Raw genomic sequence first — 104,860 nt, forward strand, 5'->3', positions numbered from 1 at the left:
TCACGTTTGTTCACTACACATTTAATTCTTTCTTGGAGCCTTTTTTAAATTAATCTTAAGACCAAAGAGAGATGGAATTAACTATTTCATAAGACATAAAATAAGATGACTGATGAAATATGTCAATGTATTTATTGGTGTTAGAATAAAACTAGTGTAATTGATGTTACCACCCAAATCCTAAACAAAGTACTTTTAATGTTTTTAAAAACCTTTAATTAGAACATTTATTTAGGCTTGATTAAGAACCCATTATGCAGATTTAGGACAAAAAGAAAATTTTAAATTAAGCTGTGAATTAAAATAATCCAGTAGACCAGAGTTCAGTTCAGTCCTTCACACCGAGATCAGCAGAAGAAAAAAAACAGTCATACCAGAAGCAGAGAGACTTCACAGTTGTTCCTCATGGGAACTGAAACGACCTGAAAAGTATCTTGTATTGTTGCTGTGAGGTGGAGGCACTTGCATACAGTGAAGGTAGGGCTGTTGGACAGGCTGTCTGTCTGCTGGGATCCAATGGACCTCTTTCCCGTTTTGATGTCGTACTAATTAAAATATCAGACGATAACTCCCCGTTAGCGCGTGATCATCGCCGCTCCCTGACATACTTCCTGAGCAGAACCTCTCTGAGGGGTGGTGTTTGAAACACAGCAGCGGACCACCCCCTCTTTCTCCTCGTCCTGATGTGTGTTTGTAAGTCCTGGTCCTGTACTCTTGGCTCAGTCTACAGGAAACTCAGTGAACCAGGTTACACTGGCTCTCCGACACTTTAACATTAAAGTATGTTTGAAACAACACTTTAACTCAAGGTGTTTAAAAATACTTTAGGTGCTTTTGTGAATGAACTTTTTGGTAGTTGCAAATGTTGCTTTTACAGCTTTTTGTTGCCATGTCCTCCTAACTTGTTTGAGATGTGTTGCTGCCATCAAAGTCAAAATGAACTAATATTTTTCTTTAAAAGGCTCATTTTCTTAGTTTAAACATTTAAAATGTTTCATGGATTCTATTGTGAATAAAATGTGGGTTTATGAGATTATTGGAAATTGGGCGGCATTTGTATACGCTGCACTAAGATGGCCTGTATTTGTATAGCGCTTTACTCAGTCCCTAAGGACCCCAAAGCGCTTTACGCTACATTCAGTCATTCACACACACACATTGGCAATGGCAAGCGACGTTGTAGCCACAGCCACCCTGGGGCGCACTGACAGAGGTGAGGCTGCCGGACACAGGCGCCACCGGGCCCTCTGACCACCACCAGTAGGCAAACATGGGGTTAGTATTTTGCCCAAGGATATTCGGCATGCAGCCAGGAGGCAGCCTGGGATCGAACCACCGACCTTCTGATTTGTGGCTGACCTGCTCTGCCACCTGCGCTACAGCCACCCAAATTGGTTTTGGTTTTTTTAATTCACATTTTACACAGTGTCCCAACTTTATTGATTACTTTAGATCAATTCATCTCTAAACACGTGATTCTGAGACGATGCAAATGCATGACGAAGTTGACATTCTGCTTCAAACTCAATTCAAATGATCTAAACAGGAATGAAGAATGTGTGGCCCCTTGGTGTGATCCAACCTGACTTTCAGTTGTTCTAAAGAGTTTATTCAAACTAGCTCTTTCCTCAGGCCCCCTGCACATGTTTGGGTTTAGTATTCCTGATCTCCATTTAAACAGCTAATACATTAAAAATTTGCTCTGCTTCCAGCATGGCTTTTCCCCGTCTGTCACTTTTCTGCCATTTGTCACCTCAAACGTTGAGTTCAGCGGGCTCCAGAGGTGAATTTTACATGACACTAAAGACTCTGTGTGTGTTTTGTGGTAAACATATATTTAACAGGACATGTTGAGTGCCTGAGTGTGTCCTCTCTTTCCATCTTCGTTCCTCCCCCACTCTTTGCAGTCCCTTATCCCACCCCCTTTGTATCTGTGTCATTGCTCTGGAGAGTGAGAGGGTTTCTCTTTGTAGCGAGTCCAACTTGGCAGCAATGCAGTCACTGCTGGGAAAGTGTGTGTTTAAGTGTGGGCTTAAATGAAATGTGTGCGCTGTCACAGGTGGAACTAGGACAGCATGCTGGGAGGACTCGGAGATGGAGAAGAAAAGTTTGTGGAGTATTCATATGGGAGATCGAGAACAGAAACAGGACGCTGACACCTTTTAATTCATTCTTTTTGTACTGATGTTTTGTTTTCTTTCAGTGTTCCAGCCTTTAGTCGTATTATTATTTAATGAACAGGAGGCTCAAACTTGGAAGAAAGTTCCTATGATGTTGATAGAAAAACAAACCCATGAAAAGGCGGCTCTTTCAGGTCTTTAATCCTGTTACAGTTTGAGGATCGCGCTGTGGATTAACGTCTGTCATGTGTGTGAAAGGATAACATGGGATTAAGTTGCTGTTTGACATTTCGCGGTGTCACATCAGACTTCAGAGCAGAGGCCGATTCATCACATGAAACAAGTCAGGGCTTATTATCAATACTTTAATGTGGCTGCCGATGGGTAACGATACTCCACCCATCTGCAAACGGCAGGTTTGCAATCCTAAAGTCATCCTGCAAATGAAGTAGCTGTATTTACTGATCTTTAACAAGTTTCAGAGGAACGACTATGGTTAAGAAGAAAAACTGGACAGTTTTACAGATGATTTAAACCATTTGAGAAGGTAATTACCACACAGTTCTAGTGTTCTCTTGAATACTAAGGGCTTCGATTTTGCCACTCTCTAAAGAGAGAAATGGTATAACCTTCCAGAACCAAATTTCCACGACCAAAGAACAAACAGAATCAGAACGAACTTGTAATATTTGAACCTCAAAACTGCAAACCAGTTACTTACTCAACAAATATCCAGATCACCATGAACAATATACCCAAGCACTTGGACTCATAGTCCATCAAACACCATTGAAACACTACTAACCATTATAGGCCTGGGGTTCTCAGATAATTCTTTAATATACCATCAAGGTGCACCGTTTGATTTGCCTTTGACTCTCTGGACTACCATTGAGCCAAAACAATTTTCCCCTTTCAGATCTTCACACCTGCAAATGTCTCAAACTGACTGTAAAGATAAAGTTTGTCAGTTTGTTTAGTTTTTGAAGTTCCTGATCTCATACACAGTATATTCTGCTATATTTCATGCATTTAAACATGAAAGTAGTCCTTAACAAATTTGCCTGAACTCTGTAGAGGTTTAAGAATTACAAATAAAAAGCGCAGAAACATTTTGCTTCATTGAAAACCTCCTGGATATTATTCCATGGAGGTTAGTGTTCTGTTATTGACATATGGCCACTCCGTCACATCCTTCCTTTGTAGACTGTGACATTTTAAAGCAAAGGCTTTAACTACGAGAAGAGCCAATATTGTGGATGGATACTATCAGGTTTTCGTCCCCAGTGGAAATACTTTTACTTCACAGATTCTAACAGTCACAGGAGACATTGTGTTTGTATGTAATTTTCTGGGAAACGCTGAGATAAGCAGCCTCGAGTGCAGCTGCTGGTCACTGTGGCACGAGTCGAAGCGGTTAAAGCTGGCGATCCTGTTGTGTCGCTGCATGCCGGAGCTTATCTTTGTTTCTGGATTACATTTTTTATCCTCTGAGGGAATTCACAGCTCCTCAGATTTGTCATTTGAATCTGGTTTTCTATGAGAGAAGCTGCTGCTTCATCAGGAATTAAACTTAATCTGTCGTTTGAGAGCGGGACAAACTCTGACCGCTGCCTCCTGTTCAATGAACCTGTCACTTTTCTATTGGTGGAAAACACTAACCCAGCTGTCCTCTCTGTGATGCTAAGCTAAGCTACCCACTCCTTTCAAAGCAAATGACAGAGGAGTCAACAGCTGAAGGAGGGAGACAGCTTTTACCCGATTCCAGTGACTGTCAAGGAAAAAGCTTTCTGTGCACACCAGCAGTTTCTTTGATAGAGACTTTAAAGCTTGCATGCTAAATAAAACTAAAACTGTGTAATCTGTGACAAATAAATACTCTAAAAAAAGTAAGCTGGGAAGGACTGGCCACCAGGACTCATAACTGAAAAGGTGAGAGCAGGTCATGTTACGCCCACTGAAAACGGTCTTTGTATTGATAAGAGCTGAAGTTTCATTAGGACTGAGTGGCACTTATGTGTATTTTTTCTTTTCTCTTTGAGTTAATTTTGTTTCTCTTTGAGTGCAAAGAAGAACTCAAGACAACAGTAAAAAGCAGAGAATAAAAGTTGGATATAAGTATGAAAGGAAGAGTGTAAGACAGGAGGGGGAGCTCAAAGGGACTCCTCAGAGACAGAGAAAAAAAAAACGACGAACCCCTCCAGAGGAAAGAGAGTCGCGTTCAGCTGAATCAGCGCGGCTCTCTGTGTCAGCAGCTTAAGTCACTTTGTAAAGACGTCACACACTCAGAGCCCGAGGACATTTCTTTGGCCGTCTCATGGTAATGCCAAATAAAAAAAAGAAGCACACACCGCCTGAGGCTTCACACACACACAGAGTTATTGTGCTGATGCAGTAGTTATGAAATGTTTGTCTTGATTGCTTTTCCTGCTGGAAACTTTTGTTTTCACAACTTCAGTTTTGATCTTTAATGTTTTTTATTTTTGCAATATTTTGTTTGGAGGAATTTGTTTCTCTCTGAGGTCATGTATGTTTAAACTTAGTGGTCATTCAGTGTTCCTGAGATTATTATTTTTTGCTTAGTTTATTTATTTAATTGTATAATTTTAATTTTCCTTTAAGTCATTTGTTTTCTACTTTTTCCTCTTAAGGACTCATTTTGTGTCTGTGATGATGTCCTGTGTCCTTAGAGATTATTTGGGGTTATTTTTTTGTTTGTGATCATTTTGCTCCTTTAAAAATTATTTGCTGTGTTCAGTTACTTACAGATTAGTAAAATGAAAATGCTGCCGTCACTCCTTAGTGTTTTATTTTTAATTTTTAATTCCTAACAGTGAAAATCTGACAATAAATAAGTAAAAACAAATACAATAAACAAAAAAACATACATTTATATTTCTTTAGTTTTTCTGCTTTAGCTGGACATGTATCTGCTCGTGAGTTCTGTGTGCAAACAAACAAAATTTCAGCTCACACGAGAGCGAAAAAGTAACACGAACAGAAAATCTGCAGTGAGGTAACTGAGTAAAACCGACTGAACACACTAAAGAAGAATTTTCACGCTTTCTCTGTGATGTTTTCTTTCACATGAATCCTTTGAGAACGCACTCGGCCACAGCACACGAGCAGTAGCGTCTGAGTGACAGCAGCTCTGGTGGCAGCGGCAGCTGCTGATCCGTCACAGAGTCGCCGTCGTAACGCTCGACCATCTGGCCTTCAGGCGTCTGTCACCAGACAGCTGTGGAGAGAGCATGTTTGCCCGCTACTGCAGATGAATAAAGTTTTGGTTATTTGAAGGAGAAGTTTCTAAAATCAGAATGCCTCCACAACTTCAAAAGTGTTTCTTCTTCTGTGGTTTGTATCATTATATATGTGATCATTTCCGCCCTCCGCTCTTCACGTGGCCTCTGGTTTTTTTTGTGGCTTTCTTCAACTTCGTTTGACCCACGGTGACTTTGCAAGAAGCCGATGTAGGGGAGGAACTTGCTTTTGATGGAGGGGTGGGGTTTACCTTAGAGGGGGAGTGGTTTACAGTGATCATCGGGTTCTTTGACAAATCACAGAGGGGAACAGCTTGAGGTATTTCCAAGTCAGCGACAGGAAAGGTTTCTGTGAAATCAGACACCTGAAGAGAAACAAAGGTAATATTTATTGTAAACAGGAATTGTTGCATGTATAAAAATAATTCATTACACTAAAGATAGAGGCTTATAGAGACCAGTATTTAAAGGAGAGGGAGTCTTACAGGAACAAAGGCCAAGTTGTCACGGAGACAGGCATCCTGCAGCTCGCTACGCAGTGCTGTCACATGACTGCGGTGGGCAGAGACTTCCTGCTCAAGCCAATCATTCCTGGAGCTGCAGGTGTGGCAGAGCTGAGAGACGGCGGAGAGAAAACTCTGCACAGGAAGAGAAACATGAAGGGATGAACTGAGAGCGGCGAAGGGTGGAGGCTAAAGAGGAGAGAAAGGTGTAGAAGGAAGGAAGGAAAGAAGGAAGGAAGAAGAAAGGAGGGAAAACATAAGAAAAGAAAGACACTTCCTTCCTCGCTCTGCTACCTGGCACGCTGTCGCCTCAGGAGCTCCCATGATGCTCTCTGCTCCACTCAACTCTAGGTTCTCGTGAGGTAACAGCAAGGGGCGGGGCTTGGCCTTCAGAGAGTGTTGCGATTGGACGAGACTGTCCCTGAACTGAAGAGCACACTGCATTGTTTCAACAACTGTGAGGCCCAGAGTGAGTTTTCAGCAGTCAAAGTGAGGTCACCTCACTGTGTGTGTGTGTTTGTGCGCATGTGTTCACCTGCTTGCAACTCGCCTCTGCAGCCTTCATGCAGCTGACCACACCGTCCCGACGTCTGAGAAACAACAACGTCAACAACCAACAATCTCACAGTAAACAAACTTCTGGGCGGAGGGAAAGAAGGCTCGCTACCTGCTGGCATCGCTCAGCTCTTCCTCAGCTCGCTGCAGCCTCTCCTCCACCTGCTTCTTCCCCTTCTGAATCCCTGATAGGTGCTTACCCAGAATCCTCAGTGAGCGCTCTTTCCGATTCACCTCCTGCCGAGCCTCTGACAGCACCTGGTGAGAGAGAGAGAGACCTAGAGTTACCTGAAAGTAACCATCACTGCACCAGGGCTAAGGTGTCCACTGTGCAGGCTTGCAGGCATCTTTGTTTTCCACCAAACTCCACTAACTAAACTTTAACTTTTCTCTGACAGGATGACGGGGCTGCGGTCAGACTTTTCTAGTTTGTGTCTGAACCAAAGGATCAAAACACCAAAGTCACGTAACAGGGCAAACTTGCCTGATCAATCGAGGCAGCAGGAGACAGTTCTGTGTTCTGTGAGGTAAAATTACTCTTTTTATGAATGGAGTCTGGTGGACAGCAATTTGGGTGACTTCCTGCTTACTGTAGAAAGGGCTGTTTGACAGAAGGCAAAGTGGTGAACATGTTCTCAATAGAGCGTCCATCAAACCCAGGTCGAGTCAGATTCTGTGTGGGCGTGGCCTAATCCCACCTGCTGCAAGTAACACACTTGTTGATGTTCAAAAAGAGCAGAGTGAATATTTGTGTGTGGCGTACCTGTGTGGTCTGTCTCAGTGTGCGCTGTGTTTCAGCTTGCTCGGCAGCATTTTCGTCGACTCGCCGCTGCAGCGTGTGCAGCTGGTTGGACTGTTCCTGGATCAGCATCTGAGCCTCCTGCTCTCTGCTCAGAGCCTGACGGAGCTCCACGCACACACTCTGGAAACGCTCGTCTGGTACCTGAACACACACACACGTACGTCATGAAGGTGTTTAGCATGCAGGTGTGTGTGTGTGTGTTTTGCCTCACCATTCTGCTCGTCTCCTTCCGGAGTCCTTTCCTCAGATTGGCCACCTCCAGCCGCAGGCTCCGCCTCTCCACCTCTGCCGAATGCAGCCGCTGGCTGAAGACCAGGAAATGCTGCTGGAGGACCGACACCAAACTCTGCTGGCGCACAGAGGTCAAAGGTCAGCAGAGGGAGACAGTTTCTCAGATAAAATTGAGTTTCTTTTGTGTTTAGCGACCTTTGTGTCAGACTGCAAAGACGTCAGGCTACTCAGACCGAGCCTCATTCGGCTGCTCAGTGTCTCCTCCTTCACGCCACAGGATGATAGGCTGGACTCTGATTGGTCGAGGAGGAGATCAAGGAGGCGGGACAAGCCTGCGCAAGCCACTGAGAGCAAGAGTGGAGGGGACGAATCTCGAGAAACAAAAGAAACAAGATTTTTTTGAGGAGGTCTGTGTGTGTGTGTGTTTGTTTGTGTGTGTGTGTGTGTGTGTTTGTGGTTACCAGAGTCTCCCAGAGCCTCCTGCAGGTCAGACATGGAGGTCAGGATGGTGGATGAGAGACGTTTAGATCCAAACAAACGAGCACAAAGACCTTCACGACCGTCAGTCAGCTTTTTGTCTGAATAAAAAAAAAAGAAAAGTTTCTCAGTTTCCTTTTGTTTTTTAAACACACTCCACCAAACATTTATCATGAATGAAACACTTATTAATGTCTGCCAATGAACTAACTGTGCCAAAACTCTAAGGTTTTATAAATCAGGACATGAAAATCCTTCAATCTTAAAATTTGGGAAATCCCAAACCAACTACAAAACACAACATATCACACTGTCTCATTATTTACTTTTTAAAAATGGCGTCTAAATCCAGGAGTGACGTGTGAAAAACTAAGTCCACCCTTACTGCGCCCACAGGAATTCAGAGGCTAAGCAGCAGCCACGTGCTGATAATCAAAAGCACTCAATTAAACTCACGATCATGTGTGAGTGCCTCTATGACAGCAGGAGAAAGCCATTGTTAAACAATCTGAACTCCACCTCTACAGTCAGAACAGATTAATCCCACATGGAAAACATTGGAGGCTGCTGCCAAACTTCCTGCTGCTGCTGCAGTGGACCTCCCCGCAAATTCACTCGGAGTGTAATTTGAGGCTCTACGGTCCTCAGTTAGCACGCTAAATGCTCGAGTTCTCGACGGTACAATTAGAAAACAACAGAACAAGTGTGGCTTGTTGGGTATTTCAAGACCCTGCCTCTTCTCTCTTAAATAAGGTAGCATGGTTTAATTGCATCTGAAGAAACCGTAAGACTTCTGGAACGATGTGACCGATGGGCACATGAGAGCAAAGCAGAGATGTTTGTCCATAATGCCCAACACCATGTTTGGAGAAAACTAAACACCTCATACCAACTGTCTGTTTGTTATTTAAGATTCAAATGTGAGGAGATGCATCCGACAGCTAAAGCTTGGCTGAAACCAGGTCATACGACAGGACAACGATCCCACCAAATTAACCAAGTCCAGACTTCAACTTGATTGAAATGCTGTGGAAGGACTTTAAGAGATCTGTGCACAAACCTCAATCATCTGAAGCAATGCTGTGAAGCAGAGTGGGACAAATTTCCTCCACAGAGATGTGAGAGATCGATAGTCAGGAAGTGATGACTTCAACTTCTTGCTGCTAAAGATCGTTCCACAAGCGACTGAATCGTGGGCTGAACTGTTTTTCACAGGACCGCAGCTCCACAGCATGTATGTGAGTCTGGTAGCTTGTCATTACACTGACACTCAGATACACAGTATTTACGCTGCTCTCTCAGCTGCTGCACAACATCAGTGACACACAGCAGTGCAGCACAGTCTGTGTGTGCCTCTCTAACATCAGTGTGTTACCTTCTGAAGACGGTGTTTCCTTGAGCTGCTACAAACACACTGAAAGTGTTTCCTTTCTTGTTTGTGGAGGTGTGTGTACCTGCTGTGTCTCGACCCTTCTGTGTCGCCGTATCCGCCCCTCCACAGACGCAGACAGCTGGAGCTCCGCCTCCTCTCTCCAGACGAAGCAACACTGTCGTGTTCCTGGCCAGCGAACACCACCTCCTCACTGCCAGCACAGCGCACACAGTCCTCCTCCACCTCTTCGTTGCCCTCCTCGTCCTCTCTCTCTTCTTCTCTTCCTCCTTCTCTTGGTCTTTCTCTCCTTCCAGAGCATCAACCAGCCTCCTCACCTCCTCCTCCAGCTGCTCCCGCTCTGCCAGCTGCCGGCACAGGAATTTCTTCTGCTCAGAAAGCCCACACAGACGGTGGTGAGCGTGCCTCAGCGCTCCACCCAGCAGGGCGCAGGCTAAGAAGAAGGACGAGGACTCCTTGCGGCTTCGAGAGAGGAGGCCTCTGAGCTGGGAGAGGTCAGAGGTCAGCGAGGAACAGCGTTGCTCCAGAGAGGAGGTGCGATCACGGAGAGAGTCGCACTGAGAGCGGCAGAGCTGGAACAAAACGCGGAGGGGTTAGCATCCAAAATCAGAAACACGCTGGTTCAGCAAAGAGATGGAAGTGGGCGGAGCTGATGTGTATGCCGCCTCCAACGTAAAAACACACAAACAAACAAAATCTGCCATTTTCAGATCTTAGGTAACTGTGCACGTCTGGTATTAACACGGAGTGTGAGTATTTATTACACGGCGTGCTGCGGGGAAAAGCCTGTTTGAGTCTAAGGTTTATTTTTTAGCACCTTTTTTGCTTCTCATCCGTAAACTCTCTGCATTCTCTTTCACGTGATTCGGTTTATTTTGAAGCAGACGATGGAGCCACACTATGGTTTTACCGTCGTTGTTGCTAACGACAACGCATAAAAACAGGCGCTTGTCCGTCTGTAGTGTGGTTATATTACATATAAGAGAAAGAGAGAACTTTAAGAAAGTAATATAGCCACTACAGTGACCATCAGAACGATGAAAAAATATTGCCGTAAACAGTTTATTTTGCGACACCGCGAAACAAACGATAGCGTAAAATGAAACGATAGATGTTTTTATATCGTCATCCGATATATATCGTTATATCGAACAGCCCTAATGCTGGGTGTCACGGTATTTTTAATGGTGACAGTTGTTTACACGGTTAAACAAAGCTACTTATTTTCTTTTACATTAAACATGAAATGTGTCAACATGTCTTTTCTTCTCTGCTTTCGCATTTATTGCGTTTTCATGAGAAAAAACGTGTAAAGTGTGACGCTGCTCAGTGACACAAAGGTTGTAATAACTTCGTAACAAATCCCTATTAAGCTTTGCCTTTTTCTGCTCTTCACTCTTCGGTGAACTTTTTCTGTTGTTGTAAATGTTGCTGCAGAGAATTTTATGCTTTCGGAGACAACAAAGTTGGAAGTGAACAGATGATTTTTGTATCTGTCGTCTCGTCTCTTCGGAGAATCTGACCAAAGGGACTGATAACTGAAATCTTTCTGCTTCCATCCTGCTGATTCAGCTCACAGTGCCTCTGTCGCTGCAGGGCGACGTGACTGACGTACACGAGGCGCCGAAACACCCCAGGGATGAGTGTGTGTGTGTGTGTTACCTGCAGCTCGCTCTGCAGCCCCCTCACAGTGTGCGTGTGCTGTCTGCTCCACTCCTCCTCCCTCCTCCTCACGCTCTCCTCCAGACGGGACAACACACACTCCTGATTCCGCTGCAGCTCGCGCACACACACACTCTTCTTGTCGCACACGCTCTGCAGGTGGGCGATCTGCAGCGAGAGAGCAAAGAAAAACAGGGTGGGGGAGGGGCAGAAGAGCACTTCAACATTTTAGCCACATGGGAAATATAATGTTCACAGTCTGTCAGCAAACTGTTGCAGATGTGTCACAGCTGGCAGGTACAGGAAGTGAAACCTTGTAGCTCAGTGTCACCTCACCGGTTTGTGAAAATACTCTGAGGGTCTCAGGCCTCTGAATGACGCCACAGTCCTGGACAAGACCCAATTTATTCATATAGTCAGGAAGCTAATGTTAGCCGGCTCGCTCCTATATTGCTTATCAACATGTTTGCTAGCATTAAACAAGATAAAGCCACTTTTATCAGATGAAGCCCATTTAAACAAACAGAAATTTGACTGGCATTCGAGTAAAGTTCTTTCACCATCAAAATATCAATTGATTCAAATTCAACACTCAGACTGTCTATATTTTGACTAACATGTTATCAAGTAGGCAAACACATCTAAATGCAAGTTATCTACAGCTGTGACCACACAGGAACTGATTCCCTCTGACATGATAGCCAGAAACCATACACACTACGTCACTACTAGGCAGACCCTGGTCTATTACTAGATTTTAGATTTATTAACCTGGCGCAACTTCTCTTGTATTTACAGCACAGTAATTTTAATCTGTAAAACTGTAAAATGTAAATAAGGACAAAGAAAAAGGACGAACCTTAAACTACATCTTTGTGAAAAATAATTAAAACGCAATAATAAATAATTAAACATCGTTGAAATCTTGTAGAATTGTACTTTCTTTGTTTCATTTGACAGCCAGTTGCTGATTGTATGCAGTCACTGATGCAACTGTTAGGCTACTTCAAATTATAACTTGTCATCCTGCCATAGAAGGACAATGACATTCAGCATCTACAGGTGACTCTTGGTGACACAAAGTGGCTCTGAGATGTATTTTCTCAACATCAAGGAAAACCAGTGAAGCAGTGGGATTGACAGATACTGGTGAGTAACTCATGAAAGCAGAGTGAACACGTTTAAGGGCAACTAGAGTTTAAATAACCCTGTGCTGACCAGGTTTGGCACTTGCACCTAAACAATTTACCTTTTTTCTTAAGATCTGGCTGTGAAAGAAGTTAGTCAAGGCAAACAAAGTTCTCACTAACAACAAATTTTATTGGCTCTGTACCAAAGGAACAATCATCAGAGCTGCAGTGATTAGTCAATCATACTTTTATTCTTGGGGTCTGAAGAGTAGAGCTGAACAGAAAACACCTGAAACGAAACCTGGATTGTTTCTAATGACAAGCAGGGGGCGACTCATCTGGACTTCACTTAATCCTGGTTTCAGATTCTAGTTTCAAGTCTTATTAAATAAAACACATTTATTTTATAAATTGTGTTCATATGAAAGTAAAAAATGTTTTTGAGGTGAAGACAGGATGGGTATCAGTGGGTGAATTCAGCTTGGTTTACCTTGTTGTTGGCTTTCTTGAGGTCAGAGGTCAGCTGGTCCACCTGCTCGCTGATGACATCACACAGCTCCTTCCAGGTGAAGTTACCCAGAATGCTCTGAGATTGATCGAGGAGGACGCAGCCAGCCAGCAGGCGCTGGTAGAGGCAGTAGAGGAAGGACAGATGGGCCTGACACACAGACAGAGGCTCAGTATGAGGAGCCTGTAATGCATTTAAGCCTCAGCTGTAATGATATAATGACATCATGCTGCTGAGAGAGCAGGCTCAAACTGTGACTCTGCTGCCACACAACACACACAACACAAGTGTTTAACTGACAACGTTTCACTTTTTTCATTTAAATTGAGTCAACAGAAGATAAAAATAGTTTGAAAGTAACGGACAGATTAATGCAGCACCAGAATCATAACAAATGTTAAAAATCTCGATTCAGCACCGTCGACTCTTTCTTGTAGTGTTCAGTTATCTCCTGGACGTCTGCTGTCCTCTCCTCCCTCTCCTTCTCTAGTTCCCTCTTCCTCTCCTCCCTCTCTCTCTGCAGCTCGGCCTCCTGGCTTTGACTCTGTGTCGACCAATCAGAGCTCTCCTGGCGTAAGCGAGACACCTCCTCCTTCAGTTTCAGCGTCTCCTGCTGAGACTCCTGGAGAAGAAAAGAGAGAGAAAAACAGGTTGAGACATAAAAATGTCCTCACCTTCCAACAAACCAGAAAATGTCTTTGCAGATTACACAGAGATCCTGACCTTCCACCAACGTACTGAGAATCTTTAAATAAACGTCCTTTGAAAGTAACAGTCCCTGCTTCACAGAGACACACTTGTGTTAGTCCCATCTATCCAAAAAAGCAAACTTGGTGTTTCCACTCTTATGTCTGCTTATATCACGTCATGTGATTTATATACATGCTGGATTCTGTCTATCAAGGAGCACTTTTATTTATTTTTACCATTATTTATTATGTAAAAAAGAAAACTCATCCAGTGCTCCTGACTTTTCCAGCACTGGCAGTCCACATTAGTCCCATCGTTGTCTGGGATTCCATTTAGGATAAAGACCTGTACTTACATCAATCTGACTCCTCTGATCTGAGGTCAGCTGCTGAAGAGTCTGGTTCTCCTCCTGCAGCTTCTCCGACACCAGCAGCAGATCCTGGAGCTGCCACAGAAGAAGAGCAGAGGAATAAAATCACAATTCACCAGAAGAAACGCAGAAATAAACGAGAGGAATCTGTACCTGTCTGTCAGCGTCTAACAGCCTCTGCTGGTATGAGCTGAGCGTGGTCCTCAGCAGCTGCAGGACTTCAGCAGGAAGACTCTGTTTCCCATCATCCTCTGCAGGTTGCGCTGATGGTTCGCTGGTGTGCTGCTGCAGAGCGCCTCTGATCTGTTTCACACAGGTCACAAATGCCTCCTCTGTGTCGCACTGCCTCTGAACGGCCTAAACACAGTTCACAGAAATGAGCAAGAAGAATTCAGATATGATCGTAGCGCGACATGCACACGACACACAAACATGAACACACCAAGTTAAAGCATGTGTGTGTACGTTTTACCTGCTCCAGCAGTGAGTGTGTGTTTGCATGCTGTCGTTCCTCCTCCTCAAGTTTTTCTGAGAGGTCGTAGGTCGTCTTCCTCTCCGTTTCCAAAGCAGCGCTCATGACAGACTTGCACTGCTCGTACTCTAACTGCAACCTGTGCACATGTTAGAAATCCCAATTACAGACAACTAAAGAAAATACATCCAGCCTTTAGTGATGTGATTGGTTGATTAGATCAGATGACAGTTTATATATTTTTTTTAGCCGCATTTTCTGCAGTGACCTCACCGCTCCAGAGCGCGCTCAGTGCTGCTGCTCCTCTCTCTCTCCCGGCTGTAAGCGTTCTCCACCTCTCTGAACTGAGCTCTCAGCAGCTCCAGGCTGCTCTGTGCCTCCTGCTGGCCGGACCGCTCCACCGCCACCGCCGCCTCCAGGTCCCGCACACGCAGCTGGTGGTTACATGAACAGGGAGAGATATTAATAAGACTTCATTGATACTTCAGTGATTCTTTGAGTTCCTTTAGTGAATCGTTTTTATTTTAACCTCCTAGGACCTGGCGTCCACATATGTGGACATCACATTTGGGTTATTTAGACCAAAATACTCAATTTTGCTCTACAGGGGCCTGATATCCACCTACGAGGACATTATACTGCTACTGTTCTATCAAAATTTTAAACGAATGTCCTCATATGTGGCTCTCATTTTTCTTAGAAACAAAAATCAAGTAAAAAACAAATCTGGTAATTCTTTGTTTTTACATTCATCAGGTCCCAATCTGTCCAAATATCAAAGAGAAATTAAAAATGCTGTGGAAGAGTTCGGGTCTTAGAAGGTTAAGAACTTTGGCTAGCACAGATAGATCAGATATTGGTCTATAATTAGTTACAACTGCTGGGTCACCTCCTTTGTTGTGGGAGGCTCTGCCACAAAATGCGCTGCCAGCGTCAAAAAGTAAGGATCTATTAAATCAGTCCTGAAGATTTTCTATGATCTAACACTTTAAGAGCATTATGGACAGAAAAAGGGACAAAGTTAAATGGCTGACTGATGTACACCGTATTGCACTACAAAGGGCCTAACTTTGACTCAAAGTGCTTGCTTTGAAGCCGGGATGTTGTTTTAAACCAAAGCGTTCACCTTGTTTGCATTTTTAACAGCTTCACAGGTTCTGAACTAGAGCTGGTCCTTGATTCGAGTTGAGGATCACAAGGTGTTTAAAAAACTATTGATGTGTTTTCTCTGTTAGTGAAAACCTCTCTGCACTTTAATTGAATATGTTAAAGCTCCGACTCTGCGCGTTTGCTACCTGGACGATCTCAGAGTTGAACTTTGTCTCCAGGTGAGCACCTCGCTCTGCCTCGATGTTCGACTGAAGAGACTTCACCCTCTGCTCCAGCAGCTGGAGAGAGAAGACACACATCTGTTCTTCCTCCCGTTTCCCACCCAATGTTAAAAACAGGAACAGGGTCTGGCCTCACCTCCTTCTCCCTGCGGCTCCTCTCCTCTCTCTCCATCAGCTGCTTTAGCTCGTCGGCACGTCGTCTTTTCACCTCGGCCTCCTTCTCTCGCTCCGTCTGCAACTTGGCCAGCCTCGTCTCTGACTCCTCCAGAGCAACCTCCTGATCCTTGCAGACCAGAAGACACAAACCAAACCCCAAGAAACTTGTTTGAGGGTGAAGAAATACTGGATTCAATCTGTTTTTCAGCCCATTATTAGGCTGGTAAATGACATAATGTTTTAATCATGTTTAAGTTACATTTCTGAGTTTTTCTTTGTCACATGAAGACTAAAAACAGAGCTCTTTTCTGTTGTGACTCTAACCTTCAGCAGTTGGTGCAGTCTCTGGTTTTCAGAGCTGAAACTCTGAATCAGTCGATCTCGCTCCTCCACCTCACGCTGCGAAGCGTGCCGGTCTCCCTCGCTGGCCTGCCGCGTGATGTCCAGAGCTTTCTGCAGCTCCTCGACCGCCTGCTGGAGCTGCGCCGCTCGCTCTAACACACAAACACAAACATTGTCAGAGCTGTCGGTGCTCTAAGCCACGACGTTTATAGAGCAAGGGATTGATGCGGTCCTGCTGAGGACAGGATTTCTTGAGCACAGATGAAGAGTTCTTATATTTCTTTGACTTGTCGACATGAAAAACTCTACAAGGACAGAACTTTGTAGCACTTCATTTCACAGATCACTCTACAATCAAAAAGGAAGGACTATTAAAAGTCTGCTCTGTTAAAGTGACATCATGTGTTGCACTAAACTACACTGCCAGCTTTATTCTAATTGGCCGATTTTGGGAAGCCTGCTCCTGCGGGGGATCGCACGCAGCATGAAGCAGAAAGGTGCGTTGGATTCGTGTACCTGTGAGCGCCTGTTTGTCTCTGCTGAGCTCGGTGATTCGCTCGGCATCTCTGCGGCTCAGAGTCAGTTGGTACTGAAGCTCCACCCTCTGAGCCTCGCCGCGCTCCACCGAACACCGGAGCCGGGTCAGCTCTGCCTGCAGCCGACACACCTTAAACACCACAGTAACCACACACACACACTTACATTATTATTATTTATTTGTAGCTGATTATTTATCATTTGCTAATTATTAATTTCTGTCCAAAGTTTTATCTTTCTATCTTGAACATTTTGGATTTTCGATGCATTATTTGCACTTTTTTGCCAAAACTCTGAACCTTCTTTCTCACTCCTTCATATCTTTTAATCATAATTATGATTTTCATCTTTGGTCACAATTTCAGGTGACTTTATTAAACGATTCACCTCTGTTTAGACTGTTTAGATGACATGAAGGGGGAAATTAGCTCTTGAGAGCCAAACCGTTTTTGTAGCAGGCTGTAAACATGTTTAAAGTTGGACATTTTGCTGCTGGAGCCTCAAGTGGACATTAGAGGAACTGCAGGTTATGATTGGCTGTAGCTCACCTCCTGGTTGTGGCTCGCCTTCAGCTGCAGTTTCTCTTTCTCCACATCGTTGACTCTCCACCTGAGCCTCCTGCAGTCCTCGCCCCCATCGTGCCCTTCTGACGCCACCCTCCTCCCTCCCCTCCCCCCATGTCCTCCGCTTCTGTCTTTCCCTCTTCCTCTCTCTTCCCACTCCTCTTCCTCCTCTCCTTTCCTCTCAGCCCTCCTTCTTCGTCGGTCTCCTACTGCCTGCTTCTGTTTCTGCTGCGGAGCGTCAAAGCTCAAATTTGACCTGAAGAAAGCAAGAAACTATTTTTTAAATTTTTTTATTAAATACCCACATAACAGCTTAACTTAATCTCAGAAATGTGATTTTTTTATGTAATAATTTTTAAATTTAGCTGATGCTGTGAACACCTTCAAAGAGCAGATTGTTTTTAATCAGCCTTCTGTCCAGATTCTTCAGATTCTTCAAAAAAAAAAAAAAAAAATCGACATTTTTGTTTAATTTCCACCTTATCTTCTGACTTTTTATCTCAAAATTCACAGAATCTAAAGCTCATTTCCCCACATTTTTATGACTCATTTATACCATTCATAAAAGACTAATTTCAACATTTATAATGTCGTGTTGTGTTGTACGTGGGACAGTTTTCCAATGTACTATTGTACTATGTATGACTGTGCAATGACAATAAAGAGTTATCTTAAGTAAAAATTATAACTTCTTATATAGTAGCCTTTTTAAGATCTTTTTAAAAAATATGTCGAAGTATGCTTTTAACCCCCCCCCCCCTTTCAAACTGTTCCCTTTTTGGCTGTTATTTTAGTTTAAATCTTAAAACTAAAGAAAAAACAGTCATTTAATTCTTCAATCATCCAAAGTTTACATTTTTAAGGCCAACTAGGTCTTAAAATTTGCCTGCACCCACCTTGCCTTGTCCTCCCCGGAGCTCCGGGCTCTGCTGCCCGCGGGTCTCTCTTCGATATCCCGCGGCTCTGCTCTCCTCTCCCCGCTCTCGCTTCGGTCAGGTTGTCTCCTCCTCTTTGCTGTTTCCGTCTGCATATCTGAGTTCAGTGAACCTGGAATTGCATTTAAATGTCTGTTACTGTCACGCCTGAAGCTGTCCGATTTCCTCTTTGTGACCCCGGAGACTCTTTTGGTTGCTTAGACGCTGCTGTTGCCCTGCCAGCAGACGCACACGAAATTACAGCGAGCTCTGTTTACAAATCGTCTAAGTTAATTATTGCCTACAAATAATAAAGCTTGCACAAGTTCTACAAAAACAGTTACGACTAGTGATGAATAAACGGACCAGGTGATCAATTCGGCATCAGTAACAGAGCCCCCCAAAAAACCGTATTTCCGCAAGATTTCTATTTTATAACTTAAATCTCTACGTATATCTTCAAGCGCTATAAATACTTGTCAGGTGTTTCCTGTTGGGATTTTTGTCATTTTACACAAGTCTTTGTTGGCTTAAATGTGTACCGAATTATTTAAAATACTGTCTTCATCCTAACCAAATTGTTGAGTTTTCACTCACCTCTCTGACACTTGCTATCTATCGAGTCAGCGACGAACTCCATTGTTTTGTTAATGAAGCTTTGTTCTCGTACGATAAACAGTCCCGAAAAATACTCTTACTTAATAAATAACCAACATTGGAGGGTTTTTTAGCTTCAAACCCGTGTTTAATCATTATGCGACGCTCAGTGGCATCTTATCTAAGCACACATTTAGAAAGAAAACGTTTAAAACACTGTTATTAACACTTACTGTCGCACTAAAACCGAAGCCGTTTGAATCTGACGCCATCTTTAGCGTCAGTACGTCGCTTCCGGATCAGCGCTGGATTGGCTGGTTAAAGTTTTTTTATATACGTATTTATTTTTATTTGTTTTGAATGCATTTTATTTATCTTATACTCAATTTTAGAGCAGTTTATCAGATTAAATTATATTTCATTACATTTAGTAATTTTGGTATAATTTAGTTATTTTTAGATGAACATCAAAGAGTACTCACATGATTATATATATTAAAGAGTTACAAATATTCCCCTCAGAACACACAATATAAGCGAGTAAGCTTTAGCATGTTTATTTTTACCTCTTGACCTTTAAATATATTAATTTGCTGAGTGTTCTTCTGCGTGTGTGTGGTTTATTTAACTACAGCTTGGGGGCGGTATGAGGCTGGTTTTCACCTGCATCGCTTCTTTAATTCAACGTAAAAGAAGAAGAAAGGCAAAACAACATGGCAGCTACCACGGAACACGTTGAAGTAGCGTCAGAAAGTTCGGAAACTGAGCAAAAAGAAGCTCCGGAAACCACCCAAGACCCCGAAACGTCTGATTCTGAGCCGGCCGGCTCCGAGCCAGATCCGGACCCTGATGAGGACGAAGACGAGGATGCGGGCGAGCCGCAAGGACCGAGAATCCGAGATACCCCCATGGACCTCCAGCTGGAAGCGATTGCCAACACGGTTGCTCTGCACCCGACCAGGGACGTTTTGGCCTGCGGGGACGTGGACGGGGACGTGTACGCTTTCTCGTACTCGTGCACGGAGGGCGAGAACCGGGAGCTGTGGTCCTCGGGGCACCACCTGAAGTCCTGCCGCCAGCTTCGCTTCACGGCGGACGGAGAGAAGCTGTACAGCGTGTCCCGAGACAAGGCCGTGCACCAACTGGACGTGGAGCGGGGGCAGCTGGTCACACGGATCCGAGGGGCCCACGGGGCGCCAATCAACAGTTTGCTCCTTGTAGACGAGAACATCGTGGCGACCGGAGACGATGGAGGCACCTTAAAGGTCTGAACAGGGTCTCGCTCCGTCTTTACCCCGAATTTGAGTCTGTGTTTTTAGAACACACCCAGTTACCAGAAAGAGATTTAAGAGATCTTTTTGTGCCAGATTCAGTCATTAATACACAACAATTCAAAATTTAAACACTGAGGACTAAAGATGTTGAGTGTTGGAGGGGTCATAATTTGAAGAGGTGCACTGGTTCTGATGTTTAGCAGCAACTGAAGCAAAGCCTCCGTCTCCTCTGTTCTTGAGTCTGCTTCTTGGAACAACCAGAAGCATCAGGTCAGCTGCCCTTAAAGATCTGTTTGCAGCGTGCTTAGTTAAAAGTTGACAAAGGTAAGAGGGTGAGACTGCAGTTGGTGACTTAAAACAGACATTTTCAAATTAAATCTAAAATGTACTGGAAGCCAAAACAGGTCAAATATGGTCTCGTTTACCTGTGCCTGTCAGGAGTCAAGTTGCTGCATCCTGAGCGAGGATTAGATGAGAAAGCAGAGCCTGGAGTAGAGCACATTGCACCTCTGCGCCCCCGTCAGACTTCACCATTCTCCACTCCTTCAGTTTGCGGCCGCAGTCATCGCTCTGCTCGCCGTAACATGCCGTGAACCTGTTGCCATTTATGCTTATACTGGTGCATCATGTGCTAATTACCATGTAGTGCTGTCCGGATGTTTCATATGCAGTGCCAGCCATGATGGAAACAAAGTGTTGTAATGTTTGTTCCCTGCAGGGTTCTCACTCTCTGTTGTAAAAAGTATTCATTCACTCATCCAAAACATTACATTCAGGTGTTTGATTCACTTCCACTGCCACGCTGAGGCATGCAGACTGCTTCCACAAACATTTGTGAAAGAATGGGTCGCTCTCAGGAGCTCAGTGAAATCCAGCGTGGTACCGTCATGAGATGCTACTTGTTCAACAGGTCCGGTCATAAAGTTTCCTCAACACGAAATATTCCACAGTCAGCTGTTCGTGGTATTATAACAAGCTGGAAGTGATTGGGAATGACAGCAACTCAGCCATGAAGTGGTAGGTCAGAGTGGGGTCAGCGGATGTTGAGGCACATAGTGTGCAGAGGTCGCTGACTTTGTGCAGAGTCAGTTACAGCAGACCTCCAAGCCTCATGTGACCTTCATATCAGCTCAACAACAGTGCGTAGAGAGCTCCATGGAATGGGTTCAAATCAGCTGCTTCTAAGCCTTACATTAACCAGCTCAATACAAAGCATTGGAGTGATGTTAAGCACACCGCCACTGGAGCACTGGAGATGGGTTCTGCTGTATTGATTGATGCTGTCGCCCTGTTTCTTCTGGTCTTTGGTGGCCACAATGTCCCCTTTCAGTGAGTTCAGTTTTTAAATTCAGGCTTACCTCCCTGTCGTTTGTTTCCTCTCCGAAGGTGTGGGATATGAGGAAGGGGACTGCCATCATGGACCTGAAACACCACGAGGATTACATCAGTGACATCACTGTGGACCAAGCCAAGAGGATCCTGCTCACAGCCAGGTAACAACAACTACTGATCAACTATAGACAAAATCTACTGAACAATTCAAAAATCTCTCTGGATCACTTGGATCTTTTCACATCCAACAACCATGCAAACTTTACATTCACTTAATACTTTATTTTCTGAGAGTCTCTTTTCTGAAGAGCATAGGCTCTGAAAACTTGATAAATACTGGAAATATTCCCAAACAAATCATATTTACACAGCCTCCAAGTGTCACAGTGGTGTAGGTGTAGCTCCGGAGGTAGAAGGTTGGTGGTTCGATTCCTTGATGCTCCAGTCTGCATGCAAAATTAACCTTGTCAAATATACTAAACCCCAAGTTGCAACTTTTTGGCTCTATCCAGCTTTGACAATAAGGTAAGTTTAACAACGTGCATAACTGAATGTAGAAAATAAGAAAACTCCTCCATAGTTTGCTGCTCTAGAAGTTATACCACCGTGGCAGGTCTCGTCTTTACCTCTCAGCTGTGATAGGCCGACGGCGTGACCACCAAAATATGTGAATATGACAGGCCTCAAAAGGTCATGGTCAGAGGTCAAGTTTTTCTAAACATCACCTGTCAAATTTAATAACACAGGTGTGCTGCTACGAGGCTGAGGAGCAGCACTGGTGGCTGTCAGCACTTTGTTTTGAACGTACATTTGACTGAAGGCTCAAGTCTAACTTGGATCTTCTTCTGATGTTTTGATACTCACAGTGTCATTGATGTCGAGTTTTCCCAACTTGGCATCAAGCGCGTGTGCTGCTCAGCTGCTACTATAAAGTGAATCAAGATACAGTTCTGTGCAAAGTGCTGAGGCAGCCCTCATTTCTTTATATTCGCCAGAAAAATGGCAAATGTGCAGGCATTTATGAAAATATAGTATAGAAGCGCAAAAGAGTTTGTATGGTTCTAACAAGCTTGCAAGTCAATAGTTGCTATGACCACCTTCTAGATATGTTTTTGCTGCATTGGCAGTGTGCTTAAGATCATTATAATGCTGTAAAATAAAGCTCTTTCCCAAATGTGAAGCGTCTGATTGCTCCAAACTGCTTCCAAAATGACAAGAAAGCCTGACTCATTGGAAGGAAAATATGAAGACGTGACGGGTGACTCAAGACTTCTGTACAGAGCTATAGCAATAAAATGAAGAGTTGACATCCAACTGAAAACAACATTAATTTAGATCCTGGTACAGTTTTCACGAGAAATAAGTTCCACAAGAAGTCAGTCATGGCAGCAGCTCACCTGATGGAATTGGACGACTCATTTAAAATTCAAAAGGCTTGAAGCCTGAGCCAGTTTGCAGCCCACCATCAGCGATCAAACCCTGACCCAGCAGCAACTCTTTGACTCATCTTAACTTAAGCTTCTTTTTTTGTTTTTACATCAGTAAGACACTCAAGATACTCCAAGGAAACCCAAAACCATTACAGACTGTGACGCTTGGGGTGGTTGCAGTTTTTTGCAGAGCTTCGATATGTTTTTAGCCTTGGAGTTTTCACCTGGATGTCACGTGCAGCTATAAAAAAAATCACATGAATTTTAACGTTTCCCAAATTTCAACCAAACTTTATGCACTTAGGTGTTCTTAGTGAAAACATAAAGTTTCAGGGTTTTATTAGATATGATGGAGTTAAGGTACAGAAAAAAGCCAGAAATGGTGATCCTGAGCTCGCCATCTAAGCTCCAATCTGATTTGCTGTGATTTGTCACAGTGGCGATGGCACCATGGGCGTCTTCAACATCAAAAGGCGGCGGTTTGAGCTGCTGTCAGAGTACCAGAGTGGTGATCTGACCTCAGTGGCGCTGATGAAACGGGGCAAGAAGGTGGTTTGCGGCTCCAGCGAGGGGACGATCTACATCTTCAACTGGAACGGCTTTGGAGCCACCAGTGACCGCTTCGCTCTCAAGGCTGAGTCCATAGACCAAATCCTCCCAATCACTGACAGCATCATGTGCACCGCCTCCACAGACGGGTACATCAGGTGAGTTGTGTTAACATTGAAGGTTTAATACAAAATACAGTGTGATATACAGCTGGAAATATCTGCCAGTTTGAGCAGATTATGAAAGTTCTTCTTGCTTTTGACATTACTATCGATTAAAAGCCCTGTTAGCCGTCTGTTAGCCTTTACTGCAGAATCACTAAAACACAGAGTGTTACTCAGGTAATTTAGCATCTGTGCAACATGTTGGTGACAAGAAAAAATCATCTACCAGCAGGCTCTAGACTAACTTTTTGCCACAGTTGCACTGGGTGCGCCTAGCACAAAAGTTAGGCGCACCCAGATTTTTCAACCACATCGCTCAACACCGCAGTTTTACATGTGCACATTTTTTGGGGGGAAATTGATGTCAATACAGACAATATTGATTTGTAAATGATTAACTAACAATCTTGTGCTTAAAGTGCTTTGGTACTCTTTGGCAATATTGTAGACAATCTTAAACTTAATCATCACATCGGCCTCCTCTGTTTGCTGCTGCCTGTCGCTGAAAGGCAGTGGGGAGAGGGGACACTTGGGCAGTGCATTTACCACAACATATAGTGTTTTCTGGATACACTCTCTGTGTCAGAGCAGTGGCTGTGAATTTCAGACTGATCAGGCCTTAACTTAACAAAAAAGTTATCAATAGTTCTGTTCATCTTTTCTTATTACCCACAGCTACATCCACTTCTCTCAGGCCTAGGCTGCTCACTAGGGCTGGGTATCATCACAGATTTCTATAATCCATTCAATTCCAATTCACAAGGTCCCGATTCGATTCAATTTAGCCTCAGACAGTCAGAAATATTATAATTCTGATCCTTGATCAGTACTGACACATGTGAGACTTCATCAGAGGTGTGAACATCACAGCAGATGTGAAAGTAACTGAGAATAAAACAGAAAAACATGAAGGAGATTTTCCTGGTATGGGTTTTTATAGCAGATAACCTTAAAAATATTCTACAATGTTCTGCAATTTTGCATAATTTTAAAAAGTTTAAATGTCTTCAGTATTGAACAGCAGAAATTAGGCTGCAAAACCTGCAGCTCAGAATCTAGTGCAAAAAGACGTAAACACAGCGCGGACCGGACGCATCAGAATCGGTGAGCTGTTGGCTTTCAGCCCCAACGGTATGTCGGTGTGCGGGCCGTTGGGTGAGAAAGCCGAGAAAGAGAAAGCTGATTTCGATGCGTCGGGTCCGCTCTGTGTTTACGTCTTTGTGTTTACCTGCTCTCTCATTTACTGTTTGGTGTTTGTTGAAATAGTTTTGTGAGCTTTAACCTGAGATTCTGGCGTTTCTGGCAAAATACATTTATATTTAAAAGTTGATTCAGGATTTAATGAATCGATATCGCTTTATTCAACCTACTCACCTCTCTCTCTCCGCCCACCCTGCACTTTCAAACGTACACACCGACTACATGAATATCTGGACCACGACCAATCAGAGAGGTCCCGCCCCTTACTATCTCTGATTGGTTTAGACCACGATAGGGGCACAATGTGTGTCTGCTGTTGACCACACGAAGACTTTCAGAGTTGCAAAGACTTTTTTTGTTGTTACTCGAACAGTTGGTCGCACCGGTGCGACCTAAAAACTTTTTTAGTCGCGCCATTGAAAAAATTGGTCTCATTTGTGATCAAATTGGTGGCACTCTACAGCCTGACCAATGATTCCTCTGATCTTGGTTTTGGACTTCAGGCCATTTTCAAAAATTATCGTCATCCTAAGTGAAATATTAGCATTTTAAACCAGCTTACTTTCAGTAATCTCGAAGACCTTAACCATCAGTTCCTGGGCTGCTGTGATTGGTCAGCACACCATCTCTATAGTCAGTACACGTTTGTCTGATCATCTGTGAAACTGCATTGAGTCAGAGTTGTTTTATGCTGAAGCTGATAAACAAATGGTACTCGTTAAGACTCATCAGACATCAGATTGTCAATATAACTTACTAACACACTCTGTCTCTCCACCATCAGAGCCGTCAACCTCCTTCCCAACCGAGTCATCGGCTGCATCGGGCAGCATGTTGGTGAACCCATTGAAGAGCTCGCTAAGTCTTGGGACTCACGTTTCCTGGTCAGCTGTGCCCAAGACCAGCTCATAAAGTTCTGGGATATTTCCAGTTTACCCAACACGACTGTCGATGAGTACCGCAAGAGAAAGAAGAAAAACGGTCGGATGAAGTCTCTCACCAAGAAGGCCCATGGTGACAATGACTTCTTCTCAGGACTTGTAGAAGAAACTGAGAAGAAGGAGGAAGAGGAACAGGAGGAAGAGGAGGATGACAGTGACAGTGACAGCGATTGAAAATGGTAGTCATTAAGCCTTCAGACAGATTAGTCCTAGAGAATGGGTGTGTCTGCTGTTTGAGTCGGGCCTTTGCCTTTGGTGGATTCTAGTATTGTTAGAAACAAACAACCACTGAGGACTAAACAGGGGTTTAGTTTCTCTTGAAATGTGCCGGGATTAAATGTGAACGTCTCAGAGGAGAAAATGCTCTTCAACATTAATACTGTACATCAGTTCTGGCTATTTAGTGGTTGGTTGTGCATGTGCTCAGTGCTTCCATGAAACAGTTTGTTAAATGTTTATATACTTTGTGTGAAAATTTGAGGATGTCTGTTGTCAATCATATTAAAATAATTTATAAGAACTTTAATATTAGATGTTGTGGTATCAGTACCAGAAGTCGGGTGATGGGGCGATGAACCTGATCCAGAGTAACGCTAAGATCCAAAAACAGACTTTGCTGTTACATTTATACGCCTGCAGGATATCCTGTAAATCTGCTGAAAGTTGTGTTGTATCAAACTCATTTCTCTCAATAAAAGTGTTGTTTATATTTAACGAATTACTCATTTGAACTCTTAAAATTTAAAAAGGAAGTATTCATTTTGTATTGACGGATCTCAGCCATCCGACTGATGGTAGTCTAAGGAGCTTGGAAAGAAAAGTTACTGGACTTGTTTAAGCTACTTGAAGACGTTTAATTTCTCATCCAAGAAGCTTCTTCAGTTCCGAAACAAAATGGTGGAGAGTCCCAGGAATGTAAAGGCCAGTGGGGGTCGTGCCTTAAGAGGGTCATTGACTTATGATCAATAACAACCCCTGTTTCTTTGTAACATTGCTGTGACAGGGTTGTTTGTGTATAATTTGACACATTAAACACTTAAAACTACAATAACTGATTTTTGTGTTCTTGTTTTCAGCAGAATCACAAACAGCACAGGTTGGTTTTCCACAGAAACACAGCTCATGTTCATGTTTATGCTCGAGGCAAACACTGAACTGTATATGTCAAAAGGAAATAATGTTTGGTATTTATGCCTCCATGAATGAAGTGAACTTATGACAAACAGGTTTACAACACATGAGCATGTTTTATTCTCTGGATGGTGAAGGCTTCAAACTTTGCATTTGTGAGGTTGAACTTTTATAAAATTGTGTTTTGTTGCTGTTTAGAGAGCAAATCTGTCAAATGTCAGTGTGATGACTCCAATTTCACAGATGGATGAGGAAGCATGAAGACATTTGTTTTCTCTTTGTTTGTCTGACAATGTACAAATTTCACATAGCACGCAGTTTTTTGTCCAATCAGAGGTGTTGAAATGTCAGCTGACTGACTCTCCAACATGCTCCGCCCTCTGCTCTGCCTGTCTGTAAAACAATGATTTGCACATATCTCATCAGTCTTGCACAAAATATAAAAATCTATTCATTTGATCAGAGCATTGATCCATGTTTGTGCAGTGTTTTGTTTTTGCATTAACCCCAAATATTTCCCTACAAAATAAGTGACAAAGTGAAACATCACATCAACCATTATGGAGTCGCCCCTGATATAAAACCATGATGTGATCCAAACTGAGGATTATGCTTATTATGAAGGAGAAAACCACAGAGAGATGCTCAAACTGTTTTTATGTCAGGCTGTAAAACATGTTAACTTCTGCTATGAGTTTAATATTGAACATTAAATGCTGGGACACTTTTACCTGAATAACCAGTGACTTCTGAGTGAGATCAGAGCACAGCCTCATAAAGGGGAGCTGTACAAGTTCTTGACGCAGCACATGTAGCAGACCTAGTTCCAGGAACCAACGCTGCATCATGTGACTTCCTCTTCAGCACTAAAGAATGCTGCTGCTCAGGTCCTGTGAAGACAAATGAATAAACAAATCTTAAAAAATTTTAAAAATGGGTACATTTTTGCATTAAATGCATCACTGGGTGAGGCCAAATGTCTTTTTACATTACACCACAGTCATGAAGAGTGTGAACAAAATGTAGATGCAATTGTATCACAGCTGTTAGCAGGACAAAGAGCTTTAAGAAGACATAAAAAGCATTATTGTTGAATGTCTTTAATCCTGCAGTGACAAACTTTTTTCAGTGTTTCTTGTTGCTGTTGTCCTGTTTGTGTAAGAAGAGGCTGAATAAGCATCCGTCAGTGGGAGGTTCCCATCAGGTGTCTCCACCATGGACTCCACCTCCAACCCCATTCTTGAGGTTGGAGGTGGAGTCCACGTCCGTCTCTCTTTATTCACATATGGTGAGACGGACGGAGAGAGCAGCGTCTTTTTCACAGAGACACCACCTGCAGAATCACCAGAGAGCCTCCTGAGCAGCAGCCTTCATCCTCCTCATCCTCCATCAGAGCTGCAGGTAAGACGAGCTGCACACCTGGACTCTTGCTCTGCCTCTTGTAACACACATCAGGACGGCTCAGTGGACACATTTCAGAGCTGAACAACACATCAGTGTTAGGACTGTTAACAGACTGCACAACAAACACATCACAGACAGATGAAGGTGTGAAAGCCGACTTTTAGTGTTTTATCCAGATGTTAAAAGCTGAGTTCAGTGTTTTGGGGCTGGTGGTCATCATTCCTCCTGTTCTTACTGGACGTCAGGAGATCCTTTCCTGATGTGCTTGGAGCACAAAGCTCCACAGAGAATAGATTTGAATGTTTGTCTAATTTATCATTGTTGGAGACAAACTTCCTCAAACTGAACTAAAGTAAAACAGAAACATTTTATTTGAACATCCCAACCTGTTGCATGGATACGACAGTGCCGTTGGTCTGTTAGTGTTTCCTGTCAGGAACCTCGCTTACTTTCAGCTCGAGCTGAGGTCAATATCCTGGCTTTTTATGCACTCACACTTTTATTTACTTGTTTTATCTGATTTATTATTTATTTACTGACTGTTTATATGCAGTGTATATTTGTATAACTTCTACAGCACTTTGGTCAACAGGTTGTTTTAAACGTGCTGTATAAATAAGCTTTGACTGACACATAAAGTAAAGCCAGCTTTGCATTGTTGGACTAATTTGGTGAATTTCCAACAAGCTGGTGACTCGCCCTCCTGCCCCTCCCTCACTTTTCTTTCTAATAAAGCTTCTCATGTCCATCGTTGATGAGCTTCAGCTGGTTAGCAAACACCAGTTTGTCAGACCTGGACCAATCAACACTGTCAGCTTACAGGTGCTGTCGGAGGAATGCAGTGCTGTGATTGGTTGGTGATGATTGGGTAGTCTGGTCAGAGACGTGAGTGTGACTTCTACCCAGATAAACTGTGACGCCTGAACACATCTTTACTTTAATAAACATTTATTTTTACTCTGGAGCCCCGAACGCCTCAGGCTGAAGACACGCCCACTTTCATTTAACCTTATCTAAAGAAAGCTGCTGCTCAGGTCCTGGTGACAGAAACCTGTGAACACGTCAAAACTGACAAAGAGTCCGAACACAGCGTCACATGACACTGACAGCACTGCTCAGTGGACACAAAAACACTCAGAGGGTTTTTGTGTTGTTACAGAATAAAGTTTTTTGGATGTTGTTAATGTGTGATGTTATATAGAGCTGATAATGTATTATGCCATCTATAAGTTTGTCTTTGCATGATTGCTGTGACAGAGTTTGTGTTTGTGTATAATTTGACACATTAAACACTTCAAACTACAATAACTGATTTTTGTCTTGTTTTCAGCAGAATCACAAACAGCACAGGTTGGTTTTCTACAGAAACAAAGCTCATGTTTATGTTTATGCTCGGGGCAAATACTGAACTCTGTAAGTCAAAACAGAAATAATGTTGGGTTTGATGAGTTCATACACTACAAGTGAAGTGAACTTAATATAAACCGGCTTACAACACATGATCATGTTGTATTCTCTGGATGGTGAAGGCTTCAAACTTTATATTTGTGAAGTTAAACTTTACAGAAAAGTTCAAAGTATAAATAAACTGACTATAAATGTTAGAATTTCATGCAGTTTTCTCAAAATGTGTTTGTGTTTCAGGGATCTGTCAGCTGATTGGCCCTCTCCAACATGCTCCGCCCTCTGCTCTGCCTGTGTGCTCTCATTGCACTGACAGGTAAACGCACACACCTGGCAGCCATTTTGCAAGTGTCCTCAAAATACTCGAGTACAAAAACATGAGAGTGACGATGAAGAAAGCTTTAAGTACAAATAATCTGACATCGTCAGCAAAGTTTTATCTTTTTCTTTTTTATTATTGTTTAACAATAAAGCAAAACAAAAAGCCCTTTTCAATTGAACTTCTCATCTTTGCAGTTTTATTACCTTCAGTATCCAGAAGTCTATCAAGCTGTCGTTTCCTGTTATGTTTGTTTCCAAGAAAGCTAACTGATGATGTCATAGTAAAGCTTTACACTGATTGGTGAACAAACGCTGTTTAATCCATTCATGAAGGCAGTTTTTCAGCCTGCAGCTCTCCCTGTTTGTCCGACCAGCTAACAGACTGTAGCTCACAGCTCTCATGTGTCTCTGTGTCTTCAGGTGCTCAGTGGTCCTATCAGCAGACATTCACTGAGTCTTCAGTGGTCAACATCAGCTCATGTCCCATCACGTATTATGGACAGCAGTACGAGCAGCTCTATGTGAGTAGGATGAAGCCTGATGTTTTAGCAGATCTTTGTGTTTCCATCACTGTGGCTGTTTAGTCTCCACCTGTGGCAGAGATCATGTTTGCAGACTGAGTGAACATCAGCAGTTAATGAAGGTCACACACTCTCTGTTCACGGGTTCAGGCCCTCAGAGGGCAGCTGGCTTTAAGCTCAGAGTCTCATTAATGTCCTCTGCAGTGATGCTGAGTATGTGGACATCACCTGATGCAGCTTCCTGAAGCAGAGCGAGAGCTCTGACTGAAACCTGAGCAGCTCTGACACCAACAGTTCAGCTGTAAATGACTCAAAGCACAAAAGATGTTGATGTTTGACTCGTTGTGTCTCTGATTTTCCACAGGTGAACACATCTGGAAATGTTACCGTCTGTTTCAACGGCTTTTTCAGTCCTGAAACTGGAGGCGACTGTGTTGTGGAGCGTTCACTGGGAGCAGAGCAATTTCAATTTTTCATAATGCTACAACCTTCCACTGGTGATGTGGATTATGTTCGTCAAAATTTTCCAACCATTCAGAACAGTTTGGAATGCTATTTTTTGCTAAGTTTTCTTCGTGTGAGTGTTTTTCTTTATCACATTGTTAAATCTGACTGGTGTCACTTTTTAATGTTTTACCTCAAATTAATTGTATAAACACTGAAAACCAAAAATAAAATTTAAGGTTTTATCACATCAAACAGTTTTGTAAAAGCTTTTAGAGGAAACTTCCTGACAGTGTCTGAAACTTTTCTGTTTGCTGGTTACAGTTTGGTTTCTATCCTTTAAACTTTGGGAGCAGCTCACAAGCAGCTCTGGTGTTGGACACCTCTGATCCAGTGGTGAGTCTCTGAGTGTTTGTAAACAACTATCCACCAGAGGTGGGACCAAGTCATTGTTTTGCAAGTCTCAAGTCAGTCTCAAGTCTTTATCCTCAAGTCACAAGTCAAGCCTCAAGTAATGTCAGGCAAGTCAGAGTCGAGTCTCAAGTCACTGGTGTAAAAGTCCGAGTAAAGTCACAAGTCTGAAACTTTGAATTTCAAGTCCTTTCGAGTCTTTAAAAAAAAAAAAAAACGAAAAAAATAATGTTGCAGTTATGCTAAATGTAAATATTAGACCATGTAATTTTTATATCTGTGTTTTTCTCAACACATGACAAAATAGTGAACTTAGAAAATATACACAAATTTTGAAATTGCACCTCTTTAAAATGCAGCTCAATTAAACCTAGCTCCAAGAATAATTTTCACCGACAGTTCTGAGATAAGCTGCATGTTATTCTTGGATGCGCTTGTAGGACTGGCTTTAAAATCGCATGACAAAAATATCATACATATTAAAAAAAACTGTATCACCAACATAGCCTGGAAAACATTTGCTAGTTAGATGAAGTCAACTATCTCATTTTAGCATATTTATATGCATATTTATAATCATACGCTTCTTGGAGTGAGTGCATACACTCATGAAGTGTAGTAACTTCAGGTCACTGCAACAAGCCCAGGTACAGTTTACCGACGGATGGGTACAGGACCTTGAAATGCACTGTGTAGAACGAAAGACCATCGTACGTATCGTAAGTTTACCAGTCTCACAAATCGTCGTCATAAATACACATTCGTTAACCGTTTATTAATAGGACCTTTAAGCTCAACGGTAATTAATTAGCAGTGGAAATAATTTCTGGTAGCATCACAGAAATGTAGCAGTGACAATAATATTGTATGCTGTAATCGTACTGGGCAATTAGTGATACAAAAAACCTGTTTTATCCTGTGAATAAAAGTATATGTTTTTGTCAATGTACCATAATAACAGAAGCGAAACACAATATTGTGTCAGGACAATTCACTATTTATGCACAATAAATAAAGGAGCATAGCGCGACAATTTCTGTTCAGCGCCAGACTTGCTTGTAACCTATATCACCAATAGGGATGGGTACCGGTGTCCGGTGCCATGATGGCACCGGTTCTGACATAAACGGTAGTAACCAGACCGAAAAGCAGCGCACATTTCGGTGCTTTATTTCGGTGCTTTTTTTTCCTGAGCTGTGATACACTTTAGATTCTAGCCAATAATTTTACGTTTCCGAGGATAGTAGGCGGGCCCAGGTACGTACGTTCTTTTAGAGCAGAGCTACAGATTAAAAAAGTCCAAGGCGAAGCGGTCAAAAGTCTGGCTGTACTTCACAGCAAAATATGCAAACTCAGCAGCAACAAGTGCTTTAAGCTGATACTGTGATATTGTCAAAGGAGGTAACAACTCAAATCCGATGAAACACCTGGCGACACATAGCGTTTTTTTTAAAAGCCCAGAAATGCGCCATATGATAGCTTGCTGCGAGATCTCACACCGAGCGCATCTACTGCGGGTGGGTTGCCTGTTATCGGACCCGGAGTTAGCAATATCCCCCAAAAAACCCCGAAGAGGAGAGTCCTGGCCCCTAGCCCTGCCAGTGTAGCAGAAATGATGAGGATATTGATGCAGCAGCAGCCGTTCTTCTCTGCGTGAGTAGCTTAATGTTGTTCGTGTGTAATTTACGTTGAGTAGGCTAACCACGTAATTACATTAATGCATGTAAGGTGAACTAGCAAACCTCATCATAGCTACATGCGGCTGTCTTCTTGTTTGATGGCAGATACTCCCTTCACCCTGGCCATGTTTACATACTACATGAAATAGACAAAAATTATTGTTTTCATCTTGACCTGTCTGCTTTGTGGTCATAACATTGATTGTGTTTGTTTCTGTCCAGGTGTATGAGCTTCAGGTTGGTGGAACCACAGTTGATACAGTCAATCTTACTTCCTCATCTCGAGGTTTCTTGGACATCAGTGGATGCAGACACTCAGGTAAGTGAATCTAAAGCTCCAAACTTGACTTTGGGATTCTGTAAAATGTAACTATTTGAATGTTACAGAGATGTTTGTGCTCACAGTTGTTAATACCCTCTGTTGTGTGCACCCCTTACTGTAGTGTTACCGGTCACAAGTGACCATTCGGCTTTAACAGCTCTTAAATTAACATAAGAAACATTTTTCACAACCAAATTCAGCTCAGTGGGTTGTTCAGTAGGTCTTAAAATTGGATCTTTCATTTGGTCATTCAGTGGGCCATTCAGGGGGTCAGCATAGTGTGGAGGATGTCATAAAGCCATTGGAGCAATCAGATGTAAAACACAATATTTATGAGTTTTTTAAAAAACACGACAGAAAGGTGATCTGTTAGTGTTTAAACTAAAATAAACTCTTCTTCAATCCTCAGGTCAGATGTATCGACCTGGTACAGTGATCAACTCTCCACAAACCTGTTTCAGCTTCACCTGTAATGAGACTGCACACCTCAACACCTCCAGCTGTGGTGCGCTGGAGCGTTGTCAAGGCAACGGCATGTAAATATATCCTCTTTGTATTTCAAAAAAACGCTGTGATGACAGAGTTTAATAAACAGAATTATATGAACAGCAAGACAACACATAGCAAATCAATCTGCTCCACTTCAGCAGCATCAGGTGCTGAAAACCATGTGAATGTTGATTCGTGGTTTTCTTTAGTGTTTGATCTACTGCAGAATATTTTTAAGGTCATCTGCTGTAAAAAGCCAGGCCAGGAAAATCTCCTTCATGTTTTTCTGAGTTTTATTCTCAGTCACTTTGACACATCTGCTGCGATGCTCACAGAACTATTTGTGACTGTCTGAGTCAAAATTGAATCGAATCAATTTGAATCAGGGATTGATAAAATCAGGATCTTATGAATCGAATAGAATGAGTTGCAGAAGTCACTGATGACTCAGCCCAACATAACCTTTGTTGGCAATAACAGAGGTCAAACGTTTACTATAGGTCTTTACCAGGTTTGCACACACAGTAGCTGGTATTTTGGCCCATTCCTCCATGCAGATCTTCTCGAGAGCAGTGATGTTTTGGGGCTGTCGCCGAGCAACACGGACTTTCAACTCCCGCCACAGATTTTCTATGGGGTTGAGGTCTGGAGACTGGCTAGGCCACTCCAGGACTTTCAAATGCTTCTTACGGAGCCACTCCTTTGTTGCCCGGGCGGTGTGTTTTGGATCATTGTCATGTTGGAAGACCCAGCCTCGTTTCATCTTCAAAGTTCTCACTGATGGAAGGAGGTTTTGGCTCAAAATCTCACGATACATGGCCCCATTCATTCTGTCCTTAACACGGATCAGTCGTCCTGTCCCCTTGGCAGAAAAACAGCCCCATAGCATGATGTTTCCACCCCCATGCTTCACAGTAGGTATGGTGTTCTTGGGATGCAACTCAGTATTCTTCTTCCTCCAAACACGACGAGTTGAGTTTATACCAAAAAGTTCTACTTTGGTTTCATGTGACCACATGACATTCTCCCAATCCTCTGCTGTATCATCCATGTGCTCTCTGGCAAACTTCAGACGGGCCTGGACATGCACTGGCTTCAGCAGCGGAACACGTCTGGCACTGCGGGATTTGATTCCCTGCCGTTGTAGTGTGTTACTGATGGTGACCTTTGTTACTTTGGTCCCAGCTCTCTGCAGGTCATTCACCAGGTCCCCCCGTGTGGTTCTGGGATCTTTGCTCACCGTTCTCATGATCATTTTGACCCCACGGGATGAGATCTTGCGTGGAGCCCCAGATCGAGGGAGATTATCAGTGGTCTTGTATGTCTTCCATTTTCTGATGATTGCTCCCACAGTTGATTTTTTCACACCAAGCTGCTTGCCTATTGTAGATTCACTCTTCCCAGTCTGGTGCAGGTCTACAATACTTTTCCTGGTGTCCTTCGAAAGCTCTTTGGTCTTGGCCATGGCGGAGTTTGGAGTCTGACTGTTTGAGGCTGTGGACAGGTGTCTTTTATACAGATGATGAGTTCAAACAGGTGCCATTCATACAGGTAACGAGTGGGGGACAGAAAAACTTCTTACAGAAGACGTTACAGGTCTGTGAGAGCCAGAGATTTTCCATGTTTGAGGTGACCAAATACTTATTTTCCACCCTAATTTACGAATAAATTCTTTACAAATCATACCATGTGAATTCATGGATTTTTTTTCACATTACATATATATATATATATATATATATATATATATATATATATATATATATATATATATATATATATATATATATATACAATTAGGGGTGCAACGATATTCGTATCGATATTGAACCGTTCGATACAGTGCTTTCGGTTCGGTACGCATATGTATCGAACAATAATAAACGACAATAATTTCTTCCACACTATGAACTTTAGCATATAAAAGTGATGATTACCTCGTTCATTGAATTTTGAGTGTTCTAATCTATCTTGTTACATCTGTGGTGTTCCCGATCAAAAGTCACTGCCATAGGAAATGAATGGGAATTCATTTATTCCCCCCACCCAGTTGACTAAACGACCACTGAAAAACCCACTGAACTGAATGTCACGGTGAAAAATGTTTGATATGCTAATTTAAGAGCTGTTAAAACAGACCGGTCAATTGACCAGGAACACTAAAGGAACAATGCCAGAATCTATCACTAATTAGCACATATTCCAAAGGTAGGGTAGGGTAGGCAGGTAGGTATAGATAGATAAACACAAACAGTATACCAAGAATCTCCAAATGCTAATTCTGTTCATCTGGACATAGCATTTTCAGTGGCAGAAACGTTTCATCACTCCTCCAAGTGACTTCTTCAGTCTCAGCTGACTGCAGGTTTCTCCAATATTATAAACAGTACATTTGCATAAAGACTGAAACCAGCCCAAGTATACCAAGAATATTAAGTAAAGAAATACAAAATAAAAAAGGTAATACACTATATACAACGAGCTAGAACCAATATGCACAAAAGTAGTAGGGTGCAGCATCTTAAACATGGAACATGAACTCATGTTTATGTGATGCACACCATTCATAATAAACAGGATGGATTATTCGCTTTAGTTCCCAGCAGCTCTCTCCAGCATCATCAGCCCAGTAACTAAGTCAGGCTCTCCAGCTCAGGAGCGAATGCCACAACTTGCACAAAGGCTGCTTGGTAATGTAGTCCATGCAAACACTGACTTTTCTACATAAACACTCCAGTCTAAGTATATAGTTTATGTGTGTGTGTATGATTATATAGTATTGTAATGATCCTTAAGGTGATGTTATTGTGATGTGTTCACTATTGGTTTCTTTAAAAGACATACTTTGGTTATGCTGCATAACAAATGTAGAGTGTGTGCTGTGTGGGGGGAGTTAGTTATTGGACCTGGAAATGGAGTTGTTCGTCTCTACCTGGCATTAACTGCCCTGTTACTGTACAATAATCTGGGGAGAGAGCAAACATCTTTTGCTTAAGAGTCTTACAGGATATTTACTCAGTGCAGATCGATATATCGTGTATATAGGTATACGTGTCATCCCAAAAAATCCACAAGAGTTTCTTCCTGACCATTTTTCATTCCCACTGTTGCCAAAGTGGTTGCACACAGGGGGTCATATGATTGTTGCGTTTTCTCTCTAATATTTACGTTGAGGTGACTGCTGTTGTGATTTGGTGAACATAAAGTTGAATGAAGCGGAATTTTCTGCATTTGTCAGCTGCGTGTTGGACACCATGTTGGCCTTCACCTGCACTGTGACCGGCCCCACTGTCATTGTACGGTTTTTACTAAGTTAACTACCTTTAATTTAGCAAACTCCCACCGTAAGGGTGTGTTTTAACTCAAGCCTTGGGTGCGGTCTGGCTTTAGTGGGAGGCAAGGTGCTGTTCCTGCCGAACCAGAAACCATCATGTTGCCCAACCAGCTGCGGACCGAGGACAACAAGGCCTTGGGTGTGGGTTATCTCGTGGAAGAAGACAAGCTCTTCCTCATGGTGGCTATTAACTTCTCCGCAAGAAAGAAAAAGATGCGTACTCAAGTAGACCTCACTGAGGAGAACATAGGGGAGAAGACGCCAAATCCCCTCACCCGCCGTATGCTTCTAAGTCAGGTAGCAGGGCTCTATGACCCCCTTGGTCTGGCGACGCCCCTGAAGCAGAAAGGTGTTATTCTTGTCAGAAGAGCCTTTCAGGAGGCCGGGATACTGACTAAGGATACGTGGGATAAGCCGCTGTCTAGTGAACTACGTGGGAGAGCGATCAAGCTCTTTGAGGAGTACGCGCGGCTGAGTACCATCACCTTTCCCAGGAGTATTACACCATCCGGCTGGGTGGGTAAACCATGGGGGATCACGTTCTCTGATGGAAGTTGTGACTCATACGGAGCGGTCCTCTACCTGCGCTGGGAAACATCTGGAGGGGTTAAGACCCGGCTCGTGGAGTCCAAGGCCAAATTGACTCCAATTGAACAAAAGGGAGATGCTGTCAAGGCAGAGATTTGTGGAGCTGTTTTTGCCACTCGCCTGAAAGGTTACTTTCTGAAGTACAGTCGGTTGGAAATAGATCGTTGGTACCATTTTCTGGACAGTCAGACTGTGTTAGGTGCCATCCAACGGGAGAGTTACGGGTTCCAGACCTTCTTTGCCAATCGAGTGGGAGAGATACAGAAGACTGGGCCTGTGACCGACTGGTGGTGGCTTCCTGGCCAGTTCAACGTGGCTGACCTGGTCACAAGAGGATGTTCCCCTGAGCAGCTTGGTGAGGGCTCTTCATGGCAGACCGGTCCCATGTTCCTAACCAAGCCAGTAGAGGAATGGCCCATAAAGTCAGCTGCAGAGGTGGCCTCTGGGACTAGAGAAGTCGTCAGTCGACTCCAAAGAAAGGCTTTTTCTGCCATCTTAACAAGGTCGCAGGAAAGGGCGCAGACTACTCCAGATGGTTTTGATAGCGTCAAAGCCGTGGTCGGCGGCCGAGTAAGTCCAGAGCTTTTACCATTCAGCAACAAGGTTACGTCTTTTGAGACTAAGGGGTCTCCTTCTGTTGCTTCTAATGTCTGCAGGATCAAGGAGTGCTGGGGTTCAGCCTTGATAAATCAAGTAGATCTTTCACGGTTCAATTCTCTAGCCAAGCTCTGTGGGGCCATAGCTTATGTCCACAGAGCCTTGCGCTTTTGGTTATCTGGCAGGGGTCGAACTGCTGTAGGATTAAAGTGGGAGGCAGTGCCCACGGCTCAGGAGCGAGTAGAGGCGTTTCAGGACTTATGCCTCGCCGCCCAAGCAGGTGTGACTTTCCCTACGACGACGCTCAACCGCCTGGTTGTGCGCAAGGATAAAACAACGGGGCTCTTGATGTGCTATGGTCGGATTCAATCCGTTGAGGAGGAGAGGTCCGGGGTCCCTTTGATCCCCTACAAGTGTCGGTTAAGCTCTCTCCTCGCTGAGGACGCCCATCGTGTCAACCACGAAGGTGTTTCTGCCACCCTTCTTCGGATGAGGAAGAGGGGCTGGGTAGTTCAAGGTCCCAGGATCGTACGGAAGGTGATTGATTCGTGCGTAAGTTGCAGAAAGTGCAGGGCCAAGCTATGCACTCAGGTGATGAGTGATCTTCCTCCCGTACGTACTACGCCAGCAGCCCCTTTTGAGTACACTACTTTGGACTTGTTTGGTCCATATTTTGTCAGAGACTCAGTAAGACGACGAGTGAAGAAGAAAGTTTGGGGCGTGGTTTTTAGCTGTATGGCCTCAAGAGCAGTTCATGCAGACATAGTTGAAGATCTGTCAACTGAGGGCTTCCTGAAGGCATACCAGCGGTTTACTGCCCTGAGGGGTCACCCCAAGAAACTCTGGTCTGACCAGGGGACCAATTTCGTGGGAGCTAAACCTGCGCTGAAGGAGCTCTATGATTTCCTTGCGGGTATCGACAAAGACGAGATCCAAAGAAAGGCAGCCGTAGTTGGGTCTGACTGGATGTGGGAGTTTAGTCCAGCGGACTCCCCACACCGGAATGGAGCAGCAGAGGCAGCTGTTCGCGTGTTGAAAAGGGCGTTGAGTAACGTTGGTGAGGAGGGAAACTTGACTGCTCTGGAATTCCAAACCCTCCTCTATTTGGCGGCCAACCTCACCAATGAGAGGCCTATCGGGGCCAGAGCTCAAATTCAGGAAGAAATTGTAGATGTGTTGACACCAAACTCTTTGTTGTTGGGTCGGGCAGGGCCCAGGGGCGACAACATGGGTTTTGAGTTCCCTGCCTACCCATTCAGTCGTCTACGTGCAGTCCAGGTGGAAGTGGACAAGTTTTGGAGACGCTGGAGTCAGTTGGCCGCCAAATAGAGGAGGGTTTGGAATTCCAGAGCAGTCAAGTTTCCCTCCTCACCAACGTTACTCAACGCCCTTTTCAACACGCGAACAGCTGCCTCTGCTGCTCCATTCCGGTGTGGGGAGTCCGCTGGACTAAACTCCCACATCCAGTCAGACCCAACTACGGCTGCCTTTCTTTGGATCTCGTCTTTGTCGATACCCGCAAGGAAATCATAGAGCTCCTTCAGCGCAGGTTTAGCTCCCACGAAATTGGTCCCCTGGTCAGACCAGAGTTTCTTGGGGTGACCCCTCAGGGCAGTAAACCGCTGGTATGCCTTCAGGAAGCCCTCAGTTGACAGATCTTCAACTATGTCTGCATGAACTGCTCTTGAGGCCATACAGCTAAAAACCACGCCCCAAACTTTCTTCTTCACTCGTCGTCTTACTGAGTCTCTGACAAAATATGGACCAAACAAGTCCAAAGTAGTGTACTCAAAAGGGGCTGCTGGCGTAGTACGTACGGGAGGAAGATCACTCATCACCTGAGTGCATAGCTTGGCCCTGCACTTTCTGCAACTTACGCACGAATCAATCACCTTCCGTACGATCCTGGGACCTTGAACTACCCAGCCCCTCTTCCTCATCCGAAGAAGGGTGGCAGAAACACCTTCGTGGTTGACACGATGGGCGTCCTCAGCGAGGAGAGAGCTTAACCGACACTTGTAGGGGATCAAAGGGACCCCGGACCTCTCCTCCTCAACGGATTGAATCCGACCATAGCACATCAAGAGCCCCGTTGTTTTATCCTTGCGCACAACCAGGCGGTTGAGCGTCGTCGTAGGGAAAGTCACACCTGCTTGGGCGGCGAGGCATAAGTCCTGAAACGCCTCTACTCGCTCCTGAGCCGTGGGCACTGCCTCCCACTTTAATCCTACAGCAGTTCGACCCCTGCCAGATAACCAAAAGCGCAAGGCTCTGTGGACATAAGCTATGGCCCCACAGAGCTTGGCTAGAGAATTGAACCGTGAAAGATCTACTTGATTTATCAAGGCTGAACCCCAGCACTCCTTGATCCTGCAGACATTAGAAGCAACAGAAGGAGACCCCTTAGTCTCAAAAGACGTAACCTTGTTGCTGAATGGTAAAAGCTCTGGACTTACTCGGCCGCCGACCACGGCTTTGACGCTATCAAAACCATCTGGAGTAGTCTGCGCCCTTTCCTGCGACCTTGTTAAGATGGCAGAAAAAGCCTTTCTTTGGAGTCGACTGACGACTTCTCTAGTCCCAGAGGCCACCTCTGCAGCTGACTTTATGGGCCATTCCTCTACTGGCTTGGTTAGGAACATGGGACCGGTCTGCCATGAAGAGCCCTCACCAAGCTGCTCAGGGGAACATCCTCTTGTGACCAGGTCAGCCACGTTGAACTGGCCAGGAAGCCACCACCAGTCGGTCACAGGCCCAGTCTTCTGTATCTCTCCCACTCGATTGGCAAAGAAGGTCTGGAACCCGTAACTCTCCCGTTGGATGGCACCTAACACAGTCTGACTGTCCAGAAAATGGTACCAACGATCTATTTCCAACCGACTGTACTTCAGAAAGTAACCTTTCAGGCGAGTGGCAAAAACAGCTCCACAAATCTCTGCCTTGACAGCATCTCCCTTTTGTTCAATTGGAGTCAATTTGGCCTTGGACTCCACGAGCCGGGTCTTAACCCCTCCAGATGTTTCCCAGCGCAGGTAGAGGACCGCTCCGTATGAGTCACAACTTCCATCAGAGAACGTGATCCCCCATGGTTTACCCACCCAGCCGGATGGTGTAATACTCCTGGGAAAGGTGATGGTACTCAGCCGCGCGTACTCCTCAAAGAGCTTGATCGCTCTCCCACGTAGTTCACTAGACAGCGGCTTATCCCACGTATCCTTAGTCAGTATCCCGGCCTCCTGAAAGGCTCTTCTGACAAGAATAACACCTTTCTGCTTCAGGGGCGTCGCCAGACCAAGGGGGTCATAGAGCCCTGCTACCTGACTTAGAAGCATACGGCGGGTGAGGGGATTTGGCGTCTTCTCCCCTATGTTCTCCTCAGTGAGGTCTACTTGAGTACGCATCTTTTTCTTTCTTGCGGAGAAGTTAATAGCCACCATGAGGAAGAGCTTGTCTTCTTCCACGAGATAACCCACACCCAAGGCCTTGTTGTCCTCGGTCCGCAGCTGGTTGGGCAACATGATGGTTTCTGGTTCGGCAGGAACAGCACCTTGCCTCCCACTAAAGCCAGACCGCACCCAAGGCTTGAGGTAAAACCCACCATGCTTGAGAATGGTTTCAACCCCCTCAAGGATCTCGCTCAGTCTCTCAAGGTCGTTGTGGGACACAAGGATGTCATCCACGTAAGTATCCTCTTCAATGACACGTCTTTCTTCCACTCTGTTGACAAACTGTGGCAGAAGGGCAGTCTCTCGCATGGCAACCTGAGCGATACAACCTGCAGGCTTGTCACCCATGTTCACACGCACCACAGCATAATCCTTGATGTCCTCCTCCAGGGAATGCCTCCACAAGAAGCGGTGAACATGCACCTCTTGATCCTCCAGCCATACAGAGTTATACATTTTGGAGACATCCCCTATTGCCGCATGCTCTCCCTCCCGGAAATGGAGCAGCACTGCCCTAATGGGATTCAGGACATCTGGGCCTTTCATCAAGATGCTGTTCAAACTAACACCTCTGTACACCTGGCTGCTGTCCCAAACGAGCCTCACCGGCGTGGTGTTGGAGTGTGGGTTGGGCGCCATCAGATGGTTTATCCACCACACCGCTCCTTTCCACTCGTCCAACACCGTCTGGGAAAGCTGGATAGCGGCCCCCCTAGCCAGCATGTCGCACACCTGCTTAGCATAAGCTGCCTTCCATAGCGGATCTTTCTCGAGGCGCTTTTCTGACTTCAGGAAAGTCGCCTCCACAGCTTTGCGGTTGTTAGGCAGGGTCGCAGGGTCCTCTTTCCAGGGATATTTAGCATCCCAATGGGGTTTGTCACTATGATTGTCACTCAGCTTGAAGGTTAGACCTCCTCTGATGATCTCCAACTCTCTTTCATCAGCAAGTGACATTTCTTTCCCTCCAGGGGCGCACTTCCCGCAGCGGCACCCGCCACACATGGGATCACAGGCGGCACCAATACTGTCCCACTGCAGCCATTTGATGATCTCAGTGTTGGATGTAGCCGTGGTACCGACTTCTACGCCGTTCTTTGGTTTTGGGCAGCAGTTATGGAGGGCCACAACTCTCTGAGACTCCGCCATCATGGAGCATGCAAAATGGGTCGATGAGAGTCGTGCAGTCACCTCCACATCTTCAAACAGATCTGGGTGTGCACCACTGATGGTTTTCCCCAACGGACCATCCCACAGAACCAAGTCACCGCACCTCATCATTCTCTGGGGGGCTAGACGACCCTCCCGGGTGCTGATGAGTAGCTCAATCTTTTCCGGGCGAATCAGTTCCCCGGGTTCGACGGAGCCTGGGAAAAACTTCTCCAGGCGCCCCGAGTCCACGACGTGACCCACATTGGCAATCTCTTCTAATCCATAGCAAACCATCTCATGGAGTCGCCATGTTCCCTTCTTTGTGGCTACTTTTATGCTCACCAGGTATCTCTTTGTCTCTACTTTTGCCTCCATGCCACCAACACCATGAACAACTAAGGTGATTGGTTCACCAGGCAGACCAAGCCTCTCCGCTGCCTCGTGGGTGATATAATTCGTGTCAGAGGCTAAATCGATGAGTGCTCCAATCCAGTCTCCCCTCTTGGTGGTGACGTCCAACAACATCATGAGGACCGGGAGCTCCTTCAGACAACTCTCATCTTCTGAGCCTCTGCCAGCCCACAACTTTGAAGTTACTTTGTTTGTGCAAGCCCTTCGAACAGCCGCCAGCTGCTCCGGGGACAGACCTAGGCCAGCAAACACAGCCTCTTGCTCTTCCGTCGGGCCTCGGGGTTCTCTCCTTTTATCCCCTTTTATCCCTTGCCTAGCTGCATCTTTCCTAGTTGGGATCTTAAGACACAGGAAGAAATGGTGATCCGATGAGGCATCACCCCTTCTGCATCCTTCATTACGACACAGAAAGTTTTTACTACACGGGTCATCACTCCCATGAGAGTCCAGACACCTGGGACATACTTTTGTCTTTTTCACGTAAACTCTCCGCTCTGACGGGTTGGCCTTTTTAAACGTCTTACAGCGGTATAAACGCCCTGTGTGACCCTCTTCGCCACACAAACAGCAAGGATTCTGTGACAGCTCACCTCTCGTCTCGCTCGCAGTAGCCTTGGTGAACGAACGTCTCTCTATCCTCCGATCAGGCCTCTCTTTTGGTTTCTCGCGGGGGCTCGGATCGGCTGCCCTGGCAGTATTAGACTGTCTGATGGATTGCAACTGCTCCAGTTGCACCAGAACTGTCTTCTGATCTTTCAGGAACTGCCATAGCTTATCAAACCGGTTCTGTGGACTGACATCATTGACAGGATCACATCGGTACAAAAGCCACCTTTCTTTCATACTGTCCGGCAGCTTACTCTCAAGTGACCGGATCACTAACTGATTTTTTATGGCATCTTCACAACCTAGGTCTATTAAGTCCAACAGCGCCCTCTCTACAGCTTGGATCAACTGTAAAACCTCTCTGGGTTTGTTGTTGCGCACGCCCGGTAACTCCTGTAGCTCAAGTACAATGTCATCTGCTATCTGTGATACGTCACCATAACAGTCCTCTAAAACTCGGAAAACCTCACTCGCTGTACGGCAGTGAGACAGCCTAAGTTCACATTTTACTGGATCAGCAATACTGTCCATCAGGTGGAAGAGCCTGCACTCCGGGGAACCTGTGGGTTCCGCTAACGCTTGGAGGATCCCCCAGTTACTCTTCCAGCGCCAGTAGCTTCTCCTGTCCCCAAAGAACTTTGGTAGGCTCAGGGGTGCGAGTGCGATCCTTGTTCCGAGTGATCCTTGAGAGACGGTAGACGTGCTCTGTCCTGCCCCAGCGCCATTGGGTCTCACACCATGCACTCCTCGAAGCTGCTGTGGCGTGCCTGAGAGGCCAGGGTTGAACACAGGACTCCCCAGACCCTGGTATAGTGGTCCCTGTGGTGGCGCTTGAAGGGCTGCAATGGAAGGACTTGCAGCTCGTGCTCCATCGGGGCCACCTTCATCAATAACCTGGTTACTACTGCCCACTGCGGCACTTTGGCATGCAGCAGGGTGCACGTCAGCATCTAGCGCACCACTGGCACGCGCTGGGCCATCATCTCCACCGGTCGCAGCGGGCCCACTGGGCTTGCTAGTGCTGGCCGTCACTCCACCGTCAGCGCCACCTTCATCACTGCTTTCACCTTCACTGCTAGTCCTGCTTCTAAGGTCGCCACACCCAGATCTCCTTCTTCCATCTAGGGTGGTAGCCAGCATCACCATAGCCACTCTCCTCCTTTCCTTGAACTCTTTGAGACAAGCTCGCATAACGTTCACTTCTTTCTCTGGAACATAACGATCCCACTTATGCACAAACTCACTCAGAGCTTCCTCTCGGCCTTCCACAGCAGGGAGCATTGAATCAAACTGATCCTGTTTTATTTGACCCGTTTTGAGCGCTTCCACCTGGCTAATCATATCTTTTAGGTCAACTCTTAGACTGTCAAACTGACCTGATGCACAACGAGACCATGACGCTTCCTTTAGCTTCATTTCTGTGGTCTGGTATTTTGAGCGGCAGTCCTGCAGCTTCTTCTCCACCTCAGCTATTTCTGCTGCAAGCCCACTTGCATCTTCTTCTTCCATAGCAGCGATGTAATCAAAACTGCTATCACAAACCTCACTATAACTGTCTTTGAGTGTCCTACTTTCACACATGAGGTCATGTTCAGTCAGAAGGTCAATGTTAAAGGCAATGGAATTGGCTTTCCTAGTAAAAACTGCTTGCGCAGAGGACCGCCTTTTCTTTAATTCTTCTCGGGATGCCATACTGACTTTTCCTTCTTGTTTATTACCGGCGTTATTCCTTTGCCCTCAACAAAGATGGCGGCGACCCACTTCCGGTCGCTTAGCGGCTAGTAACTGAATTAAAAGTTCGTTTTCGGCGGCCGGCTTATCCTATGCCAGCGCCCTAATAGTCCCAGCAAAGAAATCCACACACAGTCTCTCACGTACGAGGGCTTGACGGTGTTTTGAGAACGAAGTCACGTCGATCGGCCGTGTCGATCGGCCGTGACGATCGGCCGGGCTCCGTCTAATTGCTGGATTCTCCGTAGTCGACACAGACCCTCCTCCACTTCTCCGTCGCGGGGGGTGGCTAAGTGTTGATTACTGTACGGTTTTTACTAAGTTAACTACTTTTAATTTAGCAAACTCCCACCGTAAGGGTGTGTTTTAACTGATGAAACTGTGTCGTACTCAGGCTCGGACATCTGATTGCTGCCTTTTATAAGTTTATTCCACAACCATAAACTAACACCAGTACAGTAACCGTGCCTTTACAGATGCCAGGTAATCAACTGAAAGACACAAAATAAAACAACCATACAACATTAACAAAGCAACACTATTAATGACAGTACAGTTTAGTAATAGTCATATTTATAGCTTTAACACGTTACTTGGTTAACACAGAAACTCACCAGCTCGGCTTCATCAGTCATAACAGCGATATCAATGAAAAGAAGATCCGGCAGGTAGGATCTATGAGCGGCCATTAACACATACCATCCCAGACTTAGATAAATCACTCCGTCTTAAATAAATTTGTCATTTAAAGCAAATATGAGTCTGGCTGATAATAAATCACAACAAACAAATTGGCATGTTAGTAATATGGGAAAAAACCACACAGTCATTGACGTCCACGGCCAGATTAACTCCATCCAGGATCGGTGTGCGTACTCTCTGTTCTCGACTCCGTCACTCCCAGACTTCCATGTTTTGGGGAACTTCAGGGACAGACGTCGTAAAGATGTGAGCTTTTTGGACAGTGTGACGCTGCGTGTGGACGGGCATTACATTCACCTGGAACAAGGTGGGAGAGTTCAGGTAAGCGACCTACAGCCACAGTTCATGTGTCAGAGTGGAGTCTGATCCAAAGTCCTCCCTCATCCTCTGCTGTGTCTCCTCGCATCGTTCTTCTCAGGGCTGTTAGAAGCAGTTCTTTCAGAGCTGCTGGACTCAGTGGTTGTTGCTGTGAAATCAGCCTGTTTGTGTGTTTGACATGTTTCACTCAGTGTTTCCACCACTTTGTCTCTGCTGTGATGCAGCTGGACGACTCCACACTGACCCTCAGCAGCTCATCTCAGCTGGTTCATGGTGTGCAGCTCTCTAAGGACCAAACTGGAGTCACTGCCGAACTCTCCAACCTCATCATCTCTGTCTTCTTTGATGGCAACACCGCACAGATCCTCTTAGAAGGTGCAGAAGATAAAGTTTAATTCATGTAACATAAACTGTAAACTGTGCTGTTATTTATTGAGCTGTTGTGTGTGTCCAGTTTAAATATTGATGCTGATCTGACTCATTCTGTCCTGATCCTGTGCAGGACCTGCTGGTTCATCTGTGGAGGGTCTGTGTGGAAATTCCAGCAGGTCTCTGAGTGACCTGAGACTCTCTGAGTACAGCTCCACCAGGTAAGACCTCATCACAAGCTCCGAGTCCCTCTGACTGCTGCTGCTGATGTTGCAGATATTCTGTTTGTATGAATGAGCCTGAACTTTGTTGTTTGTCGCCCCCTAGCTGTGAGATGCAGTACAGTGAGACTGCTGACAGCACGATCGACTGCACCAGTGTGACTGAACGGTGAGCAGATCCACACAGTAGGAAACATCTGTGTTGTACCTTGATCTCTGTGGTACATCACATATAACTGCAGCACAGATAGAAGATAACACATCTGATTACAGATGATCATTTTATTATCTTCAACTTCTTCTTATGTCTGTGGTACAGCTGTAATCTCCTGAAGGAGGCGCCCTTCTCCTCCTGTAACAGTGACATTGACCCAGAGCCCTACATAACCGCCTGCACCGACACTTTGTGTAAATATCCTGCAGTGGACGGACTCAACTGTCAGTTCCTGAAGGCCTACGCCAGAGCCTGCAGTCTACACAACCACACTCTGGATGGCTGGACATCAAAGACCGGCTGCCATAAGACCTTATTAAGACCTTAATAAGACATTAATAAGCTCTCCTTTGTTAAAGACCTGAACTCTGGAGTTTTAGAGCTCCCATGTTTTCAGGATAATACATCAGTGTGTTCCTCTGTAGCCTCTGAGGCCTTCTGTCAGGACAGGACCTGCAGCGATCACGAGTTCTGTGGTGAGAAGACGGTCGGTGGTGACACTCGCTGCTTCTGTCGGGACATTTTTGCCTCCAAGTACCAAGAAAACAACTCTTTTGGTACGACAGCTGTGACATCACCATGACAACAGAGCTAAATAATGGAGGAAAACTTCTAACTGTGATTTTTCTGACTGATATTGTGATGTTCAGGTGATGCAACAGTCTGCATGCAGGACTCTGCTTCAGTCACTCTGGTCGGTTGTCTCCTGGCGGACAAAGGCATCGACTACTCTGCCTTACACCTCAACGACCCGACCTGCAGGGGTCAGGTGGACGAGCTCACCCACATGGTGACCTTCAGCTTCAACAGCAGCATCAGCTGTGGGACGGTGGTCACGGTGGGTTTCATCTCCTCCTCTTTACCTTCTACAAGCAGCCAAACATCTTCCATCATCTGCTGAGCTTCTCCTGCTCTGCTGCAGTTTGAGATCTTTCTGTGGGATCAGCTTCACCTCTGAGCTCTGAGGCTTCTCATCATGTTGACGATCTGTGTAGTTCATACACAGAAACATCAGAGTAGGAGTTTGATTCAGTACAGGAAGAAACTCTCTAATGTTTATGCTGTGTTAAAATAAAGTGACTTCATTTGATGTGCTCGACTCGTCTGCGTGACACGAGCGGTCAAAGGCAGAGACAGAAAGGAGACTAAAGCTGCTGTTGTTGCTTTTAAGAACAAAGTGAATGAGTTTGATGTTTTTGACGTGTCTATTTAGCAGATTGTTTCTGATGAAATCTGTGATTATAATCACTGACAAGATGTCATAAACATTGGACTGAAAAAACAAGGACACTTTCTTAACTTAACTTACTTAACTTCATACGTCTGAGTTAGAGGTCCATCATCTTCAAAGTGTAGTCAAAGTGTTGATGTTCTCAGATTAAAATCACTGTAAAGAGACTGAAAATAAAGTTAACGTGGCTTCATGTGTCTGTGCAAATAAAGCAAACAGAGCATGATTTACATTCACTTTTTCTAATTGAATAAAACTGATTCAGTGCACTTTGGGATTAATAAAGTGAATTGTCAGATGTTAAAAGTCAGTAACAACATCTGATTGTGTGACTCTGCAGACCAACAACAGCCAAGTGATCTACAAAAACACCATCATGACCCAGAGCAGCTCCTCTGACATCATCAATGGTCACGACCAAGTCTTCATCGACTTCTCCTGCGTCCAAACTCAGCCGGACATCAAGACTGCCACCTTCAGGATCAGAGACAGGTGTGTGGTTGAATTACTTTAAGATGTGAAGCTTCTCATGAGGTTTGTGAGTCAGAGAAAGCTGAAGTGTGTTTGTGTTCTGCAGCTCTGTGATCCAGCACATCACATCTGGAGTTTGGGATTACACTCTCACCATGTGTGCGACCACTGATGTTGGACACACACAAGCTGTGCAGTCCAGCACTGAAGTGCAGCTGATCCAGAAGATCAGGGTGCAGCTGAAGACTGATGGGCTGGATGGCGACGTGGTCGTCGTGGTGACCGACTCCTGCTGGGCAACTGACCAGCCATCAACTAACAGCACTCCGAGATACGACCTGATCATAAACGGGTGAGACAGACTCAGAGAGTCATGTGGTTTTGATCTCTCTCATGGACTCCTGAACAAAGTGTGTTTTCCTGTCTGTGAGCAGCTGTGCCAACCCTGCTGACCAGACGGTGCAGGTGGAGGACAACGGACTGGGAACCTCCAACTACTTCTCCTTCAGTATGTTCCAGTTCACTGGTAGCTCTGGTGAAGTCTACCTGCACTGCGAACTCCACCTGTGCCCCAAACAGAACAACTGTGTCCCGGTACAGCTTTGTTACCAAACACATCACACACAATCAAATGTATCTCTCTTCTGTTACGATCATTAAACAGATTATTTTCACTTATTCTTGTTTCTATTCTGACACAAAAACTCAAATGTTCTCAGCAGATTCAGTCCTGAATGAAAGGATCAGTGTTGATCTTCTAAAGTCTGGACTTTGTCTCTCTTTGTCTTTAGACTTGTCCTGCAGGTGCTCGCAGACGCAGATCTGCCAGGTCCAAATATGAAGGTGAAGCCTTCATCAGCATGGCCTGGACTCATTAGGTGAGACACAGTCTGCTTTTTTAATAGTGCTGAGAAGTGTTTGTAGACAAAGTGCTGATTGTTAGTGGTGTAGCAAACATGTTTCCCACAGAGAAATGTCTCCATTCAATTTAAGAGAAAGATATTCTCTGAGTTCCTACCAATGAAATTGTTTCCAACTGTCTTCGTGTAATAAATTTAATATACTGCTGAGTGAGTGAAAAGCCCTGGCTTAAGGTAAATGTCCATCTCAATACCAACGATAAACATTTAAGAGAAGGAAGTGACACCACAGAGAGGATGAAGGGTTGTTCAGCAGTCACAGTGGGGTCTGGTTTATCTTCTCAGGTGGTTTCCACGGTGACTCGGACTGACCTACAGGTTATTGACCTCCATGATCATCCTTGACTTCTGATTGGTCCTGATCCAGATCCTGTGTTGGGCCTGCGTCCTTGACCCAGCATTTTGAGTTATTGTGGGGGTTTTTTTTCTCTTATGAGATAATGTTAAGTTCTGGGGTTATTATTAGCTTGTCTTAGTTGAAGTTTAGTCTAGTTTATGTTGTTGTCCATGTCTCGTTGTTTATGAGTCTTTTTCCTTTTTTTCATGTGTTATCTCCTTGTCTATAAAGGTTCCCCTTGTGTCTCTCTCCTCTGTGTCCTTCTCCTTCTCTCTGTCTCTTGTCTCAAGCTTGCGTGTGTAACAAACCTTTTGGGTTATAGCACCACTAGGGGGGGTTGCCCAACTATTGTAGTAGCTGTGGGGGTCTCCTAGTGGGTGTGTGAGTTGTTAGCGGCAGCCATTTCATGCTGCTCATGTTCCATGCTCCAAGAAAGCACCTTACTTACTGTTGTGACAAGCTGGCGCTGGTGGTACCAATCCCCGCGCATGTAGGTTCGGACGAGTACAGCCGAGGAGACCTGGCTTATAAAGTGTAATGTTGCTGACGGCGAATAAAGGTCTGTTATTGGATTTAACCGACTGGTTCCGTGTTATCCGGCTAACCTCCACACCACATGCCCGCTGGACCGGCTAGCCGCTCCTTCCTCGCCAGACTGCTGTTACACGTGTCCCAGTTCATGTCGTGTCTCTCCAGGTTTCTTGTTTTATTTTAAAGGTCTGGTTTCCCTGTTCAGTGTGTTTAGTTTTGCTTCCCCTGTGGCATAATAGGTCGTGTCCAAATTCATGGGCTGCATCCTCCTGAGGCCGCATTTGTAGACCGATTACGTCACAGCGACGCGCCGAAGGCTGTCCAAATTCGTAGACTCCTCCGAATGCAGCCGACAAATGCGTCCTCCTTTTCCCCGAATTTGAAGGATGGGTCGGGTGTGTCCTTCGTGGCCTACCACATCCCAGAATTCATAGCGCGGCCCAGCCAAACTCCAGTTTCCAATAATGGCGGCCGCTACTAAGTTTTAAGATTACGCTTACTAATCTTTCTGGGTCACAAAATAAACTTTTAACATATTTTCAGGCGAGGAAGTAGCTGTGTAAACATCAAATATCTGCTCGGTTCATCAAGATATCCCATATTTGCAAAAGTGCTTCGACGTTTTCGGAGACGTCTGCTACCCACCAGCTCGATAGCTAGCCGGGAGCTCGAGGGTTACTGATGCGGCCGAGAACGGCACAACTCCCGGCACATCATTTTCAGATCACCGCGGACTTTCGCTGCTCGGGTTAAACGTAATATATAAGTTACTTAGACAACCTAAAAATATTATTGTTGGGCTTTTTTCAGTGTTTTGTTTGTTTGTGAGTAAATCGGTTTGGCTGAGATTAAAGTTATTAGATTAGATAAAATAAAACTTTATTAATCCCCCGGGTGGGTTCCTCCTTGGTTTTTACACAGCTGACTAAACGTCAAACAGAAAACTGATTAAAGAGAAGTATGAGACAGTCGAGAATTTACGCCAGTGTCCTGTTATATTTTAGATAGCAAGGAGCAGACGGCTGAGTTTATTAAACTCCACCGAGACAGCGGTGACGCTAATCAGAAGGCTAGACCGCCCACGTAGACCGCGAAGGCCGGGTCCTCAGGAGGATGCAGCCCATGAATTTGGACACAACCATATTCATTTGTGTCAGCTGTTTTTCCCCAGGTGTTTCCACTTCCTTCACTGCTCTCCTATGTATTGAAGTCCTCTGGCTCCGTTTGTTCAGTGTCGGTTCATCTGTTTGTATTTCTTCATGTCATGTCAGGTCTTAGAGTTTTTCATGCTCCTGCTCATGTTCATGTTCTCATGTCATAGTTTTTGTAGTTAGTGTTAGCTTTCCCCAATTTAGTTTCTTGTTTAGTTATGCCCCAGTTTCCCTTGTATTTGTTTTGTGTTTTTTTTTCTTATCAGCCAAATAAACAGCTCACTTTTTGTTCTCCCGTTCCTACTTTTTCATCCGCTATGCAAACACACTGGCCACCCTGCCTTGACAGATCCTGGATGTTAAAAGGCTGAGCTCAGTGCTGCTGTGAACTCCCACAGCTGGAACAAGCCGATGTTTACACTCACTTGTCACATGACTGCATCAGGATGTTCAGTAGATGTCTCTTGGGAAGTTCATGGGTTAAAAGTTAATGTTGAAACTTTAACATGAACTCTCCTCAATGTTTAAATGGGCGATGACAACTGCCTCACAGTGAGATATAATGGATTAAATACATATCATTTATTAATACAATGAATTTAATTTTGGACATATTATATCTACATTATATTACCAAAGTGCGATAGGCACTAGTTTTATGAAGTACACTGGGTAACTGTTGTTTAGTAGCTCATCTTAAAATTACTTCATAGACATATACAGGGTGAACCATTTATATGGATACACCGTAATAACATGGGAATGGTTGGTGATATTAAAGTCCTGTTTGTGGCACATTAGCATATGTGAGGGGGCAAACTCCTCAAGGGTTTGAGACAATCCAGCACATAACAGCAGGGTGCAAGATGCTAGCAGGCAGGGGATACATGGAACGCCATAACCAAGTGGTGTTTCATGTATCCCTTGCCTGTATAGTGTACAGGAACATCTGTGGCAAATATTACCTGGAAGTCCTGAGGTCAAAATGGGAGATGCCCCCAAGGGTGATGGGGAATGACCGAGCTAAGATCCTGTGGGACTTCCAGATACAGACGGTAGAGGACCCCAGCTTATGTATGTATGTACGTATATATATATATATATATATATGTATATATATATATATATATATATATATATATATATATATATGTATATATATATATATATATATATATATATATATATTAGGGGTGCAACGATACACAAAATTCACGGTTCGATACTTTGGTGTCACGGTTCAATATTTTTTCGATACAAAAAAATGTTCATGTCTTTTTAATTTGTCATTTATTAAAATTATAAATATATATTTTAACTCAAAAGTACAGTTTTTAAATTTAACCCTAACCCTTGTGCGTGTTTTTTATTTTGACAGTGAATGCGCACCTGCGGACCACTTATGTGCAGCCCTGGTTATTTAGCTCGTCATATTGCAGCCACAGAAATTCTTTTGTCCATGAACCGGCGAAAGCAAATGCCTCTCTCTTTCAAAACTCGTTGAAGACAGGCAATGGTCCAGTCCGAGACCTTCGACGGTAAAGAATCTTCGGGAGACCTCACCCGGGCGTGGGAACAGCGGCGTTTCCTCGGAGTTGGACACTGAGATGGTTTTGATTTCCGGGGTGCTCCGCAGTGCTGGAGACGTGTCTCAGAGTGATCCGGTGTGGAGCTCCGCTTTGAACTTTTGCTGGAGGTGGGTCGACCTCTAATAGCGGTTCGGAGGTCGTAGTTTCGCTGGGATGAACAGCAACCAGAGCCGTTGTATTGCTGAAGCGAGCGGAGAGAGGAGTTCGGAGCAATGGATACAGCCGAGCGGCGAGAATGGCCGCTGGAGCGCTCCCCGGACGGGCCGGTGGTAATCGGGCTTTCCACGGCTGCCCCGCTTGGAAATACAGGCTGCGGATCCAGGACTGCCAGGGGAAATTCAGGCGGAGAAAGAATGAGGTCTTCGTTCAATGGGCTGAGCGACAGGGAATCCATGGTAATGAGCCGAAAGGGTGAGTAGGATTTTAAGCTCTTAGAAAGTTCGCCAGAGAACAGCGGGTATTGGAGAAGGGGGCATTTATAGTCTGAGGTCCGAAGGGGCGTGAAGGAGGAGTGTTCCCGCTCCTGAATTTCAGATGATATCTCCACTTAATTCAAATGGCCTGTATTCAAGGCATAATTAAAGAAACATAGGCATGAAAAGCTTATGAAACTATTAAAAGGTGTGACACACGTGGCTGTTTCACGAGTTTAGCCAAAGACAAACGGTGACATTGAAAGACATTCCTTTCCTGTGTGAAGCGCATCACATTTCTCACAGTTGCTGGTGTTTGGATTGACTTTGCAATATTTGCAATGACCCTTTTGTCACACTTCTTGATCTCATCCTCCTGAGCAGCTGAACCTCAAGACAAAGTTTGATGATGGAGCAAATCAGACAACGTATTTGTGAAGGTCCATGGGGCACACATTGTGAAACAGTACGACACATATATGCATCAAGGACGGACTGACATGAAAGAAATGTGCTTTTGATCTTATAATCTTAGAACTGAAAGAGAAATGGACCTGGAAACAGCTGGAAACACCTGGAAACAGCTGATGGCAACAAACAGTTTCTGAGTGGAAGTGACAAAGAAGAGAAAAAACAAACTCTGGTTATTTTATTACCCATGTCCTTTATTTATTTATTTTTGGTCTTTTGGAACAAACAGTAAAGCGTGAAGGTGACAAAGCAGAGCATCAAGTCTCAGTTTCATGTGCTGTTATCAACACTGCTGCCTCCAAAAACAACACAGAAAGGAAAAAGTCACCATGAAATCATGCTCACTTTGTACTGTGTGTTTTCTAAAAGGAAAGATGTAACTTCCATATGTTCTTGAGCTTATCAGAGCACTAAAGATCACAGTAAAGGTGATGCTGTCCTGCAACTTTAAGTGCCAATCAGCAGCTCAAATGGGAAACACATAAACCAGCTGTTTCGTTTTACTGTCACACAGTTGTTTAAAGTTAGGGCCACAGATCAGCTGACTGCAGCTTTGGTTACAGCTGGTCAGTTTTCTGTCACATGGACTCCAGCACTGGTTTGTTTCACCTGCCTTAAAGAGACCAAATTACAACTTTGATAACTCAGCTGTGGTCCTCTCTTGGTTCTTTCGCTAATAACAGTTCAGCAGCTGTGTCCACTTTGAGCTGCATCCGGCTTGTTTTATAAGACAATCGGAGTTAAAGAGACTCTGCTTGCATACTTCACATGATTGTAATGGTCTGATAACAGGTGAAAAAGAAATCCACACACCTTCACCTTTACAACATTCAGCTACAAAACAAAGAGTAAGAAACCAGATGATCCCCTTTAAATATTTTACCCTGATTACCACCTTCTTAAAGAGATGATTTTCATATTTACTTTTGAATCACTTCATGTTCACAGCATAAACCATTTTTTACTTGATTCACTGGAAATTTTCATCATTTTGTACCTAAATCATTTTAAATTACAACAACCTGAGAAAGAAAGATACCGCTTTGGTTAAGGCCTCACTGTTCATGGATGCTTTGGACCTGTGTTTATATATTTCTTTCTATGAATATAGCCAAGAAATAAATATGTCCGGTATCCTTAACTCAAGTAAAATATCTGACAGTGTTAGTGAGATCTGATTCTGTTAAGTTTCAGGAGTGTAGATTTACCCCAGATTTATTTATATGGTTAGGCTGGAAATCACATGCAGCTCACACTCTTCCCTTTCACCAAGTTACTAATGAAACTGAAAAAAAAAAACATCATCTGAACTTTATCATGTGTCAAAGACGACAGTTTGGTCCTGCTCTAAAAAAACATCTGCTTATTCCAGCTGTGGGAGTTTGCCGCAGAACTGAGCTCAGTCTTTCCAACATCCAAAATCTGGCTTAGGACCAATCAGAAGTCAAGGATCATCGTGGAGGTCAGTAACTTGTAAGTCAGTCCGAGTCACCATGGAAACCACCTGAGAAGATAAACCAGACCCCACTGTGACTGCTGAACAACCCTCAGTCCTCTCTGTCATGTCACTTCTTCCTCTCATCTGCTCACCATCAGAGCTGAGATGGGCCTTGTATTGTCCTAAAGCATTTTTCTGAATAAATAAGTTCATACGTTTAAAATAAATAATTCTAAACATGTTTGTCATAAAAAAAATAAATACATGTTGTTAAAATGTGTAATTCATGCTTAGGAAGAAATCACTTGATGAAAGGAAGGCCTTCCTTAAAGAGAAAAGAAATATGCTTCAGATGCTGTTCTTCAGACACTCATATTGCGAAGGAATGCAAATCTTCAGCAAAGTGTTCTGAATGTGAAAGCACAGGTCACGACACAGTCCTCCACCACAGACCAACAAGCCTCCACTTCCAGCACAAGAGAATGGCGGGGAGAGAGCAAGCAGTCATGACCAATGTTCCCTCTAAGCTGCGCGTGTTCGCAATTGCGCACTGCTGGCATGGTCTCTGTGCACAAAAAAGCTGTATTGCACACAAAAAGAAAAACTAACCTGAATTGAAATTAAAGTAAATACGTTAACAATTCTGTTTTGCAGTGTTAGTCAGCAAGTGACTGGCTGCTCCAGTATGTGATAAGAACGATGCCACCTTATCCCATAGTCCAGCCAATGATGCTATTCACATTCGTATACACGCAGCTAATCAACGTCGTTGACAGGCTGTGACAGCGTCCTTATGTGCCGACACCGGTGTTTTAGCTAGCAAAGCGGCGTGGCTGATGTGGAGTGAAGCCAGGTTAATGACAACGTGTTATGATAAAAACATATGTAATGCTTGGTTTTCTTCCTGAATACTATTGTTGTTTATATTTACTGCGAGAAGAAACGGTAAAAACAGCATTTTAAAAGGAAAACGCTCGAAAGCACTCTCCGCCTGTGAGCAAAAACAAAATAAAAAAAACCCTCACCCTTTCCTATTGTTCGAAAAATGTCGACCAATCAAAAAATGATATGGCAACATGGCTTTTAGTTGTTTAGGAAAGGGGGGAAGTTTTAAGAGTGACTACGGTGTTTTGATTTGCTACGTTTAGCGCAAATCTTGTATGGTTAGTGTGTAGTCAATAGTTGTGTTGTGTGTGAGAACAATGAGGTGAGTGTTACGGGTGTTACAGGAGTGATACATCTCCTGTTGTCAGGCCTGCAGGTATCAGGCTTTTGATGTTCTCCTTTATCTCATAGTGGACACAAATAATTTTTTGGAGTGGCACAAATAATTTGTGTGGCATCAGATTTGATGCAGAACACCTGATTGTTCTGTAAATAAATACATATTTTGAAATGTTTGTTTAAAAAAACGACTTGGCAGCATTTTAAGTAAACAGCTGCAAAAACTTTGTTGTTTTCAAAACTCAGTAAGTTTTTTTGAAGAACTAACTATATAATTATTTGCCCAACATTGGTCATTATATGCTGTATTTTGCAGACAGAGTTACAGGAGTCTCTCCCAGACCACAGACTCAGACTCATAATACAAGTCAGAGCTCTATTAAAAAAAATAATAACTGTGTTTTCAAAATTAGAGTTGAAGTTATTTTTTTTTTACTTCCAATGGTGTTAACATACTACACAGGTCATGAACAAGATATATTTTAATTTTCTTTCTTTTTTTTTTATTTTAATTTTCATTGTAAGTGGGTTAAAGCAGTTAATTAAAAGTAGTCTAACATAAATGTAAATGCTGTAATTTGATTATTTTAATAAACCATGTAACTTGGATGGATTTGATGCCGGCGTGACCACAGTGCACACGTCTGATGTTGCTCACAGTGGTCCAAGGGATCGCTCAGGGAGTTTGTGTGTTCGCTCAGACACATGAAAAATTAGAGGGAACATTGGTCACGACACAGTTGATGTCACAACAAGCTGCACAGACGTGTGCGGTCCAGGTCAGTGGGGACGTTCATGTTCCATGTCTTGTATTGGTGTACCCTAAAGGTTACAAAGACAGAGCTGTTAAGGCATATGTAATACTAGACGATCAGAGCATTTGTTCTTTAGCCAAGCCTGAGTTCTTCGAACTTTTTGACATTAAAAGTGAACCTTTCTCCTGCAATCTTAGAACATGCTCTGGTGTAGTAGAAACATGGGGTAAAACAGCTGAAGGCTTCCATATCGAGTCACTGGATAGGTCAGTAGTTATCCCTCTACCATTGCTCATAGAGTGTCAGGACATTCCTAACAATAGGAGTGAAATCCCAACTCCCAGCGTAGTGCTACACCAGCCACACCTCCAAACCATAGCAAAGTACATCCCAGAACTAGACCCTAAAGCCAAAATACTCCTGCTACTAGGGATGTGTTTTACATGGCAGATGTTTTACCGGCACAGAAGGTCAGGCAGAGAATTAATGGCCCCCATAATGCCCCCTTTGCCCAGTGCCTAGACCTAGGGTGGATTGTAGTTGTTTGGGTCTGTCTGGGTAATGTTCATAGGCCTACAGTCAGCACCCTGAAGACAGTTGTTCTAGAAAATGGCCGCCCTTCAGTTTTTGAACCATGCAGCAGCCTTCTGCAACTCAAAGAAGTGTCACACACAAATAGGCCAGGTAAAGTGCCCAAACAAACTCTGGGTCAAACATTTTTTTAACCAGACAGATAACGACAATAAACCAGCTCACTTAATACAGGACACTTTCTAAAAATAATGGACCAAGCTATGTACAGAGATGTGGAAAACAGTTGGGTTTCCCCACTTCCGTTTAAGGAACCCCACCAGCAATTACCAAAAAACAGAAAACAGGTAGCCACAAGGTTCTCATCCTCAAAACGGACGCTAAATAGGAAACCTGAAACACAGCAGCATTATGTGGCCTTTATAGAAAAGATCCTCTCCAATGGTCATGCTGAGGTCCCACACCCACACACACACTGAAAAGAGGAGAAGAGTGCTGGTATCTTCCAACATTTGGAGTCTACCACCCACAAAAACCTTTACTTAACCATGTCCTCCTTACTGGCCCCGATTTAAGTAACACACTCGTCGGAGTTCTTCTCATCTTCCGGACAGAAAATGTTGCAATCATGGCAGATATACAGCAAATGTTTCACTGTTTAATGGTGCATGATGACCACAGCAACTTCCTCCGTTTTCTGTGGCACAGGGACAACGATCTAAACAAAGAAGTTATCGAGTGAATGAAAGTCCACGTGTTTGGCAACTCAACATCTGCTGCTGTTGCCATTTATGGACTACGCAAGGCCTCAGAGTAGGTTCAAAGGACTATGGTGCAGATGTAGTAAAGTTCGTGGAGAGGCACTTTTATGTAGATGATGGCTTGATTTCTGTTTCCTCTCCTGCTGAGGCTATAGATTTTCTTCAAAGAGCACAAGCCCCACTCGCTGGACCCAACCTGCACCTGCATAAGTTTGTTTCTAACTCTCAGGCTGTTTTGCAGGCCTTCTGCCCAAAAGATTGTGCTCCTGTCATTAAAAATTTAGATTTAAGTGGTGAAGAGACACAATCCCAGTGAAGCCTTGGACTAATTTTAATTTGGGAAATAACAAGAGACATTCACTTACTCAGTCGCCAACTGAAACAAGCCAATTACTCGCCATGGTGTATTGTCCTCTGTCAATAGCATCTTCGATCCTGTGGGCCTATTGGCACCTGTTACAATCCAAGGAAGGGCCCTACTCAGAGAGCTTACTTCAGAATGTTCAGATTGGGACGTACCCCTTCCAGAGGATAAACAAAGCAGATGGGAAATGTGGAGAAATTCCCTTCAGAACCTAAAAGAACTACATGTTCCCAGAACCTACACATCCACCTCACTAAGTTGAGCAAAGCGCAAGGAACTGTGTTTTTTCTCAGATGCCTCTACTAAGGCCAGAGGAGCCATAGCCTTCTTAAAGGCAAATCAAACAGATGGGAACGTCGAGGTAGGCTTCGTAATAGGCAAAGCAAAACTAGCCCCCCTGTCAGAACCTACAATACCAAGGCTTGAACTATGTGCAGCCAGCTTGTCAGCAGAAATGGCCGACCTCATTCAAAATGAGTTGGACTTAAACTTTGATGCAGTGCACTTCTATACAGACAGTAAGGTAGTGCTTGGCTACATCTGTAGTCAAAAAGGTTTTACGCATATGTTCACAACAGAGTACGGCGCATTCGCCAGTCATCAAGCCAGAATAGTGGCATTATGTGCACACAGAGGAAAATCCACCAGACCATGCATCTAGGTCAGGGCTGCCCAATCCCAGTCCTCGAGAGCTACTATCCTGTAGCTTTTAGATGCATCCCTACTCCAACACAGCTGAATCAAATGGTTTGATTACCTCTTCAGCATGCCATCATGTTTGGCAAAGGCCTGATAACAAGCCATTCATTTGATTCGGGTGTGTGGGAACAAGGATGCATCTAAAAGCTGCAGGACGGTAGCTCTTGAGGACCGGGATTGGGCACCCCTGATCTAGGTCATTGTCAGCATTCCAACTGAAAAAGTCCACCTGGTTCCCCGGACCACCCTTCATCCACCATCCTGCCGCAGATACAACAAAAGTGAGTGGAATGTTTGACCTGATTGAACCAGATAAGGACTCAGAAATTAGACCACAAGTAAAAACTTAAGTCACTCACCTCCAAGTACTCATCTGGACACTCATGGCTGAAGTTACAGCCATAATAAATGCAAGGTCGCTCGTCCCAGTGTCCACTGATACAGAGAAACCTTTCGTCCTATCCCCTATCCACGCTGGAGGTGAGAGTATCTACCCACATTGCAGCTAAGGCAGAAATGGACTGGGTCACGCAGAAACCTCCAAGTTGGTGACCTGTTTCTGCTCAAGGACAAGCAGGTTGCATGAAACAGCTGGCCCATGGCCAGGATCACTGCCAAATTCCCAAGCAATGACAATCGAGTAAGGAAGATTGAGGTAAAGACATGCGATCAAGGGTATGTAAAGACATTTATGAGACCGGTTACAGAATTTATCCTCCTCCTGCCAAAGGACTGATTGCATAATGTTTGTTTAACATAGTGGCCTCCTGAGGCCAGGCATGGAGTATGTTGCCCTAAGGCATTTTTCTGAATAAATAAGTTAATACGTTTAAAATAAATAATTCTAAACATATTTGTCATTAAAAAAAAATTAATACATGTTAAAATATATAATTCATGCTTTAGATACGTTTTTGTTAAAAGGAAAAGAGCTAAAATGTATTTCCGGTTCTGGTCAGGCACTTCCGGTTCAGGACAAGTACTTCCGGCAGCTCGGTTTTTGCTGGGTAACTAGCTCCACATGCTAAAGGCAGTATAGAAATGTAATCAGATGCCATCTACTCTGAATTATTCAGGCTGGAAGTTTCTTTATACGATAGTTTACACAGATAGGTTTGGATATTGATGTATAGTTTGCTGAAATGAATGTTTTAGTGAGCGTTATGCACTTTATTGATGTAAACATGCTTCTACCTGTTGAGATGGAGTTTATTATCTGTCATTTCAGTTTTCCCCAGATGTTCATGGAGACAATTAAACAAGCTGCAACTAATCTCCAGGGTCTTGATTTGTGGTTTAACTCAGTGTCACCAACATCCTTGTTGAAAACACTACAGGCCTTCACCCTGATCCTGGACTGTCAGGCTACAGATGACACACCAAGAGTTTTCACTCACTCAGCAGTTCATTTAGTTTATCACAAGAGGACAGTTCGAAACACAAACTCATTGGTGAGGAACTTAGTAAATATCTTTCTGTTGAATTAAATAAAACATTTTTCTATGGGAAACATATTTGCTACAGCACTAACAATCAGCACTTTGTCTACAAACACTTCTCAGCACTAGCAGACTGTTTCTTACCTAATGAGTCCAGGCCATGCTGATGAAGGCTTCACCTTCATATTTGGACCTGGCAGATCTGCGTCTGCGAGCACCTGCAGGACAAGTCTAAAGACAACGAGAGACAAAGTCCAGACTTTAGAAGATCAACACTGATCCTTTCATTCAGGACTGAATCTGCTGAGAACATTTGAGCTTTTGTGTCAGAATAGAAACAAGAATAATTGAAAATAACCTGTTTAATGATCGTAACAGAAGAGAGATACATTTGATTGTGTGTGATGTGTTTGGTAACAAAGCTGTACCGGGACACAGTTGTTCTGTTTGGGACACACGTGGAGTTTGCAGTGCAGGAAAACTTCACCAGAGCCCCCGGTGAACTCGAACATGTTGAAGGAGAAGTAGTTGGAGGTTCCCAGTCCATTTTCCTCCACCTGCACCGTCTGGTCAGCAGGGTTGGCACAGCTGCTCACAGACAGGAAAACACACTTTGTTCAGGAGTCCATGAGAGAGATCAAAACCACATGACTCTCTGAGTCTGTCTCACCCGTTTATGATCAGGTCGTATCTCGGAGTGCTGTCGGGTGATGGCTGGTCAGTGGCCCAGCAGGAGTCGGTTACCATGACGACCAGGTCTCCGTCCAGCCCGTCAGTCTTCAGCTCCACCCAGATCTTCTGGTTCAGCTGCACTTCAGTGCTGGACTCCACAGCTTGTGTGCGGCCGGCGTCAGTGAAAGCCTTCATGGTCAGAGTGTAATCCCAAACTCCAGATGTGATGTGCTGGATCACAGAGCTGCAGAACACAAACACACTTCAGGTTTCTCTGACTCACAAACCTCATGAGAAGCTTCACATCTTAAAGTAATTCAACCACACACCTGTCTCTGATCCTGAAGGTGGCAGTCTTGATGTCCGGCTGAGTTTGGACGCAGGAGAAGTCGATGTAGACTTGGTCGTGACGAGTGATGATGTCAGAGGAGCTGTTCTGGTTCATGATGGTGTTTTTGTAGATCACTTGGCTGTTGTTGGTCTGCAGAGTCACACAATCAGAAGTTGTTACTGACTTTTAACATCTGACAATTCACTTTATTAATCCCAAAGTGCACTGAATCATTTTTATTCAATTAGAAAAAGTGAATGTAAATCATGCTCTGTTTGCTTTATTTGCACAGACACATGAAGCCACGTTAGCTTTATTTTCAGTCTCTTTACAGTGATTTTAATCTGAGAACATCAACACTTTGACTACACTTTGAAGATGATGGACCTCTAACTCAGACGTATGAAGTTAAGTAAGTTAAGTTAAGAAAGTGTCCTTGTTTTTTCAGTCCAATGTTTATGACATCTTGTCAGTGATTATAATCACAGATTTCATCAGAAACAATCTGCTAAATAGACACGTCAAAAACATCAAACTCATTCACTTTGTTCTTAAAAGCAACAACAGCAGCTTTAGTCTCCTTTCTGTCTCTGCCTTTGACCACTCGTGTCACGCAGACAAGTCGAGCACATCAAATGAAGTCACTTTATTTTGACACAGCATAAACATTAGAGAGTTTCTTCCTGTACTGAATCAAACTCCTACTCTGATGTTTCTGTGTATGAACTACACAGATCGTCAACGTGATGAGAAGCCACAGAGCTCAGAGGTGAAGCTGATCCCACAGAAAGATCTCAAACTGCAGCAGAGCAGGAGAAGCTCAGCAGATGATGGAAGATGTTTGGCTGCTTGTAGAAGGTAAAGAGGAGGAGATGAAACCCACCGTGACCACCGTCCCACAGCTGTTGCTGCTGTTGAAGCTGAAGGTCACCATGTGGGTGAGCTCGTCCACCTGACCCCTGCAGGTCGGGTCGTTGAGGTGTAAGGCAGAGTAGTTGATGTCTTTGTCCTCCAGGAGACAACCGACCAGAGTGACTGAAGCAGAGTCCTGCATGCAGACCGTTGGATCACCTGAACGTCACAATATCAGTCAGAAAAATCACAGTTAGAAGTTTTCCTCCATTATTCAGCCCTGTTGTCATGATGATGATGTCACAGCTGTCGTACCCAAAGAGTTGTTTGCTTGGTACTTGGAGGCAAAAATGTCCCGACAGAAGCAGCGAGTGTCACCACCGACTGTCTTCTCACCACAGAACTCGTGATCGCTGCAGGTCCTGTCCTGACAGAAGGCCTCAGAGGCTACAGAGGAACACACTGATGTATTATCCTGAAAACATGGGAGCTCTAAAACTCCAGAGTTCAGGTCTTTAACAAAGGAGAGCTTATTAAGGTCTTACAGCAGCCGGTCTTTGATGTCCAGCCATCCAGAGTGTGGTTGTGTAGACTGCAGGCTCTGGCGTAGGCCTTCAGGAACTGACAGTTGAGTCCGTCCACTGCAGGATATTTACACAAAGTGTCGGTGCAGGCGGTTATGTAGGGCTCTGGGTCAATGTCAGTGTTACAGGAGGAGAAGGGCGCCTCCTTCAGGAGATTACAGCTGTACCACAGATAAAAAAAACCCAAAAACATTAATGAGAATAAAATAATCATCTGTGATCAGGTGTTTTTATCTTCCATCTGTGCTGAAGTCACATTGTTAGGTTAATTTTGATAATAGTTGTCATTGTTCTACTTAAATTTGTAAGCCTTGGTTCAAACTGTATGATCAACAACATTCTTCTGTTTCCATCCTCCTCCCGGCCTACATCTAGGTGGGGGAGGTAATTGGTTATAGTGTTTAACTGCAGAAACCCTATGTGTAGGTTCTCTGTCCTTATTTAGGGAGGATGTTTACTTCTTGCCATTTATGACCTCACCTGTGCTTGTGTACCATTAGAGGGGTTAAGCCATACACAGGGTGAGGGGAGATGATCCTTTGTGATCAGGAAGTTACATACACATGCTCAGTACCTTAGTTTAATGACATTTTATGGCGCACCACAGGGGGGTTTAACAGTGGCTGTTTGGGAAACTGTGTGAGAGAATAAAAGGCTGCAGGGGAGGCTGGTTCTTTTGGAGTCGTCTGAGGTAGAGGGCAAAAGTGCTGCTCTGAGGATCCGACCAGACTCCCCTTACTAGCAAGTAAAAAACGGTTAAGCTGTTTGTCTTGCTTTGTTAACGGGTGATAAGTCTTTGAACCAGCGGGGTCTGCGAGGTGCAGACACAACACACATAATTTAAGTTTAATACAGAAAGATGGTGGATGGCACTCAACCTTTTTAATTTTAATGAAAAAAGAAGAAAGACAGAGGTCATGATTTTAGATCTTTCCTCTTTGGTCCTGCATAAAAAGTCCAGCATCACCAATTTAGTTGTGAAAATAGACCCCAGCCTTAAACATGACTCATATGTCAACCCTGTGGTTAAGTCCCCCTCCTAGAAACCACCTAGACACTTTGATCCATGTGTTCGTGACCTGTCGTCTGGATTATTGTAATTCTCTTTTGACTGGAATTAGCCAGGCCCCCCTCTCATTCTACAATTGTTACAAAATAGCGCTGCATGATTTTTAACTGGTACAAATAAACAAGGGCACAGAAAGAAAAAGAGTCTGGACTTTTTTAAGTTGCTTGAGGACGTTTGACCTCACATTCAAGAAGGTTCTTCAGTTCTAGGGTCAAGCGGTGGAGAGTCCCAGATTTAAGACCTGTGGGAGTATCCCCCAAGAGGGACAATCGACCCCCTAATGATCCTCTACCTAATCACATGAGCCAAGGTGTGAAAACGGGTGTGGGTCACAATCAGCCAGGGTTTTGGGTGAGCTGTCCCCACGCCAAGGTGTGAAGACCAGTGCTGGGCAAGTTACTTTGAAAAAGTAATTAATTATAGTCAGTATTGGTCAAGTTACGTGAAAAAATTAATCAGTAACTAATTACTGATTACTTCCCCCCAAAAATAATCCCGTTACTTTACTGATTACTTATTTTCAAAAGTAATTAATTACTTAGTTACTTGGTTATTTTTTTAAAAACACGATTTACAACCTGAATAGGTGATAAAGCGATAGATCTTTCAGCCCAATTCCACTTTTTCTGCATAATCCATCATACAAAATGTAATCAAATGAGAAAGTCTCTTTTTAAAACTTGTTTTATTAGTTTTAATCTTTTAATTTTATGTATCAAGCAAAAAAATTAATTATATGCACCATTCTCTGACTTGAAGAAATTAGTTTAACATTTAAACCTATTTTCTGCACATTCCAGCACATAAAATAAAATATTTTTGGTGTGTTTACACTCAGTCTTTCAAATAGATGCAAGTAAAACACAGCAGAAAATAAATAAAATCAAAGACTCAGCGGTCCTGTTGCTCTATTTTCACCTGTAAAGCAGGACTGCGGTAGGCGGAGGTTTACCCTGGTGCAGGTGTGCCGCAGCGCTCAGTGGAAGAATCCGCGAGTTTGAATCCGTGAATTTCCCATTACGTCGTTGCGCACTCTGTGCATGCTTGGAAGTTTAGGGATTTTGTTTTCACTGTAAAAAGAAGTTTTCTTCCCACGCACAACGGACACTAATGTTTTTGTCACTTTTTATGGAATCAAACTCAAAGTAAGGTCAGTACTTCCACGCTTTAAACGCTGCACGCTCATACTCTCTCCCACACTCGATATATTATCCATTGTTGATCTGCACACAGCTGTTGTCGCACTCGCTTACGTCACTGTCATGAGACATTCTCGCAAAAAAATCACGGTTTTAGTAACGCAGTAACGCAGCGTTCCTACGGGAAAGTAATGGTAATCAAATTACCGTTTTTGCATTACCGTTACAAGTAACTCGGTACTGCCCATTTCTGATTATAGTTACTAGTTACATCTTCAAAAAAGTAACAGAGTTAGTAACTGAGTTACAAGATTCTAAAAGTAATGAATTACTTGAAAAGCAACTATTGCGTTACTTTAAAAAGGTTATAACTGGACATTTTAACTACTTTTGATTTTACCTCTACATTTCACCTTTAAAAACTATTTACTTTGTCTTGTTTAGTATCATCCTTTTCAGCACAACCTCAAGTGTCTGAATTTACAGTTGTTTTCATTTTGACATACTGTATTAACACAATTGATCTAAAATCATACAAAAATCATAAAATCTGAGTAGAAAAATCTATATTATTTACTGTAACAACCGCAAACAATTCTGTTGAATCATATTTCATAACTTTAAATGCAAATATAAATTGGCAATTTTAAAATCATATGCACAGTTACTTGCAGCCATTTACCCAGATTAATTATGTAGACCGCTACTTCCGTGCAGCTGATAGAAGGTGTGGTAAGATGAACACAGCTTCAACCGATGTTTGTTGAAAAATAGTAACATGACCGCACTGCATTTTCTTGTTAGTAACAGTAACGGCGTTGTAACAATAGAAATAGTAATTAGTTAGATTACTCGTTATTGAAAAAAGTAACGGCGTTAGTAATGCCGTCATTTCCATCACTGGTGAAGACGAGTGTAGGAAAAGAAAAAAGCCAAGGTTTTGGGTGAGTTCGCTGTGAAACCTGGCCCCACCCTATCATGTAATTTCTTAGGGTCAAAAGGCCCAGGATGTGAGTGGGCGGTAAGGCGTCTGGGAAGGGATGTCAGAACTGGATTATAGATGGCAGACAGTTGGTATCGTAAACCCCCGCCTCTGTTCAAAGATGGTCGCTCACAGTGGACATAAATGGCTTCTTTCACTCGTCTTTCAAACCATTTGTCCTCTCTGTCCAAAATGTGAACATGTTCAGATCTGAGCATTCCTCACTGCACTGTACAGCACACACTACATTATTAAGTTTGTGTTTAGGAGTTCTTGCATTTGGGAAGAACCAGTTTTTGTCTGAGTGTGTTGCTGGGCCTGAAGTACATTGTAGTACATCTCTCTCCTTTCACTCTCTACACGCTGCCTGGGCGCAGCTCATTGTGGGCTCCCCTTCACCACCTGCAAGCAATCACCTGTGGCTCCTCACCTCGTTTGCTCTCATTAAGGCAGTGATTGAGAGCACCTCGTCTGGACTATTGAGTAACGCTCGTCAGTGCTACTTTAGCCTAAGCCAATTTTGAGTACTCTTCTCATTGTTAATTCCTCATCTCTGTGTGCAGATCCTTCGTGCTCTGTTTGGAAGTTTGGACACCGAAGCCTATTTGTGAGTACGGCAGTGAGAGTGGTGGGTGTGAGAAAAGGACCATTCCAAGAGAATTGTGCTGTTCGTGTGGAGCTGTGCGAGAGAGGACGTCTCCTGATTCTTCCCTGTACCCCTGGGAACCTTGGACCCTTTCCCCTCACCTGTATATAGTGCACCGGGAGTGTGTAAATAAAATTTAAGTTTTCTGTAATTTTTCAGTCTGCGCCTGAGTCCTCCCTGTTCCATCGTGACAAAGTTCAAGTAATGTATTCTTATTTCTTAATTTAAAATAACGCAAAATCAGACTTTAGTTTGCAGTACCGTATTTTTCGGACCACAAGGCACACCGGATTGCAAGGCGCATTAGGTGAAACAAAGCAGTCAGATAAGTCAAACTTTACTCCACTCATTCTTCTTGCTTCCTCCACTTCCGTACCATTCATTCATTAATAGTGAAGTCTCTCACAGCTGCTCTATTCCCATGTTGTTGAAGTATATTATTTTCACAGCACGTAGATTGTCTCTGGACATTTTCTCTCGTCTTGCAAGAATTTGCTGCAGTGTGGGTTGTGTTGGTTTAGAAGTGTGGGTAAACTCCTTGTACTCATTGTCATGTTGGGATTTTAGGTGCTTGATTAAATTGCTTGTGTTAAATGCGCTACCTTTCGAGCTTCCTCTGGACAATTTCGCTGAGCACAATTTGCAGTCCGCCTTTATTTTGTCGTCTTCATTCACTTTGAAATAGTTCCACACGGCTGACATGTCTCGCCTCCCCTTCTCCCCCGCTCTGAGCTGCAGCCGGGGCCTGGGGGCGGGCACTCGGCGCCTGTGATTAACCCCTTACACGCCGCTCAAACAGACTTTTCTCAGACCGTGGTATCGGTCCCCGGTATCGGGGGACTTTTAACGAGTACTATATAGATAGATAGATGGGGAGATAGATATCTATCTACACACACACACACACACACACACACACACACACACACACACACACACACACACACACACACACACACACACACACACACACACCTGTGTGTCATTTCCTCTTTAGGTCAGTTACGATTGTTTGGGCAGTTGTTTGGTTTGTTAAGATTGCAGTTCTCTGCCCGAGTTCAGTTTTGTTTCTTTGACCTCTTTTATGAGTTCAACATTTATTACTTTTGTAATTAAAATTGTGGGGGTTAAATGAAAACCCTACCTTTCTAATAAACCTTTGACTCCTGCTTTTTTAACTCGGTCCATCACAATGTTATTTTATTTTTTATAGTAAGTAATTATGTTTCATCTTATCCTATTGTTTTTTTCTTAATTTTTACTGCTCTTAACTTGTGCTTTCTGCCGTGACCAAAAATATTTCCCACGTGTGGGACTAATAAAAGTTTATTTTATCTTAACTTACAGCGATTTGATGTTTTGTTCTGGTTCTCTTATGTTTTTATACATGACTTTGTTCAGCTGTTATGATGTTTTAAAGTGAATTAGAAATAAAGTGGTAAGATGTTTCCTGCTGTGTGGATCAGTCTGCTCACCGTTCAGTCACACTGGTGCAGTTTATCGTGCTGTCAGCAGTCTCACTGTACTGCATCTCACAGCTAGGGGGCGACAAACAACAAAGTTCAGGCTCATTCATACAAACAGAATATCTGCAACATCAGCAGCAGCAGTCAGAGGGACTCTGAGCTTGTGATGAGGTCTTACCTGGTGGAGCTGTACTCAGAGAGCCTCAGGTCACTCAGAGAGCTGCTGAAGTTTCCACACAGACCCTCCACAGATGAACCAGCAGGTCCTGCAGAGGATCAGGACAGAATGAGTCAGATAAGCATCAATATTCAAACTGGAGGAACACAGCAGCTCAATAAATAACAGCACAGTTTACAGTTTATGTTACATGAATTAAACTTTATCTTCTGTACCTTCTAAGAGGATCTGTGCGGTGTCGCCGTCAAAGAAGACAGAGATGTTGAGGTTGGAGAGATCAGCAGTGACTCCAGTTTGGTCCTTAGAGAGCTGCACACCATGAACCAGCTGAGATGAGCTGCTGAGGGTCAGTGTGGAGTCGTCCAGCTGCATCACAGCAGAGACAAAGTGGAGGAAACACTGAGTGAAACATGTCAAACACACAAACAGGCTGATTTCACAGCAACAACCACTGAGTTCAGCAGCTCTGAAAGAACTGCTTCTAACAGCCCTGAGAAGAAAGATGAGAGGAGACACAGCAGAGGATGAGGGAGGACTTTGGATCAGACTCCACTCTGACGCATGAACCGTGGCTGTAGGTCGCTTACCTGAACTCTCCCACCTTGTTCCAGGTGAATGTAATGCCCGTCCACACGCAGCGTCACACTGTCCAAAAAGCTCACATCTTTACGACGTCTGTCCCTGAAGTTCCCCAAAACATGGAAGTCTGGGAGTGACGGAGTCGAGAACAGAGAGTACGCACACCGATCCTGGATGGAGTTAATCTGGCTGTGGACGTCAATGATAGTGGGGCCGGTCACAGTGCAGGTGGAGGCCGACACGCAGCTGATAAAGGCAGAAAATTCAACATTATTCAGTTTTGTTTTGTTTTTATAGCCTTAAATCACAACAACAGTTTACCAGCTGTCAGCTACTTAGAAAAGGATCCTGGTGTTATTTGTCAGAAACAGTTCATAACTTCTCTCCAACTCATTCATGTCACCTAAAAGGTAAACCTGTTTCTCCATCACCTGTTCAGCTCTGATGATTCAGTAAGGACATCTCCTGGTTTCATCTTCATGTTTCCCTCTCACCAGATATACAAACCGATATCATGACCAGCAGCTTTACAGCTGTGGCTCCAGCAAACATCAGCTGATACTAGAAATTAATATTAAATAAATTCTAACAACAGCTGATCAAGCTTAAACGTGCTGCTGTTGTTTAGCGGAACATCTGCTGGTTTCCTCTTTCTGGCGCAAAGTGGGCGATAAACAAACAAGAGAGAAAAGCCGATCAGCTGATCATTGATCAGTTTCATGATTGAAGTAGAAACAGGAGAGGGAGGGGGAGAGAATGAGAGGAGAAGAGGCAGCTGTGCAGCGTAAACACAGAATAACTCCAGCTTTGTGTCTTTTTCATTGTAGCTGAAGTCCGGGACAAACTGTTCCTTTTCACCTCAATAAGAAACCCGTAATATTTTCTCTGAATACGAGACGATTCCGTTTTTTAGGGAACGGTTGGCAACTCTAATAATTAACCTTATGAACAAAATAAAGTTCAACATCAGTAACACCATAGCACCACCCAGCTGTATAGAAACTCCGTCATGCTAGCTAGCACGCAGTTCGGAAAAAGTCAGCATAACGAAGATAAACTCCACCTAAACTTGGTTCATATCTGACCCAGATGGACTGCAGGTCATAACTTCTTACCTGAAGTTCAGTTCACCTGACACTCTCGGACCAGCGGCCACTTCGGGTCTCTCCTCTTGCCTCCCTTTTCCTTCATCCACCTGCTGGCCTCCACCACTTGCTAATGTTACTGAATCTGTGGAAGCTCCGCGATAGCCACCACACAAAGTAACGAATAACGAGCCCATCTAAATCCCAGTAATGAGTAACGCGTTCCTGGTTTTGGCATAATAACTAGTTACCGTGCTCGTTACCACAATAATAACGTAGTTACTGTAACGCGTTACTTAATAACGCGTTAGTCCCAACACTGGTGGCTACACAAGCCAGGAAGTACTAATAACTGGATTTGGTGTGTGGTAGTAACAGGTAAATGAACCTTTTTTTTTAAATTATTTGACTATATATGAATGCTTGTGTATAAATACACAAACAATACACACATGCTTTCAATTGTGTAATTTAAGTGATCTGGTAGCTCTGCTTTGGAAGTTCAGTTCATGCTAGAAATGTGTTTTGGAGTTTGTACGTGTTTTGTCTGTAGGGGCCACCGTATATATTTATATATAAACATATATAAATAAAACTACTTTTTTTTTAAATTATTTGAATATATATATGAGTGCCTGTGTATAAATACACAAACAATACACACATGCTTTCAATTGTGTAATTTAAGTGATCTGGTAGCTCTGCTTTGGAAGTTCAGTTCATGCTAGAAATGTGTTTTGGAGTTTGTACGTGTTTTGTCTGTAGGGGCCACCGTATATATTTATATATAAACATATATAAATAAAACTACTTTTTTTTTACATTAGTAATTCCTTTTGTGCATAATTTTATATTATTGTTAATAATAAATTAATTAAAGCAACAAAACAACCTGAAGAGCCGGTTCGGAGCCGAAACAGCCGGCTCTTTTTAGTGAGCCGAACCGAAAGAGCCGGTTCTCTAAAAACAGACGGAAATCCCATCACTAATGGAGACGCTGTCGGGGCTGAAAAAGCTCACAGATTCTGAGCTGCAGGTTTTTTTTACTCTCCAACCAAAATTCACTGAGCCAGCAGCAAAAGAAGATCCAAACTGCTGTTCCCGTTTGATAACATCCTCATTAATTCACTCTTACCTTTGCTGTTTTGCTTCCACCAAGATAAAATCACACTTCCAGCACAGCTCTCTCTCTCTCCCATTCATTTGCTTATTTCACACTATTGTGTACAAGCACTGACAACAGCTGTTTCTTTTTCAAAAATGACAAGAAAGGCTTATTTCTGCTGTTTAATACTGAAGAAAGTTTTAAAATGATGCCACATTGCAAAATGCTTAGCAAGTTTTTAATAAAACCTCTGTAACATTCACTTCAGCAGTATCAGGTAATTTTATATGTTGAGTCATGTTTTTCTTCAGTTTTCAATCTACTGCAGAATGTTTTTAAGGTTATCTGCTATAAAAATCCAGGCCAGGAAAATCTCCTTCATGTTTTTCTGTGTTTCATCCTCAGTTACTTTGACACAAAGGCATCTGCTGTGATGTTCACGGCACTGATGAAGCCTCACAAGTGTCAGCACTGATAAACGATCAGAATTATAATATTTCTGACTGTCTGAGGCAAAATTGAATTGAATCAAATAGGGAATTGAAGCAAATCTGAACATTGTGAATTGGAATCAGATCGATTATTGAAACCAGTGACGTCTCATTCTCAAACATGTAGAGAATGAGAAGTGTTGTTTTTGTGGTTTATATTTAGCCCGAGTGAGCAGCTTAGGCCTGACAGAAGTGGATGCAGCTGTGGGCATTAAGAAAAGATGAAAAGGACGATTAATAACTTTTTTGTTGAGTTAAGGCCTGATCCATCTGAAATGTATAACCAGTGCTCTGACTCGCAGCCATCAACCTCTCAGGTTATGTCTAACACTGGTCCTGAGACGGCTTCAGATAATGAGCCACAGCCAGAGCCAGAGCCCACTGAACGTGAAAGGGGGACATTTATACATTTGAAAGAGAGTGGCTTGACCAGTTTCCCTGGCTAAGATACAATAAAGTTAACAACATGATGCACTGCCTGTACGGTTGTGAGTGTGGAAAGCCCATGGCCAACAATACTGCATTTGTGAACTGTGCTAATATGTTTCGAATTGAAACGCTGAAAAAGCGCCAGTGTATCCAGAAAACACATTATATGCTGTGATAAATGCACCGCCCAAGTGTCCCCTCTCCTCACTGTCCTTCAGCAAACAGGTCGTCAGAGGAGCCGAGATGATGATTCAGTTTAACATTGCCTACAATATTGCTAAAGAGTGCCAAAGTGCCAACGCACTTTAAGCACAAGCACTTTTTCAGTAACTTATCTTTCGTGTAGAACTTTGCTCTAAATAAAGAACTTTGTCTTGACGAGATTGTTAGTTAATCATTCACGAATCAATATTGTCTGTATGGACAGCAATTAAAAAAAGTGAACATTTAAAACAGTGGTGTTAAGCAATGCAGTTGAAAAAACAAGTTGGGCGCACCAGTGCAACCGTGGCAAAAAGTTAGTCTAGAGCCCTATGAAGGGAAGCCAATACAGGAGAAATCTGCTCTCTCTTTCTAGTCCCTGTCAGGACTCTTGCTGCAGCATTTTGGATTAGCTGAAGGCTTTTCAGGGAGGTTTTAGGACTTCCTGATAATAATGAATTACAGTCGTCCAGCCTGGAAGTAATAAATGCATGAACTAGTTTTTCAGCGTCACTCTGAGACAGGATATTTCTAATTTTAGAGATGTTGCGCAAATGGAAGAAAATACATGCTTACATATTTGTTTAATATGTAAGGACATATCCTGGTCATCAAAAAAAAAAAAAAAAAAATCCAACCATGAACATCTTAATGAGCTGCTGTTGGGAGCTGCAGCCACCAGTGGGAGCTCTCATTTTTCAAGACATCTCAGAGAAAAACCTGATGGTGGCACTACAGTAAACACCAGCCAGACAAACAGAAGGGGTTTAATTGATATGTGATTCATCAAATAATCCAGCTGTGAATCAGCAGCTGTGTGTGAAGTTTGAGCATTTTATCAAACTCACTGTTCACTGAGAAGAAGAAGAAGAAGAAGAAGAAGAAGCTCTTTGCTCTGATCAAAATGAGTTCAGTCACTGCTGATGTAATACTAACACTTCCTGCTTTCTTTTAAATACAAAGAAGACATATTTACATGTTGTTGCCTTGACAACGCTCCAGTGGACCACAGCTGGAGATGTTGAGGAATGCAGTCTCATTACAGGTGAGACTGAAGCAGGTTTCTGGATCAGAGCTGATCACTGTACCAGGTCGATACATCTGACCTGAGGATTGAAGGAATTCAAACACTCACAGATCACTGACTCGTTTAACAACTGTGAGCACAAACATCACCGTAACATTCAAATAGTTACATTTTACAGAATCCCAAAGTTGAGTTTGGAGCTTTAGATTCACTTACCTGAGTGTCTGCATCCACTGATGCTGAAGGAATAACTTGCATATGCAGTAAGAGTCACTGTATCGACTGTGGTTCCACCGACCTGAAGCTCAAACACCTGGACAGAAACAAACACAATCAATGTTATGACTACAAAGCAGAGACAACGATGTTTGTGTTAGAAAGTATTTAATGTAGTATTTAAACATCAGACGTGTAAAGTTGTTTATAAACACTCAGAGACTCACCGTTGGATCAGAGTTGTAATTATACACGTACAGATATCGTTGTGTCCTATACTTAACATGATACAAATACATCTGTAACGAGCAAACAGAAAAGTTTCAGACACTGTCAGGAAGTTTCCTCTAAAAGCTTTTACAAAAGTTTTTGATGTGATAAAACCTCAAATTTTATTTTTGGTTTACAGTGTTTATAAAATTAATTTGTGGTAAAACAGTGAAAAGTGACACTAGTCGGATTTAACTGTGTGATACAGAAAAACACTCACATTATTGAAACGTATATAGAAGTAGCAATAATCATAACCATAATAATAATGATATGAATATGTCTCAAAGTAAAAACTCTCTGCGCCCCGTGAACGCTCCACAACACAGTCGCCTCCAGTTTCAGGACTGAAAAAGCCGTTGAAACAGGCGGTAACATTTCCAGATGTTATGTTCACCTGTGGAAAATCAGAGACACAACGAGTCAAACATCAACATCTTTTGTGCTTTGAGTCATTTACAGCTGAACTGTTGGTGTCAGAGCTGCTCAGGTTTCAGTCAGAGCTCTCACTCTGCTTCAGGAAGCTGTATCAGGTTCACATACTCAGCATCACTGCAGAGGACATTAATGAGACTCTGAGTTCAAAGCCAGCTGCCCTCTGAGGGCCTGAACCCGTGAACAGAGAGTGTGTGACCTTCATTAACTGCTGATGTTCACTCAGTCTGCAAACATGATCTCTGCCACAGGTGGAGACTAAACAGCAACAGTGATGGAAACACAAAGATCTGCTAAAACATCAGGCTTCATCCTACTCACATAGAGCTGCTCGTACTGCTGTCCATAATACGTGATGGGACATGAGCTGATGTCCAACACTGAAGACTGATAGAACCACTGAGCACCTGAAGACACAGAGACACATGAGAGCTGTGAGCTACAGTCTGTTAGCTGGTCGGACAAACAGGGAGAGCTGCAGGCTGAAAAACTGACTTCATGAATGGATTAAACAGCGTTTATTCACCAATCAGTGTAAAGCTTTACTATGACATCATCAGTTAGCTTTCTTGGAAACAAAGATAACAGGAAACGACAGCTTGATAGACTTCTGGATACTGAAGGTAATAAAACTGCAAAGATGAGAAGTTCAATTGAAAAGGGCTTTTTGTTTTGCTTTATTGTTAAACAATAATAAAAAAAAGATAAAACTTTGCTGACGATGTCAGATTATTTGTACTTAAAGCTTTCTTCATCGTCACTCTCATGTTTTTGTACTCGAGTATTTTGAGGACACTTGCAAAATGGCTGCCAGGTGTGTGCGTTTACCTGTCAGTGCAATGAGAGCACACAGGCAGAGCAGAGGGCGGAGCATGATGGAGAGGGCCAATCAGCTGACAGAAACCTGAAACACAAACACATTTTGAGAAAACTGCATGAAATTCTAACATTTATAGTCAGTTTATTTATACTTTAAACTTTTCTGTAAAGTTTAACTTCACAAATATAAAGTTTGAAGCCTTCACCATCCAGAGAATACAACATGATCATGTGTTGTAAGCCGGTTTATATTAAGTTCACTTCACTTGTAGTGTATGAACTCATCAAACCCAACATTATTTCTGTTTTGACTTACAGAGCTCAGTATTTGCCTCGAGCATAAACATAAACATGAGCTTTGTTTCTGTGGAAAACCAACCTGTGCTGTTTGTGATTCTGCTGAAAACAAGAAGACAAAAATCAGTTATTGTAGTTTGAAGTGTTTAATGTGTCAAATTATACACAAACACAATACTCTGTCACAGCAGTGATACAAAGACAAACTTATAGATGGCATAAAACATTATCAGCTCTATATAACATCACACATTAACAAAATACAAAAAACTTTATTCTGTAAAAACACAAAAACCCTGTCATGTGACGCTGTGTTCGGACTCTTTGTCAGCTTTGATGTGTTCACAGGTTTCTGTCACCAGGACCTGAGCAGCAGCTTTCTTTAGATAAGGTTAAATAAAAGTGGGCGTGTCTTCAGCACGGGGCGTTCGGGGCTCCAGAATAAAAATAAATGTTTATTAAAGTAAAGATGTGTTCAGGCGTCACAGTTTATCTGGGCAGAAGTCACACTCACGTCTCTGACCAGACTACCCAATCATCACCAACCAATCACAGCACTGCATTCCTCCGACAGCACCTGTAAGCTGACAGTGTTGATTGGTCCAGGTCTGACAAACTGGTGTTTGCTAACCAGCTGAAGCTCATCAACGATGGACATGAGAAGCTTTATTAGAAAGAAAAGTGAGGGAGGGGCAGGAGGGCGAGTCACCAGCTTGTTGGAAATTCACCAAATTATTCCAACAATGCAAAGCTGGCTTTACTTTATGTGTCAGTCAAAGCTTATTTATACAGCACGTTTAAAACAACCTGTTGACCAAAGTGCTGTAGAAGTTATAGAAATATACACTGCATACAAACAGTCAGTAAATAAACAATAAATAATAAATCAGATAAAACAAGTAAATAAAAGTGTGAGTGCATAAAAAGCCAGGATATTGACCTCAGCTCGAGCTGAAAGTAAGCGAGATTCCTGACAGGAAACACTAACAGACCAACGGCACTGTCGTATCCATGCAACAGGTTGGGATGTTCAAATAAAATGTTTCTGTTTTACTTTAGTTCAGTTTGAGGAAGTTTGTCTCCAACAATGATAAATTAGACAAACATTCAAATCTATTCTCTGTGGAGCTTTGTGCTCCAAGCACATCAGGAAAGGATCTCCTGACGTCCAGTAAGAACAGGAGGAATGATGACCACCAGCCCCAAAACACTGAACTCAGCTTTTAACATCTGGATAAAACACTAAAAGTCGGCTTTCACACCTTCATCTGTCTGTGATGTGTTTGTGTCTGTTAACAGTCCTAACACTGATGTGTTGTTCAGCTCTGAAATGTGTCCACTGAGCCGTCCTGATGTGTGTTACAAGAGGCAGAGCAAGAGTCCAGGTGTGCAGCTCGTCTTACCTGCAGCTCTGATGGAGGATGAGGAGGATGAAGGCTGCTGCTCAGGAGGCTCTCTGGTGATTCTGCAGGTGGTGTCTCTGTGAAAAAGACGCTGCTCTCTCCGTCCGTCTCTCTTTATGTGGATCCTGGAGAGCGGGGATGGAGGTGGAGTCCACGGTGGAGACACCTGATGGGAACCTCCCACTGACGGATGCTTATTCAGCCTCTTCTTACACAAACAGGACAACAGCAACAGGAAACACTGAAATAAGTTTGTCACTGCAGGATTAAAGACATTCAACAATAATGCTCTTCATGTCTTCTTAAAGCTCTTTGTCCTGCTAACAGCTGTGATACAACTGCATCTACATTTTGTCTCACACTCTTCTTGACTGTGGTGTAATGTAAAAAGACATTTGACCTCACCTATGGGCTCAAAATGTGGTCATAAATATTTTGTACTTGTAAATCAGGATTTGTATGTGTAAAAAAGATTTGGATCATATCATGGTTTTATATCAGAGACTCCATAATGGTTAATGTGATGTTGACCCATGAACCTTTCACGGAGTCAGAGTTTCTGTTTCACTCATGTTGAACTTGTGCTGGTGTGGAGGCAGCTGTGACTATGGGCCCTTTAAAGAAACGGCTCACATTTCAACAGTAACACATCATTACTAACAGAAGCTGGAGTCACATTAGAAATCTTTTTGAGAAGACACAAAAACAATGCGTCTTCTTCACGGTGCCATGTTCCATTATGTAAAGGTTCTTTGTCAGTTTGACGTATGTCAGATGTAAGAGCTTTACTGAACTCGTGAAGCTTTCAAAGGATCAGAGTTATGAAATGTGCTGTTTTCATAATACAGAAAAAAGAAGTGTCAAATGTAACAGAGCAGGAAGATCTGTGCTTTTCTCTGAGCTGATGAGGAACAGCAGGTTGGTAAATGTGTAAATACCTCTTTAGTTCCAGGTAGAAAGTCACTGAGACCTGCAGCAACCGAGAACCAGAACTTTCTTTCCTCAGTGCACTATTACTTCTGTATTGTACTCCAGACACATTTATTGATAAAGCTAAAATCAATAAAAATCAATAAAAATGAAAAATGAAAACACTGCATGATAACTGATCAATACTCTGTCCAGATAAATAGATTTTTATATGGATAATGGTGAAGGGACTGGTTCCTATATAGCACTTTTCTAATGTATATGAGCTCTCAAAGCACTTTACACAACTTTCTTTCTATGCTTGTTCTCAGTGCTACCTATCTAACACTGACACACATTCATATGTGAGCAACATGAAATTATTATCTTGACCAAGGTCATTTGGCATGAAGACCTGAGCAGACTAGGATCGACCAGCCCACCTTTCAGTTAGTAAGTGACCTGCACAACCTCCTGAGGTACAGCCTATATAGTGTGCAAGATTGATGAGATATGTGTAAGCATGTTGGACAGGGTCAGTCAGCTGACATTTCAATACCTCTGACTGGACAGAAAGCTGCACGATATGTGAAATTTGTAAAACATATGCAGTGTTGTACATTGTTATACAATATAAAACAAATGTCGTCATGCTTCTTCATTCATCTGTGAAAATGGAGTCATCACCCTGACATTTGAAAGATTTGCTCTCTAAACTGCAACAAAACACAATTTTCTATAAATATAGCTTGAAGCCTTGAAGCCATGTGTTGTAACCGTGTTTGTAACAAGTTCACTTAATTTATAGTGTATGGAATCATGAATACCAAACACTATTTCCTTTTGACGTAACTGTGAGCAGTTGTGCGCTACATTAATGGCACTGTGATTATCAAAACATCAAGTTAGACCTGAGTGTTCAGTCAAATGTATGTAGCCTATCACAGCATATGTAAAGAGGAGACCTTACATGTTGCACAATTTGTTTAGAGGAGCCAACTATCCCAGATCTGACTCTTTAAAGCTTACCTAAAGTGCAGTTTGATAAAATTTCACAGATAACGCCCACGTGAGCTGTGTGACTGTTCACCACTACACTGAAATAAGTAGGCTATTACTGAAATACACGTGCTATATCATAAACTATGATATAAATGTGGAGGTGCTAATAACATCTTTAGTTGTAAAGGACACCGTTCTACCTTTAGTCTCATTCATGAGCAGTATTAGTTTCCTTAGTTTCTAACAAGCCTTTGACAGTTAAACATAACATGACTGAAACACCAACATTAAAAAACACACCACACACAAATCAGATGTTACTCTGCTTTTATTTTTATCTTAGTAAACTTTCTCTTTCCTCCTTTTATAAAAATGATTTTTAATGTTAGTTTTATCTCAAAATTCATGGTTAAGAAAAAAATCCAACACATATGAACACCAGGTAATAAAGCAAAGCGCATGGCTCAGTCTAACATGTGCTCTAGTGAGACATTAAACTTCACTAAAACAATGCAGTTATGAAACGTAACTTTAATCTGAGCCAAACCGATTTGCTCAGTTGTAAATAAAACAGTGAAGTTAACGTGACCCGACAGACAGAACCTGAGTGAATTAAGTCCAGTAATAGTGTTCAGGCTGTATGGAAGAGAAAAGGTGATCGTGCATATTTTTCACTTTCAAGCTCATTGTACAAACTGTTTTACCCTGTATACTGTATTTCCATATATGTTTGCACATTTCAATAAATCACTGCACATATTCCCTATCCTCATAGCAACATGTAAAGAAATAAGCCATGGCTCAAAGGTAAACTTACAAACAGAAACTTCAGTGATGTTAAAAATGTTGTTATTATTCTTGACTCAGCTACATGCCTCTTCTTCAGTGTTGTGTTTGTTTTACTAGTAACAATAATAAAACCTTTATGTTCAAGACACTTTATAATACCATGCTGTTAAATCACATCATCTGTTCTTTGACCATAACAGAGGATTACTGTATCAATTTTAATGATAACAGCGTTAGCATCATTGCTAATTAAAGCTATTCTCACAGGTGAGCTACTATACATGCTGATATTTAGATTTGTCTTTACAATCTTGCTGTTTGTCTGTATCATGATTGTTAATAGCTGTTCTTTATCTTCTTGTTTTTCATGTTTTGTTTTGTTTTTTGCTCTTTTAGCTGTCAGTGACTCTGCATCCACAGTTTCAGTTTCTGCTCCTGTTTGATTTTTTAGTGCTTTGTACTGTGAGGGTTTAAGTATGAACAGTATGTGATGTTTGAAGTACTTTGCATTGTTGTTCTGCTAACAGGTGCAGTGCAAATGATTTAACATCATCTTGTCTTCGACTCTTCATGACTCTTCGTGACTTCTAAACGAAACAAAGTTGTTTTGTGCCAGATCAGATTTCATGCTAATGACTCACACATGCTCTGAATTCTGTTCTCACACATTGAGAGTTTCGATGTGTTTACAAATGTGTGTTCTCATCGATACTTGAGCAGCAGCTTTCTGTAGCCTTGAAGATGACTTACAGACAGGTCATAGAGTGCAGTGCTGATTACCAGGACTGTGTGCTACGTGTCTCTCATAGAGCACTCATACAGCTCCCCATTATAAGTCTGTGCCCACTGCACATACCCAGATTTCAATCATTAATCAAGTTATATGATCACAGGAAAGACTGTAAAATGTCCTAATTATTTACAGCAAAATATAAATCTTTTGCAGTCTGCAACAAAGCAGTTTTTGCCTTTATGGGTAGTTTTCCTCCTCATTATCAATTGTGTGATGACTTGATGAGCAATAACAACGAGTACTAATCAGTAAAGGTGTCTTTGCAACATACTTACAACTAGCAGCGTTAGAATCAAAACGTGAACTTTCCTTCAAAATTTTACTATTACTGCCATCATAAAGCAAACTGCAACTTACTGAAACATTTAGTGGTAAAAATAACCATTAATTAAAAGCTTCTCAGAGTGATGAATAAACATTTGACATTTTCAGTTTAAATTTTCAGGATTTGGGGCTTCATTTCAGCCAGTGCTGTTGAGAATCCTGTCAAAATTGATACAATTGGAAATACAGAAAAATACTGTCAGGTTCTGATGCACCAAAGTGTTTGATTGGCAATTGTTTGATTTTTCAGCATAAAAATGAAGTAGAGCTCTCAATGTCCTACAGGAAAATATTTCTGATGATACCTAAAAGAAATTACAGAAATACAGTTCAGGCTGTGTATGAACTTTGTTTTTCCATATACTGTACTTCCATATATGATTCAATAAATCACTGCACCTATTTCCTCTTCTCAGCAACATGTAAAGAAATGAAAGGTTGCTCAAGACTTTTGCACATTACTGTACATCATGGTAAACTTACAAACAGAAACTGAAGTGATGTTAAAAATGTTGTTATGATTCTTGACATTGTAGACTCAGCTACATGCCTCTTCTTCAGTGTGCCATGTTTTAGTTTGTATTGGAAACTTTTATGTTCAAGGCATCTCACCTCAGAGAACAGAACAAATGAAAAAATATGTCAAATGTACCAGAGCATGAAATTCCACTTCAAATGTTTCACTGAGCTGATGCAGGTTGGTAAAGGAGTCTTTGCAACCTACTTGCAACCAGCAGCATGAAAAAAAAAGTAAATGTTCCTTTCTAAGTAACTATTATTATTATTATTATTATTCCCATCATAATGCTACTGCAACAGTAACAAATACTGAAAACGTTTAATCATGAAGATAAAAATGAAAAGATTTCAAACTTATCTTAAACTATTTATTTCAACAGACATTTTGAACATTGTCAACAAGTTTGAACGATTTCAAGAAAGAAAGAAAAGAAAGAAAAAAACTGTAGCAGTAATGTCCTGATGCTCAGCTGTGTGACGTCAGTGTTTTATTTACAGTTTGTTTGTTTTTTTCCCCAATGCAGTGTTGGCAGCTTTTCAGGTCCTTGTCCCAGTTCTGCACTCCTCTCCTGCACCTGCTCCTGCTCCTCTCTTCCCTCTCCAGGCTTCACATAGAAATTTGAGGCTGTTATTAGTGATGACTGCCAGCCTTACCTGATGCAGTCCTCTGAACATGTCCCTCCACCCCTCTCCTTAACACCCCTCACGCCTCTTTGCCTTCAGATGTTAATAGTAAGAAAACAAGTACTAAAAACAAACATATAAAGTATATATTTAAACTGAAAGTCAGAGAAACAAACATCAACAACCAGGAAGCAGCTTCACCTCTGATCACACATCATTGAACCTTTACAGCCCTGTGTCCCTAGTAGGTCCCTGAGGTCATGTGATCAGGGCCTACTTGTTATTCAGCATACAAGGCTGAAAACCAAGGGAGATAGAGCTTTTGCCACTGTGGCTGCCAGACTGTGGAACTCTCTTCCTCACAACTTAAGATCTGCGGACTCAGTGATCACTTTTAAAAAACAACTAAAAACACATCTTTTTAGAATTGCATTTTGTTAACTTTTGTCTGCTTTTTGTTTTATACCTTGTGAAGAACTTTGTGATCTTTTATCTAGAAATGTGCTAAATAAATAAAATTTTGCTTACTTACTTACTTATACACTCAACTCTACTCACTCACCTGGAGGATCAACTCTCAGGTAGATGATGCTGATCGAGGAGTCTTCAGATGAGCTCTCCTGCGGCCTGTTAGTCTGTTGACACGACACTCGTATGTTCCAGTGTCATTAATGGTCACATTCTTCAGAATCAAAGACACGTCTCCCTCCTTCATCTGTCTGTCCTGCAGATCCACCCAGTTCTCAAAAGATGGATGCTGTTTAGCTAGATCAGGATGATCATCCAAGTAAAAAAACACATATTGTTCTTCTATTTCAGCCCTGCTCCACTCTACAGCTGTGTGCTGGGTTGTTTGGAGCTCGACATGGTAAAGTGACATTCTGTCCGATGGTGGCTGTGAGGTTCACGTGGACTGAAGGAGAGAGAAAACAACACAGAGCAGACAGGACGGATTCACAGCTTCAACGATATTAAAGACATCAGAATCACGTGTTTTCTGAATGAAACAAACAAACTAAAAACACATGATGGGAGAGATGAGCAAGCATTTTCTTTTCAGCAAGTGGATGAGTAACATTGCTGCCTTATTCAGACATAGATCTCTTATAGGTTGATCACATATTAGGCTAATGTTCCTCACAGCTTCAATCAAACATTTCAGCAGATAGTCTTTAAAACACCCTGAGCAAACTGTTACTGTACGTTTGTGTTCTGATGTGGAAACTCTAGAAATATGTCCACTCTTCAAACAAAGCCTTAAAAAGAAGTATGACTATATATATATATATATATTAGGGGTGCAACGATACACAAAATTCACGGTTCGGTTCGATACTTTGGTGTCACGGTTCGATATTTTTTCGATACAAAAAAATGTTCATGCCTTTTTAATTTGTCATTTATTAAAATTATAAATATATATTTTAACTGAAAAGTACAGTTTTTAAATTTAACCCTAACCCTTGTGCGTGTTTTTTATTTTGACAGCGAATGCGCACCTGCGGACCACTTATGTGCACCCCTGGTTATTTAGCTCGTCATATTGCAGCCACAGAAATTCTTTTGTCCATGAAACCATAAAGCTGCACTTTCTTTTTGCCTTATAGTCTCATTTGTCATAACTTCTCCGTTTTGTGGTAAGCTTTTCTTTGGCTGTCACTTCTTCACCCTGACCTGTCTTATTTGGCTCACCAGAACTAAAATATATATCCTGCTGCTTTTACACACGCACTCACATAAGCTCAGCGATTCTCTGCGCGATCAACCTCTCACATTTTTAAGCTTGCTGAGGGAGATTTCACTTGTCATGTTTGCGTAGTAAGCTAACGATTAATAGGACGATGTCAGAGGAATTGGTGCACAAATTATCATCACTCACAGATCAGTGCTGTCGCTCTCTACACACAGTTCGCTTGATTGCAAAGTGAAAACAAAAAACAAGCGCAAATTCAAACGCGATTTCAATATGTCACATATTGACAGTGGCTCACCGATGCCAATGACATAATTACCCAGCTACATTTCCGAAAGAATGCAAAAGCATTGACATATATTTTTCCTTCCTACAATAGCCGGACGGGCAGGGCAGAGATAGATTTTGGTAGCCCGACTGGAAAAATTGCTAGCCCCGGGACGTCGGGCTAGCGATATTGCGAGCCCTGTATCTGATTGAGGAATCACTCATCTTTGGAAAAGAGAGTTTATTACAGAGAAATGGTTATACTATAAGCTTCTTCTGGGCTATATTCTCAGCAGCATATTAAACATATCAGGTCCCCATAAGGAGAATCATGTGCTAACAGCTGTCTAAATGACTCGGGTAAAGTTTGTCGCATGCATGCTTGTTGTTTTTGTCTGCTTCCACTTGTCTTTGCACTAGGATGATGTAAATGTGCAGTCATATTCGTTGTGTTCCCACTAGTGCTTTCAGGTTAATCTCGTTGAAATGACCTTAACGCCACAACACGGCAAATCTCCGTTAACGAGCTACCGCCGATCGCCCCGTGCATGGGGCTAGACGGCCAACACGTTAACTAGCAAACTGCGCTAACGCACTAGTTCCCACCAGAGATGGGCAGTAACGCCTTACTTGTAACACGTTACTGTAATCTGATTACTTTTTTCAAGTAACGAGTAAAGTAAGGGATTACTATTGCAAAATCGGTAATTAGATTACCGTTACTTTCCCGTAGGAACGCTGCGTTAGTTACTGCGTTACTAAAACCGTGATTTTTTTGCGAGAATGTCTCATGACAGTGACGTAAGCAAGTGCGCCGTTGGTGATAACAGCTGTGTGCAGATCAACAATGGATCATATATCGATTGTGGGAGAGAGTATGAGCGTGCAGCGTTTAAAGCGTGGAAGTACTGACCTTATTTTGAGTTTGATTCCATAAAAAGTGACAAAAACATTAGTGTCCGTTGTGCGTGGGAAGAAAACTTTTTACAGTGAAAAAAACCCCTAAACTTCCAAGCAAGCACCGAGTGCGCAACGACGTAATGGGAAACTCACAGAGAAACTCGCGGATTCTTCAACTGACCGCAGCACACCTGCACCAGGGTAAACCTCCGCCAAACCCATCATCTGTTCTTTGACCATAACAGAGGATTACTGTATCAATTTTAATGTTAACAGCGTTAGCATCATTGCTAATTAAAGCTATTCTCACAGATGAGCTACTATACATGCTGATATTTAGATTTGTCTTTACAATCTTGCTGTTTGTCTGTATCATGATTGTTAATAGCTGTTCGTCATCTTCTTGTTTTTCATGTTTTGTTTTGTTTTTTGCTCTTTCAGCTGTCAGTGACTCTGCATCCACAGTTTCAGTTTCTGCTCCTGTTTGATTTTTTAGTTCTTTGTACTGTGAGGGTTTAAGTATGAACAGTATGTGATGTTTGAAGTACTTTGCATTGTTGTTCTGCTAACAGGTGCAGTGCAAATGACTCACACATGCTCTGAATTCTGTTCTCACACATTGAGAGTTTCGATGTGTTTACAAATGTGTGTTCTCATCGATACTTGAGCAGCAGCTTTCGTTAGCCTTGAAGATGACTTACAGACAGGTCATAGAGTGCAGCGCTGATTACCAGGACTGTGTGCTGCGTGTCTCTCATAGAGCACTCATACAGCTCCCCATCATAAGTCTGTGCCCACTGCACATACCCAGATTTCAATCATTAATCAAGTTATATGATCCCAGGAAAGACTGTAAAATGTCCTAATTATTTACAGCAAAATATAAATCTTTTACAGTCTGCAACAAAGCAGTTTTTGCCTTTATGGGTAGTTTTCCTCCTCATTATCAATTGTGTGGTGAGTTGATGAGCAATAACAACGAGTACTAATCAGTAAAGGTGTCTTTGCAACATACTTACAACTAGCAGCGTTAGAATGAAAACGTGAACTTTCCTTCAAAATTTTACTATTACTGCCATCATAAAGCAAACTGCAACTTACTGAAACATTTAGTGGTAAAAATAACCATTAATTAAAAGCTTCTCGGAGTGATGAATAAACATTTGACATTTTCAGTTTAAATTTTCAGGATTTGGGGCTTCATTTCAGCCAGTGCTGTTGAGAATCCTTTCAAAATTGATACAATTGGAAATACAGAAAAATACTGTCAGGTTCTGATGCACCAAAGTGTTTGATTGGCAATTGTTTGATTTTTCAGCATGAAAATGAAGTAGAGCTCTAAATGTCCTACAGGAAAATATTTCTGATGATACCTAAAAGAAATTACAGAAATACAGTTCAGGCTGTGTATGAACTTTGTTTTTCCATATACTGTACTTCCATATATGTTTCAATAAATCACTGCACCTATTTCCTCTTCTCAGCAACATGTAAAGAAATGAACGGTTGCTCAAGACTTTTGCACATTACTGTACATCATGGTAAACTTACAAACAGAAACTGCAGTGATGTTTAAATGTTGTTATGATTCTTGACATTGTAGACTCAGCTACATGCCTCTTCTTCAGTGTGCCATGTTTTAGTTTGTATTGGAAACTTTTATGTTCAAGGCATCTCACCTCAGAGAACAGAAGAAATGAAAAAATATGTCAAATGTACCAGAGCATGAAATTCCACTTCAAATGTTTCACTGAGCTGATGCAGGTTGGTAAAGGAGTCTTTGCAACCTACTTGCAACCAGCAGCATTAGTGAATGGAAAAAAAAGTAAATGTTCCTTTCTAAGTAACTATTATTATTATTATTATTGCCATCATAATGCTACTGCAACAGTAACAAATACTGAAAACGTTTAATCATGAAGATAAAAATGAAAAGATTTCAAACTTGTCTTAAACTATTTATTTCAACAGACATTTTGAACTGTTACAATGCGTTTGTATTCTGATGTGGAAACTTTAGAAATATGTCCACTCTTAGTGGACATACTTAGAGTTAGTGTTGATGAAGCTGTGTGTAAATGGATGAAATGCTGTAGTTTGTCTCTGTGTTGAGGTGGATCAGTGATCCTGCAGAGTCCTGTCCTCCCTGTGATGGAGGGAGATGACGTCACTCTGCTCTGTAAAACAAAGACCACTCCCTCCAACCTCACAGCTGCTTTCTATAAAGATGGCTCCCTCATCAGGAAGCAGCCTACAGGTCACATGACCATCCAGCATGTTTCCAGGTCTGATGAAGGCCTCTACAAGTGTGACATCAGCGGTCATGGAGAGTCTCCATCCAGCTGGATCACTGTCACAGGTGAGGAGCTTCACTCTGATTTCACCTTCATCTACACATGTACATAAACAGGTGGGATTCTCTCTCCAGGTAAACCTTAATCCACAACCCCACTCTCTTCCTCAGCCACATCCCTTGAATCCTTCTCCCTCCACCTTGTGTTCAAAGTGGTCCTCCACCGGGCAGTGTCCTGCATGTACTCTCCATCCTCCTTATGGTGTCTTTATATTGACACAGAACAACAGGTAACACCCTGTATTATTCACTGATCAGTCAATATGCTGATGATTAACTCCTCTCTATGTCTGAACTCTTCATAATTAACTAAAATATTTTATGTTTTTTTTTTCATTTTAACTGTTTTAAATGAAGCAAATGAACCAGTTGTCTCCAACGTGATAAAGCCATCTACTCAGTCTGAGCAGGTACAGAGTCAGGCTCATGATGACGTCATTGCCGCTGTCACCACAGAGCACTGCTTCTAAGCTGAACTGAATTGGTCTATGATTTGATTCTTTAACTCTGTATTTTTTCTGTTTATTGTCTTTTTGGATCTTTCAGGCTTACATCATAATCATCTAGTTTATTTTTCCATCTACTTTCTCGTATTTGCTTCTGGTTTTATATTTCTGTATTTAAATATGCTCTCCAATTTGGTTGTTCTTTTTTAGATACCTTGTTATTACTGTAACATGACATGAAAATGAGCCATTTCTTGATTTGGAGCCCATGAAGAGATATGTATGTTAGGAAGAGGGGACACATTTTCAGCAAAAATACAAAATATGTGACAATTATTTTCTGCTTTAATGTGTCCAGTTGATATTATCTCACATGATATGGAGATGTGGAATCCACTAATCATAATATGCTGCACTAATAGCACAACATAGACACCACATACACAACACAACCTCACTAAGGACAAGAAGGTTGATGGTTCAATAGAATCAAAGTTGTGGCTTTAAATACTATTTTTGTAAGTGACAAGATTAGTAAGAAAGCAACATTTTCTATCCAGCTGCTACATTTGGAACATAAAAAAATATCCATGCTTGATGGTAAGTTAATGCTAACTACTATTAGCTAAAACAATACATTTTTATATGAAGCCTGAGTCACATGAGAGGACAATGGGACAATCTTTTTCGGACAGGGAAAAACTGACTGCAAATTATCACACTCATGGTCCCCTGTCTTTAAAGTGACCATTGCATGGGGGCCCAGCCCTGGCGCAGGGTGCCGCCAGTGCATTGAGCCACCTGGGGGGCTCTTCAACTGGTGGGGGAGGTTGTTACATCTTGCAGGAGCTCTCCTCTCTTCAGGAACTCACTCTGCAGGAGGGGGAGATACAGGAGAGGTGGAGGACGATCTCAGCCTGGGCGTCTATTGTCTTGTGTAATCTGGAAGATGAGTGGATGACGGGGTGGGTGCAGTTTTCTCTGTGGTGGGGTCGGGTGGGCTGTCCCGGGCTCTGTAGGACCGGGCGGCGCTGCTATGATGGGCCCCGGCCCATCCGGACCGGGGCCCCCTTTCCCTGGCGGGTTGCAGAGTATTGGGGTGCCTACTGGGGTCAGCGGGGGAGCTAGCCCCAGGGAGGGGTCACTTGCTCCTCCCTTCCTTCCCTCCCCATCTCCAGCTGCCTCCCTCTTCCCGCTCCACCACAATCACCCACACATGCAGGGCCTTGGAGTAGGGGTATGTCACCAGGGTGCTGGCGAAGCATCCCCCCCCCTGTGCCCTTCTGGCTTCTTGTGCCTCAATTTTATCTCACGACTTAGACATTCACATTACTCACACTCTCATAACACATACATATAGGATCTTGGGGGTGGGCACACTACACGGACTCCAAATTACCATCAGGGTGTACACCCCACCCCTGGCGTCGTTGCCCACCTCTCAATTTTAAGGAGGAGGAGTTGGCCGTCCGACTGGGGTTTGTGGGCCCTACCTGCTGCTGCAGAGTCAGAGCGGTCTGCTGGATAAATTTTGCTTAATCAAGATTACATATCCTTCATTTTTATTCTATAATAATCGGATTTCATTTTGCATGAGCAAACAGACTCGGAAAAAGAAAGGGGAAATACACGCACTTAACATGTTTATTGAACAGCTTGAAAATTCATGTTAACAAAAAACTCTGTAAACATTTATCCACTCTCTCTCTGTCACTCTTGGGGTCATTTCAAGTCCTTGAAACAAGGAACCAAAGCTATGTAAAGCGCGTGTTCTCAACGATATTAATAGGTCTGCAGTTTGTTGCAATCCAGCTGGCATTGTGTCAGTCAATATTTCCGAGGTCGACTTACTGAGTCCCAGATGCTCCGTGAGTAGTTTTATCGCAAGCTGGGTGACGTGTTAGCCAAAGTCCTAGCAGCATCCCTGAGTTAACGTATGCTTTGCATCAATGTGATATTTTAAGCTTGAAGTGCTTCGGTGAAAAGAAAATTCCTTCTTGCACAATGTGCATAATACTTTGTTGGTCAACTGTTCAGTCTTGTTATTTTTTAATACTCAAATTTCCCATCGAGAGGGCCAACGTGTGTTTATTATTTTCCAAATTGAATTGATTGGTTCAGCTGCCCATCACTACCAGATCAACTGCCCATTGACAGAAACATTTCAGGGATTTTGAGTCATTCTGCACTCCAGATGCTTTAATGTGTTAATTTGGACAGCACTAATTGTTACATTACAGATCTTTTTTTTAACAATGTAATGTTTGGGGTGTTTTTAGCTGCTAGATGTTCAGAATGCACATACTGTCCTAGTTTCTACACCACGGTTGTCACGGTCTGCAGCAGACCGTATGGCGTGTGAGAGGAGGACCAAAATGCAGCCACTGAAGGAGAGACGGTATTTTTTAATACAAAAATAAAATGGCAGAAAGTAAACTGAAGCCTAAACAGGAAAACTAACTGAGATAACTATGAATGGACTATGAGGATGTTACTAAAAAGACATAGAATAACCTAAACTACTCTTAAAACTCAAGGCAACCTGAAAATAATACTGGAACATCCTTTCAACATCCATAAGGAATCACAAATATAACAACAAACTCAAAGTGCTGGGTTGAGTTTTTAGACCTGGAGCTTTGATGAGAACCCCATTTCCATCTTCTGATGCTCATGTCAACGATGTCATCCGTTCATGGCTCAAATTCTTGAAGGAGATACTTTCAAAAAGAGAACTAATTTCAAGCTCGCTGCAGTCATTTCTTCCAGTTTCTTGTCATTGTAGTAGAAACTTAATAACAGATATAACCTATAACAGACCGAAATATAATGAGTTCAGATCTACTTTACTTTATCCAGCTAACTCGTTTATGCCTACATCTAAAGAATACTTTGCATCACATCACAGTTTTTCTCTATTTATCTTAGGCTTCAAAGATATTCTAGTGCTCAAATTACTTGTGGATGTGAAAGCTCAAAGTTAAGAATCATTACTTCTCACGGCTAGCCATGGTGCTTCAGAGTAACCCAAGGTTGGTACACCTGTTATATATTTATGCTGCCAAACCCTGTTCAGTCTGAGGGCAACCTGTCAGCACAGCCACCTTAGGGATTTTGCCCGTGCAGCTGGTTTTCTTAAAAGTTTGACCTTTTCCACTAGCCTTCCAAATAGGCCCCTGTGCTCCTAACACAAACTACTCATCCTGAAGTGCATAGCGAACAGAAGCTTGCGTAATAAAATTGAAACAGGAATATAAACAACCCTGAACTGTGTAAATGGAAAACAATGGATGGATGAAAATGTAAACAGAACCAGAGGAACCACAGCAAAAAAGAAAAAGAACAAACAGAAGTTGAGAAAAAGTCACTCCATTCATGGCCCTAACCAAATGAATCTGACGCTAAAAGAAACATGTATTTGTCTCCATGAGGAAATTGGGTTGAAGCAAAAATGAAACAGTCCCTTAAATACTTTCTAGGCTTGGTAAGGAAGTTCCCGACAATTTCCTGGTTATTTCTAATGGATTTTTTCTGTGCCTCAGAGGCATTTCCAAACCAACAAATAACAAGAAAAAGTCAGCACACTTTTAATAAAACCCCACTGGAACATGTGGAGCACTTTGGAGTTCACATTATCACATGAAATATATTCTCTGTTATGCCTTACTGCTCAGGCAGTCAATCTAATTTCAGTCTGTGTTCAAAGCACAACTCCATTACTGTAAGTGGGCATGGCTGATTGCATTAGCAGTTATAACATATTTTCCTCCCTATTTTCCAAGCTGTTTTTTAGTGGTGATCATAATGAACATGGAGTATATAAACACTTACAGTGTGTGTGTGTTTTTAAAAAAAAATAAAAATTGCCCACAGAGACAGGAACGGGAAAATGATGCTGTAGATGTCGCCAGTTAACAATCAGTTGTGTCGAGCTAGGCTAATTACATGCTAACTGATGTACAACTACTGATTATCTGTTCTGTACTGATTAGCAAGAGGAGGCTTATTCCACTAAACTCTGAATGACAGTAACGGCTAATGTGGAGTTTTGAACTTCAATTCAGAAACAGCTTAAAATGTATTATATTAGGCTAAAACCCTTGAGTTTATCTTTGGAGACACTGCTGGCCTCCATGAATGGAAAAACATACATTTTGTCCCATTTCAGCATTTAACTTTTCATCGCTAAGAAGGATTGAGACATGCCGACAATGCAGACTATGACTGCAGTGTGAGCTCAAGTCAATGGGGACACAGTGTGATTAAAGCTGAGCATCGGGTCTGGGATGTGATTAGATGCCTCCAGCTGTATGTAGTGTCTCTCCTCTGATCAGCAAGAGACACAAGAGCCACAGTTTATTTGACAGGTTTGAGAGAGGCTTGAAATATGTTGGTGTCATCAGGGGTTTATAGGTCTGACTCTGTAGTCCTTTATGTTTTCTGCAGAGCTTAAAACCAGCCACAACACAACCAAGAACAACAGTAGGATAAATCAAACAGGCTCTGCTTTTTTTTCGCCAGTGTTTCTCTTATTTGCAGCGACAGTGTTGCAGTTTACGATTACATTTTTTCTATCCTCTGATAATTCACAGCTCTCATGTGGGTCAAATGGTGTGTGGAAAAACATTGATTCAGACACCTCTTTTTATGTGAGCAGGCACAAGCAGACAGCCCGATTTAACAGATAAAGTTAATAACATGTTTTAATAATACCTGTAATCTCTGCCTGGAGTTTGAATCTTTTGCATAAAGCAGTTAAGCATAAAGTAAGATTTACAAATGTATACCATTTAATTTGAGTGCTTCCAAATGTGCTTTAATCGACACGATTGCAGCGTAATTTACACACACAGAAAACTTTTTTTTAAAAAACTAACTTCTTTTCTGATAAGTGTAAAGAATACTGTGTAGCCAGTACAGTACTATGAGATGTAGCCACACGTGACACAAGTGGTAGCAACTATAGCACAACGCAGGAAAGGGGTGAAGATATAAGGTGCTAGGGTCAGAAACTTTGAGAGCAGGTTGGAGGAAGCAGGAGGGCAGGCAGGCGGAGCAAGTAATCAGAGTGGCGGAGTGACCAACGGTGAAAAGGGAGGCGAGAAACTGCACAAAGTGAGTGAATGTTTTGAGAGGTACTATCACACAAGAAATTAGTATAATGAGAATGAATAATGACATTTACACAACTTGACAGCCCGTCACTATGTAAGGTTAGCAGATGTTCTGCCGGAGGAGCAGCTGGAGGAAGCTGCTTCCTCAGTGATTTTAGCATAGATAATGATAAAGTCTATCTTTTCTTTAGTGTATTAAATAAAGCTAGCACATCGAGCGCAGATCGAATGATGTACTCGCTTTTTTTTTAAAGTGGAGTAAAATCACCAGGATGCATTTGTGTGTTTTAAATATGACTCCTGACCATATCATCATTTTCTCCTGACAGTTTTATCCTGTATGCAAGTAGGTCAAAATAGCCACAGATCAGATGTGAATGAGTTTAAAACTCAAATCGAAAAGTATTTTTACCTTTGAAAATGCCTTCCATAAGTTTATTGATCTAGTGCTGGGATCTGTGACTGACCCTTCTTGGTTTTACTGACCAGTAGCTGTTCTTCTGCAGGATGATTACGTCTCTAATGTGCAGTGCAGTTGCTCTAATCTGTACTGGGCTTTCATTAATGCACTCATGTACACAGCAAATCCAGCATGTCCAAATTAACACTGTCGGATTTGATTTCAACACTATTAAAGTGTCTATATGGGTCCACACCAGAGAGTGTTAATTTAACTCTTTTTGGAGAGTTGGTACGTTAACTCTGATTTAGTGTTAAACACCAAATCTGTCTGGAGTTGATAATTTAACACTTGGTGTTAAGAGTTTATATATTAACTCATTCACTGCCATTGACGTCTATAGCCGTCAATTGCAGTGCATGAGTCAATGGGTTTAACCCATTCACTGCCAATGGCTGGCAGTGAATGAGTTAACTCTCAAAGAGTATTTTAGTTTAACTACGTAAGAGTTATCTTCTAATTCATTCTAAAAAGCGGGAATTTTACTGTTCTGAACTTCTAGAAATTTCTTTTGGAAATAAACATTTACTAAAAAGATGCAATGGTTTTTGAAAAACATTTATTCTGAACTGTGCACCACAATTTCAAAACATTTTCTGAAAGATGTAACAGTGTACATGTTCTCACTTTCATTAGAATTTTGTTTATCAAAAGGTCTGACATGGTAAATGCAAATAACAGTATTCTCATTACTTATTTCTTCAATACAATATGCATGTCCTTCATTCATCCCTTTGTGGAACTTCAACGCACTTCTGCTCTCCCCCATATTCCATCTTCACAAGCATATCCTGTGCGGAGATCGAATAAAAATTAGTTGACACTAATTAATGGCACAAATAATCCAGTAAACAATTGCAGCACAGTAAAAAAAAAAAAAAAAAAAAGGAATCCTCTTTGAGCCATTACTTGTGTAAAGTATTTTCCCAAAAGACAAGGACACAGGCAACAGGTAATACTGAACTAAATGTAAAACCTCAACCTTTTTCATTTTTACCTAAACCGTGTGCACAAAACTCTGGAGGGATCTATGCTAACGTAGAACCCAGTCAGGACGTCTGCTACTGCTGTTTGCTCGTTTTTTGTTTTTTTTTATGGGAGATCGTTTTCAGGCTTCAAGTAGCACCATTATACCAACATTTCACATTCTAGACATTGTTTTAGGTGTGTTTGACTGAAAATTCACATGCAAGCTTTTTTTCAAGGCTGTGGTATTTGCCCGCAAACAATACCTGTTTCTACCCTGGTCGAAAGAATCCACGCTCCGTACTGATGTCCACAATTCTTTTATTCCTCTCACAATCATGGAGCACCGTGAAAACTAGAAACAAGTAAAATAATATCAATAGCACATATGATATTCATCTCAGCCACTTATTTCCTTTCACAAGGTGCACAAGTGTTAAACAAATAACAGCATAATGATTTTTTACCGTGTACGCCTTGTAAAACCAGCAGTAGAAAAGTTGTATATTCCGAAAAGTCCGCCGTGTTACCGTTCTGTCTTGTCTCTCCCGCGCACAACTTCCGGTTCCCGCAACTCACAGGAAGTGACTACTTCACAATAATATTTTAACAGAAACATTTCTTATAAGCAAGATATATCACTGGATTCATAGATTACCTTTCCTACTGCAAATGTACACAAGCATGAGAAGCAAATAAAGAAAACAATAACAATCTCAGATTCACTTTGGTGTTGTCATGGCAACCCACATAAACATTTCAGCGTCAGCTACACTCCCACCAATTACCTTTGATTATTACAATTGTGAACGTAAATACACTTACATTTCTCATTATATCAATGGTAATTCCCAAGCACCATGTTGTTGTTTTAAACATTCTTGCATTGACATAAACAATATTCTTTTCTCAACAAATGAATTCAACAATATGAACAGTAGATTTTACATCTCCATAACATGTGCATGAAGTACAGCATAATGACAACTTCTATTTTAGAAGGGAAATCTAATCAATGAATGACATTTTCCCCATTTAGCTGTTTTTCACCAGGACCACTAATTTCTGAATGGGTCTCTGAATGATTGAGGGTTGGACGAGGCGTTCGCCTCCCTTTCCTAACTTCCGATCACCAGTCTGGATTGTCACCTTCCGTACAAGTCCATCATCATCCTCATGTGCTTCCACAACCCTAGCAAGTTTCCATTCATTGCGAGGAACATCTTCCTCTTTGAGAATCACAATGTCACCCACCTCCACATTACGTCTTGGTGTATGCCATCGCTGTCTCAGAGCAATATTGGCCAGGTATTCCTTTCTCCATCTGTGCCAAAATTGCTCAATCAGATACTGTACCCTTCTCCACCGTTTCTTAGCATACAGGTCCTCCTTGACAAATTTACCTGGAGGTGGAAGTGGGACTGAGGATTTCATGGTGATCAAGTGGTTCGGTGTGAGTGGCTCCAAGCTTTTGGGGTCATTGATGTTATCAACAGTGAGTGGGCGGTTATTAACGATGCACATAGCTTCATAAAGGAATGTTCTCAATGAAGCATCATCCAACCTTCCCACACTGCAGGCAAGGACCGTGCTCAGTACGCTTCTCACTGTCCGGATTTGACGCTCCCATGCGCCTCCAGCATGACTAGAGTGGGGCGTATTCATCTGGAAGTCGCACTGATTTTCTGCTAGGTATGCAGTCACTCTTTCCTTATCAAGTTCTTTCAGAGCCTTTGCCATCTCGTTTCTTGCCCCCATAAAGTTAGTTCCCTGATCGGACCTAATGTGCCTAACAGCTCCACGAAGGGCAATGAAGCAGCGCAAAGCATTGATGAATGCGTCAGTCGTCAAATCCTCCAACATCTCTATATGCACTGCCCTTGAGCAAAAACATGTGAAGAGGAGGCCGTACCGTTTTTGATCTTTGCGACCTTGTTTGGTGTGAAAAGGACCAAAGCAGTCCATACCACAATAAGTGAATGGTGGTGTGGGATCAACACGGTCACTAGGTAGATCTGCCATCCATTGCTCCTCTGGTGGCGCGTGGGCTCTCCTGCACTGTACGCACTGCCTGATGTATTGGGCTACAGCCTTACTTCCACCAGTGATCCAGTAACCATTGGCTCTCAGTGCATTGAGGGTTTGTCCTCTGCCTTGGTGTTGTATCTTGGTATGATGGTGTGCAATGATGAGGTTTGTAACAGCACCATCTTTAGGAAGGATCTCTGGGTGTCTTAACTCAAGAGGCACAGATGCCTTCCTCAGTCTTCCTCCTACTCTCATTATGCCATCTTGGAGGAATGGGTCAAGCTGAAAGAGTTGGTGGTTGCAAGGCAGCCTTCCTAGTTTCTGGCTGAGTGTGTTTAACTCCTCTTGAAAGGCATCTTGTTGTGCAAGCTTGACGAGAGTCTGTGCAGCTTGCTTTCTCTCTTCCACGCTTAAAGGCTCAGCGGTCCTGATCCTCTTTGCCAGCCACTGGATACGAGCAATGACGTTGACAGCTGTAGTCCATCTTGAGAACCGCAGCAGATGCTTCTGGATGTCAAACTGCCTTGCTACATCAACCTTCAACACCTGGGTAGTCCTCACCTCTGGGTCTCCCACCAGCAAATCTGAAGTAGCCTGTTTTGTGGCTATCTCTCTTTCCCATAGAAAGCTGGGACCAGAGAACCAATTTGACTTGATGAGGTCAGTTACTTTGAGGCCTCTCGAGGCATGATCAGCAGGGTTTTCTCCTGTGTCAACATAGTACCATTTCCGTGCATCGGTGGTTTCTCGAATTCTCTGCACGCGGTTTGCCACGAACACATGGAACCTTCTTGCTTCATTATTGATGTAACCAAGCACGACCTTTGAGTCTGTCCAAAAATATTCGTCATCAACCTTGAGTTCTAGCTCCTCTCTTAACATGCTGCTCACAGATGCCGAGGTTACTGCTGCAGTTAACTCAAGTCTCGGTATGGTAACTATTTTGGTTGGTGCAACCCTCGCCTTGCCCATGACCAAGGAGCAGCATACCCTTTCTCTGCTTACCACTCTGATGTAAGAGCACTGGCCATACCCTTGACTGCTTGCATCAGAGAAATGATGAAGCTCGACTCTTTGAATCTCGCCAAGGCTGTCAGGTATGAAGCATCTTTGAATTTCAATTCTTTCCAGGTTCTCCAGATCCTTCATCCAAGTCTCCAACCTTAACTTCAAGCCTTTGGGTAGTGGCTCATCCCACCCTGTGCCTCTCTGACACATCTCCTGCAGCACTCTTTTCCCTTCAAGAATGACTGGGGCTAGAAACCCCAAAGGGTCATACAAGGAGGCCACAATTGAGAGAATCCCTCGGCGCGTTGCTGGTTTCTCCTCAAGTGACACCTTGAAGGAGAAGCTATCATTTTCAACATTCCACCTTATACCTAGCACTCTTTGAACTGGTAAATCCTCGTGATTAAGATCAACATTCTTTACCTCCGTAGCACGCTCTGCAACATCGACAGAGTCAAGGACCTCTCGGCTGTTGGAGAGAAATTTGTGAAGGTGCAGCTTTCCTTTGGCACACACGGCTTGGGCTTCTTTGACCAGTTCAATTGCCTTACCCACCGACTCTACACTTATGAGACCATCGTCGACATAGAAATGTTTCTGGATGAAGTTAGCTGCGGAGGGGTACTCTTTCTCACATTGGCTGGCAAGGTGCTTCATGCCATAATTGGCGCAGCCAGGGGATGATGATGCTCCAAACAGGTGAACCTTCATGCGGTACTCTCTGGGTTCAGAGTTTGTGTCTCCATTTTCCCACCAGAGAAACCGCAGGTAGTCTCTATCATCCTCGCTCACATGAAACCTGTGGAACATTTTCTCCACATCACACATGACTGCGATGGGATGTTTACGGAAGCGGCACAGCACGGCTGTTAGGCTATTTGCGAGGTCAGGTCCTGTTAGCAGATGGTCGTTTAAGGAGGTGCCTTCATACCTTGCAGAGCAGTCGAAAACCACTCTGATTTTTCCTGGTTTTCTGGGGTGGTAAACTCCTTGGTGTGGGATATACCAGACTTTCCCCAGCTCTGCTTGGTTTTCCACTTTCTCTGCATCTCCATCCTTGAAGACACCTTCCATAAATCTCACGTAGTCTATTTTGAATTTCGGATCTCTGTCCAGCTTCCTCTTTAGATGCTTCAGCCGTACTAACGCCAGCCCTTTGTTGTCTGGGAGATGCGGACGTGCTTTGAAAGGGAGAGGCATCTCCAGGTGACCATCCTTATTTTGTTGGATTCTGTCTTTCAAGATCTGCAGGAAGCAAATATCTTCTTGAGATATGCTTCTGTCACCAGGTTTTGTGTCTGCAAAATCAGACTCCAGGGCCTTGATGACAGCGAATGGTGTTATGGGTGGCACCTCTCTGACAGACACTCGATGGCAAAAACCAGTCACATCTTTAGCCTGCACACGCTGTGGTGCGCTTCCCACAATGCTCCAACCAAGATCCGTCTCAATAGCATAAGGCTCATAGTCACCCCCAGTGACGACCCTTCTTGGAATTAACGCTCTGGAGCAGTCGTATCCAATCAACAATCCAACACCACAGTCCATCAACGGGGGTATCTCCTGGGCCATGCTTACAAGGTGTTTCCATTTGTTGGCTGTCTGGCAAGTGGGAATATGTGTGCGGTCAAGAGGAATGAAGTCCCTTGTGTAGGCTGGAGGCAAACTGATGGAAACATTAGAGGAAAATCCTCTAACTTTGAGCTTGCATACTCTTTGACTCTTCACGACTGAGTCTCTCCCCATCATGGTGGAAAGTTTAAGTTTCACTGGTTCCATTGTTGCTTGTAGCTTTTCGCACACCTCCTGATCAAGAAATGTGTGACTGCTTTGAGTGTCCAATAGTGCGTACACTAGGGTTTCAGTGTCCGGAGCACTAAGTGTTGAGATCCACACTGGGACTATCATTGATGTACTCCCACCTTCACCTCCACTCACACAACATGATAATGACAACGTACTTTCTTCAACTGCGCCTTGTGTTGATGCTGCTGTAGAACGATCTTCATGCAATGGCGTTGGGTGACTCTTTCTGCATATGCCACACATGGCCCTGTTCCTACAGTCTTTAGAATTGTGACCCCTTCTTAGACATGCAAAACACAACTTATTTTCAAGTATGCATTTTTTCTTATCCTCTACAGACATGTCCATAAGCCTCTTGCATTTATGTATGGAATGGTTCTCACTACAGCAAATACACTGGCCATTATTGGAATTTTGTGTTGGTGTGGTCCATTTCTTTGGTTTCCCTGCATCTCCCAACTTGATTTCACCAGGGTCAGATTTGGCGGTGGAGCTTGATGGAATTGGGGGTTTCACATTTGTGGCAAACGTGTTCATCTCTCTTGCTGGTGCCTCTGCAGAGTGCCTTAAGGCATGTAAGGATGACACTGGATTGCATGCGATGCGTGACTCCTTAGAGATAAAGGAAGCAAACTCATGAAAGCTTGGAAAGTCGTTGCCCCGATCTAGCTGCTCTGTGACATAACGGTTCCATCTAGATGTCACCCAATCAGGAAGCTTGACTAGTATTTTCTGATTCTCCTCACAGTCGTTAAGAACCTGTAAGCCCTTTACGTGAGGCATGGCATTACTACATGTTTGGAGGAAATCACTGAACTCTCTTAACTTGAGATATTCCTTTCCACCAATCTTCGGCCACCCATTTAGCTTATCTCTGAAAGCCCGCTGCACTACAAAGGAATGGCCATATCTAGCATTTAACCTATCCCATGCTTGTTGATAGGCTTCTTCATCTTTTCTGTAGAAGCTGCCTTCAAGAGAGGATTTTGCCTCACCTGCTATGTACTTTTGCAGGTAGAATAGCCTGTCTGCAGGGTCAGAGCATCGTCTCTCTATGAGGGCTTTGAAGCTTATGCTCCATTCTGTAAACTTCAGAGGATCGCCCGAGAATACAGAAGGTTCTGGAGTTGGCAAGCGAGTAAGAGCTAATGACTCTTGTAGCGATTGGACCAATGATGTCTCGTTTTGCACAACCTGCCGTTCTTGATCTGGGATGTGGTGAGCGAAGGGGTGTGCATCACTCACTTTTCTGAATGGAGGACTGCGTGTCCCATCCCTTCCCTCTTCTTCAGTGTAGACATTTAGCTTTGCCTGAATTACACCAATGTCCCTCTGATTTTCGAGTTTTCTCAGCTGCTGACGTTGAGCTTCGATGGCAGCTTCCATATCAATTTCGGCTCTCTTTGCAGCCAGCTGAGCAGCCACTTCCGCCCTCATGGCTGAAATGCTAGGTGACTCTGAGAGATGGTTAGAATTGTGACAGCTGGGTGCAGTAACTCTGGAGGCTGTGGATCCATATATGGACCTAGCATATTCATTATCAAGTAGCATGCGTAACCTTGATCTTTCTGCCACCGTGTCAAACTCACCTTCATCTTCAGTCAGACGTACTCTCATCAGCTGCAGCAAGTCGGCCGTCACGGCTGAGCATGCATCGATCTTTCTTCGAAATTCTTGACTTGGTGAGGTTTGGAGTCGAATTCTGTCATACTGTTCCTTTAATTCAGACTCTAGCTTCTAAGCCTCATCCATCATATCATACATGTCACTCTCAGAGCATACTTGCTTTAACCTTGTGCGAATGTCTCTTACGTTGCTTTTCCATTTCTCATATGTTGCTTTGAACCTCTTCTCCTTTTGAGTTAACTCTTGATCTTTCAGTTCCTGCATTTTTGGCGTTAATCGCCTTTCACGAGAGGATTTTCTTGTTTTTGTCTCAGATTTCTCAGGCACTACACTTTTTTCCTCTTCCAAGTCCCCTGCATCTTGTACTTCTGACATAACATCAGGGTGACTATGACCATCTTTAGACATTTTCAGACTTTAAAGGGGGTATCTTATGAAGAGGACAAGATAACTAAGGTAATTACAAGAATGGATGTAATAGGCAGAGAATTATTAAAATTAACACAAAGGAACCTTAGCTTAGATTCTTACGTATGACAGAAAATAAATTTTCAGTTTCAGCCTTCATGAAGCTTGCAATCAACAGGTAAGAAAACAACAATAATTTCCAGAACTTCAACAGATTGTCCTTTTTTTGTTTGTTCTTTTTTTTTTTTTTTTTTTTTTTTTTTTACACAGTCCGAAATTTGAACACTATTAATTCCTTGTCCATTACAGCAAATTTGTAGCTCATGTTCTATCCATCAACTCATGAGGCATAATAACTGCGCAATATAGCCTGAGGACTCACGCTTTAGCCTGAAACCGCTTCTTGGAGTGTCCGCTGAATCTGCAGCTCCCGATTGGTTGTCACAAAATGCAAAGCAACGTGTCCACTGAAGCCTGTAGCTCGCTGCAGGATGAGAAGCAACCGAGACCTGTAGCTTGCTGCAGGATGAGAAGCGCGTTGCAAACCGAGACCTGTAGCTTGCTGCAGGATGAGAAGAGCTTTGCACACCGAAGCCTCCAGATGGATTGGGACACGTTTTCACTGTTTCTACCCTGGTCGAAAGAATCCACGCTCCGTACTGATGTCCACAATTCTTTTATTCCTCTCACAATCATGGAGCACCGTGAAAACTAGAAACAAGTAAAATAATATCAATAGCACATATGATATTCATCTCAGCCACTTATTTCCTTTCACAAGGTGCACAAGTGTTAAACAAATAACAGCATAATGATTTTTTACCGTGTACGCCTTGTAAAACCAGCAGTAGAAAAGTTGTATATTCCGAAAAGTCCGCCGTGTTACCGTTCTGTCTTGTCTCTCCCGCGCACAACTTCCGGTTCCCGCAACTCACAGGAAGTGACTACTTCACAATAATATTTTAACAGAAACATTTCTTATAAGCAGGATATATCACTGGATTCATAGATTACCTTTCCTACTGCAAATGTACACAAGCATGAGAAGCAAATAAAGAAAACAAATAGAAAACAATAACGATCTCAGATTCACTTTGGTGTTGTCATGGCAACCCACACAAACATTTCAGCGTCAGCTACAATACCTTTCAGCTAGCTAAAACAGAATATTATGCTATCAGCGAGCAACATGGCTAATGCCTTTCACACAGCTTTGTCTCAACTCCAAAGAGCCACAGAAGTAAAAGCTCATAATAATTGAAACAATCTTTGAAAAAATGACTTACCAAGCATGGCAAACAACTCAAATATGTAGAGCAAAATGTTCTGAAACGGCTTCACTTCAGCTTCGATTGGAGCCGTGCTGGGGGCGGAGTCTGAATTTACTCTCTTGGTGTCATAGCCCCTGTAGGAGTTCAGAGTTAAGAGGTCAAGAGTTAATGTTTCCATTGTAACACCTCCAGATTTGACAGAGAAACACTCATTTTTAACACTCGATTTTAACTCCTATCATTTTACACCTCAGAGTTACATTAAAAGAATGTGACTCTGCTTAGAGTAAAATTAACTCTACTTTTGCAAGAAGACTATTAACACCAAAACATTTAACACTTTTGAATTTGCTGTGTAAGTTTGTTCATTTGTTATTATATAATAGACATGAGTGAATAGTTATAGATATCAGGAGTTGTGTTTGTTGTATTGTCTCCTAAATTATTAATGTCAAGACTGGTTAGTTTATCATGGTAACCACCGTCAGTGCGATCAGTGTGTACATGTTAAAAAAAATGCACGTTGTATGTTCATAGTATATAAATACTACGTATGTGTTAGTGTTCAGGAAAATGACATAGTAGATAAAGTTTAGAATGTCTTTGGATTAAGGGTTGAAGTTGAAGAGGGCTGAAGATTCACTTTCTAAGGTGCTTTGATGCCCTCTAGTGATACATACAAAGCACCAAAGTCAAGGGGCATATTAATGTTGTGTAGTACTTCTCTGTTTTCTAATTTGTGCTGTCTTTATTTGCAGACCACACTCAGCCAGAACATAGATAAAGATTTAAAAAAGGACCTTAAATCGTTTTTACATTTGGCCCATGGTGGCTAAAAAAAGTGTGCAAATGGTTGTTGTATTGAACATTGAACATTCATCTGCAGATATTTGATATTTTGGGTTTGTATATAGTTGAAGAATTATTTTCACTGAAGCTTTCTCACAGCATGTATCCGAGGGTGACGCAGGTGGTGAGTAGGGTCTGACTCATATCTATAATTCTCTCTAAACAAGAAACGTGTTACAGTGTCTTCTTTAAACATTACAAGACATAATTAAACAGTTCTTTCTTAAAGGTCTGTCTGTGTAGTTGTAACTGTAATGTTAACTACGATGTATGACTACATAATGGACATCAATGCTTTACAATAGATTAAATGTCAACCCTAACCCCCGACCCTTCTATTTCTCAGTGTGATTTCCAAAGTGGCAGACAGAGTAGTTTGACTTTGCTGCTTTTCTGAACTATTTTGGAGGGTGGATTTTTTAAGTGCTTACAAAATAAATAATTGTTGTGGTTAAATTACATTAATGTACAGAAATATACTTTTACAGACTTTTTGGTGTCTTTGTTTTTGCTTTACTCTACATTGTTGTAACTAAAATTGTTAACCGTGTGATTGATTCATACAAAATAAGAATTCTCATTGCCCTCTCCAGTAGTATTCAAACCAGATGTTAGCTGAAAGCTGTTAATTCAGTATGAATTCAGATCACAAAATACTTAGTTAGCAGCCGTCCCTTAGTTATGCTGCAATAGCACAAGGCTGCCGGAGAATGCACTGTTTCTTCTTTAATCATCGTTTTCACTCTCTGTGTGTTCATACACCTCTCTGCATTTTTTAATGCTTTTTAGGGA

The 104,860-nt window shown here is 42.8% G+C and overlaps 4 protein-coding genes and 1 long non-coding RNA gene across 9 annotated transcripts; 2 read left to right on the forward strand and 3 right to left on the reverse strand.

The window, feature by feature from the left end:
* Window positions 1–4,912: 4,912 nt before the first annotated feature.
* On the reverse strand, window positions 4,913–18,898 carry ccdc171 (coiled-coil domain containing 171). Of its 4 annotated transcripts, none has more exons than XM_085447573.1 (24): window positions 18,844–18,898; window positions 17,996–18,146; window positions 17,085–17,355; window positions 16,516–16,666; window positions 15,982–16,151; window positions 15,638–15,784; window positions 15,466–15,558; window positions 14,444–14,604; window positions 14,171–14,309; window positions 13,852–14,055; window positions 13,684–13,773; window positions 13,057–13,260; window positions 12,621–12,788; window positions 11,001–11,168; window positions 9,403–9,910; window positions 7,933–8,049; window positions 7,667–7,842; window positions 7,452–7,586; window positions 7,202–7,381; window positions 6,551–6,696; window positions 6,419–6,473; window positions 6,178–6,309; window positions 5,866–6,018; window positions 4,913–5,745 (listed from the first exon to the last, which is right to left on the reverse strand). In XM_085447573.1, exons 2-24 carry the CDS (start codon window positions 18,127–18,129, stop codon window positions 5,497–5,499), a joined length of 3,951 nt encoding a protein of 1,316 aa, XP_085303699.1. In that variant the 5' UTR covers window positions 18,130–18,146; window positions 18,844–18,898; the 3' UTR covers window positions 4,913–5,496. The 4 variants fall into 4 exon arrangements, with proteins under 4 accessions (XP_085303699.1, XP_085303691.1, XP_085303687.1 ...); XM_085447565.1 differs by having other exon boundaries at window positions 7,667–7,815; window positions 18,611–18,888; XM_085447561.1 differs by having other exon boundaries at window positions 18,611–18,888.
* Window positions 18,899–19,286: 388 nt separating this feature from the next.
* wdr55 (WD repeat domain 55) lies at window positions 19,287–27,102 on the forward strand. The gene is made up of 4 exons (XM_085447751.1): window positions 19,287–19,875; window positions 21,271–21,377; window positions 23,084–23,353; window positions 25,344–27,102. The coding sequence occupies exons 1-4, from the start codon at window positions 19,324–19,326 to the stop codon at window positions 25,672–25,674; spliced, it is 1,260 nt and encodes a 419-aa protein (XP_085303877.1). The 5' UTR covers window positions 19,287–19,323; the 3' UTR covers window positions 25,675–27,102.
* Window positions 27,103–27,931: 829 nt separating this feature from the next.
* LOC146713415 (alpha-tectorin-like) lies at window positions 27,932–50,243 on the forward strand. The gene is made up of 21 exons (XM_085447911.1): window positions 27,932–28,032; window positions 29,680–29,755; window positions 30,181–30,281; window positions 30,646–30,858; window positions 31,050–31,121; window positions 33,038–33,134; window positions 33,547–33,673; window positions 36,865–36,916; window position 37,765; window positions 46,315–46,511; window positions 46,733–46,883; window positions 47,011–47,098; window positions 47,205–47,267; window positions 47,418–47,616; window positions 47,737–47,869; window positions 47,963–48,150; window positions 48,884–49,035; window positions 49,121–49,366; window positions 49,449–49,608; window positions 49,806–49,892; window positions 50,220–50,243. Exons 2-20 carry the CDS (start codon window positions 29,710–29,712, stop codon window positions 49,890–49,892), a joined length of 2,373 nt encoding a protein of 790 aa, XP_085304037.1. The 5' UTR covers window positions 27,932–28,032; window positions 29,680–29,709; the 3' UTR covers window positions 50,220–50,243.
* A 4,356-nt stretch (window positions 50,244–54,599) lies between these two features.
* On the reverse strand, window positions 54,600–75,113 carry LOC146713416 (alpha-tectorin-like). Its single transcript, XM_085447674.1, has 15 exons — window positions 74,917–75,113; window positions 74,690–74,786; window positions 74,423–74,552; window positions 70,144–70,381; window positions 69,772–69,922; window positions 69,557–69,644; window positions 69,388–69,450; window positions 64,038–64,237; window positions 63,808–63,939; window positions 63,524–63,711; window positions 62,639–62,790; window positions 62,308–62,553; window positions 62,066–62,225; window positions 61,782–61,868; window positions 54,600–55,930 (listed from the first exon to the last, which is right to left on the reverse strand). The coding sequence occupies exons 1-14, from the start codon at window positions 74,986–74,988 to the stop codon at window positions 61,782–61,784; spliced, it is 2,004 nt and encodes a 667-aa protein (XP_085303800.1). The 5' UTR covers window positions 74,989–75,113; the 3' UTR covers window positions 54,600–55,930.
* A 1,113-nt stretch (window positions 75,114–76,226) lies between these two features.
* LOC146713417 (uncharacterized) lies at window positions 76,227–78,105 on the reverse strand. Of its 2 annotated transcripts, none has more exons than XR_014917875.1 (3): window positions 77,914–78,105; window positions 76,593–76,609; window positions 76,227–76,298 (listed from the first exon to the last, which is right to left on the reverse strand). It is a non-coding gene; the product is annotated as an uncharacterized LOC146713417 (long non-coding RNA). The 2 variants fall into 2 exon arrangements; XR_014917876.1 differs by having other exon boundaries at window positions 76,593–76,612; window positions 77,914–78,049.
* Window positions 78,106–104,860: the final 26,755 nt, after the last annotated feature.

Source organism: Copadichromis virginalis, linkage group LG3 (genome assembly GCF_057382275.1).
Source record: "Copadichromis virginalis isolate Kocher_CV1m ecotype Utaka linkage group LG3, C_Virginalis_male_GT1.1, whole genome shotgun sequence".
NCBI lineage: Eukaryota > Metazoa > Chordata > Actinopteri > Cichliformes > Cichlidae > Copadichromis > Copadichromis virginalis.

Coding starts and splice junctions, on each gene's coding strand:
- LOC146713416 (XM_085447674.1), bottom strand. CDS start 74,988: ATGTATTTGTATCATGTTAAGTATAGGACACAACGATATCTGTACGTG. Junction 69,645..69,771: donor CGCACAGATCCTCTTAGAAG/GTACAGAAGATA, acceptor GATCCTCTGCAG/GACCTGCTGGTTCATCTGTG. Junction 62,554..62,638: donor ACCTTCAGGATCAGAGACAG/GTGTGTGGTTGA, acceptor TGTGTTCTGCAG/CTCTGTGATCCAGCACATCA.
- LOC146713415 (XM_085447911.1), top strand. CDS start 29,710: ATGCTCCGCCCTCTGCTCTGCCTGTGTGCTCTCATTGCACTGACAG. Junction 30,282..30,645: donor AGCAGTACGAGCAGCTCTAT/GTGAGTAGGATG, acceptor GATTTTCCACAG/GTGAACACATCTGGAAATGT. Junction 48,151..48,883: donor GCTGTGGGACGGTGGTCACG/GTGGGTTTCATC, acceptor GTGACTCTGCAG/ACCAACAACAGCCAAGTGAT.
- ccdc171 (XM_085447561.1), bottom strand. CDS start 18,653: ATGGAGTTCGTCGCTGACTCGATAGATAGCAAGTGTCAGAGAG. Junction 13,774..13,851: donor TGTTAGACGCTGACAGACAG/GTACAGATTCCT, acceptor CTTCTGTGGCAG/CTCCAGGATCTGCTGCTGGT. Junction 5,746..5,865: donor ACAACTTGGCCTTTGTTCCT/GTAAGACTCCCT, acceptor GTTTCTCTTCAG/GTGTCTGATTTCACAGAAAC.
- wdr55 (XM_085447751.1), top strand. CDS start 19,324: ATGGCAGCTACCACGGAACACGTTGAAGTAGCGTCAGAAAGTTCGGAA. Junction 19,876..21,270: donor ACGATGGAGGCACCTTAAAG/GTCTGAACAGGG, acceptor TCCTCTCCGAAG/GTGTGGGATATGAGGAAGGG. Junction 23,354..25,343: donor TCCACAGACGGGTACATCAG/GTGAGTTGTGTT, acceptor CTCCACCATCAG/AGCCGTCAACCTCCTTCCCA.